Raw genomic sequence first — 144,179 nt, 5'->3', positions numbered from 1 at the left:
TGTGGGTTTTCCTGGTAAATACAGAGATAATAGCAGGAGCTGTTGTACAAAAGCCAAATTCGAGTGTGTCACTCATTTACCATGTTGCCAGAAACCCACACGGGCCATGATTCTGTGACAGTCTTCTGGAAACTGGAATTCAAAAATAAACAGAAAAGGGTCAAATATTAGCATACCCCTTAGCAAAAAAATAGTAGTTAAAACCATTAAATCTAACTAATTACTACTTCTTTGGAGACTTCTAAGACTCTTACAAAAAGGATCCAGAATACAATTATCTATTTTGAAAATTTTCAATTGTGTCTAAAGTAGAGAGACTAGTGTAAGGAAATCCCATAAACCCAGCACCCAGATTCATTAATGATCAAGATGTACTGCATTTGGTTCATCTGTTTGTTCCTTTTCTTTCTTTTTGAAGCATTTTAAAGCAAACCCAGACAGTGTCAATTCATCACTGTCTATTTTAGTATGCATCTAAAACCTGTGGATGATTTACTGCATAGCCACAATGCTGCTGGTATTCAACAAAATTAACAATAATTATTTGGTATTGGCAGTTACCAGTTCGTGGAATTTCCTGATTGCCTTAAAGGCCTTCTTTTCTTCCTATTTGGTCTGCTTACGTTGGAATCCAGAGTCTTTCTTTACCTTTGCTTGCTCTGTCTCTCAGCAGCTCTTTCTCTTTTTTCCCCTGCCAGTGACTTGTTGAGATCACATCATTGGTCCTGTGGAACAACCCACATTCACATTCTACTTTAGTCTGTTTCTTTCTGGTGTCAGGAAACTTGTTCTCAAACTCCATATTTCCTCTGAATAGAAAGTTGACTTGGGAGACTTAAATATATTCAGTTTTAACACAGGCCAGAACACATCACAGGTAGAACAGAAAGATTTCTGAAACTAGACAGAAGAGTTACAAAAGTTCCTGCAGGCTTGATGCTGCCCCTTGGATGGCAGATCGAGCTTAAGAAATTCAGTGGTCACTGAAAGGCCAGGTTGCTGCTCTGGGGATCAGTGTCATAAGGGAGAGACGGTGGTACTAGGAAGACCTTGGAGACCAGCTCTGCCTACTTTAGAGTGATACCAAGCCTAAAGGATTTGGAATTGAAAGGAACCTTACAGGAAGTCACTTGAGCCCAGTGTTCTTCTTTATGTCAGAACATCATCATTGTTGCCAAATCATCCTCAGCCTCTCTCTGCCCAGAGTGGTGTTCTGTCACCCTTGTAGCACAAGTTCACCCAGCAGTGGAGGAACACAGAAGTCAGAATCAAGGTGGTTTTGCACAACTGTTTACTAGCTGAGTGGTAGATGCATTTGGCAGGACTTTTAACTTCTCGGAGTCTCAGTTCTTTTATTGGCAAAGCAGACCTAATGATGTTATTGGCATCTGTCTTAAGAAGTTGTAGGTGTGAGAGGAGATAGTATATAGGGGCTCTGTTACTATAAGGGGCTATACAGAAGAAAGAAGAGGACTTGGTATTATCATGGTTCAACCCTAGACTCATTTATTCAGTGAAAACTGATGTTACAACTTGCTTCAAGTATCTACTATATTTCAGGTGTAGATTATAAGGGGCTGAGCAAGGTAAATAGAGTCCATGTGGAAAAGAACCTTAAAATTCACCTGGTTGAGACTTGTATTATGTAATACATTTTTAAAATGTTATAAAAATCCTCAAGTTCATCTACTTGCCCTAAGGATGAAAAGAAGAGACAGATTTGAGCAGTATTTAAGATGGATATAATTTGGTTATAGATTCATTGTAGGAAATGAAGATAAAAGGGAAAGATTTCAAAGACTGGATTTTTACCACTGGGATGATTATAGGAGAGGGAGGAAAAGGCAGTTAATGACTTCAGATGAAACATGGAGTGTGAGGTACTTGAGAGATAGCTAAGTGGGGATGTCTGTGATGTTTATCGTGTAGAGAAGTTAAGATGAAAATCAGGGCTAGAAAACAAATTTTCATGATTTATCCTGTTCTGGATGGTGGTTAAAACTGTGAATATGGATGAAAAGGCCTAGAGACAGGATGTAGAAAATACAGTACTTCAAGAATTGGATATTCCACAGTTTGAGACACCATTTTAGGCTGAACCATTGGTAGATACACTTATAGTTCCTGATTTTTAAGGAGGGAGCTTCACTGTATGACTTTCTGTTTACTATAGTTATGTAAATGTTTTTATTAAATTTTTTTCTTTTTACAGATTGCATTTTTTTGTACACAAATGGGTACAACTTTTCATTCTTATGGTTGTACACAATGTAGATTCACACTCTTTATGTAATCATACATATACATAGGATAATACTGTTTCATTCTCCTATCTTTTCGTCCCCCACCCTCTCCCACCCCATTTTCCTCTATACTATCCAGCATTTATTCTTCTCTTCCTGCCACCCCCGCCTCCACCATTATATATCGTCATCCACTTAACAGAGAAACATTCGACCTTTGGTTTTTTGGGTTTGGCTTATTCACTTAGCACGATATTTTCTAACTTCATCCATTTACCATCAAATGCCATAGTTTTATTCTTCTTTATGGCTGAGTAATATTCCATTGTGTATATATACCACAGTTTCTTTATCCACTCATCAATTGAAGGGCATCTCAGTTGGTTCCACAATGTAGCTATTATGAATTGAGCTGCTATGAACATTGATGTGACTGCATCACTGTAATAGGCTGATTTTAAGTCCTTTGGGTATAAACTGAGGAGTGGGATAGCTGGGTCAAATGGTGGATCCATTCCAAGTTTTGAGGAATCTCCATACTGCTTTCCAGAGTGGTTGCACCACTTTGCGACTCCACCAGCAATGTATGAGTGCCTTTTCCCCCACATCCATGCCAACACTTACTATTGCTTGTGTTCTTGATAATAGGCATTGTAATTGGAGTAAGATGAAATCTTAGGATGATTTTAATTTGCATTTCTCTAATTATTAGGGATGATGAGCACTTTTTCTTATATTTTTTGATCATCTGTATATCTTTTGCAAAGTGTCTGCCCAGTTCCTTAGCCCATTTATTGATTGGGTTCTTTGTATTTTTGGTGTAAAGTTTTTTAAGTTAGTCATGTAAATTTGAGCATGGCTCTACCCTCACAGCAGTCCACATGTTAGTATACTCAGTGCTTTCTTGGTACCAGTGCTCAAACTCATAGCTTGTAAGAAAAATGTCCCAACAAGTGTGCTGCAGTTGTAAGGAAATTAATCTCTGATTGCAGTGTATTCCTCACTTCAAGAAACATAACAGTTTGAGAAATAATCCTTGTGTGATACAAGGAGTTTAGGATGAAGAGCAGGCCTCCTGTAGGATGCTGCTGCAACAATGGCAAACCACAGGGAAACGTGGAAAGGGAAATAGGTGCGTTCAGTTCCTGGACTGTGGGTGTGTGGGAAGCACTTGTCCCACGTTCCAGGGCAGGCTTACGCTGGAGGCTGCCAAGCGCTCGATACCTTGACCCTGTGTTAACTTCATCACGATTTTCTCCATCTTGTTATTACTGTTCATGATTCATTGTTTTTAAAAGACAGAAACATTTGAGAATTCTTTGATTTTCTAAGCTTCCTGTAGGTAAGTTTTTATACTGGTTTAGCAAACTTTTTTTTTTTTTTTTGGATACACCAGGGATTAAATCCAGGGGCACTTAACCACATCCCCAGGCGTTTTTAAAAAAATTTTTATTTTGAGACAGAGTCTCACTAGGTTGCTTAGAACCCCTCTAAATTGCTAAGGCTGGCTTTGAACATTGCGATCCTCCTGCCTCAGCCTCCAAGCTGCTGGAATTACAGGCGTGTACCACCATGTACTGGAGTTTAGCAAATGTAAAAGAAAAAGCCTGTACCCTGGTCCCTAGATACACAGACAGCCTAATACTAACAGAAGAGAAGAAATAACGACACTGCTTTCAACTCTCCTTTTAGTTATTGGATGAGTTAATCTAATAGTTCCTAAGCATTAAGGTAAGATGTGCATTAGTTCTGTCTTATGATTTCTGTGGTGGCCTTAGATTTGAAAACCTTTGAAAAGAAAGATTACAGCAAAGGCACTTAGCTGGCTGATGCATTAACGTGGCGTGGAATTAACAGTGAAATGATTCTCTTAAACTTGAAAGACATGCTTTTTAGTTTAGCCCCCAGCAAACAGCCCACTTTTGGACAAGGGTCATGTTTGGGTGGCATCTGAGCCTGATTGCGAACTGCAGCAATAAAATACAAATGAAACAGCAGAAAGACCTTCATTTTCTTCTCTGCTATTGTCAGCTTGCCTCAGTGCATGGATGAGAAAGGTCAGAGCTTCTCCTTCAATTTGCTACTGAGCCGCTCGCTGCTCGAGCCACGAAGGAGTCATCACCAGCCTAGCAGTCCCTTTTCTGGAACCAGATTAGTCTCACAAAGTAGTTGACTCTGCTCTTTGGAATTTTTTTTTTTTATTAATACATTATACTTACACATAATAGCAGGGTTCGTTGTTACTTATTCATACATACTCACAATAGAACAACATAATTTGGTTGGTTTCATTCCCCAGTACCTTCTGTTTTTTGGAATCATACAAACTTCTTTAGGCGTTTCTTACTTTCTCAGATAGCAGAGTATTCCTAGTACCCTCCATGCTGACAAACTGATAATCTGATAAGTTTCCTGCTGATCTTAATCAGGACTTCAGAATATGGTTAGTTCTATTACCAAAATTACTTTGATTTCCCATTGAATTGTGTGGAACTTAAACACCGTGCTTGATTTTACCTAATATTCTGCTTATCTCCCAGATTCTTATTATCAGTATAATATTCCTTTTCATTCTCATTTTTTCCCAGTTTCTTGCCAGTAATTTTCAATAACTGTCCCATTCCCCCAGATGTTCTATACTTTCCCTTTTCTCTCTGTGCTACTGTTCTTTTTTAAGATAGCAGTGCACCAAATCACATATTTATCTGTCTCTTCTAAAAATTATATTATCCAAAATAAATTGTACTTTCATTATAGATACATTGAAACAATGCAAAAAGAGGAAACTTTTAAAAATCACCCATAGCCCTATTATTTATTAATGTTTCAGTACATTAGTCCTTTATTTTTCCATATGCATGTTTTCTCTCATAACTCTAATTATGCTATCTATGTATTTATCAGTCCTGCTCCTTATATTTAGCATGTTTAATATATGCATTTTTACATGATGGTTTTTTTTAACCAAAGGAAAGATACCACTCTCTAGACTGCAAGGCAGACAGATGGTTGATATGATTTCCTTTATAAGCAGGTTGCTTATTTCCTGAACATATATTTCTAGAGAACCGTCCCTATAGCAAGTAAGAATATGGGTAATAGAAATTCATAGCTTATTTTTACTTAAGATTTATGAAGCCTTTGATAAGTTTCCTGATTAGAGGCCATGAAAAAATATTAAGAATTTTTGATAAGAGAAAGACAGACTGGTGAAGTATTAGTGTTTTATTGCTCATAATTACTTAGAGATGCTTGCCCTCCCCAAATGCCTGCCTGATATAGAAATTGATGAGTACATTTGATAATGGAAAAGTGCAGCAAGCCAAATCCTTCATAGCTGAGTGGAGGCAGAAGTTTTCTAAAAAGTTGTCTACATGAGCTGAAAGAAAGCACAGTGAAATTGCTACTGCCTGACAGTTGTGGTAGGCATAACATTTGTGGATGAAACCACATCTTTCCAGGAGTGGAACAGTTACCATAGGGAAGAAGAATTCAGGAAAGTCTCTTGAGTGTTCAAGAGCTGATAACTGAGAGGCATCCTGCAGCGCTGCATGTTTAAGGAGACTCATCCCAGTTTGACTTGCTGGCTGTCAGGCATTGGGTTCTCACATAAGAACCCTCTGAACAATTGACCTAATTTGGTAATAGTCATGCTGCCTTTAGTCTATATGATAATATTTCAACAGTTATTTTTGCAGACAAATATTAATCTCACTTTGGCAGGTAGGACTTAAGGATGAGAATCTGGTGTTCTTACATTTTTCAGATGAGAAAACTGAGGCCAGAATGAGGAAAATGTTTTGTCTAGTCATCTATGTAGTTAATCTAACACTGGAGTTTGAAGTTGGATTCATGCTTGTTAGTGTTCCTATAAAAGTGAACGTTGAGACCAATATAGCACAATATAAAGCAAGGAAAGTTAAAATCAAATTGAGAGAGAACACTTTGTTTAAGAAGGCAAACAAACACAAATGATTCAATTTTACTAGAACAGCAGCAACAAGAAAGTAAACTGAGAGACACTGTTCAGCCTTGGACATTGTCCATGTTGTTTCTCAAGGTGGTTGTAGCACTTGCAAGCTCTTTCCAGGGACCTAAAAATGAGATTGTTTGATTCAGAGGTAAGACACTGTGTCCTCACATGCTGATAATAAGCCTATATCCATTTACTTCTGTAAGATGAACATCATAACATCTGCACTAACATCTGACAGGGAGGAGTCCGTGAAATAATTAATAGGAAAACTCTGGTAGAAGTTTGGAATCTGTCTACAAATAAAACTTTTATTTTGTAAAAACACCCTGCTATATCTTTTCTTTTTAACTGTGCAACTTGATAACAGTAAAACAAGGCAGGAGAAATGGGTGGCAGCTTTGAGCCTCACCCTGCTGCTGTAAAATCTAAAATATTCATCATAATTTCAAGCACATTGTTTTCCCAGTAAGGGCTTCAAGATCAGGCTGAAGGGCATTTCCATGACTTTCATTGATTCTTAAGTACCTGTCACTGGTTAGGAAGGCTTTATGCCAGCTGAAATTTGGAAAGGGCGTATTTGGGTGTTTCCGGTCATAGTCCTTTGGGAGTTGGTGCTGAGGGAGACTGCCATGAGTGTTGCCTGATTTCCGTTGCAGGCTGCTCTGGTTATGTATTGACAAGAAATTTACCCATCCTCTTTCTGGCCCTGCTGTTTGATTTCTTGCCTGAGCTTTGGTCTGGGTATCTAGGAAGCAGCTTTTTGTGTTGTTTCATGGATAATAGTGCATTTTTTGTTTTGGGGGAAGACTGTCCTTCAGGTAAAATACAAAATAATTCCCCCTGGCAGGTAGATTCTCTGAGTGAAGATTGGGTGAATGAGTACTTTGAGGAGTGCTTGGAAGTTCATGACCATTGCACTGTGGCATGAATAGTATATTTCTGTAAGGTATTTAGGTTGCTGAAGGAAAAGTCACTCTGTGTGTATCCATTTCCTGGTGTGTCTAAGTTTGTGAGGGATTGGAAGTACACAAAGTAACATAAAATTTTGAGGTAGTGTAGTCATTTAATGACAGGGGTATGTTCTGAAATACCAGTGGTTAGGGAGTTTCATCATTGTGCAAACATCATGACATGTTACACAGTCCTAGATGGGGTAGCCTACTACACACCTGGGCTATATGGTGTAGCCTATTATTGCTCCTAGATTTTGTTACTCCAAATAATGTAGGCAACTATAACACAATTATCAGTATTTGCATATGTAAAATAAAAAGGTATAAAAGAAAAAATGGCACACCTGTGTAAGGCACTTACCATAAATGGATCTTGCAGGGCCTCATGTTGCTCTGGGTGAGAGAGTGGTAAGTGGACATGAAGACCTGGGACATCACTATGCACTGCTGTGGCCTATGGACACTGTACTTAGGCTGCACTAGGTTTTACTAAAGACCTTTTTTCTTCCTCAATAATAAATTAACCTTAGCTTACTTTAATTTTTTTACCTTTTGGAATTCTTTGTAATAACACTTAGCTTAAAACACAAACACTATACAGTTGTACAAAAATATTTTCTTTCTTCCTGTTCTTATTCTGTAAGCCATTTTCTATTTTAAATTTTTATTTAGTTAACTTTTTGAACTTTTTTGTTAAAAACTAAGACAAAAACATGCCATAACCTTGGCTACAGAGTCAGGATCATTACCACTGTCTCCCCTTCTACATCTTGTCCCACTGGAAGGTCTTGAAGGTCAGTAACATGCAAGGAACTGTCATCTTCTGTGATAACAGTTCCATCACCTCCTGAAGGGCCTGCTTGAGTCAGTTTTTACTAAAACTAATTTTTTTAAGTAAAAATAGAAGGACTGCACTCTAAAATAACAAAAGTATAGTAAATACATAAAATGATAACAGTTGTGATTATCATTATCAAGTGTTATGCAGTGTACATGGTTGCATATACTGTGGTGTTACTTAGCTGGTAGACAGGTTTACAAAAACATCACCACAAACTGTAAGAAGTAACGTGCTGCGCCCTGACATTATGATGGCTGCTGTGTCACCAGGCAATAGAAACTCTTCCCTTCCACTGTAGTCTTATAGGATCTCTGTCATCCACGCAGTCTGTTGTTGACTGAAATATTGTTGTAAAGTATGTGACTTGCGTGTAAGGAGTCAAAGGACTTGGATTCCAGTCTCAGCAACACCTCTGAGTGCCTGACTGAGATAGGTTTTCTCTGCTGACTTTTCTGGGCTGCTCTAAGATGAAGCATTAGTAAAGGTCAAAAATTATTTTAAATAGAATTTCTGCTCCTTAGCCCTCACTTTCAGCTCTTCATCGGTTATGTTGAAGCTGATTTGTGCAGCATCACTTGATGGGTTTTAGTGCAGACTCTCCCCTTCATTCCATTTAGGGCACGGAAGTGCCATGACTGCTTCTGCTCTTCAGATGAATCAGGAAAAGCCAGTGCCCTAGGCCACCTGCAGACTGAATGAGAACAGAGTGTCATCCATTTTTTCATCAACTGGAAACAATACCTGGGAGACTCATTTTTTAATAAGCAAAGGCTTTCTGGGTTTCAGTGTACTTGATGGCTTGCCTCCTTCAGAGGCTCTTCCCCCCCCCCCCCCTCCTCCTCCTCCTCCTCCTCTCAGTTTCTGTGTTTTGCTATTAAGTGATTTGCCCACTTCACTTCATTTCTTGGTCATTCATTAGAATTTGAATTTATTTTTACTGAAAACTGATGTTCTATGACCCTGGGAGACCATATTTCACAGATATGAAACTTTTATGATAAAATTTTGTAGTGTCCTTTGCAGGTTTTTATGTGAGTGTCCTCCAGATAATTTCTGCTTTCAACAGTGGACATTCAGAAGCCCACTGGTAGAGGAGGCTCAAATTCCAGTTGAATAATAAGCATATTTCAGCCTCTCTTTCCACTGGATGCAGCCAAAAAGCACTGTGGTATGTTTGTAGCAGCTACCTGAAAACTCAAAAGTAAATGTTAGCTGGCAGGTTGGGGAAGGAAACCAAAATGCAAAGAATGGAGGATCCAGCCCCAGGTTTCCTGTTTCGTGTTTGTTTCTGCATTTACTATCTTGCTTAGACTTGAGGGCAACACAAATCCTAGAACTGTACTTGCTGCAGGCAGAACTTCAAGAGGATCCCTTTCTCTCTGGCCCAGGGAGAGGAAGGAAGGCCACTCAGGGACATGGACTAGGAGAAGCCCTCCCCATTTTCTTGTGACCCTGTGAATATTTAGAATGTGAAAAGTGTAGATTTTTGTCTAGGCATAGTTATTTGAAAACAAAGAATTTTACCATTTTGTTTTGTTTTTCCCTCTTAAGTAGGAAACCACTTACACCATTACTATCCTACACAGTTATTGGAAACTTATTTTTTAATGATTTATTAAAGAGTTGTAGTCTGGTTCAGTGCTTCTTGTACTTTCGTGGGCATCTGCACCACCTCAGCTTTTGGGTCAGTATGTCCAGTCCTGGGCCTGGTCTAATAAAGTCAGACTCCCCATTGTGACCGGTACTGTCCCTGAACCAGACCTTGGATAGCAAGGGAGCTATTTGATAGTCCTCACAGGTTGTTTCCAGTTTGCTGCTTTTATAAATATTGTTACAATGGGATATCTGTCCATAAGCTTTTCTTCATATTTAGGGTCATTTCTCTGAGGTAGACTCCCAGAAGCAAATGGGCTCAGAGGTTATGGCCATAGATATTGCTAGTAAACGATGATGATCTTTACAGAGGATTTTTGCCAGTTTTCATAAACTAGATGAGGCCATTAAGGCTCAGGGTGGTTCGGCCACCTAGCATCATTGGGAGAGTCATGATTGTAACCTGGGTGATTTGGCCTGCTCTTGCCAGCTTGGCCGTGTGGTCGGCTACTGCTCTCTCGGCTCCTCCCCACCACTGGCACATTCCTTGGATTAAAGCTGTGCTAACTCAACCCAGGAAGATGTAAGCTTCCAACAGGTTAATTTTTATTTCTATTTGTTTGACAGTTTGTGCCTCTATCTGGTCACATCCCAAATTTGTCCTTGAATAAATTCCGTTTGCTCAGTTGGCCTCATTTTACTTGATTTCTAGGTGCTGTGTACATGATAAAAAAATCTTAACTCATCTCTGCTACAGTTTTGCAAGTTGTCTTGTACTTTGCTTCTTTAAACATAATTAAGTATCTGAGATCATTGTAAACATCCGTCCTCTTTTCCCTTTTCCCACTAGACTTGAAGAGGCTTTCCACGTTTGGCAAATATGGGAAAGTATTTTTAAAAGAAAGCATAGGGGTTTTAAGGACACCTGTAAGAAATACAGCATTGATTTTTTTTTTTTATTCTGTTTTCCTCAATGCTGTGTTTTCATAACTTCTCTTCATCTCACCCAACACAGAGTCTTCTACAGAGATTTACTTGCTAAAATGAGAGAGCAAATTATGAGGAGATGCCATCTTAGGAATGTGATTTATAGTTTTTGCAACACAGCGGGAGTTAGGAATGACAATTTGAAATATTCTGAAATGAGATATGCAAGTTGTTTTGCCATAACTTTCTTCTGCATATTATCCATTGTTATTACAGAACTAAACCAGGCTTTTAATTTGAAATTTTAGAAAACCCTTACCGTGTTTGTGTAGTTATGCAATTTAAAAAACTTTTAAGTTCTGTCAAATTTGTTGCAAGACACAGTGGTCCTGGCCTTGACCCCATTCTGGCCCCCTTTTCTCCTTTATTTTAGCTCTTTGGTTTGAGTTTTATGGTATTTGCCACCATATCTTCAACTCTTTTTACATATTTTTTAATATGCTTACTCCTGGGTCTGTAAGTGTTGTGGGAACATTTCTCTGCAAGTTTTGGGTGCAGAAGGGAAAGAAGTCTTTCCCTTCTACTGACTTCCTGCTGTGGAAGGCCAGGTTTCCTGTCCTGTGCCTTTTCCTCACTTCCTTCATCCCTGCCCATCCCCATGTCACACCTTTCAGCTTCTTGTCCTGGCTTCCCTCTGTAGTTCTCAGTCCTCTATTTAGCTCAATATTCAGAGCCTCTATTATATTAGTTCTGAAAATGCTATTCACAGCTAAGCCATGTGCACAATTCTTTTTCACTCTAGAGTCTGTAATTGCCTTTTTTGCTTTCATGATTTTCTTTGTACTTAACTCACCTTGAAGTTAACTCTCCTCCATGTGGTCAGAGACATCTGAGTGTCTTTTAGTCTCCTCTCTTTGATATCCTCTCTCCAGAGCACCTGGGTCAGTCCCTTCCTAGCCCAAATGTGTGAGCTTCTACATGGTTCTTTTCTCCCTCTGCTGGTAAGCTGGCAAGACCTGTTTCTTCTTTCCTCTGTGTTTACTCACTTTGTGAAGCATATCCTCTGTAATTCCTAGAAAAGCATATATAGGTGGGAAATATTTTAGAATCTTATGTATATGAAAAAAGTTTTAGTTTATCCTTTGGTTTAATGCTTAATTGTAATATGGATCAGTGTAGAATTCTAAGTTGGAAATCACTTTCCATAAGAATTTGAAGGCATTTTTTTCAAAAACCTTCTATTTTCTCTTGTTACTTTAAAAAGTCTGATTCTAATGATCCTTCATATAAAGCTTGTTTTTAATCTCTGGAGACTTCAACATCTCTTATTCATCCCTGTTTTTGTGAAGTTCCATGATGCTATCTTGTGATGCAGGTCTTTCTTCTATTGTGCAGAGCCTTCAGGGATCTCTGAATTGGGAAACTTATCCTTCATGTGTTCTGTGCAGCCTGCCATCCTTAACTAGAAATGTTGATGACTTTTTGTAAAAGAGTTATCATGAAATTATCATGAAATGTGTCTCCCAAAACTGGAATATTATCAGTTAATTGTTGAAAAAAAGACCATGGGGATTAAATCAGCCAACAAGAATTTAAACAGGTGCTGCCAATGTTAAAATATAGACAATTCCACATCTTATTTGACAGAGCAAATCTAAGTTGCAGCAAGCGAGTTGTTCAATCCATTTAATTACTCTAGTATCCAGCCCAGCCTTGCATCATACACAAGCAGATTAATTTACAAACTTTTTTCACTCCTATTAAAAATAAAAGCACATACTTTCAGAAGATTGAAGGCACATTCTTCAGAGGCCCTTGTTTGATGCATTGACTATCCCAGCCTCTAACTGCTTCTGCTAAGTTATTTCAATAGTTGTCCTCCAGGCCAAGCATGGCAAAAATGCATCTCTAAAATTTTCTTTTTCCAAAACAGCAGTTTTGGTAAATAAGTCCACTGATTTTTCTCTGATAAAATTATTTAAAATTTGGTAAACATCTGTTGAAATATGCTATAAAGCATCAAGCAAAGTTCCAAAGCCAAATACTTCATTTTTAGAACCAAACGTTCTTTAGGTGCAGCCTGTGGACTGGTAAATGTTGAGAGGGTAAACTTAATGGTGTGGATTTTGTGTGTCTTAATATACCCTAATTCTGAATCTAAATAGTAATCATAGCACTTTCATGTGACTGATAATCTTGTTTTCTTCTCTCCTGCCAGCTTTTTGGAGACTGGGAAGCCCAATTGCGAAGAATAATGAAGCTCATTGCTGGAGGTGGCTTGTCCATCACTGGCTCTCACAACATGTGTGGGGACTATCTGTACAGCGGCCACACAGTCATGCTAACACTCACCTACTTATTTATCAAAGAGTGTAAGTCTAACACAACCTTCCACCACAAATTTCGTTACCTGCCATTTCCCAAGGTCTCTGGTCCTTTGGAAAATCATGTTGTGTGGAAGGGCTGCTGAAGCAAGACTGGAGGCTTCAGGAGGGCGTTGGCTTCATCTTATCACCATGCCTGGAATGCAGCTGGCACCCAAAGGGAATGTGTGGAAAGACAAAAATGTGCTTCTCGAAAGGTGTCTTTTTTCTCGCATGTCAGTGTAGTCTTGGGATAGAGGCAGTTTCCAGCAGAGTGTGCAGGGTGTTATGATCCAGTGGTACAGCTACTGTAAGGAAGCAGAAGGAAATCTCATAAGAACACAGAAATCTGGCATTGGACCTGATAAGGTGATAGAAGCTCATGTATTGACTCTGCAGCCATGTTTTCAAACACTTGACACTGAGGGTACAGTGATGGGTAAATTATCTCTGCCCTTAGAGAGGCTATGGGCCCAGGGATGGGGTGGACACTAAATGGGACATTTCCTTTAAAAAGTGTACTTAAAATATTCTATTGTGAAACAAAGCCAGACAAGGTGGTGCATACTTGTGATCTCAGCTACTTTAGAGGCGGAGGCAGGAAGATCGCAAGTTCAAGGCCAGCCTCAACCACTTAGCAAGATCTTATTTCAAAATAAAGTATAAAGGACTGGGTGTAGCCCATTGTAGAGCTGTTGCCTAGTATGTTCAAAGCCCTGTATTCAACCCCTGGCACTGTCATAAATAAATAATTATTAGTGATTGTGAAACTAACAAATTAACTTTATAGATACCCCATATGCTGCTCACATTTAATGTCTAGCATTTTGCCCTTTTGCTTCAGATTACCTTTTTAAAAAGAAAGAAAAAGGAAATATATGATTAAATCCTTTCCCTCTTTCATTTTCTTGTATCAGTTCCACACATATTTTTGTGTTGGAGAATTGGGTTTTGTGGTTTTTGAATTTTTACATAAATGGTGTCATGCTATATATATTCTTTTACTCTCAAATTTTGTTTTTGAGATTTGAGACTTGGTTCATTCATCTTAATTGCTATTAGTATTTTAGTACTGTAAATGAACCAGTTTATTTATTCAGTTGTCCATTTAGAGGAAATTTAGTGGTACTTAGCTGGCACAGTGGTATATGCCTGTAATTTAAGTGACTCAGGAGGCTGAGGCAGGAAGATCACAGTTTTGAGGCCAGCCTTGGCAACTTATCAAGGTCCTGTCTTTTAAAAAAAAAAAAAAAAAATTTTTTTTTTTAAAGGGCTGAACATGTAGTTTAGTGGTAGTAGCATGCCCCTGGGCTCAACCCCTCGTAAATCTCAAAGAACAAAAAAAGAAAAAATAGAAAAAGAAAATTCAGTGATACTCAGAATTTTACTGCTAGAAGCAATCTAATGAGCATTATGCAGGCAGTTTCCATGAAGAGCAAAAAGTAAAATCAGGCTACCATGACTTCACAGAGGTGGGATGTACATTGCAATCTTGGAGGTATATCGGGAGCATTGTGATATTTTCTGGGAATTAATGTGACTGGAGTTTTCAGTGAGGGCAATAATGAGAAATGAGGAGGGACCAGCTAAGCAGGAACCAGATTATGGAGGGAGCCCTAAGCCACAATAAGGAGTCTAAACTTCCATCTGATGGAGATGGAATGCCTATCAAGGGGTTAGAACAAATGGGGCAATACTATCTCCTGTGTCCTTCAGAGAGAGAGAAACCACTCTTGCAGTAGCTTTCAGGATAGACTGGAAAGGGATTAGACTGAAAACCAGGAGAATAGTGGAGTGAGTGTTGATATGATCAAGGAAGAAGTTGGTGGTGCCTTGAACTACCATGGTGGCACTGGGGATGGAGAGAAGTAGAGGGTACTGAGAGACATTAATAAAAGGAATCAACAGATAAAACATAACAGGAAAATTATGAGTGTAGAGGAGAGAGGTGGTGAACTTGGTCAAAGTTCAGTTCTGGTTTTGAAAACTAAGGTAAGGAAGTGCTGGAGAAGAGATGATGCACTAAAGGGCATTGAGAGAGAAAGGGAGAGTTGATGCTCTTCTGATTGTACTTAGTATACCATCACATATAGTGAGTCCTAACAGTTTTATTCAGAATTCACAGGACATGGACTAGCCTTTGTATTGGGTAATAACCAGGTGTGGAAAATGGGAACCTCAGAGACCAGATGCCAGCAACCCTAGGAAAGGATTTCTGCCCCCTGCTGGCTGATACATGAAATCTTTTAATGTTGTCAAGGCTTATACTTCTCAACAGTAAAGCATTGTGCTGTTCTGGGAAATGCAGAGGCCTTGTGTCACAGAACTCTGATTTTGAATCCTGATGTTACCATATACTAGCTCTGTGACCCTGGGAAAAATCTTCAACTTCTCTTAGTTTCCTCATCCAAGAATGATGTTGAAATCTGTTTCATGGGTGGGGAACAGGTTATTAAAATTGAAATGGATGGTATATTTGGATACTAATAGAGTTACACAGAGAATAAATTATAGCAATTATTTGTTGTTTTATTGTTAAGGTATCAAGTACAAGTATTACTGAAATATGTTCCTGCCATAACCACCACTTTAAAGTTGTAAACTGCCCTTCACTCCACCTCCTTCTGAGCCCCTTATCCTGTTTACCTTTTAAATTTCTCCAGCACCATTAATATCTTCTAATACGTGTGAAAATTACTTATTATAATCATAGCCTCTGGTCTCTCTTCCCTCTTAGGAAGTGTCTCCTCACAAGGGCAGGCCCTTTCCTGTCTCTGCCCTTTGATCCTGGTACCTGGAGCAGTGCCTGTCCCTGGTATCTGGCAGATGCCCCATGAATATTGATTGAATGAAAGACTACTTCCTGGACCTCTTAAGAATCCAATAAAAGCCTGAACTTCTCCCCTGGTGTGCAGAGGCTAGATTCATTCAAAATTTTTGCCTAAAATTCCAGACCCTCTGAATTCCTACCCTTGGAGAATCCAAGATAGAAAGGCAGGCCTATACTAATAGGGATTTTGATGTTTTGCTGAGGTGACTCCCCAAATGAGAGTAGAGAAGAACACTTTTTCCTGACACATTCCTACTTTTCAGAAGGCTTTTGAATAAGAATCCCCAGGCATTTAATAATTCTTCTAATTGAGAAATAGAAATTCTTTCTAATTGAGAAATAGAAATCTCAGAGACTTTCAAATGAGTTGTACAGTTGCAGAACTTGAAAAGCAAATAGGATAGTTATATCAGTTATGATAGCTTAGTTCATGTATGGATCAATAAATACTGATTTTTGTAAAGAACATTAACCTCAAATTCGCTACAATAAATTGAGCTAAATGTCAGTAAGCAGTATTTTAAATGGAGAAGAATAACACATTAACCTGTCCTTGATTAAACTCATCTTTTAAACTGCCTTGATTATATCAGTCAAGTAATAATCAAATCTGAATTACTATTGCTAGTAGTAAAATCACTAGGTAGAAAGCTATTTCCAGTCTAACCTTGGTTACAGAAAAATGAGCCTTTAGATTTGCTAGCCCAAAAGATCTATTTTCAGAATGGAAGACCTAAGGTAGACTTAGAAGCACTGTAGTAGAGTCATGGTGGGTATCCTTAGTGTTATTCAGATGATGAGACTATTATAGATTTCTCCTCTTTTCAGATTCCCCTCGACGACTCTGGTGGTACCACTGGATTTGCTGGCTTCTCAGCGTCGTTGGAATCTTCTGTATTCTCTTAGCACACGACCACTACACTGTGGACGTGGTGGTAGCATATTACATCACCACAAGACTCTTCTGGTGGTATCACACTATGGCCAATCAGCAAGTGAGTCCTCCCCACCCCCATTTGATTTTAGCTCCTGTTGTTCCTGGCTAGGTGCTGCTGGCTTAGGCAGGAGTTGAGGGCCTGAAATGGAAGTGCAAAGAATCCACAGATGTCTTAAGCATTCCTTTCTCTTTTTCTTATTTTGTTTTTGTTTGGGTTTGGTTTTGTTTTGTTTTAGGCAGACACTTGCTAAAGACCCAAGCTGACCTTGAACTCCTTCCTGGGCTCAAGCCTCAACCTAGGGCTAGTGTGACACCATGCCCAGTAAAATATTTCTTTAAGAGGAGTCAGCTAATATGTTCTGTCTTTTGTGACATTGGTCCTCTTCAAAATCAAGATGAAAAAGTATGTTAATATAATGACACAGGAGAGTTCTTCTGAAACAAGTATCTCACTCTCATTGTCTATAAAAAATATTTTCTAAGCCTGTGTTCACCCACTGTTTGATATGCACTCTACCCTCTCCTTGTTACTCTGGGCCCATCAGCAGTTTAATACTCAACATTTCATCAACTCTTTCCATTTTTAGCATAGAAGAGTGGATAAAAAGCTAACAGCGATTTACTGATAGGGAAGAGACAAACAAGCCCCATGTTTTCCTACACCTGCTGGAATTGGGTTATTTGGTTTTCTGTAGGTGGGGCCCATGAGCAGGTATGTGAAGAGTATAGTTTGGTGATCAGAGGAAAAGCTGGGACGTGTGAGTGGCCATGGGGGCAGGTTCAGGGTTCTTTGTGAATTTGAACACAGAAACATTTGAACTTAAAGTGAAAGATTGTGAAAAAAAAAAAAAAAATGTGTTTCTTTGTTATCTTAGGTGCTAAAGGAAGCTTCCCAGATGAACCTCCTGGCCAGGGTGTGGTGGTACAGGCCATTTCAGTACTTTGAAAAGAATGTCCAAGGAATTGTACCTCGATCTTACCATTGGCCCTTCCCCTGGCCAGTAGTGCACCTCGGTAGGCAAGTTAAATACAGCCGATTGGTGAACGACACATAACAGCTGTGCAGAGTGGAGAAACAGGAACTGTCCGAAGTGCTAAGAACTCCATGAGAGAAGATGCCATAAAATGAACACCTCCCTGACCCTGTTATCTTTCAAGAGTTAACCTTGACTTAACCTATTGAGTTACCTGGTCAGCACTGTGATCTTTTTTTCTCTCCAAAGGACCTGTGTTGGACAACAATAAAGAAAATCTAACCTATCATGCACTGTCCACATTTCCTGTTCATGAGTTTGGGATTTACATAACCCGCAGCCACCACGTTCCTTTGTATATGATGCAACAGCATAAATGTAAGCTTTTATATCATAAGTTCTGGTCTTTCCAGTCACATCTGGAAATAAAGCGTATTATTTTCTTGGGAAAACATACTTTTCATATCTCTTGCCCCAAAGATTGGGCTGTAAGCCATTTTCTAGCAAATGTCTCTATGAAGGTTTCTAAGTACCTGAATGGGGTTCGATTCTGAAATCTTTCTACCTGTTGCACCGATATTCAGATAATGACAGACATAGAGAAGTTTGGTAACTTTGGGTTTTGTAAAATCAGCAGAGACGGTGTGTCAAAAAGTGCAAAAAAAAAAAAAAAAAAAAAAAAAGATTCTGTTATGTGATTTTCTAAGTATTTCCTAACTTTATTTTTCAAAATGATGTTATGAAAACCAAATTTAAAGATTTTTACATGTCAGAGAGAAGAGAGTTAAAATTTAAAAATGCTTCTTGGGAGAGAAATTTGTCTATGTTTCTAGTGCCTTTCTTGTCTTGATTGTATGGTCAGTAGGCGATCTTAAATGTTTTTATTTAAAATAAAGTATTCCATGAAAATATAAATGTATGTATACACTACTAAATTTTGCATTTATAGCTAAATTAAATCAGAAGACTGCTTATGGTTTTAAAATTGCTTTGAAATGAAGAATGGGGGTGTTAATTAGAGAGTCGGAGCCTGTTCACACATTGTGAGCAGGTGACAATGACATGTACCACTTAAATTATTTTATTGTCTGTTTGGTAGTTCAATTTTAACTACTCAATGAAAACAGCCATGAATATCTTTTTTTAAAGAGAGTTTTGAAAACGATCACTTATCTAAAACTTGAAAGCTACAAATTAGTTATCCATACTCTCATGACAATTTTGTTGGTGAACAACAAAAAAGAGATCTATTTCTTTAAAATATATTTGTGCAGAAACTGCATGTAACTCTAAGTTTTACTCCTAACATGTATGTTTGGGGAAGTATTCTATTCTATACTTGCCAATGTGGAGAACAAAATAGTTTTTTAAGAATGAAGAAGTATATATATCCATTCTGTATTTTACGTGCAGCAGAATTATCTTCTGTAGGGTTTTTTTGTGTATTCACAAGGTGATATTTGTATTGTAAAACAATAATGGTGAAGGAAATAAAAAGGCTTTTAAAATTTTGTTTGTTTTAAATCTTTGTAAAGTTATTATTCCAGAGGGTATACTGATATCTTACAGCTTATCTAGATCGTACATAATCAAAATGCACTTTTTAATAAAAACTGATACTTAAAATAAGTGGCTATTATTGCTAATGTTTTCACATTCTTCACAAAATCACAAAGAAGTCATTAAAATGAGATGGGATTTCTTCACTGAATTTAACACAGGACCTTTAGTAATCATTAGTTTCTTTCCTTGTGATTCCTTAAAATGTAGTCTTATCTTTAATTACCACTACAGATTAGTATATAAGAAGTATGTAAAAAGACTTGTAGGTAAGTTGAATTTACACTGTAAGCCATTGTTTTCTGACAGTTTTGAATTCTCTAATACTCAACCAAGCCACTCACTTATTTTTTCTTATAGCTGTGACCACTGCAGCTTTTCCAGTGTAGATGAAAAGCAAAAGAAAATCTGAAGTGAAAAGCAGCGATGGTACTTTGATAATCAGTAATACTAGAAAAGAACTATTTAAGAAGAAAAATAGCCAACCATGATTATTCCTGATGTATAGGAGGAAGGTATTAACAGTGGAAGCCTGTCTTTGTTAAAGGATGTGTCCTGGGAAGCTGGAGATGTGAGACCAGTAGAATGTTCTCACATGGAACTTTGAGCTTTTATGCCAGACAGGAAATATGATGTGCTCTCAAGGCAAACAGCAAAACTCTAGGATAGGATTGTATTTAACTAACTCTTCTGACCAGTTGCTCCATATTGAAAGGGAAATAGTTGAGTAAGTGAAAATGAATTATTGTCACATGCTAAAAATGGAATGTTTTTCCAAAGAATATTGAAATAATTATATTAAAAAATTCATTAGCTTGCATATCACATATGTACCAGGAAATTCACTTACTGATTGTTCTTCATGGCTAACTGCTCTGATGCATGAGTTGATGTACCCTGTGGCTCTTCTAGTCTGCAAATCCAGGAAAGACCAAGAGAAACCTCATTATATTCTGGAGAATCATGGTACACTTGATAATGACTGCCTGAATAAGTACAAGTACTTTTTTGTCCTTTAGTTTGCTAAGCTAAAGCCCTAGAGAATAGCTTCCATTAATTTTATTAATTTTACACTTAGGTACTTAACATATATTAGCCTCACACAACCACAAGGTGTAATTATCCCCATTTTACAGCTGAGCTCACCAAAATGACTAGGATACATCAAATAATTTGTCCAGGAACACATGGCTAATAAAGTGGTAAAAATCCTATTGGAGTTCAGGTTTCCATCCTCCCCTACCAATACTTTTGAACTTTCATAAATTCTGCAGTAGGAGTCTTCAGGAGAAATTTCTGCCAAATTGAAGCAGAATGACTTACTGATGGACTGAGTAGCAGAAAATTCACACTATATGGTGTGAAAGAATTTTGCCAGTTTCCTATTTGTTTTATTTTTTCTCCCAAGCACATACCAAAATTGATCAGTGATAATTTTTTTGAAAACTTCATAAATATATAAAATAAGAATGCATGCCTCCCTGAAGTTAAACACCATTATATGAAAGGTCAACCAGGTTTGTTTTTGGTGTGTGTGTGTGTGGTTTTTGCCTTTTGCAGTGGTGGGGAGCAAATCCAGGGCCTTGCACATACTAGACAAGAGCTCTAATATTGAACTACATACCCAACCCTTTCAACCAGATTTTGAATGAACTGATAAGCATGATAAGCTTCTTGAATTATTTTTTATTGATATCCTTTATCTTTCTCCCTATGGTCAGAAACCTTACTTTGAACAAATCAAAACTGTTGATTTGACATTTTGCTTACCAGTACCTTAAAATACTTTCCTGTCTCCTAAGAGTTTAAGTTAGAAGGAAATTAAGTGATCCTTATCATCACAGAGATCTTTCAAATTTAAAATGACAATTGACATAATTCAATGAATATCTATCTACCAATTATAATTCTTTTCCAGTTATTACATTTGTTCTGTTCCCCTCCCCCTCTTTTTTCTTCCTTCTCTAGTTTTGGACATAGTATGATCCCATTTTATCTCTTAGTTTGCCAGTTACACTTTAAAAAAAAAAAAAATTCTTAAAATGGTGTTGCATGCCTGTGGCCCATTACTTGGGAAACTGAGGTGGGAAGATCATTTGAGCCCTAGGGTTCAAGACCAATTGGGCACCAACAAGACCCCCCTCTCAAAAAACAAAGACACAAACAAGCAAATTAACAGAAAATGATGGTTGCTCTATAGTTTATATTTATATCTGACCAAAGCCAGTCTTTGGGTATAGTGCAGATACCTCATAACATCGATATTACTCCCTTCACTTATGCAAATGCCATAACAACATAATACACTGCTACGGTTATTACTTTAACAGAGTTGTCTTTTAGGTCAATTGAGAAAACTAAAAGATTGTGTTTATCTTTGTTTATTCTCTTCTGCTTTTCTTCATGTATATTCAAGCTTTCTAACCTACATTGTTTTCATTCTGCCTGATGGAATCCCCATTCCTTGCAGAGCAGGTTTGCTGGTGAAGAAATCCTTCAGATTTTGTTTGAGAAAAATTTCTCCTTCACTTTTGAAGGATAACTATGCGGACTAGATATTTTTTCCCCCGTGCTTTAAGCATTTCACCCCACTTACCTAGTTTCTTATAAGAAATCTCCAGTAATTTTATCCTTATTCCTCAGTAAATAATGAGTGCTCTTTCACTCACTTCTTCCAAAATTTTTCTTTTTTTCTTTCTCATTCTTTTCTACAATTCAAATATGACATGTGTTGATTTTTGTGTGTGTGTGTGTGTGTGTGTGTGTGTGTGTGTGTTTCTTTTTAGAGTCCTCTGAGCTTTCCTGGATTAGTAGTTTGGTGTCTGTCTTGAATTTTGGAAAATTATCAGCCATTGTTATTTAAATATTTCTCTAGTTTTGTTTTCTTATGCCTTTTGGAACTATCTCAGAGTTCTTGGATGTTCTGTTTTTCTATTTCTTTTTCTTTTCATATTTCAATTTGGGAGGTTTCTATTGGCATATCTGGCTCTTCAGCCATGTCTATACTACTGATGAGTCCATCCAGGGCCTTCTTTATTTCTATTACAATGCTTACAATTTCTAGCATTCCTTTTGACTCTTAAAATTTCATTCTTTCTGCCTAAATTACTCATGTATTCTTGTATGTTGTCCATTTTGTCCTTTAGATCCTGTAACATGAATTATATTTGTTTTAAATTCCTTGGTATTTCTAATATCTATATCATATCTAAGTCTCATTCTTGCTTTGTATCTTCAGAGTGTTTTTTATGCCTTTTGGCATGACTTGTATTTTGTTGTTACTATTGTTGAACATAATGGTAAATAGCAATTGAGGTAAATAGACCCTCAGTGTATTTGTTAACCAGTTGGGAATAGGGAGTATATTTAATACTTGCTGTAACTGTAGGTACCAGTGGCTCTACATAACTTTAATGTGCTTTTTGGCCTCCCCTCCTGACTTTGGGCTTCCTTAAGTCATCCTCCCCAGAGAAAGTATCTTGGAGCTCTTAGTAGTTACTTCATTGCTTTTCATACTGGACTGTTGGCAGTGGTGGAAAGACTTTGTGTAGGGGAGTGTTCTCAAATCCAATTCCCAGTGTTTGAGTGATCCATGCTGTTTCCAGGCCTGACCTTTACAAGTGTATTTTAAACCTACCTCTTCCATCCCCTACCTGTTTCCTGACTACAGTATTCCTAATCTATTTCCTTGGAGCCTTGATTCCTGTCTACTCTATTTTTCCCCTTAAGTTACATGGGAAGGCTGGAAGGGACTGAATGAGGAGGAGAGGCCCCTAGGAAGTTCTCACTCCAACACTAACTAATTCATATTCTGCCTCCAGAAGTTCATCAGTTACCATGTAGCTGTTCCTACCAGCTTACAGCTCTATTGGCTTCTGTTCCATGTAAGGGGATCTTGGCCATGACTAGATGCACCTGTCTCCACATTTTGGTGTGGTAGCTATACCTTTGACTTCATTTCTGTAATAGATCCAGGGAAAGTTGCTTTTCAGTTGATTCATCTTTTTCTTACAGTAGGAATGAGACTAATGACTCCCAAGTTCTTCATATAGAAACAGAAGCCAGAAGCCCTTGGTCATAGTTTTCTTATAAATTAAATAAATGTGAGAAACAATGAACAGTTATCTATAGAATGTCCTTAAAGATTAAGTTCAGATATTTGTATCCTGACCACAGTTGAACTAATAATGTCTTTCAAACTCTTGTTTAATAACAACTCTCAACAGAAGATGTACAGAAGAACATAAGAAAATAACACTCGAGTGGAAAACAGGACACACTCAGGTATCTTTTTATTTGCATGCTCTGGGAATTTTTAGGTCACTCTCTAGGTTTCCTGTGAGATCTGTCATAACCTTTAATATGCTAATGTGCCTTTGGCTCCTATATGCAGTTGTATGCAAGACCAGGTGTCTAGTGAAAATCTGCACTTGGGAATATACTGATCTATGAAAAATTTGTGTTCCTGAAATAATTTCATCAGGGAAAAAATAGTACCTATCAAGAACTCAAATGGAGGATGGAAACCCCAAAGTCTTATAACTATCATGGGAGGAGTTATGAATATAGGCTGAAGTACACCATCTTATGTCAGCAGAGGTGAATTTCATCCTCTGAGGGAGCCTCCTACATAGGGGGGTTCAGGCCTATTAACTCTACAAATAGCCAGATATCAGGGGTTGCCTCTCTCAATGTCATTTCTATCTGAAGATGATATCAGTGTTTTATGGGCAGTTGGATCTCCCATGGCATAAACTTTAATATTGACGGTTTTCCTTTTTGCTTTCAGGAAGCAACTATGCAGAATTTTAGGTTACACAATTATACCCTTGATTCATTCCCCCCCAATCCCTTCCTCTCCTTCTATTTTTCTTTTGTCCCAGTTTCTTAATTTTTTTTTCCTATTAGCCTTTGTTTAACAAAAGCTATCTTGAAAATAAGTTTAGGTCAACTCTAAATTGATGTTTAACTCCTTTCTCAGAAGCTGTGAAGTATTTTGATGAATCAGGTATCCACTCCCCCTGGACCTCTGGATTGTCCCTGCATGGGTGATAAAGGTCTCTCCTGTGAGGATGGATGGGAGCATGTCACTGCCTCCCGGCTCTTTGATACCCCAATTACACTAAGCTTTTTCGTGCAAAGTTGATTGATAATGAGAAGTAGAAATTATTTTGTGGTTTGTGGTTTTTCTTTTAGGGTCGTAAATTTAAAATCTGATTAGGGGCTTTTAAAAAAATCCCTTGGGATGACATAACAGAACCCCGAGTACTGCCCAGCTCCACTGTGGCACTCAGCAGCAACTTGGAGCAGCCTCTGTGGTTGACGATGTACAGCACTTGTATCAGCTCCTGCCTGGGTTTTGGTGGTTCAAGATTCTTTTGGAAGGTGGAAAAAAAATCCTTCATTTTTGCATCTTAACCCCTGTGTTAGTTTGCTTCAGAGGCCCTTAGAATTTTGTGACATTATCATCAGCTGCATTCCTAAAATTGATCAATAAAGGAATAAATATCATTTGTCAATAAAGAATGCCCATGTTTGAAGTTGCCCACAGGGCCCTATGATTTCAAGGCTATTCCTTCATTCATTCAATCACTCATGGACTCCTCTCATTTCCTCCCTTTCTGCTCCCACCCTGTATTCATTCAGCAAATGTTTTGGGATTAGCAGATATTGGTGGTGGTAAATAAAGCAGATAAGGGTGACTGCCCTCATGAACACTTACAATCCATTCTGCAAGGGACAGTAAAGTGGATCTCAATAAAAGAGGACTATACTGACAGATTCTTTCAGTTTTAGGAAAGGAAGGAAACCAGGAAAAATGTGACTTCTATGGAAAATATTGCTCCCTTCAAAACATGGTTTCTTCCAGGAGTGGCCTTGGCTCCCTCTTGAACTTCTGTACCCACGTATATGCCCTTAGCTTTGTACTAAAAGAATTGATAGTCAGACATTAGAATATCTTCTGATCACCAAAGAAATACTTTCTCTCTCGCTCTGTTCTCAAAAGCAGAAAATAGATATTTTAGAAAGACTTATGTTTTTAAAAAAATTTTTCCAAGCAATCCCTAATTAAAATAAGAATTGTGATTAACCAAAATGTTCTATTTATCCAATTTATTAATTGAAACTTCTATGAAATAATCTGAGAGAAACTTCAGCCCCCATCAGGAGAAGGAAGCCTTAGTGGCAGGCTATGAGCTGCTTGCTCAGCAGGTCTAGTTTCCCCATTAGACTTTCTGATTTGTTAGTATTCCCCTGCAGTGTCTGGTGTGGTTCTCAAAGTGCAGACTCAAACGTGTTGAGTGAATATGCTTTTGGAGAGGTTTGAGAACCAGCCACAAAATTCCTACTTTTCCTCCACCAGAATGCAGAAAAGTCTTCCTGAAAAGGTGTTAATACCTAAAAGTTGTTTTCTGGATTTGTCTAATGTCCATAAAAACCAATCTTAGGCAACAGAATTTCCATGCTGAGACCTTTGGCCCAGCCATCCCATAATCGGTGTGGTCCTTAAAAAAGGTGGAGGCAATTCCTGACCAATGTAAAGCTGCCACTCACCTCTTCACTTTCTACAATGCCACCTTCTCCATGAATTAGTTCACTTTTTCAATCTTTTGGTAACCTTTCTCTTAGCACTCTCTTGGAGTTTCATTTTTTCTTTTGATATGTAAACCAATAACAGGTGTGTGCAGTCATTCTAAGTAAAGCATATACAAAACGCCATCTCTATCCTGACAGATAAGTCCTTTTGTACAATCTTGTAACTATCAAGGCTTCCAGTATGTCAGAACATTTTAGGCTAAGAAAATGAAGTCAGGGATTTCTCACCAATAATTTGAACTTCAGGTAGTCAGGGGTTCTCCCTGATTACCAATAAGCAGGGTGGTACATCCCACGCTGGCCGGGAAAGAATTGCCAGGGACATTGGTTTGTATCACATATAATAGTTTAGAAGGAATTTCAGAACACAAAGAGAAAATGCCAGGTGCCTATTTTCTAGAACATTTAGCCTGTGCTATGGTGGAGAGCACTTGGTCAGTGTTATGGCCTGTAGTTTTTTTAATTGTTAAGTCAATTGCTTTAGATTTTCATTTATTAAAAAATGAAACTTGTTGGTATTTAAAATCTAGACCATGTTGTGACATCACTTATATTGCTTTTCTTATTCTTTTTGATAAGCCCTGCCCACGCCATGCCCCCTTCTTGGCTTGAATGACCCAGGATAGGTTCTAGTATAACCTGAGTACCCGTCCAGTATATTTATTAGCAATGGCTGTTATTCCTTTAAATAGCCCAATTCCTATTATTTGTGTTACCATCTGGACTCTGCAGTCCATAGTAATTATGTGGGAACATGCTTGTTTGTGGGAGCCAAAAATCCTTGGGAGAGTGGTTAAAGAGGAGAAATCACAGGTTCTAAGGAAAATCTTTTTGTCTAGGAAGTTAGCTAAGCACATCTTTCTGTTTAACTTGTGTATGAGACACTGAATAAAGATTTTATAGCTGAAAGGATCAATGAATTAATGGCTTTATTTTATGAAGAAAGAGAGTAATTTCCCAGGGGGAAAGAGAAACACCCCAAGGAGATAGAGCAAATAGGGTGTTTCCATAAGAACATGGACTAGGAACTCAGAAATGGGTCCAGATTCCTAACTCTGCTGCTTATAGGCACTGTGCTCCTTGGAAAATGACAACCTTCTCTGAGCCTTAGTGTCAAATAAGGATCAATTTAGCTGTCTTATGGTATAAAGTGGGGCAAACATGACCTGTGAGTAGGTTAAGTGCTCAACAATTTGCCACTGTTATTACAGAGAGGGGAATGGGAGAGAGAGAGAGAGATACAAAGGAGGCCCCTGTGGAACCAGGAAAGAAATCTGGTCTCAGCTGGAAAGAATGAACTGGACTCAGTGAGAAACCAGTACAGGCCTGGACACTGCCCTTACTTAGACTTCTGAGTATACATTGTCAGTCGTCTGAACATATTTACATCTTAATTCCTTTGGTAGAATCATTGCTCCAGCATTCTGAAAATCTGGCATGCCTGGCAATGGTTGTCCAAGTACTGATGAATTCTGAAATAGCATGACGAAGAATCTCGGAAATGAGCCAGGGAAACAATGAAGGAGAAACTCATGATTTATTGGCATCTTGAGTCTGCTCTAGTTCTGTGCATTGGATGAAGGAGCTGGTATTGTTTGAATTGGTTTCTGCTGACAGTATTTATCAGCAGTGAGAGGGGAGGAGCAGAAAAGGTCTCAGCCAAGCCCCTACACGTGCATTTTTTTTTTTTTTTTTAAATAAAGAGCCTTTGTAGGTAGGCAGATATCTGGTTTCCCTTTAGAGGTGTGTAGCAGTATTCCTTGATATTTTAGGATATTTTAACAAAAACACAAAATAAAAATCACTTGGAACAAGCATATTCTGACTATTGAGCTGGGAGACTTCTCTGCAATCCTTGACCTTGAGCTGCAAAAGGCCACAATCCCATCCTTTCCAGGATCATGAGAAGTGTGTTCATTACACACCTTGTTGGCCAAGGCAGATTTCTGATCCCTGGCTGGTATTCAGGGGCTAAGAAGTGAGGGTATTATGTGTTCCAAAAACAAACCTCCTCTTCATATCATTTAACATTACTAGGCCACATTACAACCACTTCAATGCATCGGTAGGCTGCATACCAGAGGCCAGCAGATGAATTTGCAGGCGTTTCCTGATTCTGTTTCTCACAGGCTCAAGAGATGAACATGCACAGCAATGGCTTGAAAAGGAATTGGGTCCAATTAGTACTGCTGGCACATGTCCCCTTTGGAGGCGTCACTGGCACCGGATCCTGGTGCACATTCCTATACTCCTGAGCTGACACAAGATGACTCAAAAGAACTTGATCATCTTTCCAAGGCAGTTTGCAGTGGATGCTCTGAAACATGCCCCGCCACTAACACCCCCCCAACAAATGCCTGCCTAATGAGGTTTTCCTTGGGGTTCCTGTTCTTGAGCACAAAGAGATTGTGATGCTGATGCTTTGAAACCATTGCACCCAATGGGGGAGGGGAGAAAATGATCTTCCAGGAGAGAAAATGTCAATGTATTCAGCACACATAACCCCCACATACTATTAACATTCACCAAGTGCAAATTCAAACAAAAAGTCACCAAAATTAGATGAGAAGGTATCTGAAATGTCACTTTAACACATGGCAAGTATGGAAACTGTGACAATTTGGCTTCCTGTAGATCTGGGCTATCAAAACTGGCTTAAAAATCTCAAGATGTTCAGGGCTGAATCACCAATTAAAATCAGCAACAACAATGAATTTGCCCGGGCCTTAGGAAATCCATTTTCCTTTTGGAAACAAAGGGGTCCCAAATCCAAATCTTTCTTATTCGACAAAAAATAGCAAGGAATTGATGACAATCTTCCTACCACTAAAGGGAGGTCAGAGCCAGAAAGGCAGCCAGGCTCACTAGTAAGACCTACTGGTTTCTGTTCTGATTTAGACAAATGCGTCTCATAGCCCAGGACCAGAGGAAAAGGAGCAAAAGAATTGAAGCAGAAATCCAGAGATCACATGACCAAGGGGGTGGTCTGTGAATTTGGGGTCCTAGAGAACATGAAGTTCTCTGTTTTTCCCCTTTGCAGTTTGGTTTTAATGGCAAAATAATAATAATAATCTGTTAGGGAATATACACACATATATAAAATCAATATGCATATCAGTATATTTAACACTGGCAAATCTTTCCTTAAAGAAACTTGCTTACATTTGATTACCTATTATTTACCAAATTTATTTGACTTTGGAGAAACTTCTGTATAAACCCTCTGTCTCTCTACCATTCATGCATAATTTTTCATAAATGAAAATTCATTTAGTCACATCACACCTACTTTACTTACTTTACCACATACTAATTCATTTGTCTTTCTCCATCAATTGTCTTATTTTTGCATGTATTTCAAAGTAAATTGAAGATACCAATTAATTTCCCCCTAAATATTTCAATACACATATCATGAGCTAAAATTCAAACTTTATTGGAAGTATTTTTCTTTGAAGGTAAAGTTAATTGACAATGAAATGCACAATTTTAAGTGTACATTAGTTGTTTGACAAATGTATTTATATAACCAAAACACTTGTCAATGTATACAACAATACTAAGTCCAGAGAAAGTGTCCTACAGCTCTTCCCAGTCAATCCTGGCCAACTTCCATTCTACTACTTCCAGACATAAATACTGTATCTACATTTTACATTTTGTTTCTAATAATGGATTTTTTTTTTTTTTTTTTTTTGATTGGAGGAAGTACTGGTGATTGAGCCCAGGGCCTTAACCATGCTTGACAAGTGCTTAACTACTGAGCTACATCCCCAACCTCTACTTGGATTTTTTTCCCTATCATGTATTAAATATGTACTCTTTGTATCTGGCTTATCTCACTCTGCATAATATTTTTAGATTATTCCATGTTGTATGTATTAGCAATTCATTCTTTTTTGTCAGGGAGCAATATTCCATTAAATGAATATGCCACAGTTTATTTATTATTATTATTATTTTTTTTTGTGTGTGTGTGTGTGTGATGCTGGGGATTGAACCCAGGGCCTTGTGCCTGCAAGGCAAGCCCTCTACTATCTGAGCTGTATCCCCAGCCCCGACGTTTATCTTTCTATAGAGCAATATCTCTACCCTTTCCAAGGTTTGGATGTTATGAATAAAGCAAAGGACATTCTTGCATACATTATGTGTGTGTGTGTACATGTGTGTGCTCTCACTTGTGTGTCTGTAGGTATATATGCTTTCATTTCTCATGGATTAATACCCAGGTGGTAGACTGATGAGCCAGATGGTAGATGTATGTTTAGGTTCACAGGAAATTACCAGACCTACTTCTTGGAAATTTTTCTTGCTCTTACAAACAGACCTGTGAATGAAAACACCCTCTTCCTCTGGGCTAGAGCTTCTACAACTTTGGAGACAAGGTTGTGTACAAGGACTCATATCCTTGACATCATTAAATGCTGAAATGACCAACTCTTGGGCTGCCTGACTTGGACTTTTTCTAATGTGAGTTAGTAACTTATTATTTATACTTGTTTGAGTCAATGATCCTCTTTTTTATTTATCAGAGTGAAAATATTTTTAAAAACATTACTGAAGTTTTACACATATACAGACAAGTAGTACAGATTACTTTAAACCTGAGCAGCTGGCCCAAGATCAAGACTCAAAGCACTATCTGAATAGGGTAGCCTGACGAAATGTGATGATACTATATATTGCTAACTCGAAGTTAGAAAATGAAATTAAAGATCCAGGCAGGCTCACTGGTAAATTATACCAAAATTTCTACCAGCCATTTAAGGAAGAAATTTTATCAGTTGTCCACGAAACTGAAATTAGACATCTCTCACTCTTGCTTCAAGTTTCTGTCTCCTGGTTGCTCTCCTCCAAATCCCTTCTGGTGGCCACTTTCTTGATAAAGGGTTCTTTCCCCCATTTTTCTTTCCAAATCCTCTCAGTCTGAACACTGCATTCAGCAAAGGGAAAAAAGCCCTATAGTTAGCCAAAATAGTCATCACTGAATTTTCTTCACATTGTCCTGGATGCAGGAAGCCAGGGAGGAGACACAATTACAAAGAAGCAATCCTGAGAAGTGTTAATGGTGTCCTTATCAAACTAGTTGGAAAACTCAGGGTTAAAGTTATGTTACCTACAGGCCAGGTGACTGCACACTTGGCTATCTGATCCTCTGATGTTATTTTATTTGTAAAATAGGAAGAGTAACAGGAGCTACTGCATAAAGTTTTTTGTGGGGGTCCTGAATGTAAAGGGTTTATGCATATCACAGACATTGGTAGTAAGACATGTTCTGGGGTTCATCGAATAGCTTCCTTCCAACTTCTCTGAAAGCAGGAAGACATTCTTCCCTCCAAACACTGTTGGCTGAAGGACAAAAATCATGGGGTGCAGGAGCGACACGCAGATGCAGATAGGCCACTTTCTGGGGTTTGAAGGCTGAGCTGTCTGCAGCCTTTAGCTGACTGGGGATGGAGCAGTTAAGGCAGCAACTGGCTTTGTGCAGAGCTTATTGGAGGAAAGCAAATTCTTCAGAAATCAATAAGGACTCAAACTTGAACAATTATATGGGAACATGGAGTGAGAATAGTCTACAAATGCTTTTTTTGGCTTTTGGTACAGGAGAAACCACCCCTGAGCAGAACTCATGTGAAAAAACATGAAGTGGTGGGGGTCACAGAAGACATCCAGCCTACTTAAAGAGAGTAGAAATTTGGAGCAGATCAGAAGAAACATGTTGGTACAGATTGACCTTAAAGAGAGCTAAATTAAATCACATAACACCATTACCCAAAGCTCATTCATTAGCATACATCTGATATGATTTTTACCTCATAATTATCATTTTTACTATGACTTAATTAATTTTTAAAATGTCTGTTAGGTAACTAATATATCCACAAGAGACACAGCTCTGAGTTCAAGCAAAGGTTTATTGACAGAGAGAGTCTGCCAGCCTGCCCCTCTGCAAGGAGCAGCAGCCTGCAGGAAAAACTCCTAAACTATATAGTCATGCACAATAGAGTAGTTAAAAAATAACCCACGGGTCTGGCCCTGTGACTGTTACTTGACATCTTTGCTGTGGTTTCGGTAGTTAGGGACTCTTTCAGGGTGCACCTACTGGGAAGGTATGCCTGGATGGGCAGGTGCTGATTTTCAAAATGGAGTTATTTTGGCCTAAAGACCTAACAATGTCTTCATTGAAAATTACTTAATTTCACCCTATATATTTTGTATTTCTAATTCACATCAATATCAATAACAAGGTGGGTGTGGTGGCACACACCAGTAATCCCAGCAACTTGGGAGTCTGAAGCAGGAGGATCACGAGTTTGAAGTCAGCCTCAGCAACTTAGCAAGACCATAAGCAATTAGCAAGACCTTGCGTCCATATAAAAAATAAAAAGGGCTGGGGATGTGGCTCAGTGATCAAGAGCACCCCTGGGTTCAGTGTTCAATCCCTGATACCAAAAAAAAAAAAAAAGAAAAAAAAAAAGAATCATAGGTGTCTACTCTGTACCACCTAAAAATATTTTCACCTTTCAGGAAATATCTTTGTCTATTATTATCTTTACAAATGGTAGATCATTCCCAACCAATCTCAGCCAGTTTTCTAAGATCTTAAGTTTAAAAATCCCTCCAGAATTGTTTGCAGAGCTACCCAAGGACTGATTCTCTTTGTCCAAACTCACCTCTCTCCTTTCTGTCAGTGCTTGAGTCCCAAAAGCTTTGGAATTGACTCCTGTTTCTCTTTCATATCCGAGCCCAACAGGAAATTCTCTTGTCTACGCCTTCAAAACATTGTGACCACTTCACATCATCTTAACTTCCAGCCTTCCAGTCTTAAGTTTCTTGCTTGAATATTGCAAAAGCCTCCAAATTAGTTTTGCTGCTATGCAGCTTGCCTCTGTATAGTGCATGTTCTGCATAGCATCTAGGAAGATGATAGTCAAAGCTTTCTAGTAGCCAGATCATGCCACTGTTGTGCTTACAAATCTCTGATGACTTCCCATCACATTTAAAGCAAAATCTGAAGTCCTCACCTCGACCTTGATACTTCCTGGCTCCATCCCTTGCATCCCACTTTGCCCTCTTGACCACTTGTCATGCTGTTCCTTTTGCTCTCTCTGCTCAAGGTACCCTTGCCACCATCTTTTGCTTCAACTCATCAAACATGATGTCGTCTAGGGAACTTTGTGCTTCCTACTCCTTCCTGGAATGCATTCTCCCCAGTATGATATAACTTTCTTTCTTCTCCCCTCAGTTATCTATTGAAATCTCCTTTATGGAGAGGACCATATTGTTATGTTATTAAAAAAAAAAAAAATTTCTTGCCGAGGCCCTCCTCCTCCTCCTCCTCTTCTTCTTCAAACTTGTAACCTAACAGATTATAGTTAATTGCATTTTTTATTTGTTTTCCTCCATTTGGAATGCAAGCATTGTGAAAAGAAAGACTGTTTCATTCATTTCTCTATCACCAGGGTCTAAAAGAGGGCGTTGTGAAGTAGTAGGTATTTAGCAGATACACAAATAGATACTAGATTGGCTAAATACTACTTGACCATTGGAGTCAGTAGCCTGGTGAACAGAATGAACCAAACCAGTTAGAAAGCACCACTTTAGAGGGTGGGGCTGATGTTGGGGAGAATGGTTACATGGCTAAGACGGGGCTCGGCTCAAGGGAAGACCTGGGAAGAGTTTGAGGGCAGGCTATTCGAGATGTAATGGGCGCAGTTAACAGAGGGAAGGCTTTGACACCCTTAAGTACAGTTTTCTGCTTTTCGCAAATCAGAAGCCCTTTGAACTTCCTCGCGTCGTCTCCATCTTGCTCTGCGCTTTTCGAAGGGCAGTGGAGTTCCTTTTTGTATCTTCCCGTTGATTCCAGAACCCTCTGCACTTCAGCCCCTTGCAGAGAGAGACCATGCCGAGACCCCGGAAGAGACCAGCTGGGGCTGCTGGCCCAGAAAAGAAGGGGCAATCAGAAAAACGTACCAAATCTGAGAATTTAGGTGAGGCATCAGCTAAAGTGGAAAACTCCAGCCTTCAGAAGACTTCAGCCTTCAAAAAATGTGGGAGGAATCTAAGCAACTACTGGCTGATGAAGTCAGAGCCAGAGAGCCGATTAGAGAAAGGTGTAGATGTGAAGTTCAGCATTGAGGATCTCAAAGCACAGCCCAAGCAGACAGCATGCTGGGATGGTGTTCGAAACTACCAGGCACGAAATTTCCTTAGAGCCATGAAGCTGGAAGAAGCCTTCTTCTACCATAGCAACTGCAAAGAACCAGGCATTGTAGGACTTATGAAGATTGTAAAGGAAGCTTATCCAGACCACACACAGTTTGAGAAAAATAATCCTCATTATGACCCATCTAGCCAAGAGGACAACCCCAAATGGTCCATGGTGGATGTGCAGTTTGTTCGGATGATGAAGCGTTTCATCTCCCTGGCTGAGCTTAAAACCTATCACCAATCTCACAAAGCTACTGGTGGCCCCATAAAAGATATGGCTCTCTTCACTCACCAGAGGCTCTCAATCCAGCCCCTGACCCAAGAAGAGTTTGATTTTATTTTGAGCCTGGAGGAAAATGAACCAAGTTAACTGAGTATTGCTGCAGCGGACAAGCCATTACTCTAAAGGTGGCAAGGTTTTATAGAACAAAGGATGGTGTGCAGAGGCTTGTGTGTTATGTTCACCTGATATTTTTTACACAGATATTTTTTTTTTCCTACTTCTTTCAATAAAACATTTAATGTCAAAAAAAAAAAAAAAAAAAGAAAAGAAAAGAAAGAAAGCACCACTTTACCCCAGTACCTGCCCTCCACCTTACAGATTTGTCTCAGTCAACAGTCAACAAAGGCTATTATATAAGGTCCATAAAAGGAGCTCAGACTCCAGGTGGAATAGGGCAACTCCTTATTTAAAAAAAATTCAAGACCATAATGAAAAAGGATCAGACAACTCAGAGATGAGGTGGAATGATCAGAGAATGCTTCTTGAAAAACATGGACCCTGTCTTAGGTCCCGAAGGAGGGTGTTCCTCTTATCTCCTGATATGTCGCAAACTACCCCAAACACAGTAGCTTAAAACAAGAATGATTTTTATTTTCTTTATAGCCTATGACTTTGTGGGTCAGCAAGTTGAGCAGAGAGCTTGGCTGGGTGAGACATTTGTTCCATGTAGCACTGACGGGGACCACTAGTGGTACTTAGCTGATGGATGGGTTAGTTTGGATGGCCTAAGATGTGTCATTTGCATGTCTACTACCCTAGTAGGATGGGTGGAAGGGGTGGAAGGATGTATTTAGTTGAGATGATGACCAAAGCAACTATATATGGTCTCTGCAGAGTGGCAGCTTTGGGATTTTCAGACTTCTTAGGAGGTAACTCAGGACTCTAAGAGCTAGTTTCCCAGGACACATAGTGGAGGCTACAAAGTCTCATGTGACCCAGTCTCAAAAGTCACATTGTATCACTTTTTCATTCTCTATTGCAGTTATGAGTAGACATAAGCCAACCCAGATTCATAGGTGGAAGATATAGATTCTACTTCTTGCTGAATGAAGTGTCAAAGAGTTTATAGCCATGCTTTCATCCTAGGGAGATACAGAGGAGTAGTTGGAAAAATATTTTGGGGGAGATTAACAGTTGAAATGGGGTGAGAAAGATAATTTAGGAATTGTAAGGAGACCAGGGTGTCTGTAGTGAGAGAATGACCCAGAGAGATGTCAGAGAAAGGGCTTAGGCTGGAACAAGTGTGAATACCCCATTAAGGAGTCTGAGCTTTGTTCTGGAGACAAATGGTCTTCAAGCTGTCATGCTTATATATACCTAAAGGAATTTTTAAAAACACATATTCAGGTTGATGTACAATCTCTTCCCCCTCCCCCATAATTTAAAAGTAATTGCGAAGCTGAACAGTGTTCCTCCATGTGTTTGTTTGCTTTGATAGAAACTTTTCACTTTATTCCTGTGCCTCCAAGTCACTGTGGATCTCTTCCTCCCTGTCTGTGCCTGGAACCTGGAGAATCATACACAGAAAAGGTTGTATAGACCAGGAGTGGAAATGGAGCATGTCACTTCTACTCACATTCCATTGTCCAGATTTCAGTTACCTGGCTACCCTGCCTGTAGGGGACACTGGGAAAGAGAAGGGAACAAAGGTTTTATTGAAGAGCTAGTGATCCTTGTTACAGAACATATGGAAAGCACTCAGCACATTTGCTGGCCTATGGTAAGCCTTTGACCTAGTAACTGCTGCTATTTTCAGCACCATTACTATTATGCACCCAGTCTGTGTGCTGTTCTACAGGTGGATGAATTTGTACTCCCTTTTCTGGAGCTTCTAGGCCACTCAGGTAGATGTACTTCAGGCAAAGGAGACTCCAGAGCCTTGGAGCCCAATTAGTAGCTAGTAACTTCAGCAGGCAGCCCTGTGGCTCTAGTCAGCAAGAAGCAGAGAATCAACCCTCAGTTCCCACAGGGCTGCATGTCTATTTCATTCCTACTTTTGAGAATTCAATTTTTACCTAACATTTGTTCTGCACCTGCCTGCTTTGACTCTCTTGTAAGTTTTTTGGTGGACTCTGTTATGGCCTTCAGTACACCAAGCACTTGCTCTAGAGTTAAGTTTTGCCCCTTAAGCTGCTTTGCAAAGTGGCCTACCAATAATTGCAGAAGTGGCTCCACTCTTTAGGAATTCTAGGCTTCTGAACCCTACAATGTCGATACAGATTAAAACTGAGGCAAAACTGCGTTGACTTTTGATTTTGTCTGGGAAGGATACCAGGGAACACATAAACAGTGTTTTATTCGCTTCCCCAAACTAAGAAGGTGATTACACGCAATGAATTTTCTTCATCTAGTTGCAGTCTCTGTAGAAAAGTGGGGGTACTTCCTTTCCCAGAGTTTGACTCCTTCATCCAAAATGTTCTTAACTTACATCTCCATGCTGATTTGTTCTGTCAAGTCTCCTTTCATTGATGTGTAGTTGATGTGGGGGAAAAGAATTGGATGTTTTCCAAATGAAAGAGGACAAGCAGGTCAGTCTGAGAAAACGAATAACTGCTTCCCAGGCTGTGTTCTTGCAGGATGCAAAATGACAAACTATAGGTGACCTTCCAAGGATGGTGCAAGGGTTCGTCCATCAGCTGGCTCAGGAGGGGTGCGTCCTGACTGCTGCATGAGTCAGCACGCAAGTGGTTAAATTGGTGAGCCTTGGCTTTCCTGGTTAGAGCATCTAGCCTCCAAGAGTTAACCTGCAGCACTGCTTAGAAGAGCAGGGGCAGAGGATACACAAGCGTCCCGGAGCTCTGGCTTGCAGGGGAATGACATGCGGTTTTGAACAAGCAGCTGCCGCAGCAGGTCTGGGTATGTAGCTTTGCTTTGATTGATAGTGTTTTGTTTTCTCCCGAGAGAACAAAGCGATGGTTGTTCATGTTTGCAAACAAGATCCCTAGGACATTGAGAAAGAACAGATGTTTATTAGCCTGCTGTTTATCATGAAAATAAGTAATAGGGGAGCAGGGGAGTAGGGGAACAGATCCTTCATCCTCATTTCTGTTTCTTATTGCAATGGCAATTTTTAAAAATTTTATCTGGATTCTAGTAGGGTATAGTCAGGTCATTTGAATGTCACAGTTACAGTGGAATTCAAAAGATATCCTTTTGCAGTTCTTTCTGAAAGTCTTCATAATCTGCATTCAGAGATATGGATTTAGTTTGAAGAGTTATTTGTTGAATTGGTGGAGCCAAGTGGCAGAAATTCATTTTCTTGCCCCATTTTGGAAGGTGAGATTCAAATCCTTAGACTTAGCAAACTTCTCCAAATGTAACATATGCCCGAGTGAGAGGAGCATCATCTTGGATGTGGCCTTTTTTCTTTCTTATGAGCTGAGTACTTCAGTCTTGGGTGTATGCAGTGTGACCTGAAATAACCTTCAGAATACCAGCACTTCTAATGAGTCTCCTAAATTGGTTTACCTGGGCCTTCCTGTCACATTGGATATCTTTCTCTATTTTGTCAACTAAATATATATATATATATCTGAGACTCAGAATAAACTAGAACTACCTCCAAAAGATTTGGATTTGATGGAATTTTCAAAGATAAAAGGAATTAAGTAAAGTTTGTCTTGATCTCCTCCTAGCTCCATTTTGGTACTGCAGTATGAGTTACAGGCTGACTACAGGATATTGGTGACTTTTTTTTCCCAGTTGGTCCACCCGGCAGATTTAAGATATGGAATGTTGCTAACCAGGCTTAGACCCTACTTAACAAGTTGCTGCTTCCCAGCACAGTGATCCAAACTGGTATACATGTCTTGGAATCATCCAAAATATTTCCTCATTGGTATCCAAATATTCTTTTTTATTAGCCTGGATTTCCAACCAATGGGAGAGTCTTTTGGTCAGCAAATTTCTCTTTGAAAAATGCAAATGCTACCTTAAAACTTGAGTGACTATCAATCATGAACGCCTTCATATAAATTAGTATAATGCACCTGAAGACATGAAAGTTTGCTAAGGTGAGGGAAAGGTGGTAAGAGCAATGAACAAAAGAGACCTGGGCAGATGCCTTAGTGGTAGCCAATGAAGCCATTTTAAGGATGCTGAGTCCTGGGAAGAGGGCAACTGGGAAGGGAAGACAGGATCTGGAGAGCACTGCACACAGTGGTAAAGACAAAGGTGTTGAAGACTTCCAGGGCCACATGGAATAGTTAGCATCTGAGGGAATCAATTTCCAGATCCTTAATTTCCATTTGAACTCCTTTACTTCACACCCAGTGACTCTCACTATGAGGCATTGTCCCCAAGTATCATCAAAGGAATCATACAAAGGAATAATTTCAGAACACACTGTTCCTGAAGAACAGCATAGTAAAACCCAGGCAAGAAGCAAGTCTGATCTCATCTCTTGTCCAGGCCAAAAGCTCTGGGACTTATCTTTCCCACCGTTTCAGAAATACAATTAAGGAGTGAGAAGATTATCCTGGGGACAGGGTGCATGTATGAACACATTTTTAGGAAGTAAAAAATGAAATCAGATATTTCTTAATAGCATGCTGATCTGGTTGCCTGATTTGATAATGAAGTTGGTTTGGGTAATTATGTTCTGTGCCAGATATTTCTGTAAATTTAATAAGTTGGTTCTGCTGTTCAAGGTTTGGGCCGAAGTACATTTAAATTACGTGTCCAATATATAGAAAATAAGATAAAACTTTTGCAACTGCTAAAGCTTGTTTTATTTTTAATTTTTTTAAGAACAACTAAGCAAAATAAAATTCTGGTTTATTGTTGGATGTCATTGTTTCACAAAAACATCAAACAGACCAAAAAATTAACAGGAGCTTCATAGACAAGAAAGAAAGAAAGAAAGAAAGAAAGAAAGAAAGAAAGAAAGAAAGAAAGAAAGAAAGAAAGAAAGAAAGAAAGAAAGAAAGAAAGAAAGAAAGAAAGGAAATTTTTTGTCTTTGGCCCTTTTAACTATTTCATACAAACAAACTACTTTTAGTACAGCTAAAGTACTATACTACTTGGAATAAGATTAGTTTTGTTGTTGTTGTTGTTTACAATTTTTTCTCCTTTGAGATTATAAGAAACATGATCACACCCCAAGTAAAGTCAGAGGTAGAACCAAAAATGATTTGAGGGCTGGTTTGTTCATCCGAGATCATTAAGAATGGCTGACCCCTAACAACATGTACAAAAACATAAAATGTAAATAAAAATATAAAATTCTCTTTTTAAAAGTGTTTTTAAGAAAAACAGGAGGGCTTTAAAATTTTTTTTTAACCCCTCCCCTGTTGCACATTCACATTGTGGTTTTGGCTGGATGGTGAGTGTGTCATCTGAGGGTGGCACTGTCTGTGTGGTGGGGATGGGGCTCTCTGCTATGAAGGTGATCCCATATAGATAGGTCATGGTGGCCTTTCATTTATTTATTTATTTATTTATTTTTTAGTTTAATCTCCATCCTCTTCCTCACCATCACCTTCTTCCATCCTCTTCCCCTCCTCTTCCCCCTCTCTCTTTCTCCCTTTCCTCACTCTCCTCCTCCTCCTCTTCCTCAATGCCCTGCTTCCCATTTTCCTCATTAGCATTCCCATTTGCAGGGGCCTTCCTTTCACTTTCTCCCCAACTTCCTTCTTCTCCTTTACATCCTTGGTGGTGATCTTGGAGTGAGTGTCCACGGCGGCTTCTAACATGGTGAAGTGTACCAGTGATCTGATGCAGTGGGTTAAAAAGAAAACTAGAGTTTAGGGATCTGACAATAAAGCTGCTGGAGTCTGACAGAGTTGGTTGTGGTCAATCAGCAACAGGAGCTGGACCCAAGAACAATGCAAAGATGGCTTTTCAGAGCAGTTAGTGGGGCTGAAGAATATAAATAAGTTTTAGATATCATCTTTTAAAATTTGCAAGGGAGAAGATGATATGAATATTCTTTTAGGGACAAAAGCTTGCAAAGGCTAGTGGTGCACATTATCCTTGAGAACCTTATTCAATAGGATGAGCCTCTGACCTCAGACTGCTGCAGTTGGCTCCTGGTCTTTGCCCCAATGTCCTTCTCTTGTTCCCCTCAACTCTAGAATTCCTTTTCAGAATCCATACAGCTTCTTACATGGATCAGCTGGTCAATTTCTTTGATATGTATAGTAGTTGTCCAGTGCTTTGAAGACAGGATGTGCAATGGCAGAGGCATTTCCAAAGACAAGTGTTTCGGAAAAGGATAGCTTATTCACTAATGTATTCATCAGATGTATTTTGGGCCCTTATAACCTGTCAATGTGCATGAATCCCTGCAGTTGGATTTAAAAGATGTGAATTCAAATCCTATGTTTACAAATTATTAGCTCTTTGAGTTTCCTTGAACTTTGGTTATTTTATTTGTAGCACTGGAATCCTGTGTGCCAACCTCTGGGATAGTGCTAAGAAGAGAAAGGAATAGGATGGGATTGTAATACCAGATTGTTTCATGGAGACACACACCTTAAATGGCACCAGGATAGGAAAGTGTATAAATTTAAGAGGAAGACATGGATTAAGCAATTCACTGTTAGAGGGATCACCATTCTAATACATAATACCTTTCAAACACTATGCAGTTCACATGGCAGTACTTTATGCTTCCTCTCAGCTTTCCTTCCATGGTTCTGTGAGCTATTTTCTTGGTAGGAGGATGCAGAGAAGAATGGCCCACACCAGCACTTCTGCCAAAGTAAAACAGCTGAGATGTTAGGTGATGCTTGGAAACCTTGCCACGTGGGTTAATGCAAAGATTCCAGGAGCTAGTTCTGAAAGTTCTTCCAAAATAGCTCCCTTCCAAGGCCTTTCTGTAGTGAGACTTTGCCACTCTCTCCATTTTCCTCTCAAAGAAGAACCCACTTCTTTGCTGACAGGCAAGGTCAAGTCAACAGTAAGTGAGAGAAGTGGAGGGCACATCAGATCTCTAGCGCAAATACAGTGCAGAAAGGAGGGAAAGAACCAAGCTAATCTGGATCATCCCTCTGGGCAGGCACCGAAAGTTTAACTAGCATCAGAGTAGAATATGCATCCCTAAAAAATGATAAAGAACCACTGACTTGGCTAGTTATCCATTTATAGAATCAAGATTTTGAAACTGGATTTGACTGTCAGGGATCATCCTAGAGAGAAGGAAATTCTGTCACTCCAGGTCCCTGTAGCTTCTCTAAGTGGTGCCACTCAAATGTCTTCCCATTCAGCATGAGCAAATTTAACCCAAATCCCTCCAGAAAGGTAGGGCCCCCAAAGAGTTGTATCTAGGATTCATCAAGGGTTCTCCTCACACCTTACTAAGAACAGCTTCATCCACAATAAGACATTTGAAGAGCAGAGAAGGAATTGATCAAGGTTGAGTCATTATCAGATTAAAGCAGCCATTGAAGCCACAAGGGGGCAGAGCGGATAATGGCACTGAAGAGACTGTCAAGAAATGAGGTCCTTAAGGGCCTTGGGGAATCTTCTAGAACTGTCTTCAAAATTATTTTTATGGTTTTATTTTTCTTCTTCTCCTTTTTTTTTTTTTTTTTTTTTTTTTTTTTTTTTTGGTGCTGGGAATTGAACCCAGGGCCTTGTGCATGCAAGGCAAGCAAGCACTCTACCAACTGAGCTATACCCCTAGCCTTTTATTTCATTGTTACCTACATTTCCTAATTGCTCTTCTAGACTGATCTGGGAGGAAAAGCTGACATAAAGAAAAGTCTCCAAACATATCTATGACACAAAACAAATCAGACTTCTTGTTCCACATGGCCTGCCAAGGGCACATTGTAATCTGCGACTATACTTGGGAAATGCCCCATTTGTAGTTTAAGGGATGTTTTGCACAGTGACAGTGGTGTGTTGGAGATAGCTCATACTGGCTCATCAGAGCCCATTGTACACAGATTTTCCCAGCTTCACTTTCAGAAGCATCATCCTTGGTTGCTTGAAATCAGCAATGGCAGGAGTATTTATACCACCGAAATTGGCAAATGTTATTCTCCAAGGCTTTTAATTCCTAGAGAGTCAGTTTTTAACATTCAGCAGGACTCCACTGACAGTACTTGTTGCAGAAAATTCTTCAATAAAAAAATAAAGTGCTATTTTAAGACATTAGAAAAAAATGATCTTAGTAAAAAATGACTGTATTATTGCTAGAATATTATGATAAGCCCAAGATTCATTTTTGCTCAGGAGGATATCTAAGAGTTTGCAGATGGGAAGTACTCTGGCCAGACAGGGTACTACTTTCCAGGGCAGGGTACTACTTTCCTAAATGCTCAGACTTGTGGATTCTACTAATGGATTCATATAACTTCATCTTTATGATACTGTTATTAATAAGAGGAAGAAACTTATAAGGAAATCTTTGGGTCAAAGTAAAGAATGTTCTAATCCTTTTCTAGGTCATTTACTGTTCTTCTATTAAGAAGTGGGAACAAGAAATTTGTCAGGTTGGGGGCTGAGGGTATAATATAGTAGTGGAGAGTGTGCTTTGCAAATGCAATGCCCTGGTTTGAGATAAACTCGATTCTCCACTTCTGGTAGGTAGGGCCTGTGCAAGCTGCAGGCCTATGCCTCTGAGAAAACCTGTGTTGGCAGCTAATCATAGCAGGAGATGCCTACCTGCATCAGCTCTGAGGGTCGCAGTTGGCAACCTGGATTCTTCTTCACTGCCATCAAGTGGCGTGTTGCAGCTCTAAATGGTGGGCTGCACACTGTGGTGTTGCAATAGTCTGCAGAAGCTCATTGCCAACTTCTTTCCAGGTTCTTTTCTTGCAAATCTGAAGAATGACATTCATGGGACAACAGAAGGCAAGAGTAAAAGGAGTAGGATTTATTAAAGTGTGAAGAACCGAAATAGAATCCTCGCAGGGCCAAGAGGGGACCCAATAGCCAATTACCACCTGACTGTGCTAGTCTAGGGTTTACATAGCACTTGGCTCAATACTGCTGGTCCAAATCTGTGCTAATCAGGGTTTGTAAAAGTACTAACACTATTGGTAAATCCTTGAGTCTGAACTTCCATTCAGATCTGCCCCACTTCTGTTTTCTCCCCTTTAGGAAGTGGGAAGTTGAAGTCATCAGATCATGGATGCTGGGAGCTCCAGACAGCAGTGCTGTGTGGAGTGGGTGTCTCCAAGAGCTGTGACTTGTGCTTACTACCTGCACTCCAGCCCAGCTGGGCCACCTCTTTGCAGCTCTGGGACAAAGCTTGGCTTCATCTTATCCCCAGTACCTAAAGAAAAAAAAAATCTATCTCTAATGTGGAAGGTCACTTTTTTTGAAGTCCCTCTTCCAAACCTCATATACTTGGAAAGAAGGTATGACTGGCACCCAAAGCAGGTTAGCTGTATGGCCAGGATTACCTTAGAGATTGGGAAGCCACTAAGAATTCCCATTTTGGCAGGCATTCATTCATTTATAGGTCCTTGAAGTTGCTTGTCAGTCATTCTAAGCCAAAGGAAATTTTCTTAGGGAATGTGAGAATTCCCTATGGATCATTTGTGTCCAAGAAAAAATATTCATTAACACTTGGTAAGAATAGCTATAACAAAACACATAATTATGAAACAATCATAGTTAATAATTGAGTTTATACAATGTGTGTTTCTCACTTAATCCTCACAACAACCATAAGAAGTAGATAATATCATCTCTGTTTTACAGATGAAGGAATGAACACACAGAGAAGTTAAACGACTTCCTCAGACTAGAGCAGTGCTTGGATTCGAACCCACCAAATCTCAATTCAGAACCCATATAGTCTAAATTGCAATTCTTTGTTGCTTTCTGAAATGGGAATGACTTAAAATTCAGCTTCCCTGAAGCTGGGAACATGGGCACCCATTTTTATTGCATAAAAAACGATACTGAACTAGAAGTGGCAGAATGATGAATTTTATCATTTGATCAAGTCTTTCACATATTCATGAAGTCAGAACTTCAGAGAGAGTGAAGGTTGAAATATGGAGCAGGATACTCTCCACTCCTGCAGTCATGGCCTAACAGCATGTATGCAGGGGTCATCCTAGTTAAGAAAAACTTAACTGGGGCTAGGGTATGGCTCAGAGATAGGGTATGTGATTAGCATGTGCAAGACCTGGGTTCAATACCCTGCACCAAATTTTAAAAAGTTTAAAAAAAGAAAGAAAAGAAAAACCTAACTCCCTTCTTCACATTTTTTATTGGTGCATTATAGTTGTAAGTATTGATAGGATTTACTGTTACATATTCATACATGCACACAATATACAATGTAACAATATAATTTGACCAATATCACTACCCTGTACTTCTGCCTCCCTTCACACCTCCCATCCCTTGGTCCATTTCCTCTACTGATCTCCCTTTGATTTCCATGAGTTCTGCCCCTGACCTTTTTTTCTTTTTTCCTCTCTAGCTTCCACATATGAAAGAAAACATATGACCCTTAACCAGGGTTTGACTTATTTTGCTTAGCATTATGGTCTCTAGTTTTATCCATTTTCCTGCAAATGATGTAATTTCATTTTTCTTTTTGGCTGAATAAAAACTCCATTGTGTATATATACCACATTTTCTTTATCTATTCATTTATTGATGGACACCTAGGCTGGTTCCATAGCTTGACTGCTGTGAACTCTGCTGTCATAAACATGGGTATGCATGTATCACTGTAGTAAGATTACTTTAATTCTTCAGGATAAATACCAAGGAGTGGTCTAGCTGGGTCATATGGTGGGTTCCATGCCTAGTCTTTTGAGGAAACTCCATACTGATTTTCGTAGTGGTGGTACTAATTTGCAATCCCACCAACAGTGCAAAAGTGTTCCTTTTTATCCACATCATCTCCAGAATTTATTATTATTTGTATTCTTGATGGCTGCCATTCTGACTAGTGTGAGATAAAATTTCAGTGTAGTTTTGATGTAGATTTCACTAGTTGCTAATGATGTTGACTTTTTTAATGTATTTCTTGGCCATTTTTATTTCTTCTTTTGAGGAGCATCTGTTTAATTCATTTGTCCATTTATTAATTAGCTGGGTTATTTGATTTTGGGGTGTAATTATTTTCGAATTCTTTATATATTCTAGACATTAATCTGCTGTCAGAAGAGTAGCTAGCAAAGATTTTCTTCCATTCAGTAGGTTTTTTCTTCACTTTCCTCATAATTTCCTATGCTTTGCAGAAGTTTTTTCTGAACTTTTGGCATTATTTTCTGAGATCTAGGGGTCCTATTGTGAAAGTCTTTGCTGTGCCTTAAAACTGGAGTGTTGACTCTCCTTTTTCTACTAGGGGTTGCATCATTTCTGGTCTAATTCTAAGATCTTTAATCCACTTCAAGTTGATTTTTGTGCAGAGTGAGAAATAAGGATCCAGTTTCATTTTTCCACATACAGATAACCAGTTTCCCCAGCACCATTTGTTATAAAAACTATCTTTTCTCCATTATATTTTTTTGGCACCTTAGTCAAGGATCAGATGACTGTATGTGTGTGGGCTTGTCTCTGTGTCTTCTATTCTGTATCACTGATACATATGTCTATTTTTATGTCAGTACCATGCAACTTTGAAAACCAAAACTCTTTCAATGCAATTTTTACCTTCCTATTGTAAGTTCTGCCAGGACTCTTGAACAATGTAATATTTTTATGGGAAATAAGAAATGGGCTTCTCTCCCATGTGCATTTTTTAATGCTCCTGAGAATCTTAGGGGAAATGTTATATTCATGAGATTCTTGTTTTTGTGGTTGATCCTAAAACTTTATCTTTAGCTCTCAATCTATACTTGGTATTTATACCAAACATTCAGACTTCATTTTCTTCTTCCCTTTACAATCTGTTTGTTTGCCCAAGTTCTCTCTCTCTCTCTCTCTCTCTCTCTCTCTCTCTCTCTCTCTCTCTTTTCTCCTCTTTCCCTCTCCTCTCTTTTGTCCCTCCTCCTCCTCCTCCCTGCTTCAGCTGCTTCTGTTTTGAGTGCTTGTTTTTGTTTTGGCACAGTTCTTTCACAACTTAGAGAAATTGGAGTGCCATTTGGTTCCATCTTTCTTTTACCCCCAACATTAAGCAAGTTCCGAGTCCTACTGACACACATCACACATCCTTTTCTACTACCACTTCCACATCCTACCTTGGTTCTCTTTTCCTCTTAAATAGTTGCTGCTCTCCAGCACAAGTCTGGCAATTAGGTTTCAATTTGCCTATCAGCACCTTTAGAGCACCATCCTAGGAAGAATTTGGAGTATCTCTTTGGGCTTCTTAGGATAAAGTCCCTTGATTGATGCTGCCACAGAAGGGGATAGGGAAGAAGTATTTTTTCTTAGCCTCTCCCTGCCTTATTTCACCCACTTCCGCCAGACAAATTGAAAAATGCAGCTTTGTCAGTCTTACACAGAAATGGGCCCTTTTTACAGCCCTCTCTAAGTTTCAGTTTCTGAGCCTGGCATTTAGCATCTCCAAGCGCTTCCTGTAACTTACATTCACAGCTACATCTTCCCTTTCTCTTCTAAAGAAGCCCACAATAGTGGATCTTGTATCATAAAGGACCAGTGGGTGTGGGGTTTACAGTCAGAGGGCTGCCATTCACACTGACTCCATATCCTGTCTATTCCAGCACAATCAGGGTTTGAATGTGAAGAATGTCCTTAGGATCTTAAAGTATGCAGAGAATAAGATCTGCTTACACAAACCACACTGCTTGCTCTTTATAATTTAGATTTTCCTGCTCCTGTACTTGAGCCATGCTCATCTTTTGGCTCACTTCTTTATCTCTACCTGGCAAAACCATTTTTCTCCCCAAGTTCAGCTTGAATTCTACCTCTGTCATGACACCTGCCCAAGTTTACCAACTTGATGTGAATTCCCAGAGTACTTTATTTAGGATATTTATGTTTAATCTTGCAACGTATTTAGTTTGTGACTGTTTTGTATTTAACATATAAAGAATTGGCAGAGAGAAAGCCCTTGTTTAAAAAAATCTATTTCAATGGGCTGCGCTTATGGGAGTTCTTTTTTTTTTAATTGTAAACAAATGGGATACATGTTGTTTCTCTGTTTGTACATGGCATAAAGGCATACCATTTGTGTAATCCTAAATTTACATAGGGTAATGTTGTTTGATTCATTCTGTTATTTTTTCCCTTCCCCCCACCCCTCCCACCCCTCTTTTCCCTCTATACAGTCCTTCCTTCCTCCATACTTGCCACTCTCCCTAACCCTAACTCTAACCCTAACACTAACCCCTCCCACCCCCCATTATGTGTCATCATCCACTTATTAGTGATATCATTCGTCCTTTGGTTTTTTGAGATTGGCTTATCTCACTTAGCATGATATTCTCCAATTTCATCCATTTGCCTGCAAATGCCATAATTTTATAATTCTTTATGGCTGAGTAACATTCCATTGTATATATACACCACAGTTTCTTTATCCATTCATCAATTGAAGGACATCTAGGTTTGTTTCACAATCTGGCTATGGTGAATTGAGCAGCTATGAACATTGATGTGGCTGTATCTCTGTAGTATGCTGATTTTAAGTCCTTTGGGTATAGGCCAAGGAGTGGGATAGCTGGGTCAAATGGTGGTTCCATTCCAAGTTTTCTAAGGAATCTCCACACTGCTTTCCAGAGATGCTGCACTAATTTGCAGCTCCACCAGCAATGTATGAGTGTACCTTTCTCCCCACATCCTCACCAACACCTATTGTTGCTTGTATTCTTGATAATTGCCATTCTAATTGGGGTGAGATGGAATCTTAGGGTGGTTTTGATTTGCATTTCTCTTATTACTAGAGTTGTTGAACATTTTTCCATATGTTTGTTGATTGCTTATAGATCTTCCTCTGTGAAGTGTCTGTTCATTTCCTTAGCCCATTTGTCGAATGGATTATTTGCATCCTTGGTGTAGAGTTTTTTGAGTTCTTTATAGATTCTGGAAATTAGTGCTCTATCTGAAGTATGATTGGCAAAGATTTTCTCCCACTCCATAGGCTCTTTCTTCACATTGCTGATAGTTTCCTTTGCTGAGAGAAAGCTTTTTAGTTTGAATCTATCCCAGTTATTGATTCTTGCTTTTATTTCTTGTGCTATGGGAGTCCTGTTGAGGAAGTCTGGTCCTAAGCTGACATGTTGAAGATCTGGACCTACTTTTTCTTCTATAAGATGCAGGGTCTCCGGTCTGATTCCGAGGTCCTTAATCCATTTTGAGTTTACTTTCGGGCATGGTGAGAGATATGGGTTTAGTTTCATTCTGTTGCATATGGATTTCCAATTCTCCCAGCACCATTTGTTGAAGAGGCTATCTTTTCTCCATTGCATATTTTTGGCCCCTTTGTCTAGTATGAGAAAATTGTATTTATTTGGGTTTGTATCCGTGTCCTCTATTCTGTACCATTGATCTACCTTTCTATTTTGGTACCGATACCATGCCGTTTTTGTTACTATTGCTTTGTAGTAGAGTTGAAGATCTGGTATTGCAATACCCCTGCTTCACTCTTTCTGCTAAGGATTGCTTTAGCTATTCTGGGTTTCTTATTCTTCGAGATGAATTTCATAATTGCTTGCTCTATTTCTGTAAGGTACATCATTGGGATTTTAATTGGAATTGCATGGAATCTGTATAGCACTTTAGGTAGTATGGCCATTTTGACAATATTAATTCTTCCTATCCAAGAACATGGGAGATCTTTCCATCTTCTAAGGTTTTCTTTAATTTCTTTCTTTAGTGTTCTGTAGTTCTCATTGTAGAGGTCTTTCACCTCTTTTGTGAGATTGATTCCCAAGTATTTTATTTTTTTCGAGGCTATTGTGAGTGGGGCAGTTTTCCTAATTATTCTTTCCAAAGATTCATCACTTATGTATAAAAATGCATTAGATTTATGTGCATTGTTCTTATATCCCGCTACTGTACTGAATTCACTTACGAGTTCTTAAAGTTTTCTGGTGGAATTTCCTGGTTCCTCTAAGTATATAATCATATCATCAGCAAATAGGGATAGTTTGAGTTCTTCTTTTCCAATTCGTATCCCTTTAATTTCTTTGGTCTGTCTAATTGCTCTGGCTAGAGTTTCAAGGAAACCGTAGAATAGAAGTGGTGAAAGAGGGCATCCCTGCCTTGTTCCAGTTTTTAGGGGGAATGCTTTCAGTTTTTCACCATTTAGAATGATATTAGCCATGGGCTTAGCATAGATGGCCTTTACAATGTTAAGGAATGTTCCCACTATCCCTATTTTTTCTAGTGTTTTGAGCATGAAGGGGTGCTGTATTTTATCAAATGCTTTTTCTGCATCTATTGAAATAATCATGTGATTCTTGACTTTAAGTCTATTGATATGGTGAATTACATTTATTGATTTCCGGATGTTGAACCAACCTTGATCCCTGGGATGAAACCCACTTGATCATGGTGCACTATCTTTTTAATATGTTTTTGTATGCGATTTGCTAAAATTTTGTTGAGAATTTTTGCGTCGATGTTCATTAAGGATATTGGTCTGTAATTTTCTTTCCTTGATGTGTCTCTGTCTGGTTTAGGTATCAGGGTGATATTTGCTTCATAGAATGAGTTTGGGAGGGTTCCCTCCTCTTCTATTTTATGGGATACTTTGAGAAGTATTGGAATGAGCTCTTCTTTAAAGGTTTTGTAGAACTTGGCTGAGAACCCATCTGGTCCTGGACTTTTCATTGTTGGTAGGCTTTTGATGACTTCTTCTATTTCAGTACTTGAAATTGGTCTATTTAAATTGTGTATGTCCTCGTCGTTCAGTTTAGGCAATTCATGTGTCTCTGGAAACCTGTTGATGTCTTCGAAATTTTCTATTTAGTTGGAGTATAGATTTTCAAAATAGCTTCTAATTATGTTTTGTATTTCAATCATGTCTGTTGTGACATTACCTTGTTCATTCCAAATTTTAGTGATTTGGGTTTTCTCTCATCTTCTCTTTGTTAGTGTGGCTAAAGGTTTATCAATTTTGTTTATTTTTTGAAGAACCAACTATTTATTTTGTCAATTTTTTGTATTGTTTCTTTTGTTTCAATTTCATTGATTTCAGCTCTGAGTTTAACTATTTCCTGTCTTCTAGTACTTTTGGTGTTGGTCTGTTCTTCTTTTTCTAGGGCTTTGAGCTGTAGTGTTAGGTTGTTTATTTGTTAATTTTTACTTCTTTTATTGAATGTGCTCCATGAAATAAATATTCCTCTAGGTACTGCTTTCATAGTGTCCCAGAGATTTTGGTATGATGTTTCTTTGTTCTCATTTACCTCTAAGAATTTTTTAATTTCCTTCCTAATATCTTCTGTTATCCATTCATCATATAATAGCATATTGTTTAATCTCCAGGTGTTGGAGTAGTTTCTGTTTTTTACTCTTTCATTTATTTCTAACTTCAATCCATTATGATCTGATAGAATACAAGGTAGTAGTGCCTCTATCTTCTTGTATTTGCTAACATTAGCTTTGTGGCATAATATACAGTCTATTTTAGAGAAGGATCCATGTGCTGCTGAGAAGAAAGTGTATTCGCTCTTGGTTGGATGGTATATTCTATAAATGTCCGTTAAGTCTAAATTATTGATTGTGTTATTGAGATCTATTGTTTCTTTGTTCAATTTTTGTTTGGAAGATCTGTCCAGTGGTGAGAGGCATGTTAAAATCACCTAGTATTATTGTGTTATGGTTTATTTGGTTTCTGAAATTGAGAAGGATTTGTTTGACATACATGGATGAGCCACTGTTTGGGGCATAGATGTTTATGATTGTTATGTCTTGCTGATTTATGCTTCCCTTAAGCAGTATGAAATGTCCTTCTTTATCCCTTCTGACTAACTTTGTCTTGAAGTCCACATTATCTGAAATGAGGATGGATACTCCAGCTTTTTTGCTGAGTCCATGTGCATGGTATGTTTTTCCCCATCCTTTCACCTTTAGTCTATGGGTATCTCTTTCTATGAGATGAGTCTCTTGCAGGCAACATATTGTTGGATCTTTCTTTTTAATCTAATCTTCCAGTCTATGTCTTTTGATTGATGAGTTCAGGCCATTAACATTCAGGCAATTAACATTATTGAGATATGACTTGTACTCCCGGTCACTTGGTTCATTTTTAAAATTTTATTTATTTATTTATTTATTTTTTTGACACGACTTGATTCCTCCTTCATTTGACAATTCCTTTAGGATAATTCCTCCCTTTGATGATTTGCTTCTTTGTTTTTCATCTCTTCCTCATGGAATATTTTGCTGAGAATGTTCTGTAATGCTGGCTTTCTTTTTGTAAATTCTTTTAGCTTTTGTTTATCATGGAAGGATTTTATTTCATCGTCAAATTTGAAGGTAAGTTTTGCTGGGTATAAGATTCTTGGTTGGCATCCATTTTCTTTCAGGGCTTGAAAAATGTTGTTCTAGGCCCTTCTAGTTTTTAGGGTCTTGATTGAAAAATCTGTTGATATTTTTATTGGTTTCCCCCTGAATGTAATTTGGTTCTTTTCTCTCACAGCCTTTAAAATTCTGTCTTTATTTTGTATGTTAGGTATTTTCATAATAATGTGTCTTGGTGTTGGTCTGTTGTAATTTTGTTTATTTAGAGTCCTATAAGCCTCTTGAACTTGGTTTTCCATTTCATTCTTCAGATTTGGGAAATTTTCTGATATTATTTCATTGAATAGATTGTTCATTCCTTTGGTTTGTTTCTCTAAGCCTTCTTCAATCCCAATAATTCTTAAATCTGGCCTTTTCATGATATCCCATAGTCCTTGTAGATTCTGTTCATGATTTCTTAACATCTTCTCTGTTTGTTCAACTTTGTTTTCAAGGTTAAATATTTTGTCTTCAATATCTTAGGTTCTGTCTTCCAGGTGTTCTATCGTATTAGTTGTGCTTTCTATGGAGTTCTTAATTTGGTTTATTGTTTCCTTCATTTCAAGGATTTGTTTTTTTTTTTTTTTCCAATATGTCTAACTCTTTATTGAAATGATCTTTTGCTTCCTGTATTTGCTCTTTTAACTGTCGATTGATACGATCATTCAATGCCTGCATTTGCTCTTTCATCTCATCATTCAATGCCTGCATTTGCTCTTTTATTTCATCGTTTGCTTCCCTGATCATTTTAATTATGTACATTCTGAACTCCCTTTCTGTTATTTCTTCTGCCATGCTGTCATTGGATTTTATTGATGTAACATCTAGATTTGTTTGGGGCATTTTCTTCCCTTGTTTTCTCATATTGTTCAGGTATCAGTGGACCGCTAAGATATTGCAGATTTCCTCTATTGACTTATAATGTCCCTGAAGATTTCTAGTATATCCCCTCTTAGCCTTCAGTAGCCTGAAGTCTTGGAGGAAGTTGATAATGCGGTGCTCCACACGGAAGCTGCCTCTCTATGGGTGGTGGCCTTCCGGTGGGATATATTCCCTGCTAGTGGGCAGAGGTGCCTCCACTTGTTGACCAATGGTCATCCAAAGGGGAACTAGGCTGTGGGCTGAGGCAAGGCCTGTTTGGGCCTGTGTCTCTGGTTTTACTGTCCTTTGGGAAAACCTCACCCAGCAGGGAAGACTCACCCAGTGGGGAAGTCTCCCTGGTCAGTTCCCCTCCTAGAGATTCCACTCAATCCACAACTACCGCCTGGGTTGGGCTGCCTTCCTCTGCAACGTTCCCAGGGGCCCAGACCTACCTCCTGGGCCTGGGAGCCTCACCCTTCGCAGACGCATCTCCTTAGCCTGCCTCTCCTCAGAGAATCTGCCTCCTGTGCTGGAACCTTTGCTCTGCCCCTCAGCTTGTCTCTGTGCAGCTCTTCCACCAAGAAGCTGACTAGGTCCTGGGACCCTGCTCTGCACCTAATTGCCTGGCTATGCGGCCCCTCCACTGAGCAGCCACCTGGAGTCCCAGCAACCCGCCACACGCCTCTTCCTCTGGGCAGCCGCCAGGTGTTCTGGTGTGTTTGCTAGGAGTCCAAGCAACTCACTGCGCACCTCCTCCTCCTGCCAACTGCTCGTAGCCCTGGGCAGTCACTCCGTGTCCAAGTGACCCGCTGTGCTCTTCCTCCTCCTCCGGGCAGCCCCCTGGGTGTTCAGGAGCAGTCGCTTTGAGTTCAAACAACTCATCACCTGCCTCCTCCTCTGGGCAGCCGCCTGGAGCTCTGGTGCAGTCACTCTGAGTCCAAGCGACCCACCTCGCTCCTCTTCCTCCTCCAGGCAGCCCTCCCGGTGTTCAGGAGCAGTTGCTCTGAGTCCAAACAGGTCGTCGTGCAGCTTCTCCTCTGGGCAGCTGCCCGTAGCCCTGATGCAGTCACTCCAAGTCCAAGTGACCTGCTGCACTTCTCCTCCTTCTCCGTGAAGCCCCCCGGTGTTCAGGAGCGGTCATTCTGAGTCCAAACAGCTCACCATGCAGCTCCTCCTCTGGGCAGCCACCCGGAGCCCCAGTGAGTTGTTCCAAGTCCAAGTGTCTTGCTGAGCGGCCTCCTCTACGATGCTCCCAGTTGTCTGAGTTCACTGCTCCAGCGGGGGGAGGGGTGTCTCGCCGGGTAGCTCCACTTCACAAAGTTCCCTGTGTTCCGGGACTACTGCCCCATCCAGGACACCTCTCCAATGGGAGAGACTCACCCGGTGGCTTTGAGTTGGTCCCAAGTCTCTCAAAATCTCTTCTTTTGAATCCTGAGTCCTGGAGCAACATGAAATGCAGCCACCCTCTAGTCCACCATCTTGAAACCCCCCATGTATTGGGAGTTCTTGATCTGGCTTCTTTGGGCCACATTTTCATGGTTTCTTACAGAATCTCTTTGCTCCCATCATTCCAAATCACTTGAGCTTCCCAAACTTCATTTTTTCTCTCAGTTATCTTTAGGTCTATGCACATGCCATACCTTCTTTTTTGGGCGGGGGAGAGGGTAACCAGGAATTGAACTGAGGGACACTTGAAAACTCAGCTACATCCCCAGCCCTATTTTATATTTTATTTAGAGACAGGTTCTCACTGATTTGCTTAGTGCCTTGCTTTTGCTGAGGCTGGCTTTGAACTCTTGATCCTCCTGCTCAGCCTCCTGAGCCACTGGGATTACATGTGTGCCCATGCCTTCTTTTCAGGTGAAAAAGATTGCCAAAATGGCCATAGTTCTTCACTCCTCCCTGTAGCCACACTTTCTGCAGTGTAATTTCCAACCCAGAGGTAGAAACCATTTCCTTTCTCCTTGAATCAAAAAGTTCTACTGTGCCAGTTCTGAGCCTGGACTTTAAGAAGACTTGCAAAGTTCCATTTGTTCTCTTGGAAGCTTGCCTAGCTGCCATGTGAACGAGCCCCAGTGAACCTGCTAGAAATAAGAACAGAGACCAAGATACCCAGGGAAGACCATCCTACATTGACTGTTCCCAGTCAGCCTTCCAACCAACATATCAGGTCATTTAATGTATAAGCCAGTCCCAGATCAGAGCTGTCCAGCTAGGCCCAGCCCCAATTGGTGACCCACAGAATCACAAGCTAAATCAATTGTTATTTTAAGCTTTTGGGGTGGTGGTTATATAGCCAAAGATAACTGATAATGCATGTTAATAGCTACCTTTTTAGTCTCAACTTAGACATTTCATCTTTGGCAAAGTCATTTCTGAACTTTATTTCTGGCAACCTTATTTTATAGGATTCCTTCTTATCTATCCCTAGGAGTGGTAATATTCCAGTATTAGAATTACATGGGCATCATCTCTCTCTTACGTTAGATTGTAAGATTTTTGTTTGTTTCATTTTTGAAGCACTGGGGGATCAAACCCAGGGCTTTGTGTATGTTAGGTGAGTACTGTACCACTGAGCTACATCCCCAGCCCAGATGGTAAGGTTTTTGAGGGCAGAAACTTTGTCTCATGAATTGTATCACTTAGTCCAAGTGCACGGTATATGGTACTCTACAGATGCTAAGAAAATGTTTTTGAATGAAGGAAATAATGGATTATATCAGAGGTCACAACTTTTGGACTCGCATATGGTCAGGTTGTCCTGCATTGATTGAAGAGTGATAAAGCTATTTTATTTTGTTTCTTTTGAAATTATTTGCCTACATTTGAAAACTAAGAAATTTGAGCTAAGCATCAGTAGTGCTGACTTTTCATTAAAAATGGGCAGATCCATCAACATTGAACCTAAATTCCTCATGCATCAATATGAGGTAGCTGTTCCCTTTAGATGGGGCACACATTTTCTGGCTGTGAGAGTTGCCTCTCATCCTCATTGTCTCTTCAACACCCACTGTTATTTAGTGCTGTACTCCTGCAAACAGAATCTACAGGTTTCCTTCACGTACTTACCTTCTCTAAAGCACTCAGTTCTTAGGAGAGCTGCTGATAAATGTGCCCACTAGCTTACTTGTGCCTTAAATATGAGTGGATGTAGGCAGCCCTCTCCTTATAGGGCAGCAAAAGTTTCCTTATGATCTCATTTTTCTCCTCTACAAACTGGGTTTGTTTTCTCTCCAGCCAAAGGACTTTCAAGGGCAATTCTGCTTATAATCTGCCTAAACTGGAACAAGATGCTTTTTCTTCCATTGAATAATTTAATTTCGCATTGGCAGTTTTTGTGGTTTGGCTGGAGGCATCCTCACCAGTAGCATTGGCAGACCACACAGGGAACTCATGCCAGTTTTCTGATGTTTCCCCTTTAATTGTGCTCTTTAAACTCTTCATAAAACTGCTACTGGTTGTCTCTCCCTCAAGATGCATCAAAGTAATTTTTCAGCAGTGTGAGGTGAGTTTGGAGGGGTTTTTGCTTTGTTTTATTTTTTGACTACTCCCTCTACTCATAATGGTTGGATCTTTGAAGGAAGAAACCCATTAGCCCATGCAAATTCCATAATTTCTTGAAAAAGAAACTCACCCAGGCTGGTTGATATTCAGCAGGAATGCAAGTCTACCTGTCATTTACCTTGGCATCTGCTCTGATTGGATAGTGCCCAAGCTGAATCAGTAGTTAAATGTTTTGAATATACCCATCTTAGTACTGACACATAGGAATGAAAAAAATACTAGTTTCCAATCGTGTCGTCAGCTCTTTGGACTCATCTGCAAGGCAACAGGCTTGACAACTCAGTCACAGTTCTATGCAACTTGTGTTATCAAATCTCTATGTAAACATCAATGTCATTAACCAATTCAGAAAAACCTTTATCTATCATGGTACAACCTAGGGTTAGCTCATCTGGGCAGCTTAGCCTGTTCTCTGATTAGTGAAGTGAATAGACAGGTTGAACTTGCTCTCTTCCATTAGTCCTAGCTAAATCAGCAGATGCCTCCTCACTTCCAGAGTCCCATGCACTCAGACCATGGATTTATGAGCTCAACCAAGATGGAGTCTGGGGTCAGCACTGTCCTCCTCTTATTTTAAGAAAAGAAAGAAAAACTTTGATTTTGGCAGTGGTTATTAATTTGATGATGCATAAGAGTAGGGTATTTGTTGGCCAGGTTGAAGAATTGAAGTGTTCACTCTCGTTGACTTTTGCACATATCTGAATTAATCCCTTAAAAATATTATCTTTGTATTATGAAAGTAATACATGATCACTGAAGAAAAATTTTAAATTAAAAAATATGATTAAGTAAAATGGAATATATGAGAGAAGCTCCTCAGATCCCACTGACAAAACACTTGAGTCTTTTGAAGTGGGGTAATTTAGCATTACTCTAGTTATCTCTTTGTCTTTGTCTCCCTCTTTATGTTTTCACAGCTCTTTCTTTTAAAACCCTAAGTGGTAATCAGCCAGCCAACCAACTAACTTATTGGGGGAAAGTATTTTCAAATGTTTTACACATTCTACTGTCTTATAGGTTGTTAAAATGACTCAAATTATCCCTCCAACCACTGATTATTGTCCTGGAATGTGTAATTTTCAAAGGAGTCTCTTAGCTTTCACTTTTGTTACCTGTATGCTTGTTTCTAAAGACCTGGATTTTATTCTAATTCTAATTTTTTATGGTCATTAAAGAAAAGAACAATTGTTGGAACTGTTTGTAAATTAAAAGTCTCTGTGATCTGAATGAGCCTGAGTCTCTCCTATCATATAAATGCATGGATTTTATCCTATGTATTTCTTGTGACCAAGAGGCCTTTTATATTTACTCCCCATTTTTTACTCTCTTATGGTTGAGATTGCATGAAATTCGATATTAAATTAAAGAGATTTTATTATTTTTTTGAAAAGTAGAAAAAAACATTTGATTTGAGGTATTTATTAAACTAAAAGAAATTTCAAAAGATTTATAGTTTAAGGACTATTTTCATTAACTGGTATTATATTAGGCAGGAGGGCAGGAGGTTTGCTGTGGTAATAAATATACCCCTTGCTACCAAATCTTAGTTGCTTAACATGTAAACATTTCTTTCTTTGCATTTATTATGCAAAGTCTATTCCTGATCTGGTGGTTCTCTGAGGTCAGTTTCTTTCATGTGGTGACTCAGGAATCTTGCAACCTGGCATCTGGCACACATCTGGGGTTACTATGGTAAGAGAGACATGTGGAACTCACACCTCCTCTCAAATGCCTCAGCATGATAACTTCAGTTCAGAAGTGACGCATGTCACTGCCACCCACAGCCCATTGGCCAGTAACAACCAGAGGGGAAGGCACCACCTTGCCATAAAGTCCATGGAGGAGTGAAGAAGCTGATATGAATGAGTGCTACAAGTTTTCCCCACAGAGACCTTGGGCAAGTAACTAAACTTTATCTCTACGACGAAGGGGTTGGCCTAGATGACTTCAGAATACTTACCTCTTCCTACAATCCCTGAATCTAAATGTTTGATTTCTTTTTGTCATAGCTTTGTTGTTTTGATCACTTTGTGTGCATTATCTTATGGTTATTCTGAGGCTGTCAAGTATATAAATACTAGTAAAAGGCCCTTGAGTATGTTGCATGGCGTATCAAGTTATGCTAGAGGACATGGAGGGCAAATGATCTGGTTTTGAATATATAGCTTGGCTACATGACTTTCAATTGTTTGTTTAACTTATCTATGACTCAGTTTTTTGTTTTTTAATTCAAAGGGAAATTGAGGTTAGGAATAGTGCCATCCTCATAGGATTATTGTGACAACTGAATGAGGCAATTCATTTAATGCTCTTAGAATAGTTTCTAGAACATACTAAGAGTTCAATAAGTTTGTTTCATTTTATTTTAAAAATTATTTTTAAAAGCTGACTGTTCTTCTTGCCCTGGCTTGATAAGTATCTACATGTAAGAGCTCAATAAGTTGTGATTGTTTTAATTATTGTTCTTGTCCTGGCTAGATAAGCCAGCCCAGTGCAAACATCTCTCTCTAATTTACTGACCTATAAAATGGGGTCATGTACACCACCTATAGGTAACCTGGGTCCAAACCTCCAGTCCCTTCAGTCTAGCATTTCATCAACTTTAGCTTAGATACCATCTCTGCCTGGCCCCATCTTGGCTTTAAAACCTGAGTTGGATCTTGCCTTTGGCTCCTCCAAGCTCAATATACCTGTTTGGTTTCCCCCATCTGGATTTCCCTCATAGACTCCTGGTTGGACCCCTGGTCCCTTGGGGAGCTTTCTTACTGCAGGAGGGATCTTCTACCTAGCTTTTACTCCTCAGGAGTTAGCTCTGCCTCTGCCTTCAGTTCACTTTGAGGATTGGTCTTGGCCTCCACAAAATAGAGGGTGCATCAGATAGACACTCAATTTATTAGCTATAACTTTTGAGCCTGGTTATTTCAGATGTCACCTGGTCCTGGCACCATCCTGTATCAATGGCAAACGTATGGTGTTAAGTTCTCCTGCAGGGATTATCCCTACAGATAGTTATTTAAGCAAGAACATTTTCATTCCCCAGACCTGACTGGATTCCCAGCTAACCCCACTGGATCTTCAGGAATTGTCCTTGGGGAGGAGTTAGACAATTGCAGCAAAAGAGAATGTGAGAAATGGTGTACATGAACTCTGGCATAGAACCTGTTGTTCTCCTCCCCTTTTACTTCTTGATTAATCTAATGGGAGATTCTCTGTGCATGGTTGCCAGTGAATTTGCTTCATACAAAGAAGTGGGCAATTTTTACCAGACAGGTTTCCTCTGAGTTTGTTTCTGCCCAACACATAAGAAACTATATGCTTTCATTCCAAGCTCTGCTCAGCCTCTTTCCTCCTTCCCTGCATTGCCCAGAAAAAACAATGATTGAGTCAGGTTGGACTTTGATACAATCAGTTTGCTTTCTGTTTCTCTTATTCTTTCTTTTTTCAATTTTTATCAAAGTATAACATGGTACTTTTCCAACAGGTGCACAGTACAGGTGGGAAATGCTAAGCATCTTAAATTTATGTGGAGGGCAAGAATTACATGAGAAGATATTGTCACCCTGTCCCTGAAATGATGATAAATACAGCTGTAGCCTGCTTTCTCCCAATCTCCCTTTGTAATCTTGTACGGTAAACTGGTCAAATTTGTCAGTGTCAAACGAAATAATTTTTTATCTATGGTTCTGGAAAAAGATGAATCATCAGAGAATAATTTCCAAATACTCTGACAAAGCGCTGCACTATTTATCTAAAAGTGGAGAAATAGGGAGGTTTCACAATTCTAATTTTATCTAGATTTAAAACCCTTTGGATGAGTTGAAAATAGCAAAAGACATTACTCTCCCAAGGCAGAGTTTATCAAACTCTGATAGGGAGATTTTTGGAACCAAACATAAGGAACTTGCCAAGAAAATATAACTGCACTGTAGGATTTTAAATGCACAAACTTACCACTCTTGGGTATTCACCTTCAGCCTGGTTAATATGACTAATTGGTATTCCAATTTAAAATCAGCAAAGAACTTTTTAGATATATATTATCTATGGGATCTTTTAACGAAGATAAAGCCCTTGCTAATCTGTTTTTCTAATAAGGAAAGTAAAACTCAGAGGAATTGAAGAAATAAATCCTAAACTTTCCCATACCCTCAGGGTCTCTCATTATTATTTTCTTTTGCATAGAGGGCAAGACTTAATTTGGGGAGAAAAACTGGGTAACCCTGATGTAGTTTGCCCTGATATCTGAAAAATGTAGAAAGGTTGTTAACATCTTGTATCCTTTGCTGGAACATGGACTTTGTGAACTTCCTGGGGGAGGGAGATCAGTGTGCTCTTCCATCAGGCTCCATCTTCTTCTGTGCCCTTGTGCTGTGGTTGAAGCTGGGACTGTTCTCAGGGACTTGGGCTCCTCAGTTCATTGTGGCACATTCCTAATTACAACCTCAGTATATCATAGGCACATAGGACTTAAAGAAGAAACATTCACTCCAGCTTGAAACAGAAGGGACTTTCTTCTGCTTGTGGGCTGAGATCAAGGTTAAACTGAGGCAAATGAAAAAGTGAACTTACAGTAAACTGGTCAGGGACTGCTAAGGGATTCCATCCTCTGCAAAATGCATGAGATGATAATGTACTACTATGCCACCCTGTATACTTAAAACTAATTTCTTCTGGAACATAATGAAAAAATAGTGCCAGACTGCTCATCAATTTTAACTTTAAGAATGTTTCCAGAAACAGCAAGTATATGGAGTCCAATGCTTAGAATGCATACATTTTCCAAAGTGAGGTCCAATGATTACTTTTGTGAAAATTAGTGTAGACAGGTTCTCGGTTAAAAAAACAGAATCCATTCCTGGGAACTGGAAAAGAAAAGGATTTAGTAAAAGAAAGAGCTCTCAGAATCATTGGGAAGGCTGAAGACAGGGCTGAAAATAGGGACTAGGAACTGCTCCCTATTTTAAATTGCAGAACTGAGCTGCTCAGGCATAGCTGCCTCCATCAGTATGGAGTAAGGAAGCAGGATGCAGTGTCCGGAAGCAGACAGCAGGCAGTTTGCAGAGAGCCATGCTGCCAGGATCCAAGCCAATGAAATGGCTGTCCCTTGCCCTGCCTTTCTCTCCAATTGCTTCATTTCTGATTTGAAGACTCATGCTGGTGCATCTGGAAGGCAAAACCTAGAACATGTCTGGAAGTCTTGCAAATGGGGCCTACCTTCTACACAGTAGAATTCATAATGTGTGTGGGGTGAAGCACTGCATGGTATTTGTCACAGTGCTTTTAACCTGCCTCTCTTTTGTCAAGCAGCATATCAAAGAGCAAAACTTATTCCTTGTCTATTTGTCTTATCTGTTCTAACCATTTGTCCATCCATCCATCCATTCATCCGATCACTTCCCCCACCATCTATCCAATTTTTGAAGTTTTTGTACTGTTTCTTTTCTAAAAATCTGTTTTAGAATGCATCTCTGAACAATTAAAATTTCTTTTAAGAATAATCTCGATACCATTATTGCACTCACATTTTTAACAATAATCCCTTAATATTGACAAATATCTGGACAATATTCAAATTTCCCCAATTACCTCAGAACTTAAAAAAAAGACTTCTTTTGAACTGGGTTCCAAATAATGTTGGTTTGGGGCTTCCAACACACAGTTGGTTGATATGTCTATGAAGTCTCTTAATCTATAGCTTCCCTCTCCTGTCCTCTCTCTTCCTTTTACCACATATTCTTGTTCTTGTTCTTGCTGTTCTCCTCTCCCACAACCCAAATACTTCTTCCTGCTCCAACTCCTCCTCCTTCCTCTTCCTCTCCACTTCCATTTTGTTAAAGAAACCATCTTTGGGAGTTTCACCATCTGCATTTGGCTTACTGTATCACCATATTGTCCTCTGACATAGTCAGTTGTTCTTGTACATTTCCTACACCTAGGCACTTAGGTGTAGAGGCTGCTCTGATTTAGGTTTTGCTCTCTGATAAGAATTCTTGGGAGGTAAGGTTTTGTACTTCATTCAAACACTTTATCTCCTTATCAAGTCTGTCATTCCTTCCTCATTTATTAGCTGAAATACTTTGATAGTTAAGAAGCTGTCCCTCCTCAACTATTCAGCTTTCCAAAAGTACATTTTTACAGGAAAAGCAGAGTACATTTTGGTTTCATTCTTTTTTTTTTTTCTTTTTGGTACCAGGGATTGAACTTAGGAATACTTAACCACCGAGCAACATCCCCAGTCATTTTTTATTTTTAATTTTGAGATGGGAGTCTAAGTTGTTTAGGGACTACACAAATTTCTGGGGCTGGCCTTGAACTTGTGATCCTCCTGTCTCAGCCTCCCGAGCCACTGAGATTACAGGTCTGTGCCATCACACACAGCTATATTAATTGATTTCTTAATTTCCATCTCTCCTTGTTTTTTCTTTTCTACTGATTTTCAGAATAATGAATCGGTTCCCCAACATGTTTTGAACAGTAAGAGTTACTTTTGGAAGAACAAGCTCTAGGGTCTTATAGCACAGTGAAGGGATGAGAGTTCACAATAATCTATTATATATTTTATGAGTAACTAAAAGACAGGAGTTCTGAGGCTCCAAATACAAACTAATGATAAGGAGATGGAAATATTAAGTATTGATTTTATTTGTGTACATTGTGTATATTAATTGAATTAACACATTGTGTATCATAACTATATAAAATTGTCGATCTTTCTTGCTTTGCTCTCCTACACACTTGCTTACTTTCTCCTCCTTGCTTTTCCACTCTTTCTTGTGCACACCCTTTCTCTTTCCCTTTCTTTTCCTCTCATTTTCTCTCTTACCCTGCAGGGAGACACTCTGTTTGCTTAATAAACTCCCTTATGTGATTTCCCGGGTCTGGCGTGGTTTCCGTGGGATTCCTTACATTGGTGCTCTGACTTGGATGGGTCCTTCCACTGTCTCTTAAGCAAGTGGAACCCCATCTGACGCCCCAGTGATCCCCGGACATAGCCCCACCTTCCATTCACCTGGATGCTCAGCTTTTTGCATGCAACACCGGACTTGATTGTGGTTGCTGCTGCCCCACATGTTCACCATTTCTTCAATCTGGAAAGGCTGTTGTTTTCTATAAGCATTTTGACCACCCCACGTCATGCCAGTTTTGATCTTCCCTTAAAGCTAAAAGCTTCCGCTGTCAGAGACCAAGGGGGACTGGATGTACCCTTTGGCTGACTGAACGCCATGTGACTCTCACAGTCTTGGGGACTCTTCCTCCCTGCATGGCTGCCACTCCAGCTCTTCCCATGTGTGCTGGCGCATGCATTTCATGGCTTCAGATAGTTCCAGGTGGAATCTGCAACCTTTGAACTTCTATTGGTCGGAAGCAACACCAACCATGAGGCTTGTGCCAGGGAGTGGTTCCCTGTCTCTGTGCCTCCTGGGGCTTCTGATCTTGCTCCTTTGCCCACCCAGCCTGCGGCTGCAGTCCCCCGCCTAGGATTGCACACGGCACTATACATATGTCAGTGGCTATCTATCGCTCACCACCGTCCTGCAGTACCAGTGCCAGGAAGGATATGCTCTCTCCTTGGAGCAGCTGAAATCTCCTGCTGGTTTTCAGGATGGTCGTCTCCAGCTCCTCAATGTAAAGCTCTGTGCCTAAAACCAAAGACACTCAATGGAAAGCTATCCGTTGAGAAGGATCAGTATGTCAGCCCTGAAGCTGTCACCATCCAGTGTGACCCTGGCTACAGGATGATTGGCTCCCCGCGTATCTCTTGCTCAGAAAACAGATCTTGGAACCCGGCTGTGCCTAAGTGTGAAAGGGAAGCCCCTGAAGAGCGTGATATAGTGCTGGCAGGCAAAAACCTCTTACAGTGTCTCCCAAGCCCAAGGGACTCAAAAGTGGCCCTGGAGTTACATAAACTGTCTCTGGAGATTGAAAAACTTGAGCGAGAGAGAGACAAGGAGAGACACATTTAAATACAATACACCTCTTTTTCTATGAAGATAAAGGATTTGCTTTTCTGGACAGTTCTAGAAAGAAACTCTCAGTTTATCAACTCCATTTAAGCTTCGTCACTTATTGCAATAAACAACGTGGGTAAAACTTGTTCATATATACAGCAACCCTGGAATGTGGAACTATTGATAATTTATATCATTATCACTCTGCTTGCATTTTTACACTTCTGGATCTGGCAAGCCAGCTAAAATAAATAATCACATATAAAAAAAATAAAATTGTCATGTGTTAATCAAACATTTAAAAAATATTTAAGGAGACAGAGATTCTAACTACCCTGATTAGATCACTATATATTGTACATACATACTGAATCATCACTGTGTATGTCATAAATGTGTACAGTTAATATGTACAATTGATAATAAAAAGTATCATGATATCATGGATTTAAACACATTTAATTTGCTTCAACACATTGCATTTGTTTCTTTATATAGATGCTCTATTTAATCAGTCTTCAGTTATTTGGAATATCTTTAGTTCTCTTAAAAGTTCTAATAATCTTGATGATTTCCTTGATTTCTGGTATAATAAAATATTCCAGATTCAGTTCATGTAATTCCTGCCCTATAGCACCAAACCAGTTGTTTCTCCAAGGATCTCTGGTTCTTTTGAGCAAGAAATGATATTTAGAGATGACACTATGTGAAATAGTGTTTATTAAAAGTAATTCAATTTCCAATTATTATGAGTTAAAAAATAAAAAGTTGTGACCATTAATATGGAGTATATGAAATTATCACCATGCTTCTTAAGGCTCCAATCTGCTAGGTATAAGAAAAATACCAAAAAATTTGTGATGCTAGTGATTATCCATTAATGGTTTAGGAGTTAAGGTTTTGCAGAAATATTCTTCTAGCCTGAATACAGGTTTTCCCCAGTTGCCTTTACTTTATATGTGATAGTTCCTCCTCTGTGCTAGGGTGTTAAGAGACCAAGGACATGGTTTGCATCATCAGTTGCTAATGAGGAGTGGACATGTGAACTTTATATCCCCAGAGACTGCCATGCCATGACGGGGTCAAGGTGATGTATAGACAGTGAGAATTTGGTGAAGGGTAGCAGGTCTTGTCTAGGAGTCTGGAGATTCTTGTCTAGGAGTCTTGTCTAGAAAAATCATGCCTGAATCATACTCACTTTTAACTGTTTTGTTCTAAAGACCCCTTGATCTTTTTGTCTTTCCTCATCTGTAAAATGGGCAGACCTGTGTACATGAGTAAATGTGTTGAGGCATAGGGTAGAGAAAGACAGTTAACTTCGCCAACAAGATTAATGTGAGTCACTCAGATAGAAATACAATATATGCACAAGTTAAAATATTTACAGTGACTGCACCTTCATCTCACCCTAGGGTATGGGAGCTTGTTCCTGGCTATGGGAGCCAGCTGTTTTGATGGGCATAATGAATTCCCAGGGTCCAACATCTTTCCTCCTCTGTCATAGTTGGAATCTCCTTGATTCTCACTCTTTTATTGATCAGGTATGGGCCTTTAAATGTCGTTTGGAGAGGTTTATGTTATGCCATTATCAGATGATACCAGACCCTGGTTCGAAATGATCTTATCTGACTGGATTCTTGGTCACTAAATAGGACTCTGTGAGTGGGCCATAGCATGGCCCCTTTTTATGAAGAGGAAGAGGGCTGGAGTAGTCTGGAAGAGACCACAGGGCCAGAATGGAGGTCTCCCACCTCAAGGGAGATGGGCAGGAGAAGGAAATCCAGTGGCAGTTCACTAGGGCTATCTCTTGTTTTTATCTATCCAACATCTCTTTTACCTTGAGTTTTTGTTTTTGTTTTGAGAACTACCTTTCCCTCTTTGAGCATGGTCTTGTTAAGATTTCCATTTAAGTGTCTCCACAAAGAAAAGGGTCAGTATATGATCTGAGCTAGGCTAGTCAGATACTATCTTTCAGGAATCAAATCCTGAGGGGAGCAACAGAGACCTAAGTAGCTGGAAAACATCCATCTCAGTGGTGGTGATCCAGACAGATGGTCCCAGAGCTCCTGTTCTCTAGAACTGTAGAGCTGCCTGATTCCTGCCCTTATTAAATCTGGTCTTTAGCTTTTCTTGCTGCCTTCCAGTGAATTTACTTTTCTCTCTTCCTCTGCCCTCACCTTAAGATGTCTTGATTTGTTTTCTCTTGCTTATAACCCCAAATTCTAACACTAATAAAAAGAACAAACAAACCTTGTTTACTACCATGATTTAGACTATTTCCTTCTGTAGGAGCAGATAGGTATCTTTTACATGACTAAATGACCTATCTGAAGCCACTTATATCTCTAATATTTCTTTTGGAACTTTGGAGACCAGTCTATATATATTTTTTAACTCTGCAAAGAATTAAGTGGCCTACAAGCTACTTCCTGGACAATGTGGACTTACTAGGGAAAATCCTCAAAAACTAAGAACACTGTTTTCTTCTGAAATTGGTGTAAATATTACCATATATTTAAAACCCAAACAAACAAAAACGAGTAGGGGTGTTACCTATTTCTTGTTCTCTGTCTCTTGTGGGCCATTGGTTAACTTTATGTTGTTTTATATAATATGTTCTCCTTTGTGGAAAACACTAAGCTGCTAAAAGATGAAAACAAAGCCACCCAGAAAGAATTACCAGATAATTACTTTACAATATTTTACTATGCTTTCTTATATATGTGTTGTCTTTAGGAGCACAATTCACAAAAATGGGATCATACTGTAAATTTAACTAAATATTGAGTATTTTTATATCATTAATTTTTTTTTTTTTTTCAGTTCTGGGAATTGAACTCAGGAGTACTTGACCACTGAGCCACATGCCCAGCCCTATTTTGTATTTTATTTAGAGACAGGATCTCATTGAGTTTCTTAGTGCCTTGCTTTTTCTGAGGTTGGCTTTGAACTCATGAGCCTCCTGCCTCAGCTTCCTGAGCCGCTGGGATTATAGGCATGCACCACTGTGTCCAGCTATGTCATTAAATTTTCTGAGTATAATTTTACTGGCTGTATAGTATGCTAATCCTATTATTTATTATACATATTCTTAGTTAATCTACTACTTTGCATTTTCTTTAGAAACATCTAAAATTAAGATCACTTTTCTCTTCTGAAATTGGTGTAAATATTGCCATATATTTATATGTAAATATACCTGTAGTCCATGCTAATTCCGATATTCACAACCACTCCTTCTGATAGCTGGTTGAATGGCCAGTGGTAATTAGAGCAGGTGCCGTATTTTTATGATTGGATTGTGGTTGCAGGTATACCCAGAACTTGTCACACTGGAAGAATTATATAAAGGCCAAAACGACCTTAGCAACAGGGTCTTCTGTAACCTCTACCTCCAATAACAGGCTGTTCCAGGACAGTTTGCATACAAGCATTTTTTTATCAATATATGTTAATCTGATCCTTGTACTAAGTCCACAAAGGTATGCTAATGGCACTTTAACTCTCCTGCACTTCACGGCTGAACATCTTTCCTTGGTAGGTTTCGAAAAGTGTTGAGAAGTCCAAGTCCAGCAACCTACAAGGGAAAGAGGAACAAGATTCTGAGAGGTCATTGGATATACTGAGAACAAACAGTCTTTGGAGTAGTAAAATAAGGTAAGAATGATTGTTTCCATCTTGGAGAGGGAGGAAAGGAAGAATCATGAATTGTTCTATTGTTTTAGAGATCTTGAAAAATTCTAAAGCTTTACCTCATTTTCATAACTTTGGCAGGCCATTGTGCCAAATTGTTACTTATAACTGTCAACTTCTTGAAAAACAGGGAAAGGGGATTGGCATGTCTGGTCTCAAGTCAGGCATTAGTAAAATTTCCCTTTCAGTGATCAGAACTATCCTATGCATTTTGCAAACCCTGTGTTCCATCAAAGCATTTCTTTACAGATTCCTTAAGATGGTTTAGAAGAATCCATCATCACTCAGAGTGACTGTAGAACCTAAAAACTCACATAATGTGATGAGAAGAGATACAATATGGTGGCTAGAAATTGGATTCTGAAGTCTGATTGCAGAGTTGAGAAATTCTTCTCCTAATACTGAGCCTCAGTTTCCAACTCTCCAAATAGGGATATGAGACAATGTTGGCACCTATCTCATAGAGATTCTCTAAAAATAAGATCATATGTGCAAGCAATACTTCTTTTGTTCCTCGGGGTATAGAAAGTGTTCAGAATGGTAGCATTTATCATTAGGTTTCAAAACAGAGAACACTGTGCTTCTCCCTGTCCTAAAAGGGTCTTTATAGGAAGCTGGTGCTGCAGGCCTATTAGATTGCCAGGTGGGAACTTCAGAACACATTTTCTTAACCCATGCTTGAAGAAACCTGAGCAGTGATATGGAACTCCCAGGACTTGATCCTCACAATGAGCAACTTGTGGCTAAGATGTTGCCACCCCATGCACTGTGAAATGGTAAGAAGCTGATGCATTCAGTGTGGCCCAGACAAGTTCTGGTTTTGATTTGAGTGAGATGACAAGAAAAAGACTGCATTTATGGTTTATCTGTAAAGATATAGCTTATATTTATAAACCTGAAATTTCACGTTTTCTTTTAATGTAGTTCGTAAAATACAGTAGTAGCTGGTGTTCCTACAGGTGGGACATGCGCTCTCCAGTCTGCTAACCCTGTATAGGATACAGAATAAATGGAAATCATTTTGAAATCTGGAATCATTTAAGATGTAATCATGGGCTCAACTCCTCAAGGTATATTTGCATTCTGAAGGCAGATGAGGCATCTGCCTTAATGTTCAGATTTTAATCATCAATGAGAAATACACAGTGTTCACTCAAATGTTGATTTTCCTAAAGGTGGTGGTAAAGTCAGCCACAGTGGTTTAACAAGAATGTTAATGTGTTGGCAGTGATTCTTGCAGCTAAACAGAGTGGTGAAACATGAGGTAGATAAGTCATTCAAGTCCAAGTAAAAGGCAGAAATTCAAATGCAAAATCAGCTGCCATTGTTGTCTTATGTAGAAGGTCAGCAGTGGTAATCAGTTCAACAGAACAAAACTGGCCAAACAAACAAATATATATATACATATATATACATGTTATGTGTTGTCATATAGCACCTCTGTTTGGTAAACAGGTTCCTACCACATGACTACACTTACATAGATAATCTGTCTGTTGATGCTCTGGGGTTGGGATGTTCAATTGTCAATCATCTTGGCATATAGGAAGGCTCATAGAAAACAAAGCCTTGAGCATGAACTATGCATAATGAATCTCACTCAAATTGAAACCAAAGCTTGTCTGGGCCACACTGAATGCATCAGCTTCTTACCATTTCACAATGCATGGGGTGGCAACATCTTAGCCACAAGTTGCTCATTGTGAGGATCAGTCCTGGGAGTTCCATATCACTGCTCAGGTTTCTTCAAGCATGGGTTAAGAAAATGTGTTCTGAAGTTCCCACCTGGCAATCTAATAGGCCTGCAGCACCAGCATCCTATAAAGACACTTTTAAGACAGGGAGAAGCACAGTGTTCTCTGTTTTGAAACCTAATGATAAATGCTACCATTCTGAACACTTTCTATACCCCGAGGAACAAAAGAAGTATTGCTTGCACATATGATCTTATTTTTAGAGAATCTCTATGAGATCGGTGCCAACATTGTCTCATATCCCTATTTGGAGAGTTGGAAACTGAGGCTCAGTATTAGGAGAAGAATTTCTCAACTCTGCAATCAGACTTCAGAATCCAATTTCTAGCCACCATATTGTATCTCTTCTCATCACATTATGTGAGTTTTTAGGTTCTACAGTCACTCTGAGTGATGATGGATTCTTCTAAACCATCTTAAGGAATCTGTAAAGAAATGCTTTGATGGAACACAGGGTTTGCAAAATGCATGGGATAGTTCTGATCACTGAAAGGGAAATTTTACTAATGTCTGACTTGAGACCAGACATGCCAATCTCCTTCCCCATGTCCTTTTCTCACAAGGTAATAGTTGAAATTCAGAACATAGAGTTTAAATGCCAAAGTTATAGGTTTTGCTCCCAACTGGATAAAATAATTCTCTAACTGGAGAAGATAATTTTACTTAGTCCAAGGCCACAGAGTACATCCTAAATTCCAAGTACAAGCAGTATGTACATGTCAGTCATCCTTACTGATAGAGGCATTTCCAGCCCAGACCTATGTACAGACTCATAGATAACATCATTGCAGTAAATGAAAGCAGTGTGATATAGCCAAGGAATGCAAATAGATTTTATCTCAGCTGTCAGTGCCAAGTCTTGAGTGGTATATTCCAGGAGAAACATGGTGTTGAGAAGCATTTGAATGCCATATCTAAGCTTTTTGAAAACACTATTGTAACTGATTGTTCTTGTCTGCCATGGTCTGGTCTATGGGAGCCGTGGTAAGTATGCTCTGTGCTTGCCATAGTCAAGATGAAAGAGTTAAGATGTTTTAGCCTTGGGAAGCTCGAAGCATATGAATCTTAACCTGTGATTCTGTCATTTTATTCCTCTCCCATTTCTGCATTGCCTCAGGAGAAATGGCCAAGCGGACCTTCTCCACCTTGGAGACATTCCTGATTTTCCTTCTTGTAATGATGACTGCCATCACAGTGGCCCTTCTCAGTCTCTTGTTTATCACCAGTGGGACCATTGAAAACCACAAAGGCAAGTGGCATGGGCCTTCTTAGATGCTGTTCCTAGGTCTTGATTACGGGGGGATACCAAGGTGAGAAATAGTATCTGCTGATAGTTCCATGTGTGCTTTAGGGAGATGGGATGACCCTTTCATTTACATTAATTATCCTTCCTGCATTGATAGCAGTTTTTATCAAATTTACCTTTGTCCCCAAAAGATCCAGTTAACAGATACATGAACATATTTGCCTTTAGCTTTTCCATTAATCTATTCCCAGTTCAAGATTCTTCAAAGCCCAGCAATGTCAGCTTTTATCCCAAGCTTCTAATCTTTCTGCCTCCTTATTGGCAACAATTTTTTCCTGGAAACAACAAAACAAAACAAAACAAAAAGAAAGACCCCTGAATGTCAGTCCGTGAAAAGTCTTAGGCCAATCAAGTTCTGCAACCAACTTTGAGTGGAGAGGCAGACCAGAGTAGGGTCAGTACAATTCTGATGAAGGGGATCCACAGTTTGTTGTGCTTTTTGTCATGATATGGCACAGTCTTAGATTTCCTGTGTTCTCAAAAAAAGCTGGAAATTGAGATTTTTAGATGTCTCTGATTATTTTGTGCATATGATATTGGAAACAAATTGAATTTTTGACAACTATATAAAACTATGTAGGCTACATTTATAGGCAGGGGAACCTGGGCTTTCATGTTTGGAAATATATCTGTTAACTGAGTAGAGCAATGTGGGGAGGAAGGATTCCATGCTTTGGCCAAAGTAAAGAGAGGGCTGTCTCCGGGCAAAAAAGACAAGTAGATGTCATGTTTCACTTCCACTTTCCCTTCTGTGGCCTCTTCTCTTTTCTAGAGCATTCTCTATTATGTCCTGGTACTTTGAATTCCCTGTGGGTTCAGAGAAACAGATATTCTCTATTTTAGCAGCGGCCAGAGCCGGATCTTGTACTGCTAGAAATGAGAGGATCCTCAGGATTTATTTAGTTGTAGCTCTTAAAATTACAGAATCAGAAGGTGGAGAGTCAGGGAGGTTAATAATAATCGTTGTTACTATGTATTGAATAGTTTTTTTGTATGGAGCAGCACAGTGAAGATTCCACATAATTTTCTCATTGAATTCTCACAAATCTCCTATAAAGGTCAGTGCTCATCTTAATGCCATTTTACATAAGGGGAAACTGAGCTGCCCTGATTGCAAAGAACTTGCCCTTGACTATGTGCGAGGCTTGGCTTTAGTAGGTATCACCTTTCTATGTTGGTAAAAGCAAAAACAAAAACACTGCTTCACTCCTTGCAATATTTTGATATGTGTGCTTGAGGATGAAATACCATAGATTCTAACTTCACCTAGGATTTGTTTCCAAGAGCATAAGATTCTGAGTAAGAGAATCTAGCTTGGACACCTGATTCATCACATGTTCACTGTGCAATCTTGGTGAAGTCACTGCTCCTAATTTCAGTTTTCTTATCTGTAACCCTGAAGAAGTTGGATTTGGTGATCTATGACTGTTTTTAGCTAAAAGAAATTCTGGAATCCCAAAATATGTCAGCTATAAATCTCTGGCCTAAGAACTTTCTGGCCACAAATACTTTGTGACACCAACAATTGTGACCTTGGCTATCCCTTGGCTATTGTCTGGGGGGTGTGAACAAAAAAAAAAAAATGTATATATAAAATGTTTAAATATGTAAGGAAAATCAAAGCTATCTACCAGCTGTTGCTCTAAATTTCAAAAATGTATTAACATAGTTATTGTTCAAAACAACCCTAGGAAGAGGATATTATTATAGTCTATGTTATGTAGATGAGAAAATTGAAGTGAAAGGAGTTAAGCAATGTGTTCAGTTAGTAATTGGCAGAGTCAGGTTTCAAAACCAGGCAGTTGGTTTCTGGAACCTGCCTCTTAATCTCTGTGTCATTCTGGCTCCCTTGATATTCATGTGTGCTTGTGTTTTAGAAATATAGTATTTCTAATTACATTAATATAGTATATATGTGGATAAATACACATAGATATGAGAATAATTACAATAGGTAGAACTATGTCACCAAGTGTACAGAATCTGGGTTGCATTAATAAAAGGCTTAGAAAGGGCAAGGGGGACCAGGGCAGGTAGACACAGCTGGATGGCACCCTGGAGAAGAGGAGCTGAGCTAGATCTAGGTGTGATGGAACTGGATCTGTTCTGAAAGGAGCAATGGAGACAAGTTTGTAGCAAGGAAAGGAGTGAGAGGTCTGAATGGATAGATGGAAGAAAACAAAACAAAACAAAAACCCAGAGGCAGGATTTAGCAAATCATGTGAGAGGAACCCGGTTCCTGTTTTGTTTGGCTGGAACATAAATGCAGGAAAAGTGAGTGAAGTAGACGAGCCAGACAAGGAAAGGCTCACAAGGAGAAGCCGAAGGGCAGTTCAGAGGCCCTGACTGTTAGTCTGAAACATTGCTACTTCCCCCCAAAACAGATGTTGCTTAGAATTATGATTTCAGTTTCCTATGTTGTTTCTCATGGTGTATCTTAATGTATAAAAGAATATACAAAGATTTTTCCTTGGTGAACTGAACTTATGTGTTCTAATGGATACAAACAAAAAAATGGACTGAAATGTTGTTTCTCCAATATCTTACTCTATTTTAGATTCAGGAGACCATGGTTTTCCTACCACCCAAAGCACTCCAGCCATGCAGGGCCACATAACCACGCAAGTCTCTCCAGGTACTTGCACCCCAGAGCCGCCTCTATTTCAGAACTTCAGTGGCTACTATATTGGTGTTGGGCGAGCTGACTGCACAGGACAAGTAGCAGATATCAATTTGGTAGGTTAATGGTGGGCTCCTTAGGGAGTCTGTGAAACAAGTAATTTTATTATTTTGCATTCTACATTCATTCCTATTTATTATGTCATTTGTTATTGTCTTCTAGCCTTCCCATTGACTTTGCTGTTGTCTAGAAATATCCTATAAAGAAGAGGACATTTTTATTCAATCACAATTTCTTTGTAAAGTCAATTGATCAGTTTTATGAGTTTAACTGGTTTCACTTGGAAAACGCAGGCAACCGTAATGGGAACTTTACAGTTCGTACTTAGTATTAGTGAACATCACGTAAGCCAAATGAAACACTTCTATGGGTCAGTAGTGGCCTATTGACTGCTAGCATGCATTTTCTTGGCTAGGGTTGTGGAAGTACCTATTTATGTCAGTGCTTCCCTAAGAAACTAGAGCATGAATATGTCTGATGGGATTTGCTTCCTGTTACCAAGTAATTTTATATTCTAAGAATTATTCCCAGCTGTCTCTTCTGAAAAGTGACTTGGAATGTGAACCCTAAGTGAACACTCTCACGAGGGGTCATTCTGAAAGTAGGGGTATAGTCTTTACAGGTAGGTTTTATGAATAGTGACAAAAGGGATAGGTGCCTGTAATCTGACTTGGCTTAGTTTAGGGAGAGATAGCATGATAAAAGCCAGGGTGAATTACCTCAGTAAAGATTACTTAATTGTAATGATACCATTTTCTTTTTTCTTTTTTTGTAATTTAAAAAATGTGTTCTAATTGGTTATACATGACAGTAGAATACATTTCACACATTGTACAAAAATGGAGCATAACTTCTCATTCCTCTGGCTGTATGTGGTGCTGAGTCACACTAGTAGTGTAATCATACATGTATATAGGATAATAATGTCTGTCTCCTTCTACAGTCCTTCTCACCTTCCCCACCCCACCCCTTCCCACCCTCCCCTCTGCAGGATCCAAAGTTCCTTCATTCTTTGCTACCCCCTCACCCCCCACTATGAATCAGCATCTGCTTATCAGATAAAACATTTGACTTTGGTTTTTGGACATTGGCTTATTTTACTTAGCATGATATTCTCTATTTCCATCAGTTTATCTGCAAATGCCATAATTTCATTCTTCTTTACAACTAATATTCCATATTCCATTGTGTATATGTACCATAGTTTCTTTATCCATTCATCTGTTGGAGGGCATCTAGGTTGGTTCCATAGTTTGGTTATTGTCAATTGAGATGCTATAAACATTGATGTGGCTGCATCACAGTAGTATGCTGATTTTAATTTCTTTGGGTAAAAACTGAGGAGTGAAGAGCTGGGTCAAATGGTTGTTCCATTGCAAGTTTTCTGAGGAATATCCATACTGCTTTCCATAGTTCTTGCACCAATCTGCAGTCCCACCAGCAATGTATGAGTGTACCTTTTCCCCCACATCCATTTTCTTCAAAGGAAAAAAAAAAAAATCACATACCAAACAACCAGTGTGACCCAGGCTCCTATCTTCAGGATGTTCCTGAACAGTGTAGGGTAGAGATACAGGAAATGTTTCCTTCTTTAGTACCTTAAGCAGACAGACAAAAAACTTCAATTTTAAAGAACAGAATGGCCTCCAAAGGGTCTCCAGTGTAGAAGTGGAATTCCTGAGCCACACCAGCTCTTTCATTGACATATTACAGTGAGTGTTTTCTGCCTGTCTGATCAATACATTGCCTTTTCATTTGAACATAAAGTTAAAGCCATTATTATGATTTTGGTTTTATTATTTATTTATGTTCTTGAAAACAAATTAGTTATCTCACCCAGAGCTATGGGTTCATGTGGCTTTCATTTTTTGTCTTTCTGAAAGAGTCTATTCTTGTATGTTTGTGCCATCTTTCCATTTGTAGGGGAGTAAGCTAGAGTGGTTCTCACTCCTCTCTTTCTCTTTAGATGGGCTATGGGAAATCTGGCCAGAATGCTCGGGGCATCCTCACGAGGCTGTATAGTCGTGCATTCATCATGGCGGAACCCACTGGGTCAAACCGAGTAGTGTTTGTCAGTGTCGACATAGGCATGGTATCCCAACGACTCAGGCTGGAGGTAGGTAACTGAGGGCCAAAAGAAATGATGTGATTTAAAGGAAGTCTGGGTGAACAAAACATGATGGAGTAAGCACTCCTGGTTTCTCCCAGAGTGAGCCTCTACCTTCAATATAAGCTCTTGTCTAGCATACCTTTGTACAGGAATGATTCTCATCATTGCAGTCTAAGTAATCTTGATCAAAACTCATTTTACGTTCTGCAGATGGCTCATCATTATGAATGTTAATGTTTTTGAAAGCTTGTTATATTCCAGGTGACCTTCACATATATTCTCTCACTAAATCATTCCTTGTTAGAAGTTTGAGAGCATCAATTCATCACTTCTCTTTCAAGTTCTCAATTGAGAAGAGATGCAAAGAGTCAAATGAGAATTAAGAGGTAACATTGAAATGAGGTTGGCTACAAGTTGGTAACTGTAGAAACTGGGTGATAGGCACAGGGTGTTCATTGCATTATTTTGGTCATTTTGTATGACTTTGGAAATTTATGTGACAAACATTTTAAAGGAATATAACATCAACTTTCTTTATCTTTAAACTGTATTGTATAGAATATGGAAGACTTTTCTTTGATTTTCCCCCAATTTAGACCTTGTTACCCACCTGTGGGGACAGTTAAGCTTAGCAAAAAGATACATGGAGGGTCCTGGGCTGTCTGAGGCATATAAGGATTAGAGAAAGAGAAGGAGAGGGAGGAGGAGAGAGGGAGAGAGGAAGACAAGGAGGGAAGGAAAAAGAGGGGTCAGAATAGAATGAGAGCTGAGGAGTTCCAGTTCTACCTCTTGAAGCAAATTTTCAAGCCTTTGACCCAGTTAAGTTTTCTGCATAAGATCAGGTCACAACGATCTAGTCACATCTGTTCACAGAGTCATGAATGCAAGGAAGAGGAGGATCTGGAGGCTGGCCAGAATAATGACTGTAAATGTCAGTCATGCAGTGTCGCATTCTGTGAGTCCCACCTGTGAAACACTTTGCTATTCTGGCTGTGTGAAGAGGCCAGCGAAGGGGTGGAGAGATGGTCTGAAGGCATTGCTCCAATATCACCTTCCCTTGGGAGTGGGGTGGAAGCCTCTCCCATATGTGGAAACAGGAGAGGGGATTGAGTATTTTCCTCCCTCCTATACTTAACAAAAAACAGTGGTATGAATCTACATTGTGCACAACCATAGAAACAAAATGATGTACCCCATTTGTATGAATCAAAATGCAATCTGTAAAAAATAGAAAACAAACAAGCAAAAAACACTCTAAGGTGGCTTTGCTGTATCCCCATTTTATGGATAAGATAACTAAGTCTTAAAGAAGGTAAGTAACTTTCCAAAATTCAGACAGTTAGCAAATATGGAAGCTGGGTTCTGAACACATGTGTGCCTAATTCCAGAGCCCATGTCCCCCTCCCATCCCCACCTATGGAGTTGCCTCTTAACCTCTTTGGGGAAGAGGAATAGGGGATGCCGATCACCTAGGCCTTTCCTAAAGAGAAATCAGCTCAATTTAGGTTATAGGAGAGGAAAGTCATGGAGAATTGACTTTCCTGATTTCAAGAGAGGGTTTGTGACTCAACAGGGAAACCAGGTCAGGCTTCCCTTTCCTGAGACCCCTCCTCTAATTGATAGGTGAGAGGCTACCTGCCAGAGTGCCAAGAGCGCCTATAGGCTGTCCCAGACTATTCACATCCATCACCCATTCATCAACCTATCAACCTACCAGCCCACCCATTTATCCATTCAGTCAACATCCATACACCCATTCCATCCATCCATTCATCTGCCATCATTCATTCTTCCATCCATCCACTCATCCATGTTCTTAAGAGACATTATTATTTTAGAGGAAGAAATATGTTGACCACCTGCTTTTTGTAAGCACTTTGCTGGTGACTACAGGGGACACAGTTAAGTGAGTCATACTCCATGTCCCCTATGAAGTCACCGTCTAATCGGAGCATTGAAGGAAGAGTTGTTTCAGTAACACACATTATTCTCTGGAGTAAAGTACGCTGGCATATTATTTATTGATCACTGTGTAATGATTTATCCTAAAGCATAGCAATTTCAAACAACATTTATTATCCTATTTGGTCTGCGGGTCAGGAGTTCAGGACTGGCTTGGCTCTGTGGTTCTGGCTTAGGTTCTCTTACATCACGATTATGGCAAAGAATGTGGACTTTATAAGGCTCAACTTGGGCTTCGAGATCTCATTGCAAGATGGTTCACTCTTGTGGTTGTTGGCAGAAAGCCTCAGGTTCCTCACTCCATATTCTGATGGATTCCTTTGGAGGGAGCATCCCAAGAGAAAGAACAAGGAGGAATCCACAGTACCTTTTATAACCATGTTTTAGAAGTTATACACCGTTACTTTCACCCTATGCTATTAAACAAGTCACTAAATCTAGTTCATACTTATAGGTAGGAAAATTAAGCTTTAACTCTTACAGGAAATATTGAAGCATTTGTAGAATATATATAGTATTTTAAGATCAGTTCAAAAGGATTCAGGAAATGTTGATTATGAAAATGTTTTCATAGTGGAAATGACATTTAAGTGAGCAGAATTTTAAATGTTTAAAATGAGAGATGAGAGATAACATGGAAGGATCAGCATGAACAGAGAGAGTTGAAAGGGAGAGACAGAGACTCTGCTGAGAGAACAGAAGAATTCTGTTAGGACACATGGAGTCAGGTGTTGAAGATATATCTGGAAGGTGTGTTGGCCTTAATTGTGGAGGGTCTAGAATTCCAGGTTGTTTTTAATTCTAGGGTTATGTGGAGTCTTAGAAAACTTTTGAATGGTAATATACACACAATTTTGGTTTAGGATGATTAATCAAACAGTAATGTTTGATACAGATTGGAATAAAGTGGAACTAGAGCAAATTAACAGATTTTTAAAAATATATATATTTAGTTAAAGATGAACACAATACATTTATTTATTTATTTATTTTTATGTGGTGCCGAGGATCAAACCCAGTGTCTCACATGTGCTAGGCAAGCACTCTACCACTGAGCGCCAGTCCCAGTCCAGCAGATTTTTAATATTGAGATTTTATTGGTAAGAGTCCAGTTAGGAAAACAGTATCATACTAGGTATTTAAAACAGAGGGCATTTAATACAGTGGAATTTTATAAGGTATTGGAAGACTGAAAGAGAAAGAAAGAGAAACTAAAGTCAAAGAAGATTTTTTAAACATTGCCTGACATTTCCCCTATATCATTTGAAGTTGGCACAAAGATCTTAAACCAGTGAGATGGCGGTGAGATTTCATGTTGGTAAGGGATGAAATTAAATCCTAATGAGATTTGAGGATGAATAGACATAAAAACTAAAACATACTAGTCATGATGAGCCAGGTACTGTTCTAAGTTCCAACCTTACATTTTTATATATGGATACATATGTGTGTATGAATATAATAAATTTATAAGTATATACGTGTATATGCATACATATATATGTATGTGAAGAGTATTTTAACATGGAACAAAGTTTGTAAATGTAAACTTGTTTTATCCTCTAAGCAACTCTATGGGAAGGTGCTGATGTTAAGTCCTTAGGCAGACCGGGAAACTGGGATTTGAACTTTAGACATTTTGGTGCCAGAGTCCATGATTATTACCATTATACTATACTTCTTTTCTAAGCAACCAAAGAAAACAGAAGAGTAAAAAAGTATACTTTGGGGCTGGAGTGGGAAGGGGAGAGGGGTTTAATGTGTTGGTTTGTAGATGAGGTCATGTCAATAGTGGGTACCATGTGACCATTCCTTCCTATTTTTACTTTCCTATGCAATCTGAAACCCAGCGGGAAGGCCTTTAAATAAACCAACTTAGTTATTCCATGTTAACTCAAAGCAAGGTGTGAAAAATAAAATTACCTATTTAAGTACAATTAAGCTTGTCTTTAGCACCTGGTTTTAGGTAGATTCTCTGTCTCAGTTTTTAAGACTGATGACATTTCCAGCACGAATGAAGATTAGAGAGGATCTCTGAGCAGTGAAGCAGGGTAGGAAAACAGAATGACATTCTAACGGTCTATATCATGCTCCCAAGAGTATCTGCAATAGGAATGGAATGGAAGTAGAAGACAGAAAAGTCAGCTACATACATTAACCTAACTGCATTGTTCTATGTTAAAATACCTTTTATTTCAAGAAAAGGCTTTTTGCAGGCATGATTATTGTATTATTATTTAATATGTTTTATTTTCCCCAGAAGTCTCATGTGTCTGGCTTCCTTATCAGAGATTATGGTTTAGGAAAAGGTGTCTGCAGTTGTGGGTGTGCTATTTGTAGCTTTTTTGTTCTAAAATTCAAGATTTATCTTGTGTGTGTGTGTGTGTGTGAAACTGGGAATAGAACCCTGGGCTTCACACATGCTAGGCAGGTGCTCTACTACCAAGCCACATCCCCAGCCCTCATAATTACTATCTTTTTAAAAGCTTGATTCTTAAAAAGAAATGAATTAATAACATTTAATTCTAAAATTCCAATGTTATAGTACTTAGGAATAAAATGAGTGGGGTTATGGAACTTTAAAGTTGACTTGCAGTTCTATTTTCCTATTACATTCCTGTCTTGGTGCAGAATTTTAAGAATGTCAGACTTTGACTGTAGTTCAAAGTGTGGTTGTGTCCCTTCATCTTCTACTTCTCTTCTCCTCACAGACTTTTTTCTTCGTAGTGTGGTAGTTACTGTGTAGAAGGATATGTGGAAGTGATGAGGAGTTGAGGCTGGACTTATGGTGAAACAGAAGGAATACAAACATCGGGATGGTGGATGAGGACTACTTGGTCAGAGGGACGTTAGTTATGCTCTGTCATATTTCCTTTCCATATTTGTTTCAAGTTTCGTATTGCTTATGTGGCTGTGATAACCAAACAATTGGTCTTTGGGTCACGGACAGGTTAATGAGGCAAGATAGTGTGCAAAATCTTCTTTATGTTTTAATGACCATGTGGCTGGAATAAGTGATATCACTCTTCTACTGAGGCAGAAGTTGAATGGATGTCTTTATCTGTGTTAAATATGCAGTGTATAAGCTGCTACTTCCCTGTGGAATAGTGGTGTTCTGGAAGTGGATTGCACCAGCTCATGTAAGCTTGTTGTTAAATATTAAGGGATGTTGTGGGTTGGTTGTTAAACTTTTGATAGCTTTAAAAATTGACCATGGTGGAAGCATTTACATCACAGGAATTGGCAAACAATATATGAGGGCTTCCCCCACCCCTAGAGAGATGGTTCATCAGACACTCTATGCCATACTCAAGGTAAGCATTGCTAACGTTTGTTTTGGGTTTGACGCTTTTGCTGGATCCTTTTCATATTCTTCACAAAGAAGCCACAATAAAACCAAATTTCACATTGTAGCTGTTTAAAGCACAATCAGAAGTAGGTACTTAGCAACATCACTAATTTTCTGTTTTCTTGTTGCATGTGCTCCATACAAAGACACTAGTCATGCAGTTGCATATTAATTGTTGACTAATTCAGTGAACATTTACCAAGAATCTTTATCTTAATTATCTATTGCTGAACAACAAATCATCCAAAAACATAGTGGCTTAAAGCAATAATTGTCATGTATAACCACAGAGGGATTATGTGGCTTAGAAATCTCAGAGTGGCTGAGTTTGAGCACCTCTGACTTGTGTTAGAGCAGAAGTCGCACATCATTATTTCTGTGTCATGGGGTGGTACACAGATGTTGACTGAGGTTGCAGTTGTTTGGAGACTTGACTGAGGTTGACAAAATCTTCTAGCAAGTAATTCTGGGAAGATGGTTCCTCTCCATGTGGACCTTTCACAAGATTACTGGGCTGTCCTTATATCACACTGGATGACTTGCCTTAGACCAACAGATGTAACAGTCTGTGTCAGAGATGATGAATTCTTCATCTTGGAAAGTGAGGCAGTGAAGTAGCTAAGAGGCCTCGCAAAGCCTCTTTACTCTGCCTGTAAGGCTTCCATGCTGGATATTGCATGGCCAGCTTCTCTCCTTAGGTAAGCCTCTGCTAAAGAGCATCCCTCTTCAGATAGGTTTTTCCTCACTAACTATCTTTTCCCTCAGCAATGTTTCTTTTTATAGCTTTTGTCATTGTATGTCATACTGGTACATATTCATTTTCTTGTACATTATCTTTCTCCTTCATTAGAGTAAAAACATCCTCAAGGTAGGAACTTGCCATATTCCATGTGCTTAGAGCAGGTGCCTGAATGTTAATACTATGTGTTGAATGGTTACTGGTTTAAGAATACTGGCTCGGTAGACTGAGATCTGGAGTCTGATTCTTCTACACTCTGGATTGCAAATTAACTTCTGGAAGGCAGCTCTGCTCACTGCTATGCCACTAATGAATTATTCAACTTCTGTACACTTCAATGTTCTGAGTTAAAAAATGAGATTAACAATACCTACTTCTTGGGATTGTTCTAAATATTTTTAAAGGACATAATGTATAAAAAAATACCTAGGATTGTGCTTGCACACAGAAATCTATACAATGTTAGTGATTGCTATAGCTGTTATTGTCATTCTTATTACTGTTACTATGATGATAAAGAGAGTGAAGGGCCACATGAAAGGGGTATGGAAGGGATGGATCAGTGATTGAATTCAGGAGAGTCTTTTCTCATGCTGAGTTTGTATGTTATCCCCCTTGTTGGTTCTCTTTTTCTTTTTTTCCTAAAGGTCCTGAACAGACTGCAGAGCAAATATGGCTCCCTGTACAGAAGAGACAATGTTATCCTGAGTGGCACTCACACACATTCAGGTCCAGCAGGATATTTCCAGTACACTATATTTGTCATTGCCAGTGAAGGATTTAGCAATCGAACCTTTGAGTATATGGTCACTGGTATTGTACAGGTAGGCAAAGATTCCCCAAGGCAGTTCCTTATCCTTCTTACTGGTGTTTTAGGAGTGAGTTGGTGTGATACAGAGAATCCCTCTAGGATCCAGGTGTGACAAGTCTTAGCACCTCCCGGTCTTTTTCCTTCCTGAGTCCCTTTTGCTTCTGGTTCTGAGCCATGGACTATTAGGCAAGAAGCACTGATTGATAGGAACAGGAGGCTTCTATGGCAGTAAGCCCCAGGCTATTATCTAAGGAGACAGAAAACACTTATAAATTATAAGGCCCCACATGGTCTGTTCTGTGCACAAAGTCACATGGAAAGGAACTTATCGAGGAACTACAGTTTCAAATAAATCTAATATTTTCTTATATTTCCCAAAGAATAAAGAGAATACAATTGGTAAAAACACATCCCCATTCTCAAGTCCTCCTCAGCAGATGCAAACCCCCTGGAAACTTCTCACCAATACCCTCAAGCTCCTCGCCTTTCCTAGCTCAGCTACCTTTTCCTCCCCTCTTCCCTGTATTCCAGCTAATTTTTTTTGCACAGTATTCTTGTTTATGTTGTTTTTCCCCCCTTGGCCTTCCAGGTTTAGTCTCTGTTTCCTCACAAAGTCACCCCCAAATTTCACCTGGCAAAGGTAGAATTCTCTTTACAACAGCGTTTTTCACAGTGACTAGCAATGTGTTCTTCACTTATACATTTCATAGGTGGCAATAAGCATTAAATATAGAGCACTTTAATAAAATAGATGGAAAAATATCACAATGCATCACCCACTGTGATAGTTTGTTTTATGAACTTTTGTCTTAGGATGCATATGTTGGTGTGTAATAAGTTATGATGAAAAATGTATCTCTCACTATGGTTTCAGTTAAAAAAAAAAGTTTGAAAACTCTACCTTAGAAAGTGGTGGGATGGAGAGGGCAGGGAGGGTGGAACACTGGTATGTTAACAAGTCTTGCCCCAGTGTCTTGGGAGTCAAGTCTCCCATATTGGCCATCTGAAGGGCAGTTCTGAGAGCAGAGGAGGCAAGAGCTAATGGGCACTCTGCTTACCTATGCACAGCACTTCCTCTGTCTCAGCCCTGAAGGCCATCTGTTTACCTACAGATGACACAAGCCACGTGGCTTTTCAGCTTTTATCCCACGTGGGGACATCTTACAGACAAAGGAAATTGTTCACAGGGCTCTTCTTTTACATTGACTAAGTCATCATCTACACCAGGATGTCGAAGCTTACAACACACCCACCCCTTTGTCTTTTTTGAACTTTCAGAGCATCGAGATAGCACATGCAAACATGAAACCAGGCAAAATATTCATCAATAAAGGAGATGTAGATGGTGTACAGATCAATCGAAGTCCTACATCTTACCTTAAGAATCCACAGTCAGAGAGAGCAAGGTAAGGGGAAATAATCAAAAGAATATCATTGCATTTTCTTTGAGAAAATCCTCAGAAACAAAAAGTGAATGTAGAAATGAATACCAGCAAACCCCCCCCCCCCCCCCCCCCCCATATATCTCTGTCCTTTATTGGCCCAGGGAGCCATGGTAGATGTTTAAAGCACTCTGGGCTTTGAAATCAGACACAAGTATGGTCTCAACTTAGCTTTACCACTTTTGGGTTGTGTGACCTTTAGGGAGTTACTTAATTTATTAACTCTCAATTTCATCATCTGTGAAATAGAGATTAAAATGTGCATAACACATCTTTGTTAAATTAATGAATAGCTCTTTTATTATGTGTTATCTAGAAGAAATCATCTTAGTTCACTAGAGTAGGGCAAGAGAGACAAGATAAAAAAAATTAAAAATAAAGCCAGGCATGGTGGTACACACCTGTAATCCCAGCTCAGGAGGCTGAGGCAGGAGGATTTTGAGTTCAAAGCCAGCCTCAGAAAAGTAAGGCACTAAGCAACTCAGTGAAACCCTGTAACTAAATAAAATACAAAATAGGGCTGAGGATGTGGCTCAGTGATCAAGTACCCCTGAGTTCAAATCCCAGTTACCTGTTCTCCCCCAAATAAAGAATCTGGAAGGAAAAGCAAAAAATAAAACAAATATAACTAAATGGAACAACTAAGGGAGATTTTTTTTTTTTTCAAATCTGTTACAGGTTTGTAACACTATGGCAGTATACAACAATATCTCAGTCTCAACTTGACTTTGACATTTTACATTTCCCTGCATATTTTTCAATTGCATTCAGAGGTATTGATTTTTAGAAACTATAATCTGATTTATCTTGAAAGTACATAAAGAAACACTTAAGTTACAGGTCTTGAATGATTTTGGCTTTGCATACTCCTGCACATTCCAAGAGATTCCATTAAAAGTTGATAGAAATAGAAATGTCAAAGACAAATCATTTTCTAAAAGTAATGCCTATATGTTATATAATCTTACATATATTGTATAAAAATATATAGTTCAACTCTAGTCAGTTTACTTAGTACTCCTAACATCAATCGTAATTATAAACCATTTCCTTACTGAGGAATGAGGTACTGGATGGGGTTCACAGAACTGTTACTTTTCAAGGAATCTCACTAAGAGGTATTTTTATTTTTCTATCAGCTTTTATTATTTGCCATACACGAGGGCCAGTCTCTAACATAGAACTAAGTTTCTTTGTTTCACTGACTAGGTATTCTTCAAACACAGACAAGGAAATGGTACTCTTGAAAATGGTGGATTTGAATGGAGATGACATGGGCCTTATCAGGTACTCTATTTTCTCTTTCTTCCTTTTTTCCCCTTGTTTAAACTTGTCTGGAGATCTTTCCTTAATTACATGGAGGGAAAAAAGAGACTAGAATAGTACCCACAGATGGTGAGAAAATATAAGTGGTTAAGAGTTCAAACTTGGAGTCAGACACAACTGGGGAGCAGTAATGGGACTTTGGGCAAGGTTCTCAGTCTCTCAGACCTTAGTGTGTCCCCTATAAATTTGGGCTGATATAAGGATGACAAGTGAGGGGTCCTGGTGAGATTCTGAGCACAGTATCTGGCACATGTCATAAAGACACAGTAAATGTTGATGCTTATTACTTTATCAGATAGAAAGCTTCTATGGTATGGACAGTTATTTCTTGATAAAATAAGAAAATAACCTGACAAATCAGGCAAGTGACTATGGGTTTAACATTATTTATATTTTCCTAAAAGGATTAAATATAATGCAGGACAGTGCCAATTAGGAATAGGACAGAACTGAGCAGATAAGGTAGAATTATAGCTCAGGACATATTTTAACACTGTTATCTGGCAGTAACAGCATATGGGAAAACAGATCTGGTTTACTTCAAAAAGCATGAATTTGCATTCCTATGTGATTTTGGTCACTGAAATTGGACCTCTTCAAGCATTGACTGGGTAATGTCCACACTTTGACCTGTGGACTTATGTATGATACAAAAATGCCCCCAAAGAAATTCATAATAGTGCTTGGGTATTAGAGTCAAATGGCTTGGATTTGCTCTGGACTCTCATCCTTATTCACTGTGTGACTTTAGGCAAGTTATATGACTACTCTGTCTCCCAGTTTTCTTATCCCTAGGCCATTTTGAGCATTCTATGGGAGGAAGTGAGTCCTTGAAATATTGATAAGTATTAGAGTGATGGCAAAGGGTTGGCCAAGTAGAATCATGAAATATCTAAGTGAAAGATTTTATGTGAGTAAAACTAAAAGCAAATTTTAAAAATTAAAGTAAATTAAAAGTAACCAAGTACTGAAGAAAAATAAAGACCATGACACAAAGTATATCACATACACAATTTGACCCTAAAACTAGGTGGAGGACATCAAGGTGATAAAGAATTCAGGTTTCAGGGTGAGGCTAACTTGGGTTCATGTCTAATCTCTCTTGTCACTTAGCCTTATGGCCTAGGGAAAATAACACCCACTTAGACTTCAGTTATTCTATTTGAAAGTGGGAATAATAATACTGTGTAGGGTTGTTTGAGGATTAAATGAGATAATGCATTCATAGACATGCTTGGCATAGACAACATAATCCTTTGAGCTAAAAGGCAAGGAATAGAATATAATTTGACCTCTTCTAAATAACTCCATTATTGGCATATAAAAGTGCTTGAAACTCTTAGCATTGGAATTCCTTTTTGGGGTGTAAAATGAGATCACTAAAAACTCCCTGAGAAACTTTGCTATGTGGGCTGACATGATAAAATTTATTCTTCCATTAAAATAAATTCATCTATTGATTATTTGTCACCTAGTATTTAACTCAGAATTTCTAAATGTCAGTCGTGTAAATGCATTGCTTTGGATAGATGAATAAGACATGGTTCCTATCTTCATGGGTCTTACAGGTTAGTGGGGTAACTAAAGTGAACAACAAGATAAATAGATAGGTTACCATAAGATAAACCAGATGACCAAAAGTGCTATTGTGTGGGTATAAATAAATTCTATGGGACTTTGGAGTAGGTAGCTGTGAGTTCTTGGAAGCACTGTGGAAGGTTTCCAAGAGAAAATGACATTGGAGCTGGACCTTGAAGGAGTCATGGAATTTCTCAAGGCATCATGAAAAACAGTGAGTTCTGAGGTAGAGTGTGTGCTAGGTCAGAGAGTAGGTGGGAAATGAACAGGAAAGTTAAGGAAAATCTAGATTACAGATCATGTTCGTGTGGAATTTGATTAGAACACAAATCTCTGACAAGTTATGTTGAATACATCATGTTTGCTGGGAGAAGGTGGCTTTTGCTTTGTTTTAGCTAGCTTTTTCACTGCTGTGACTAAAAGACCTGACAAAAAAATTTTAGAGAAGGAAAAGTTTATGTGGCTCATGGTTTTAGAAGTCTCAGTCCATGAATGGCCAACTCCATTCTTCAGGATCTGAGGTGAGGTAGAACATTATGGCAGAATTATGTGGTGGAGGAAAACAGCTCAGGACTTGGCACCAGGAAGTCTTTGAAAGAGAGACAGACACTCCCCTCACCACTGACAAAATATATTCCCCAAAGGCATATCCCTGAATGACCCACCTCTAGCCACACCCTACCTGTTTATAGTTACTACTCAGTTAATCCCTAGCAGAGGATTAATGCACCAATTAGGTTAAGGCACTGAGAGCCCAATCATTTCACCTCTACCCTTTCTTGCATTGTCTCATACTTGAGCTTTTGGGGGATACTTCATCTCTAAGCCATAACATCCTTATAGTTTCTATTTAACCTCTTGTACTGATGGTTGATGCTATTCATGATTTCCTTTTATTAGTTTTTGAATCATTTAACAATGGGAAAATGTAAAAATGCTAGTTTTTTTTTTTTTTTTTGCCAGATGTTCTTTGTTCCTTTGCATATAACTATTACATATCTGGAAGTCTCAGGGTCAATGGTCAAGGTTATAGCAAAACTTTTCCATCTGCTGTACTTAATATCCTGTAATAACTTTCCATTGTTTCTATAGCTGCCATATGTTATCCTTGATATAACTGCTCCTGCAATTGCCTCTGGTTGCATAGTGATAATTACTCTTTGGATACATTAAAAATGATGTAAAACACAAAGTCAAATCTGGGTTGTTAAGTAATTCAGCCACCACATGTAGGTGTCTGCTGTTAGGCAGAATCCCAATGTGTGAGGAGTTTCGAAATACAGAACCAGAATTCCAAAGCATGGAGATGTTCTAGCTCAACCTTCAGCTGGGAAACAAAGGTGATGTGACCTGCCAATGTCACAGCTAAGACACACTGAAACCCTATCAAAGTTCATAATTTCTTCCTACTTTTATTTTTGTTTTTATTCCTTTAGTCAACAAGTCTGCAATAGGCACCTAATATGTGCCATCCATACTTTCAGTCCTTGGAATGATGCATTCCCTGGCCTTAGAATCAGGAACCAAATACCTTGGAATCATATGCCTATGTTTGTGCTCCTTGAATGAATGCCTTAAATTCTCCGTGACTTTTCCACATTTCTCAATATGGATATTCTATCTTTTTTTACAAAGAGATTATTACTCATTCACTCATTCATTTATTAAATCTGTGTGGAATGTGTGTGTCATGAACTGAGCTAATCCCAGGAATACAATCATAAGCAAAATCAGACAGTTGTTGCCCTTCCAGTCTACTGATGGAGACAGAGGATATATAAATAGACATAAAATACACATAAAATTTACAATTGGATTAAGTACTAATTTAACAAATTATATAATAGTAATAATAATAATAATAATAATAATAATAATGTTATATACTAAATTATAATTAAGTTAAGTAGGAAGGAAGATGTGTAGAGCTATCTTGAAGGAATTTGCTGTTGTCAGAAGTTTGGAAAATGTTTCCCTGAGGAAGAGACAAAAGCTGAAGGAGGAATAGGAATTAATTGGCAAAAGGGGGTATGGAAAAGAAAAGTTAGCACAGTGGGAGAAATATGTGTATAAGACCTGGGATCCTTTCGGAGAACTGCTGGGAAGTCTGTGTGTCTGGAGCACAGAGGAAAAGGGTCAGGGTGTTGTGAGATACAGCAAAAGATTAGATGTCACAATGAAGATTTTGATGTCTATACTAAGAGAAATGGAAAATCATTATAGTGTTTTAAGCTGGGATTGGGGGTAGGAACTACTGAAGGGTTAAGAAGAGCAGTGACTAGAGGAATGAAATAAATTTATGTGGTCAAATCTATTTTGTAGGTCAAAACCCTCTATAGTTGTCCATTCCTCACTTGACCTGTCAGGAAAATATCTGTACCTTTTTGGACATAGAGAGCATGCTGGGAATGTTCTGAATTTTGAATTAAAATATAAGCAAAATATAAGTGTAAGCAAAATATATACAAAATATACTTTGGGAAACTTTGGAAGGCACCCCAGAGTCTGTCATTCAGCAGAGACAAAACTGGGTCTTGAGAAATCCTGACATATTAAGACAGCACATGTATGAAGGAGGAAAGCAAAACAGAGGTTTAAAAAGAAAGAGAGAGAGAGAGAGAGAGAGAGAGGGAGAGAAAGTCACCGGGCAAGTAACCCAAATGGCAGTTTTGGTTAGTGAAAGAGCCAGGCCAGCCTGGTGAAAGCAGCCTTGAGAGTGGCAGCTCAGGAGATGGGTTTGGCCTACAACACAACAGCCAGCATCGTGCTTTTCTTCCCTTAAGTTCACAGGGGTGGCATGAATGCCTCTCCTCACTTCCCTTCCTTTCCTTTCTGGCAGCCCACTAGGAAGGAATCAGTTTGATGTGGTTCCTACTTATTGGAGTCACAGGGAAGATCTGAGCAGGTCTTTGAATGATTGCTTCATTGCCTTCTGTTTTATTTAATGCAAATCTTTGGATTCTTACAGAAAGGGGTCCTGTAAGGAGGCTTTTCAAAGACATTTTTAAAATAATAGGGTGTCAATTTATACAAGTTATTTGAATAATTTGTGTACAAACAGGAAAATTCAATTTGGAATTACACTAATTTATTTGAATTATATTGACTTACAGAACTCAGAAGGGTCCATGTGTTTAAATTTCCTCTACCTTCTCTAACTATGACTTTTTGAATCACAATATCTGTCTATACCGCTGCTTCTACTCTACCTTGTCCACTTTCCACAGTTCACTTGACCCCATTCAAATTGCAAATGTTAAAAACTTAGTCACTGCCATTCACAACACCATTTTTGACCTCTTTTTAAAAGTGTCTTCATAAATGCCTCCTCTATTTGTATTAACTCTGGTTTATAAAGCCCTGCTCTCTGCTGCCATATCACTGATTTTTTTTTTTTTTTCTTGTAAGTTCCAAAGCTTGACGCTATCTTCCTGCTCTGCCTCTGCTATCCACATGTCCACGTGCTTCTCCAGTGGAGCATAGGCCATGGGTGTGTAGTGAGCTTTCAGCCAGTGTCTGGTCCATTCTTATATAAGGAGAAGGTACTAGGTCAGGACTTTTTTGATGGCAAGGGTAATGACAGTTGACTGACAACAGAGATAAATCAGGCTTGTTAGAATGTCACAAGTTTAGAAAACAAAGCCATAAAAGCCAGTTGGCAGAAGACATTGGACTTGATTGTTGGAATGTTTTAACCTAACAAAATCTTTAAGGTTGTTATTTTTTTTCCAAGTGTTATTTTTTTCAGTATTTAAATAAGATATATTCACCATAAAAAAAAGCATGAAAGAATACATGAAAGTAGAAAGGAAAAAAATTCAACTCAAAATTATATTATCCCAAAGTATCCATGGTTAATATTCAGGTAATTTGCATCTGTTCTTTTTCCTATGTGGAGCTCATAAGAAGAAACAAGCGTGACTGCAAGGGCCTGCTGCAGAGTTGAAAGCTTATTTGGTTTTACTCACTTTGGGCCCTGGAACTTTAAAATACTATGAAAATATTAATAATGTTGTCTCCATGTATTAAGATAATCGTGGTTTTTCAGTTGCTTGCTTGTTTTTTTAGTGACTCTCTGAGTATCTAAAATTTTTTTTTTAAATTTGAAAGATAAATATAGTTAACTCAACTTTTTGTAGGTTAGAATTTGCCATGTCTGTTTTTTCTGTCATTTTCATTCACCCTTTTTTTTTTGTTCTTATGTTCACAAGTATCTCTTATGAATACCATATAGCTGTTTATTTATTTTGTATTTTGATTATCTTTCAATGAATGAGTTGAATCTATTTTCAGAAATTGTGATTATTATGTGTCTGGACTTTTCTGTACCTCCCTGTTCTGTGTTATTCTATTAACATTTTGTTACATAGCCTTAGACTTTTCCCCTAAACATTTATAAAATTTTTATTTAAAAGATGAGATTTTAGTGTATATATAGTTTGATAATTTTTCTATTAGCACTGTATGTATATTATATATTTAGAATATATAATTACATATATTAGAATACACTCAACTAACCAATAATCATCAGGTGTTTAGGTTGTTTACTGTTTTTCCCATCATAAAATACATTGTGATAAAAATTCTTAAATAATGTTTGCCAATGATTCTCTAAGCTAAATTCATAGAAGTGGTATTGCTGAGCCACATGGAGTGTTTAAATTGTAAAGCTCTTCCTATAAACTGCCAAACAGCCCTCTAGAAAGGTTTTTCTGGTTTACACTCCTGCTGCAAACAGGAGCAGAAGGTTGTATCCCAGGCTCTTGCCAATCATGTGTGTTATCATACATTATAATAGTTGCCAAGCAACAGACTCAACAAAGCCAAATTACTGTTGTTTTCCTTTGAATTTCCTCAGTTCCTAGTTGGTTTGAATTTAAAAAAAAAAAAAAAATCTTCTCGGCTATTTCATGGTTTTGTTTTGTTGATCACTTAATCATATCAGTTAGGGCTCAAGAATTCTGATTTCCATAACTTGATGAAATTCACCCAAACAAGATCTCTCTCCAGTATCCTTCTGGAGAGGGTGTTTTAAAATTTGTTATGATTATATTTTGAGGGGCCTCTTTTCATTCAGTATTTTTGAAGATAAGGAATGGGTTAGTTGAGCTGGCAGACATCTTCCCAGGATGCTGGCCACCATGTTTACCTGTAACTGCAGAAGAACTCTTTGCCTTTCTTCAATCTGAAGAGTGCAGTCTTTATTCATTACTTCTGTTGGTTTAAAATTCAGGTTATCCTTGGGTAGAATGCTGGGCCTCAAAGTCCTTCCAGTATAACATTATCAGTGAAACACCCTTTCCTTTCTTTCCTCCCAATAATTTGTAGTTGGGTTGGGTGAGGAGGATTGTGAGGGAGGTGACAGAGAGGTGTGTTGATCAAAGCAATGAATGCCAAGTACCACAACAAATAGAAGGTAAAATTCCAGTAACTCCCCACATTACAGACCTATTTCCTGTTCCTGTAAAGTCTCCTGCAGGTGGGATAGTCCTTCTGCACAGTACAGATTGGCCAGAACTATTCACATGCTCCCACCCTCCAAGTGAGACTGGGACACAGAAAAGCCAATGGATGTTTTATGAGCCCTCAAATATCTGCCACAAGAGGGCAGAGAATCCTCATATAATTATTTCATGCTCATGTCCTATGGTACCCATGCACCATATATTGCAGCATTTTATCAGTCTTATGATCACATATGTATTATGCTCAGAGTTTTATGCCCTTCCTCATCATCATTATCATCATCTGTAGTAGCAGTAGCATCATCAACATCATCATAGTGAACATTTATTCCATTCTTGGTATAAGATCATCTTTGTGCTAAGCACTTTACTTGTGTTAGTTCTTTTAAGTATCAAATGTTGTGAGGTGGATACTGCTATTATCATTATGTTACAGATGGGAACATTGGAGGTTCAAATAAGTTAAGTAACTTGTACCCAACTCCAGAACTGGAAAGCTTGGCCACAGTAGTATATGACCTCTGTATTAGTTTTCAAGGGAAGCCACACATTATGCCAGACTGGGTGCCTCAAAACAACAGAAATGTATTGTCTCACAGATCAGGAGGCCCAAAGTCCAAAATCAAGGCATTTGCAGAGCTTGTTCTTTCCAGAGGTTCTGAGGGACAACCTGTTCCTTGTCTCTCTCTTAACTTCTAGTGGTTACCATCAATTCTTGGCTTCCTTGGCTTATAGATACATTACTTCTATCTCTGCTTTCATCTTCATATCACTTTCTTCTTTGGGTGCCTCTGTTTTTTCCCTCTTGTTATAAGAATATTGGTCATTGGCTTTAGAGACTACTAAGTATTGTCTTAGTTAATCTTTACCTTGATTATATCTATAAAGATCCTATTACAAAATAAGTTACACTGTGAAGTTCTAGATAGACATAAATTTTGGGGGGATACTGTTCAACCCGTCATAGCCTCCTATATCATGTTTATACAAAGAGCTCCTATATTACCATGAATCTTCATAAACACAACCTTCGAATGGATGAACAATATTCTGTTTTCCTATTTAGTTTCTAGAAGGCCACAGCTGGTACATAGGCTCCTGAGAATAAATCTTACAGTCATACCCTTCCTGGGCTTGGTGAGCTATGCAGGGGCTGGATTTAAACCATTTTTTATATAGTCCAACTTACACGCTAGACCTAGAGGCCCAAGTCTGAGAGAGTGAAACTTGACTTTCACTGAGGTTCTATTAGTTTATGGCACCATTTTTTCTGTTTCACAGTAGAGAATACACAATGTCTGAATTGAAAGAGTTCCTAGAGATCTAGTTCTCCAAATGCCACAGTCACCCAGGAGAAGAACATCATTATTCTATATTGTGCTTGTCACAGCTTTCAATTGCTGTGACAAAATAGCTCAGAAAATCAGTTCTAAGGAGGAAAGATTCATTTATGATTTCAGAGGGTTTAGTCCGTGGTCACTTGGCTCTGTTGTTTCTGGTCCTGTGGTGAGACAAGGAGCAGGTAGTGGAACTAAGTGGCTCACCTCATGGTGGCTAGGAAGCAAAAGAGAAAGAGGGAAGGGACTGGGAACAAAATATACTCTTCATGGGCATGCCCTCAGTGATCTACTTTCTCCTAACAGCCTCCACCACAAGTGTCCACACCTCCCAAGTGCCCATTAAGTTATGAATCCATCAATGGGTGGGTCCACTGAAGGGGTCAGAGCCCTCATAATCCAGGTACCTCCCCAAGGCACCACCTCTGAATACTGCTGCAATTGGGACCAAGCCTTCAATATATGAGCTTTCAGAACACTTCAGACACTTTAGAAACAAACCATAACACATATATATATATATTTTAAAAAGGGTCTCCCTAAGTTGCTTAGGGCCTCACCAAATTGCTGAGGTTGGCCTTGAACTTGTGATTCTCCTGCTTTAGCCTTCTGAGCTACTGAGATTACAGGCATGTGCCACCATGCCAACCAAAACATATATTAATATGCTGCTTATTGATTCATAAAATATGGTTGGGATTTGTTATTTTCCATTCTCAGGAATGAAGATCCAAGAATTTTAATTGGCTTTGCTACAAACTAAGTAAAATCTCTAATCCTTTGACTTTCCTCAGTCCTCTTGATTGTACCATACTGGTTGGGGCAGAGGCCTGTATCCCATTTTCCATGCAGGTGTGACATCATCATTATTTTAAAATGTTTATTATCTGGAACATGTTCATCCTTTTAGTTCTGTATTTGAACATCTTCTGAAACTAACTAAGCCTTTCTTACTCTCCTTTGAACTTTTCTTTGAACTTTACTTTTCAGCAGATAAAATAAATCGTAAATATGGACTTTTAAAATTAAATGACCACCTCTTTGTATTTTTTATAAATATTCATCTATTATCATAGTACTTTCAGGCATGCTGTGGCATGCCTGATATTTAAACAACATATTTCAAAGGAAAGAGGAGAAAAATATACAACATCTTCCTTTCCTGCAATACAAATAACTTTTTTTGTGTGTGGGGGGGATATTGGTTTTGCACTTTTGTAGATAAAACCTTCAACTGATTTTCTCAGAGCTGAAATAAATAGGAAGTCATCTGTAATCTAACTACTAGACTAAAATCTACTTAGCATTTGCTTCCTCCACAGATACTTTGTGGATAGTTTTAACTTTCTTGCTGCTGGCGAACACCCCTAATTCTGAGTTCCTTGGGGTTTAAAACAATGCCTGTTCCACTCTTGGCTCCCAATAAATTCATCTGCTGCTGTTCCTTGCTGTTATCCATTCTGCTTTGGCCACACTGTCTACCCAATCTCTGTACATGCCACACTTTTCCCAGCTCTATGCCTTTACAGGTGTTATTTCCTCTGCTAGGAATACATCTGTATTGAGTTCTTGACAAGTTCCTATTCATGCTTTAAGACTCAGCATTTCTCAAGGGCAAGATGAAGTCTCATTCATCCTTATTTTCCTAGTGCCTGGCACAGAGTCAAAGTTAACTAAACTTGTATGCAATCAACAAATGAATAAAGGGAAGGGAAAGAACCAGTATCCCATTGTGAATAAGAGCTAATATATAGTCTGACAAACCTGGATTCACAGTACTGTTTCTCAACTTAATGACTGTGTGACCTTGTTCAGGTTACTTCCCTACCCTGAGACTTAGTTTCCTTCATTGTAAAATGAGAATAGTAATAGTGGAAGAACTTAACTCAAAACATTCTTTTTATTTTTTCCTTGTGGTACTGGTCACTGAACCCAGAGACACTCTACCACTAAGCCACATCCCCAGTCGTTTTTATTTTTTATTTTGAGACAGGGCCTCACCAAGTTGCGCAGGCTGACTTAGAATTTGAGATTCTCCCACCTTATCCTCCCAAGTTGTTTCAAAAGATTCTTATGAGAATAAAATTAGACCCTTATTTAAAGTCTTTGCCTAATATGTGCTAGATAACATCCAGTGTTGAGAGAATTGTTCTGCAGCGTGTGTCCTTTGTTCGCAATGGGGAGATGGTGGTGTGGCTGAATGGGACCGACTTCAGCTTGGTCAGGTCAGACTGAGATATTTCAGTTATGAAACTGGCATGGCCATTGCCACATTTTCCTTCTAAATGAAACAGAGCAAAATTCCAAAAAATCAAAGTCCACCTAACTGGAAAACAGTTGATTCAAATTTATTTTGACACTATAGTTTTAAGAGAAGAGACACCCTACCCCCACACAGAGAAAACAAAGAGAAGGGTTTTCTGAAATACAAAAAAATCTTGCAATTAACTTCTGGAGGATGATCTTAGATTATCTCCAGCCCAAACTTCTCTTTGTACAGTGGTAAATAGTCATCACAGGGACCTAATTCAGTTTACCGACTGGTGATTTGGCCTGATATTGTGCTTTAAAAATTCGAGATGATTGCCAACATGAAATAAAACACTGTTACAGAAAATTTCAATATGTACCAATTTAGAGTGAATTGGGGTAATGATTCTCCATGTGGCTATCAACTGCTTCAATGTCATGGGCAGTACTCTGCCATTCTGTTTCATTGCTCCTCTCCCTTTGTGTTCATTTTGCTATTTAAAGCATATAAAATATATATTTATTTCATTCAAATATTTTAGTGAATATCTCTGTTAGATAAAGATTTCTTTTTTAGAAAAAATGCGTAACTACAAATCATCATCACAACCAACAAAATTAAAAATAATGTCTTAAAAAGATCTAATACCATGTTTGCATTCAGTTCTTCCTGATTATTTCCATAGTCTTTTTTTTTTTTTTTATAGTTGTTTTTATTTGAATCAGAATCCAAGCCTACATTTCTTGGGTTTGTGTATTAAGTTTTCTAATGCGTACCAATTCTCAATTTTGTTTCTTGTTTCTATGCTATTTACTTGTTGAATAATCTTAAAGCACCCCCCTGCCGACACATATCTGTTGAACCACAAAATACATTTTTTAAAAAATCTCGTTTCAGCTACTTGAGAGGCTGAGGCAGGAGGATTACTTGAGCCCAGGAGTTTGAAGTCAGACTTGGCAACAGAGTGAGACCCTATGTAGAAAAAATAAATCTAAATGAACCTGAAACTTTGTGAACTGGCATCTCTTTCATCTTAAGCATTCTGCTTCACTCTTTCCTTCTATAAATATCTTTTTAACTTGTATGGTGGTTTGATCTTACAAAAGTCACTGGATAAGGATTTACAGACCGCGATTTGAGTCATATTCCTCTATGAAAAGGGGGGGTCATCATTTTGCATCTCTGAGTCAACTATGCAGATGGAGGTAAAACAGTCTATCAGGGTTGTTGGGAAGTTCAAATAAAGTAACAGATGTGAAATTAATTTGTAAACTATATATCTCTGTACTTAAGCAAGCTATTACTATGCATAAAGATATGCTGAATTATGCATAACATCCTCTTTCACGCCTCCATGGATTTACAGTGCTATTCCTTCTCTCTATAATGCCCTTAAGAATTAATTGCTAGTCATTTGTGGTCTCTGAATACTTTATGCCTATTTTCTTTTTACCATTTGTCACACTGTATTAAGGCCATTCATTCACATCTGTCTTCTGTGAGATTCTGAGAGCACACCACCACTTATTGTGCTTGGTATATAGCTGACCCTCTGTACAAATCTATTGAATTGGACTGGATTGATTTGAATAGTTATCATCTTTGTGCCTGTCTTGAAGGACAAAGTCTACACCTCTATAATTATTAAAAAATGTCATCTGGTAACTGGCCAGTCTTGGTGCTTGTTAAGAACTGATGATGATGATGAAGAAAGTTCATGAAAATAAAATGGCATTCTGTATTTTTAATTTAAGAAAATGATTAGATTTCTTGAGCACATTATTTTTAATTTAAGTTCATTTCCAATCTAACTACGGAAAGCCTCCATTTTTAAATTCTTTTTCGTGCTGGAGAAAACTGAAGCTCCCAGTCTTCAGTTTTGGCTCCAGTTCTCAGGTTCTCTTGATTAACCTGGGGCTTCTTGTTCTCTTCCAGCTGGTTTGCCATTCACCCGGTCAGTATGAACAACAGCAACCATCTTGTAAATAATGACAATATGGGCTATGCATCTTACCTTTTTGAGCAAGAGAAGAACAGAGGATATTTACCTGGACAGGTGAGAATTTATGTCATTGAAAGTTTCATCTTAATTCATAGGGTGTCATCATTCATGCAATGGTTAGAATAGCTAATTTATATTTTTAGAATAAAGTGTCATTATGGACCACACATATGCTTGGATAGAAAGAATTTGCAGTTCTACCTAATAGGAAAAGAAAAATTTTTAATGATTAGTAAACCATTTGCTGTTTGTGGCCAGATACTACTTATATTTTAAAGTTACAATCAGTTGCATGATAAAGAGTAAGGTCAAGATTTTTATAATATATAATAGTTTTGACCTAGCTGGAAATGAGATAAACTATGCTGATGTTACCTTTTTTTTTTTTTTTTTTTCCCTGTGGTGCTAGGCATTGAACTCAGGGACTTGTGCAAGCAAGGCAAACACTCTATCAACTGAGCTAACATTCCCAGCTCTGATGTTAATTTTTGTTTTCAGAACCTTCAAAGTATTAAGCACCTTCTTAATGGTGAAAGAATCCTGAATGAGGATAGGTGATGAGTCCTTTTCACTGGACCACACTTTCCTCTTAATGATGAAATTCCTTTCATTTTCCTACAATAAGGACTAAGTTAGAGACAACCTTAATCCATCAGACTTGTTTAGTAGCTTTGGAACTCAGTAAGTGAGAAGATAAGACTTGGGGGCACCAGGAAGCCAGTCCAGGTACTGCAGGAACTCTTCATCTGTGGGCAAATTAGTAAATACAAAGTGGAAGGAGGCACCCTGTTCTACCTGATCACTGCACACAAACACCAAATGCAGAGGAATATAGGACTGGATAGATTCCCAGGCCCTCACCTAGAATGAACGTTATGTTATAAATACAGTAGCCCCACTAGCATTCAGTCTGGTGTTTTAGCCTCTTATTGACAAAACGCTTCTTTATTTTCACCTCTGTTTTAGGGAAAGAAAAGAGGTTCCAATTTATGATCATTGCCTGAGTGCTAGACACTTTGATATGAATTGTCTTTTTAGTATCAAAAAAGGCATATGATTTCCAATGCTTAGTTATCACATTTTCTAAGAAAAATTTAGACATTTAAGATGGAATGGTAGACCAGTTGGGTCAAGGCTGATAATGACTCTAACCAGGCTGGAGAAATAGAGGAAAGATTCAAAGAAGGGTGGATAGGATGTTTAGGTTCAGTTTTACAAAGGGAAGTCTGCATTTGCTCTTTGCTTTTTGCCCATTACAACATTTTTCAAAAGGGTAAATGTACCTCTGCACTCCAGATAAAAGACTAGACACTGGATTGGTAGGTCTACATTTCATTGTTGTTACACAGTGTATTTCTTGTCTCAGTGTTTCTGTTTGAGGCATAAATTTGAAACTCACCCTCCTTGAAATGACTCTGTCGATAATTGGAATATTTTCAGTAATAATATATGTGTACTGACTGTAATGTGAATCTTCTCAGAAATGAAAAATGTCCTCAGAATATTGTATATTCTCTTTTTATTGTCAGCAAATGATTTTGAATAGTTTACTAGAGTGGATTGAATGCATCTTTAATGGAACTCATTATAGGAAGTAAGAAAGAATAAAAGATAATGGGGTGTTTCTTTCGGCAGGGACCATATGTAGCAGCCTTCGCTTCATCAAACCTGGGAGATGTGTCCCCCAACATTCTGGGCCCACGTTGTCTCAACACAGGAGAGTCTTGTGAAAATGCCAACAGCACCTGTCCTATTGGTGGGGTAGGTAAATAGGGCTCATGGAATCTTTGTTTCTGCATCTCATGTACACATCATGTTTGAACATTCATCATTAATTTATAAGTATGTTGTTCTCAGGTGTACACTGGCCTATTTAACTCAAGAACCTGCAGTTTTCCATTTGATTGACAATTAAGTTAAATGTCAGGGATTAAGTGTTCTTCCCAAATTTGGACAGTCTAAAACATTTTGCCTTGGAATTTCCCAAGTTTTAAGTTAGTACCAAAAGCTGCCTGCTGAGACATTTTTCACTGATTATAAATCACTGATTATAGTTTTTTAAAAAAATATAATATCAAAATTTCTTTCTTTTAATATCACAACCAAAAAAACTTGCCATAAAAAATCAAATAGCATGGACACACAGAGAGTAGTAAAAATTGAAAGTCTCCATTTACTCCCTTCCCTTCTCAGAATTTATTATTCTTGAAATTCTTCCTATGTGTTTATCCAAGCATTCATAAACAAATTTTTTTTTCACTTATAGAGTTTTTATTGGCCTAGGACTTGAGTTTTTCACATAATTTGCTTTAGAAATGTTTTTATGTCTGTGTCCTGATCTGTGTAAAAATTCTGAATGATGATAAAATTATACCATCATTTATTTAACTGCTTCCCTCCAGGGTTCATTCAGATCTATTTTCACTTTTGACAAGAGCTGTAAGTTGTTCATTTCTGGGTTCTTATTCTTTATGTGGTACTTTTGTTATACACTATTTCAGGGCTATTTTTTCTATTTGAGTCAACCACACTTACAATGAGCAATATTGTTTTAGCAATTGTACTGTACGCTATTTTTTTATATAGAAACTTTGCTACTCTTTCTTTGCAAAATTTTCACACATTATTGATTTGCAGTAAGTTTTGATTACTTGTTAAACTACAAAATTTTTAAGTGAAATAGTTAAATAAGTTCTACTTGCTTGCTATAGAATATTATGCATCAATTTAATGTTATATGTTGGAATATTGAATAATATGGGGAAAAACTCATGCTACTCAATGCCGAGTAAGAAAATCAGGATTTAATAGTGCATATTCAGTATAACTGCCGTTTTTCAAAACAAATGTGGTGTAGTAAAGAGACAAAATGAAATATTCTGAATCATTAACAGTGGTTTTTCTTTTTGGCACTATTATGGATGGTTATTATTCTCCAACTTATGCATTTTTATATTTTTTATAATGAGCATATTTTACTTCTATAACCCAAAAAAATTGCATTTATGTCCCCCTGTCCCTGAATTCTGTTTCTCTCTGTTCAGTGTTGGATTGGCTTTCCTCACATCCAGGAGTAATTTTATATAGCTTTTTATTTATCCATGACAGATATACATATGATTTTACCTATGTGGGATCATGCTATAATAATATTCTATGATTGGCCTCCTTATTTTCAATAAATATGCTCTAAATAACACTGCGAAGCTGATTTTATAATTTCTAGCTTAAAGTGTTATAATGTAGTTAATTCATCCTCTACTGATGGTTTTTTCCCTTCCCTTTCCCTTCCTTCACAGATGCTCTCTTCCTTGTTTTTTTCTTTCTTCATATAAGTATCACCCTCCTTTTCATGCTTGTTTTCACAGGTGCATGAATCCCAACTTAGAACAAATTCTTAAAAGTGAGTTTGCTGTCAAAGAAACAGTGTACCTACCACATGATCCATATTGTCCAATTGTTCCCTCAGTGATTTTCCACCAACCATGTATGAGTGTTGAGTCCCCAAACCCTCAAAAAGTTCTTGTCATCTGTGCCAATACAGTATGCAGAGTTATCTTTTTGTAGTTTACATTTCCATTTCACTATTTATGAGATTATTTATTTTAATATTGAATGACCATTTGTATTTCTTTGTGTATGTGTGTGTATGTGAATTACTTATTTCATCTGTATTCCATGGTGTATCCACTAGGATGCTTTTTACTTCAAATATGAGAAACACCAACTCAATATGGATGAATCAAAAAGCATTAATAAGGGTATTTTTCCTTTTTCTTTTTCTAATAATTGAGACAGTATTTTTACATCTTTATAGGGTATATTATAATGTCAGTACATGTATACAACATGTAACGATCAATCAGGGTAATAAGCACTTCCATCTCCTCAAACATTCAGCATTTTTATGTGTTGGGAATTTTGTATTCTTTTTAAAAAATTAAAAAAAAATATTCTAATTGGTTATACATGTCCATAGAATGCATTTTCACACATTGTACACAAATGGAGCATACCTTCTCATTCCTCTGGCTGTACATGGTGTTGAGTCACATCAGTAGTATAATCATACATGTATATAGGGTAATAATGTCTGTCTCATTCTGCCATCCTTCCCATCCCCACCACCCCACCCTCACTATGCATAATCCAAAGTTCCTTCATTCTTCCCTACCTATTCCCCACCCCACTATGGATCAGCATCTGCTTGTCAGAGAAAACATTCGGTCTTTGTGTTTTTTGGAATTGGTTTTTTTCACTTAGCATGATATTCTCTAGTTCCATCCATTTACCTGCAAATACCATAATTTCATTCTTCTTTAAGGCTGAGTAATATTCCATTGTGTATATGTACCACAGTTTTTTTATCCATTCAACTGTTGAGGGTACCTAGGTTGGTTCCACAGTTTAGCTATTGTGAATTGAGCTGCTATAAACATTGATGTGGCTGCTTCACTGTAGTATGCTGATTACTGGGAATTTTGAATTCTTTCAGTTACTTTGAAATATATCATAGATTGTTTTAACTAATAGTTACTCCACTGTGCTTTGAAAACAAGAACTAATTCCTTCAATCTTGCTGTATTTTGTTGCCCCTTATCCAGCTCCCCAATCTTCTTAGTTTTCAGTGAACTATTCTACTCTATTTTATGAGGCTGACATTTTAGTTTCCACAAATGAGTGAGAACATGTGGTATTTGTCTTTCTGTGTTAACTTATTTCACTTAACATAATGAATGATCTCCAGTTCCATCCATCTTACTGCAAATTATAAGATTTAATTATTTTATGGCTGATATTCCATTGTGTATATATATATCACATTTTCCTTATCCATTCATCCATTGATGGACATCTTGGTTGATTCCATATCTTACCTATTGTGAATAGTGCTGCAATAAAGATGGGAGTGCGAGAATCTAGTATGGTGATTTTATCCCTTTAGATATATGAGGGGCATTTTGTTCTTACTGAATTTTTTAAAGTTTCTAATATATTAATATATATTTGTCACAAACAGCATGCACTTTCCCTCCAGTGCATCAGTTGTCTTCTAGCCTTACTTGCATTACCTCACCCAAAACAACATTTAGAATTTAGTTTAAGTCATCGAATTTACTAAACCTCTTCTTTATTATTTTAAAGGATCTTCCATACTCTTAGACTATAAAATATACTTACCTATATTTTTTAGTATTTTCCTGATTCTATTTAATTCTAAATAATTATTTGCTTAATCTCAAATTTTTCTGATATATGAAATAGAGTATAGACCTTATCTCCCACCTTGCACAAAATCAACTCAAAATAGATCAAAACAAAGGAATTAGACCAGAAACTATCCAACTCCTAGAAGAAAACATAGTATCACACTTCAGTATATAGGCACAGGCAATGCCTTTCTCAGAAAATAATGTCAAGAGTTAAGAAATGGGATGGCATCACATTTAAGTTTCTGCCACAGCAAAGGAAGCCATTAGGAACATGAAGAGAGAACCTACAGAACGGAGAAAATCTTTGCTAGCTACTGTTCTGACAGAGGATTAATATCTAGAATATATAAAGAACTCAAAAAATTTTATACCAAAGATGAGATAACCCCATTAATAAATGGGCAAATGAATTAAACCAATAAGTCTTAAAAGAAGAAATACAAGTGGCCAACAAATATATGCAAAATGTTCAACATAATTAGCAATTAGCAAATCAAAACTACACCAAAATTTCATCTCATATTAGTCAGAATGTCAATCATCATGAATACAAATAATAATAAATGCTGGAGAGGATGTGGAGGAAAAGGAACACTTTTGCATTGTTGGTGAGATAGCAAATTGATACCACTAATAGCGGTTCCTCAAAAGGCTAGGAATGGAATCACCATATGACCCAACTATACTACTCATCCGTATTTATCTTGAAGAATTAAAATCATCAGACTATAGTGATACATACATACCCATATTTATAGAAGTAGAGTTTGCAGTAGCCAAAGTATGAAACCAGCCTATGTGTCCAACAACAGATGAATGGATAAGAAAATGTGGTGTATATATACATAATGGAGTTTTATTCAGTTAAAAAGAAAAATGAAATCATATCATTTGCAGAAAAATGGATGGAACTAGAGACTATTATGTTAAGCAAAATAAGTCAAACTCAGAAGATGTATGTTTTCTCTCATATTGGAAACTAGAGAGGAAAAAGGAAAAGAAAGCTGGGGGCAGATTGCATGGAAATCAAAGGGAGATCCGAAGATGTAAGGAACCAGAAGGAAGGGAGGGGGAAGTGCTGGGGAATGATATTGGCCATATTATATTGTTATATTGTGTACATATACAAACATGTAACAACAAATTCCATCATTATGTACAACTATAATACACCAATAAAAATGTAGGAGAAGTTAAAAAAAAAGAAATATTGTGTAAAGTCAGATGTATTAATTATTTTTTTTCCCAAAAGGCCAACACGTTTTTCCAATATAATTTTAACTGATTTCAGTTTAAGATAATCATAGGCAAGAGTCCTAGACAACAATGAACAAACAGAAATTTATGCAACAAACAGAAAGACTTGGCTTCCTGGCTTAGATTAGTACCTGTATAATCTGAAACAAGACTTTCAATCCATGTAAATCTCAATTTTCTAATTTTTAAAAGTAAGTTGCTTTGCTGGGAAATGAATGAAGTTGGAAAATATGCTAAGCGAAATAGGCCAAGCCTAAGAAAACCAAAGACCAAATGTTTTCTCTGATAAGTGAATGGTGATATATAACGAAGGCGGGTGGCGGGGGCGGGGAGGAAGAAGAATGAAGGAACTTTGGATGGTGCAGAGGAAAATGTGGTGGGAGAGGGTGTGGGACAGAAAGATAGTAGAATGAAACAGACAGTATTACCCTGTGTATATGTATGATTGCATGAATGGTGTGAATCTACATTGTGTACAACCATAGAAATGAAAAGTCGTACCCCATTTGTATACAATGAATCAAAATGCAGTCTGTAAATATTTTAAAAATTAATAAAAAAATTGAAAAGAAAATAAAGAAAGCTAAAAAAAACTAAGTTGCTGGAATAGATACTTCCAAAAAACATTCAATGCTCCAATTCCATGTTTGATTTTGTTTTTCTAAGTCTGCAATTTGAGAGACTATCTAAGAAGAAATGCTAGAATATAACTTAAACAATATATTTTGCTTAGATTCAGTTATAATTTTTTATTCCATATAACACTCATTTAACTAAGGATGCATCTTTTCTCATGTTGTTCCAGCCCAGCATGTGCATTGCTAAGGGACCTGGACAAGATATGTTTGACAGCACACAAATTATAGGACGGACTATTTACCAGAGAGCAAAGGTAAGCATGGGGCCCAGCTCCTTTCATCTACATTTAGAATCGTTCTTTTAAGTCCACTGACATTGTTCATTAGGAAGTCAATAATTGCAGGGAAGACAGGAAGAGCTCAGGTTGCGGCAGGAAGTCTGGAAGATGTCAGCTTGGAAGGTTGTCTTTGAGCACCACACAGGAACTGTCTCTGCCTTATTGAGTTTGACGTCTTATAGGAAGTACGTCTAAAACCAATTAATCAGGAAAACATTTTATTTTAGAATATTTAGAAAGCCAGAGTGCTTGTCTCAGACAGAAGTAGATAGATTGTGAGGTTTTCAATTACACGTAGGACCAGCCCCATTTAAATTCTTAGAAATCTATCAAGTCTTTGCTTGCCAAAAGTCATCCGATCATTTCTGAACTTGTCCTTTGGTGACAAAGCTGAGTGGTGTATGTAGCTCTTGCAACTTGAATTCCAGTTAGGTCCTCCTCTTCCTTGATAGAGCAAAGACATGTCATCTTTTCTTTCTTTCTTTTCTTTCTTTTTTTTTTTTTTAAATCATGATGAAAGACAGTATCTGGTCTGCAGTGAGATTATCATGCATTATTCTACCCTCTTCTCCCTCCTGAATTTTATCTTCTATTTTGCCCCCATATTTTGTATCAGCTTCTATGGAGACAGCTTCCTGAAGGAAGAAGTAAAGTATGACCCTCAAATGACATGTTCCCAGTAAAGGGAATGAAGTATCTGTTTTCATAGTTTATACATACTTGGGTGTGTGCACGTTCATGCATGTACACATGCTCTTGTGTGTTAATTTTTCCTTCCCAGAGTTCCAAAATGTTTCAGGAGCAATTAAGAAAGAACAAAAGCACCTTTTAAAAAACATCACACACAAAATTGGTAGCAGCAGCCAGTCTAACTGCTACAGTTTCTTTTTAATCACTGTAGTATTATCAGTGGATTATTCTAAATTAACATATTCTATTTAGGGTATGTGCTCCTGACACACTTTGGTGTCAGAAATTTTGTTACCATCCTGGGCCTGGGAGCCATAGAGATTTGTCTTACATTCTGGATTCTCTTCTCAGCAAGGCACAACTTGCCTCTTAATTAGGAGAGGTGGGCTGTAGTGGTGCTCCTGAGCACTTACCTGAAAGCTCACATGTGGCTGCTGGAAAGGGATGGGACAGAGTGGAAGTGACGAGGTGCAAGACCGGGGAACTTGTATTGAAACAGAATTTGTTTGTATTGTATAATACTGATGAATGGACACAAAAGTTTCCAAATATGTTTTGACTTATATTTCCCACAAGATTGTAAAACCATGCATTGACCATATTAAAAAACAAAACAAAACAAATCACCAGAGGGTAGAATGTGGGTGGCAGAGCTGATGCAAATTAAGTGGGGCTTGAGGTCTTTCAAGCCACCACTTGGCCCCTGAACTATTAGAGGACCTGAGGATCCTGAAAAGGAAAATCCTGAAAGAATACTGCCTAAGGACAACACATTCTCCTTCCAGCAAAGGAAGTATTTGGGCCCATCTATTCCTAATCTAGAATTTTCTTGACTGTCTTTCAAATGAGATTGGGGCCTCTAGTGTCACAGGCTTTATCACTAGAATTTTGTATTTGTGTGGAGTAGACACAGGTCAACCAATCTTGGAGCTTTTAAGCTTCTGGGAAGCAATTCAGTTTGGTCGACGAAACCATACATCAAAACACAAAACAAAAGTATCTCATGGATGAGGGATGCTTTTCCAAATTGGTGCTAACTGGATACCGTTGGCAACATTCCCCTTTGCTCTTTTGCTTGGGATAGTAAGCTTGTATGGTGTTTCTAGGAACTGTATGCCTCTGCCTCCCAGGAGGTGACTGGACCATTGTCTTCAGCTCACCAGTGGGTGAATATGACAGATGTGACCGTCTGGCTCAATTCCACACACACAGTAAGTATCGCTGAGTTGCACTGATTATGCTGCAAGGGCAAAAGCCTGGGATGATCTAATTATTTACTCATAGCTTAACTTCAGTTTCTTTCTTTGTTTTTGAAAACTTTCCTTTAGGCAAAAACATGTAAACCAGCATTGGGCTACAGTTTTGCAGCTGGCACGATTGATGGAGTTGGAGGCCTCAATATTACACAGGGTGAGGTGAAGGTGGACAAAATCTATGTTCCTGGTTCTGAAGCTTCTGGGTCCTGTACCCTAATAAGGTTTAACAGTAGTCACTACATATACTACTTTAATTTCAGTACATTTATACATTGTATATTCATCAACAGGATATTTAGGTCATACAAAACTCAAACAAATGTCCAACATAAATGGGATTATATAATGCATAATGGGATTATATAATGCATTTCTTTGGGATGGCAACATTCAGAATCTTCTAGCTACTTTTTAAATTTTATTTTTTATTTGTTCTTTTTAGATATATATGACAGTAGTGTCAGTGTATTTTGACATATTTATACAAACATGGAGTTTATCTTATTCTAATTGGGATCCCCGTCATATGGTTTTCTAGTTATTTTGAATTATGTGGTACAATGTTGTAGTCACTGTACTGTGTAATAGTGCATCAGGAGTCTTTCCTCCTATCAGGCTGTGACTTTGGACCTGTGAGGTGGTCTTTCCCCATCTCCCCACCTCCCTCCTTCCCTGGCCTCCAGTAGCCACTGCAACCTCCAGTAACCTCTGGGCTCAGCTTTTGAAAATCCCACAGATGAGAGAAATCATGGTATTTATCTTTCTGTGGCTGGTTTATTCCACTTAACATTATTATGTCCAGGTCTATCCATGTTGCTGCAAGTGACAGAATTTCATTCTTTTGTATTGCTGAAGAGTATTCTGTTGTGCATCTGTATCACATTCTTTATTCATTCATCTCTTGATAGACTTGTTTGATTCTGTATCTTCGCTGTTATGAATAGTGCTGCAATAAACCTGGGACTGAGTGTACAGGAAACATTTTAAATTGGGGTGTGACTGGGGAACAGATGAGAGAGTGTGGAGGGGAATTGTCATTCAACAATATGAACCTTCCATAATGTGAGTTGGTTCTTTCATATGTTATTTTAGTGTTTCCCTGATTTTATTGGAGTCAACATGCCTCACAACAGAAACCTTTTAGAAGCTGAAAGCATATGGTCCCAGGTCCTTTTCCTGTGTATATTTACAATATTTTTTCAGGTCCTCATTTATTTATTTATTTATTTATTCATTTCATATTTTATTGGTGTATTGTGGTTGTACATAATGGTGAGATTCATTGTTCCGTATTTGTACATGCACGAAATATAACAGTATAATTTGGTCAATATCATTCTCCAGTATTTCCCCTTTCCTCTACTCTTCCTCTGGTCTCTACTGATCTACCTTTGAGTTTCAAAAATTCATGACAGATTATTTTAGCTCTTCTAATTTTATCTTGGTTAGTAATAATATGCATCATAAAGCAAGAAAATGGAAAATATTGAAGTGTATTACCTACACACAATGTTGTGGCTTATTTCATTTTTGTCTTATGCACAGACAAATGCACATCATGTGAATGTATGTTTGAGCCACTAAAAAAATTAATATAGTTTAGATTTTATATTTTTGACTTCTTATTTCCTGGGTAATCACTCACCCAGTTTGATTTAATGTTTTACAACGATTATTTTTTAAATAACAGACTTATTAAGATCTAATTCACATACCATATAATTAATTCATTTAAAGTGTATGATTTACTGATTTTTAATATATTCACAGATATATACAACCATTCCCATAGTCAATTTTAGAATACCTTCTTTAGTTTGTTTGTGGTATTGGGAATTAGACCCAGGGCCTTGTATTTTCTAGACAAGCTTTCTGCCACCGAGCCACATCCTCAACCAATTTTAGGACATTTTCATCATCTCAGAAAAAATTGCACCCTTCAGTGATCACACTGTCTCACCCCCCATCTTCCCCATATCTAAACAACCACTGAGATTTCTGTCTCTGTTTTCTGATTCTGGACATTTCATATAAATGGGATTATATAATGCATAACACTTTTTCTTGACTTCTTTCACATAGCATTGTGTTTTCAAGGTTCAATTGTGTTGTAGCATGTATCAGTACTTCATTCCTTTTTATGGCCAAATGATACTCTATTATGTCAGTATGCCAGATGTTTTGTACATTGATAGGTTGACCGAAATTTGTGTTGTTTCATTTTTTGATTATTATGAATAATGTTTCAATGAAGATTTATGTGCAAATTTTTGTGTGGGCATATGTTTTCATTTTTTCCTCTTGGGTATGTATCTAGGAGTGAAATTTCTGGATTATACAGTAACTTTATATTTAATATCTATGAAGCTACCAGAGTATATCTAAATTTTTTGCATTGTTTTACATTAATTCCTGATTTTATTGAAGCCGCATATTGTTTTAAATTTATTCCAGCAGTGTATAAGTTCTGATTTTTCTACATCTTGGCCAATACTTGTTATCTGACTGTGATTTTGATTTGTATCTACCTGCTGATTAAATGTCTTTTCATGTACTTACTTGCTCATTTTTATATCTTCCTTGGAGAAATGTCTATTCATATTTTTTTCTCATTTCTAAGTTTTGATTTTGCTTTTTTGTTATTGGGTTATAAGAATCGATATTAAGTTTCTTCTCAGATATATGATTTGAAAAGATTTTCTCCTATTCTTTGGGTTGTCTTTTCACTTTCTTGGTTGTGTTCTTTGGAGCCCAAAAGTTTTTAATTTTTATGAAGTCCAGATTAGTTTTTCTTTTGTTACTAGTGGATTGGGCTTTTGCAAATCTGATGTCATGAAGATCGAACACTGTTTTCTATTAAAAATTTATAGTTTTAGCTCTTAATTTAGGTTTTTGATCCAATTTAGACTTTTTTTTTCTTTTTTTGTCTGTGGTGTAAGGTAAAGGCCTGTCTTCATTCTTTTGCTTATGGCTAATCATTTATCCCAGCATCATTTATTGAAAAGACTATTTACTTGTTGAATGATCTTGGCACATTTGTTAAAAATCAGCTGACCAGACACAAAAGGGATTTATTTCTGGTTTCTTTATTCTACTCCATTGATCTATACACCCTTTCTCATGCCATCTTCTCAATATTTGGGGAATATTATAGTCTTAACAATAATAAATCTTCCAATTGATAGACATATATGTTTTCCCATTTATTTAAATTTTCCTTAATTTCTTTCAATGATAATTTATAGCTTGCTTGCTTTCTCCTTCTCCTTCTCCTTCTTCTTCTTCTTTTAGTACTGGGGATTGAACCCAGGGGTACTTTACAACTGAAATATATCCCCAGTTCTTTTTCTTTTTCTTTTTTTTTTTTTTTTTTTTACTTTGAGAATTGGTCTCACTAAGTTCTCCAGGCTGACCTCAAACTTGATATCCTCCTCCATTAGCTCCTGAGTCACTGGGATTACAGACCTGTGCCATTATACCTAGGAGCTTTGCAGTTTTCAGAGTATAAGTTTTATACTTATTCTTGCTAAATTAATTTATAAGTACTTTATTATTTTTGAAGCCATTGCAAATGAAATTGTTTTCTTAATTTTGTGTGTGTGTGGGTTCTTCATAGCAAATATATAGATCCATTATTGATGTTGTATATTGACCTTATATCCTGTAACATGGTTAAACTTATTAGTTGGTTCTAATAATTTTTTTTAAAATGAATTTCTTGGTTTTCTATATGTAAGATTATGTCATCTACAAATAGAAATAGTTTTAATTCTCCCTTTCCAATATAGATGCCATTTATTTATTTTTTCTTGCATAAGTGCTCTGGCTAGGACCTCCAGCACAGGACTGTATAGAAGTGATAAGAGTGTATATTTTTGTGTTGCTCCTGATAGCAGGGCAAAGTATTCAATGATTCATTACTAAGAATTATGTGGGTCTTTTATAGATGCTTTTTATCAAATTGAAGATGTCTCCTTGTAGACCTAGTTTGTTGAGGGTTATTATTATAAAATTGTAATTGATTTTTTTTCAAATATTTTTCTTGTGTTTGTTAAGATGGTTATATGATTTTTAAAAATTCTATTAATATGTCACATTAAGTCAATCAAATTTTGACTGTTGAGTCAACCTTGCATTTCTGGGATAAATGTCCATTGGTTATGGTGTGTGTTAGTCAACTTTCTGTAGCTGGACAAAACACTTGCAAAAAACAACTTACAGGAGGAAAGATTTATTTTTGCTCATTTGTTTAGAGGTTTTAGCTCATGATCAGCTTGCTCCATTGGTTTGGGGTTGAAGTGAGGCAGAATATAATGGTAGAAGGGTATAGCAGAGAAAGCATGCAGGAGAGGAGGGTTAGGGTATCAGGGAGAGAAAGAAAGACACACTGTCTGCCCTTCCAGGGCATATCTCTGGTGACCTACTTCTTAGAAACAGGCCCCACCCTCCTGGGATTTCCACCATCTCCCCTTGATGCCATCATATTATTAACTCATCAATGGATTAATTCCTTATGAAGTTAGAGTCATATTGATCTAATCATTTCTCCAAAGTCTCACTCTGAACAATGATCCTTTGGGGACCAATCCTTCAATGTATGAACTTTTAGGGGACATTCCAGATCAAAGCATATATATTGTGTATAATAACTTTTCTATATGTTGCTGTGTTTTGCTAGTATTTTATTGTTAGCTTTTTTGTCCACATTCATGAGACATTCATCTGTAGTTTTCTTGTGATATATTTGTCTTGTTTTGTATCAGAGGAATATTGGCTTAATAAATGAATTAGGAAGTGTTTTCCCTTCCAGTTTTTCTTTTCTTTTTTCTTTTCTTTTTTTTTTTTTTTGGTATTAGTATTTATTCTTCTGTGTTTAGTAGAATTCAGCAGTGAAGTCATCTGAGCTGTGCTTTTTTTTGTGTGTAGTTTTTTTGTATCTATTATTAATTCAATCTCTTTACTTTTATGGGCTTTTAGAGTGCCTCTTGAGTCAGTTTTGGTAGTTTGTATCTTTCTAGAAATTTCCATATTTCACTTAAGGCTTGCCATTAAATTAGATACCTTAGATGAAATAGAACAATTTCTAGAAAGACATATTTCATCTCAGGTGTCTGATTTAATGGCATACTTTAGGTGAAAAATGAAAATTTCTAGAAACATACAAACTACCAAAATTAACTCTTAGTATTCCTTTATAATTATTTTTCTTTAAAGTTAGTATCTCCTACAATTTCTGGTTATAGTAATTTAAGTTTTCTCTTTCTTTTTCTTGGTTAGTCTCACTAAAGGTTTGTTAATTTTGTTGACCTTTTTCAAAGAACCAGATTTTGATTTCATTAATTAATTGTCCCTTTAATTAATTTTCTCTCTAATATTCAATATTTATTTATTTTTGCTTGACTTAGGTTTAATTTATTCTTCTTTTCCAGTATCATAGGACAGAAGTTATTAGTTTGAGAGTTTTCTTCTCTCTTAATATGGGCAATTGCAGCTGTAAATTTCCCCCTGAGCATGCTGTCACTGTATCCCATAAGTTTTGAAGTGTTGTGTCTTCATTTATACTCATCATAAAATATTTTTAGATATTATTTTTTACAAATTTTTAAAAATATTTTTTAGTTGCCAATGTATCTTTTATTTTATTTATTTATGTGTAGAGTTGAGTATGGAACCCAGGGCTTCACACATGCCAGGCAAGTACTCTACCACTGAGCCACAATTCCAGTCCCTAGATTTTCTTTTGATATATTTTTGATCATTAGATATTTATGATCATTCCACTTAATTTCTACCTCTTTTTGTATTTCCTAGTTTTTTTATTGTTACTGACTCATTCCATTGTGGTTGAAGAACATAATTTGTGTCATTTTTGCACTTTAAAATGTTTTAAAAGGTTTATTTTATGGACAGCACATAGTCTGTCCTGGATAATGTTCCATGTGCCTTGAGAAGAATGTGTATTCTGTTGTTCTTATGTGGAATATTCTTAAGGTTGTTTGTTAGATCTACTTGGTTTGTAGTGTTGTTCAAATTTCCTGTCTCCCTACTGATCTGCCTGTAATATTTTAATCATTACTGAAAGTGGTTCCTTGAAAGTTCCACTATTATTGTTGAATTGTTTATTTTTCCTTTTGTTCCTGTCTGTTCATGTATTTTATGCCTTGTTATTAGTCATCAAAAATCTATTATGTAGATTTTTATATTGTTTACTTTCCTTTTAATTTTTATTTTATTTTTATTTATTTATTTAATTTTTACAGATTGCTTTTTGATTCATTGTACACATATGGGACACAACTTTTCATTTCTATGGTTGTACATGATGTAGATTTACACCATTCATGTAATCATACATATATATAGGGTAATGATGTCTGTCTCATTCCACCATCTTTCATACCCTTGCCTCCTACCCCCCTCATTTCCCTCTACATAATCCTAAGTTCCTCCATTCTTCTCTTACCCCCCATCCCCACACCCACATTATGTATCATCATCCACTTATCAGAGAAAACATTCGCTTTTGTTTTTTTGGGATTGGCTTATTTCACTTAGCATGATATTCTCCAATTCCATCTATTTATTTGCAAATGCCATAATTTTATTCCTCTTTATGGCTGAATAATATCCCATTGTGTGTGTGTGTGTGTATGTATATGTGTGTATATATATATATATATATATATATATATAATCACAGTTTCTTTATCCAGTCATCTGTTGAAGGGCATCTAGGTTGGTGCCACAATCTAGCTATTGTGAATTGAGCTGTTTAAACATTGATGTGGCTATGTTACTATAGTATGCTAATTTTAAGTCCTTTGGGTATAAACCAAGGAGTGGGATACTGGGTCAAAAGGTGAATCTATTCCAAGTTTTCTGAGGAATCTCCATACTGTTTTCCAGAGTGGCTGCACCAATTTGCAACTCCACCAGCAATGTACAAGTGTACCTTTTTCCCCTACATCCATGCCAACACCTATTATTGCTTATGTTCTTGATAATAGCCATTCTAATTGGAGTAAGATGAAATCTTAGGGTAGTTTTAATTTGCATTTCTCTAATTACTAGAGATGTAGGGCACTTTTTCATATATTTGTTAATCACTGGTATATCTTCTTCTGTAAAGTGTCTGTCCAGTTCCTTGGCTCATTAATTGATTGGGTTCTTTGTATTTCTGGTGTAAAGTTTTGTAAGTTCTTTATAAATTTTGGAGATTAGTGCTCTATTTGAAGTGCATGTGGAAAAGATTTTCTCCTACTCTGTAGGCTCTCTGTGAAAATTATTGATTGTATCCATTGTTGAGAAAAACTTTTGAGTTTGAATCCATCCCATTTATTGATTCTTACTTTGATTTCTTGTGCTTTGGGAATCTTGTTAAGGAAGTCTGGTCCTAAGCCTACATGATAAAGATTTGGGCTTACTTTTTCTCCCATTTGGTGGAGGGTCTCTGGTCTAATTCCTAAGTCCTTCCTTGATCCATTTTGAGTAGAGTTTTACATAGGGTGAGAGATAGAAGTTTAATTTCATTTTACTACCTATGGATTTCCAGTTTTGCCGGCACCATTTGTTGAACAGGCTATCTTTTCTCCATAGTATATTTTTGGTTCCTTTGTCTAGTATGAGGTAACTGTATTTATGTAGGTTTGTCTTTGTGTCTTCTATTCTGTATCATTGGTCTACCTGTCTATTTTGGTGCCAATACCATGCTGTTTTTGTTACTATTGCTCTGTAGTATATTTTAAGGTCTGGTGTTGTGATACCTCCTGCTTCACTCTTTCTGCTCAGGATTGTTTTGGCTATTTGAGGTCTCTTATTCTTCCAGATGAAGTTCATGATTACTTTCTCTATTTCTATGAGGAACATCATTGGAATTTTAATTGGAATTGCATTGAATCTGTAAAGCACCTCTGGATATATGGTCATTTTGACAATATTAATTCTGCCTCTCCACAAACATGTTAGATCTTTCTAAGGTTTTCATTAATTTCTTTCTTTAGTGTTCTGTAGTTTTCACTACAGAAAAAAGGTCTTTCACCTCTTTTGTTAGATTAATTCCCAAGTATTTTATTTTTGGGGGGCTATTGTGAATGGAGTGGTTTTCCTAATTTCTCTTTCAGAGGATTCATCACTTACGAATAGAAATGCATTAGATTTACATGTATTGATTTTATATCCTGCTACTTTGCTGAATTCATGTATTAGTTCTAGAAGGTTTCTGGTGGAGTTTTTTGAATCCTCTAAACGTAGAATCATGTCATCGGCAAATAGTGGTAGCTTGAGTTCTTCTTATTCGTATCCATTTAATTTCTTTTGTCTGTCTGATTGTTCTGGCTAGTGTTTCAAGGACGATGTTGAATAGAAGTGGTGAAAGAGGGCATCCCTGTCTTGTACCAGTTTTTAAAGGGAATGCTTTCAGTTTTCTTCATTTATAATGATGTTGACTGTGGGCTTAGCATAGATAGCCTTTACAATGTTGAAGTATGTTCCTACTATCCCTATTTTTCTAGTGTTTTGAGCATGAAGGGATACTATATTTTATCAAATGCTTTCTCAGCATCTATTAAAATAATCATATGATTCTTAACTTTAAATCTGTTGATGTGGTGAATTACATTTATTGATTTCTGGATGTTGAACCAACCTTGCATCCTGGGATAAACCCCACTTGATCATGGTACACTATCTTTTTAATATGCTTTTCTATGTAATTTGCCAGGACTTTGTTAAGGATTTTTGCATCCATGTTCATCAGGGATATTGGTCTAAAGTTTTCTTTTCTTGATGCATCTTTTTCTGGTTTTGGTATTAGAGTGATACTAGCTTCATAGAATGAGTTTGGAAGGGTTCCTCCTTTTCTATTTCATGGAATACTTTGAGGAGCATTGGTATTAGTTCTTCTTTAAGGGTCTTATAAAACTCGACTGAGAATCCATCTGGTCCTGGACTTTTCTTGGTTGGTAGGCTTTTGATGGCTTCTTCTATTTTGATGCTTGAAACTGATCTGTTTAAATTGTTGTTTATTTTCTTGAAGGAGAATACAGTTGGAATTAATAGGTTTTGTAGTTAATAAGACTTTCCCTCCAACACAATGTATTTTAGACTTGATTTTTGTTTTTAACTTCTTATGGTGTGTGTGTCTGTGTGTGTATGTGTGTGTGTTAGATGTTTGAATGGGGATTCAGGAGAGATTCTTTCAGAGACCACATGTGTGACAACTGGTATTGTGAGTTGGGGTGTATTTTTTGTTTTTTAAAGTAGGAAATAGTTGATTTAGTTCACTACTCTACCGTTGATTATATCAAATTGTTTTTATTTACAACATAAATGAGCAAGGTTAATAGACACAAAATTTTGAGGATATTTAAAATATATTCTATTATTCTCCTGTTTAAATTTAGGATCTTACTAATGGCTATTATTGTATGAAGGACTTTTCTGTTATTCAAACTGCCTGAAATATTTGAAGAACTGTCTAAATAATGACCTTTTTTCAGAGGGCTTATTTAAGGGATCATATTCATCAGAAAATTTCTTATAGGGAAAACTGAAGGGGATCCATTTTGGGACACCATTAGGGACCAGATCCTGGGCAAGCCATCGGAAGAAATCAAAGAATGTCATAAACCAAAGCCAGTCCTTCTTCACACTGGTGAGGTAATACTGATTATTATGGTGAAACTGGTATTTCACTATTTTTAAAATTATGAATAGTCAGATAATGAATGGTAGATATCTACTGACATAGGAAATACAATTTAGATTTCCCACATAAGATTTTTGATATTAAAATATGAATGCTTAAAGTCTAAGGACCTAGGATCATGATTATTAAATATACTGATTTACCTTATTATTTTTATGATAAATAAATGAAACAAGACAGTGGAAAGGAAGAGTAAGATTAACTCTTATCTTATTCAGGGTTCATATATGTTGGCTCCGAGAAGCCAGTCTTCACAGAATTGTCTGTAGAGGAAAGCATCTAGGTCATATAAACAAATGTGTCCTTATCCCAGTTCTTTCACACTTCAGGCAAGACTATTAACTAAAGCAAGTATCTTTTAACACTCCTTTGGAACATATACTTTTAAATTCTAAATGTGAAAAGTCTTCTGGTATTCATAGAAACTTGGATTATCAAGGTGGAGATATTCTTTAAAATAGATTTTTAAAGTTATTAAAATTCTTAGAGAAGGGAGGAAAGGAAGAAATGGAGGGATAGACTACACACTAATCTGAATGTGGAGGTGGTTAGCTCCTCTTGGTGAAATCTTGGAAAATAAGATGTAAGACTTGGAAATTGTAAAGCACTATCACAGTGAAGAGAAATCATTACATTAAACTATCAAAAACAGGATTCTTCCTTCATGGTGTATGATAGTCACTCACAATACTCTAGGGGAACCCTAGGATATCTGTGACACACTATGCTTTCATAATGACCCATCCACCAAAAACTTCACTGTTAAGCCCAGGTTACTGTAACATTAGCATTTGAGATTCTTGTTATGACCAAAAACATAAATACCCATGTAATATATTTTGTATTACATCATAAATTCAAAATAATCCTATGATAGAATAAAAAATCCAAAACTCACTTGAAATATTGAAACACTTCGCTAAAGGAAATTCTCTGACCACCCATCTTTTGACCAAAGAAAGAATAATATACTAACACAGTTTTCTTGTTTTCGATTCTCAGCTATCAAAACCTCATCCCTGGCATCCAGATATTGTTGATGTTCAGATTATTACTCTTGGATCCTTGGCTATAACTGCTATCCCTGGAGAGCTTACGTAAGTTCTTTTTATTTAGTTAGAAATGTGTTTATTTTGTGTTTTTGTTGAAATTAATTCCTATGGGAAGACAGTTCTGTGCTTATCTCTTGTATTCATACTCAACTATGTTTGGCAACAGTGACAGATATTTCTATGTTCTTTTAGTGGGTCCTCTGAAGAATAAATCTTCCTATTAGTGGTAGCAATCATAAAAATTTATGAACTTATCGTTTCCAGTGTGAAATGACCTCATGCATTATTGTGTCAGTACAAAACCTTGAGATAATATTAAAATACAGTACTTGAAGCAATCAATGTAGGTTTTAAAAACATGTGAGAATGTTTTATATCTACTTCTTTAAAAAATTTTTTTAAATATCTACTTCTTATATCATCTTTTCTATCTCAGTAAGAGGCAGTTTTCACATATTCCCAGGTGCTCAAGCCCTATATCTTGGAGCCATCTCTGAATTTTCTCTTGCCTCTTTCAATCCTTCAATAAATTCTGTGCATTCTATCCAACACTTTCTATCATTTTCCCTCTGGGCTACTACTATCTCCCACTCAGACTATTTTAATAACCCCCTATTTATTCTGCTTGAAAGATGAATCATATCCCTTCTCTGTTCAGAACCTTCAAATAGCTCCCTGTTTCATTCCAGGTAAATCATCAAACCTTTACAATATTCTGCAAGCTCCTTAGTAGGCCCTCTGATGGAATTTCTTACCATGTCCCCCTTGCTCACCTCTGCTTCACCAACTGTGTCTTCATTGGCAAGGTGTTCTATAGGCAGGGAACTATTTAGACACACTTCCTAGACTCACCAAGGATGCTGTTGATTCGCGTCTTTAAACTTATGGTTCCTTCTGCCTCAAACTCATTCTCTCCTGCCAAATCCTTTATTCTTTCAAGTCTTTGCTTAAATTTCTAACAGGGATGCCAGTCCTGCTCAATCTGTATGAAATAGCCTTTATCCACAATTACTGCTACCACTGTCACATCAGCTTCAGCATTAACACCACCACCACCACCACCACCATCGTCACCACAGTGACTACCCTTTCATTCTTACCCTGCTTTATTATTCTCTAGAGTCACCTCACATTTTAATTTGCTTGTTGACCCTCTCTCCTCCCTGGGCTGTAAACACTGTACTCCTGAATCATTAGCACCTAGCAGTGGGTCTTGTCTGTGGTAGGTACAGAATTCACTGTCTGAATGAAATGGCAAATTCTTTGTAGGCAGGAGCAGTAGTACACTTTCTCCTTGCCTTTGCTCTTATTAACATAGAATGCATTTTGATTATTTTGTTGATTTGATGAGTAGGAAATGATGGAGACCTTTTGTTGTTGATATTCACTGATTTTGTACCCCCTGCTGTCAAATTAACTGTTGTCAGTTTGGATTTGTTTTGAAGATAGGTCAGTCAGGGGGAAAAAACCCTCAAATTTGGCTTTGTAGCATCATCGAGTTCCTACATATATTACTGTTGTATGACCCAAACCAGGGATTTAAAAAATTTTACTAGAAGTCTTTCTGCATATTTTACACACATTCTTAACAGAAGAACATTTACATAATTATGTTTTCTTGACTTCAGGACCATGTCTGGACGAAGACTTCGAGAGGCAGTTCAAGCAGTAAGTTTAATATGAAATAAAATTTCTACACATCATATTTGGTGAAGAGGAAAGAATTCCCTGTTCCTGTGATTTGATATCTTTTAACTTACTTTTTCCTAAGATGACTAGAATTCATACTACTTGAAATTAATGGCTAGAGGTGAATATGGGTGGTATAAGGATCAGATTTTAAAAATATAAGGGAATTATTATCCAGTTAAAATATTTTATTTGTATTTATTTTTAAATAATTTAAAAGTTGATAATAGTTATATAGATTAAATAGTAAATCACTGCTAGCCTTAAATATCTCAAGGTTTTATAAAGGTCTAAATAAAATTTATCACATTTGGGGTGTCCTATTTTTTAATCTATATTTTTTATTTCCTTTATATTTGGGAAGTATAGTGAATGGCACATAAAATGATGTAGAAAAAATGTATTCTTCCTTGGAACTGTAAATAACTGTTTAGGTTAGTTATCCATCCCATCCACTCATTATATCTTTTAGGATATTGATTTTATAAAACCCTTTATTTTAGTAATAACTAGACTCTACATTTGCAAATGTGATCATTAAGATCACAGTCCATTGACATGCCAACTGTAGTTCAGAGTTACGTCACTAACTTTTCATCAAGGACTCTGATACCTCTGTATTCATTGGCAATTTTGCTCATTGGGAAGAATGTTGTCAGGAGAGACACCTTACACTAAAAATTCACATCAGTGTTTATGCATTCAGTTGTGTATAAAATAGTCTTTACCCACTGATGCCATTACCATCTTCAATCACATCCACACCAGCACCCACACAGGCACCACCACCCTTGTCACCACCACAATCACCATTCTGGAATCATTAGTCTGGGATAATAACTTTAAGATGAAGAATAATTTTACTGGACTATACTTTTTTCCTCTTAGGAATTTGCATCTTATGGAATGAAGGACATGACTGTTGTTATTTCGGGTCTATGCAATGTTTATTCACATTATATTACAACTTATGAAGAATATCAGGTAAAGTAAAAAGTTCTCATCACTTAAATGAATTACTTCCTGGCCAAGACTATTGTGTCACATGCACACTTTCTAAACCTCTGCAGTCATGTTTCTGAGGAATGCTTTTGTTTTAGGTGAGGAATATAAGTGAATGATCAGTGAGAGGTTGTATTTTGGAGTTCCAGGTTCATCATTTCCAAGTTCAGGTCAGAATTCTAATCTCACTGACTTACTCCTTCTTTAGAAGAAATGACTTTATCGGGGCACTGGTAATAAGCCTAAAAATAACTATACATAATGCATCTTGTGCTGTAATTCTTTGCAGAACCTGGGAAAACTCCCATTGACAACAGCTGTTTATTGAATGTGCTAGTTAGGTACTTTGCAAACGTAATCTAAGTAATCTTTGGTAGTATGTCCTGAAGTAAGATATTATTACATCTACAATGCAGATGAAGAAGCAAAGTCCCAGAGGGTTTAGGGAAACTGGTCTCTGATATTGCTTCTTGGTTTATAAATAGTCCAGAAAGCAGCCCAAATAATTTTCTTTTCTTTCTTTCTTTCTTTCTTTCTTTCTTTCTTTCTTTCTTTCTTTCTTTCTTTCTTTCTTTCTTTCTTCCTTTCTTCCTTTCTTTCTTCCTCTCTCTCTCTCTCTCTTTCTTTCTTTCTTTCTTTCTTTCTTTTTCTTTCTTTCTTTCTTCCTTTCTTTCTTTCTCTCTCTCTCTCTCTCTTTCTTTCTTTCTTTCAGGTTTATTTTGACTTACTGTTTTGAAGGTTTTAATCCATGATCATTTGGTCCCATTGATTTTGGGTCTGTAGCAAGGTGGCACTTCAGAAGAGTATGCATGGCAGAGCAAAATTTCTCACTTTATAGCAAGTCAAAGGTAAAGAGGAAGAAGAAACTAGAGTCCTACAATCCCCTTCAAAAGCATGCCATCAATAATCCAAAAAACTCCCACTAGCACCCCAGTTAAAGGTTCTGCCACCTCCCAATAACACCATTCTGGGGTCCAAGTCCTTAACATATGGACATTTATGAGACCTTAAGATCTAAACCATAGCAAGGAGATAGTAAACACATTAAAGCAGTCTAGAGTCCTACAACTAATGATTTCTAATATACACTTGCTGCTCTATTATGGTATTCCACATGGTTATACCAGAAGTGGAATCTACTCTGAAGCCCTCAGTTAGCTTTGCCGAAGGTCCCTGACTTGTAGAAAATCCTGTTTGTGTCATTCGACTTTCCATAACTATAAAAATACCTGAGATAATCAATATCTAAAGAGAAAAGGTTTATGAGTCTCAGTCTGTGACTGGGCGGACTCTCTGCTTTTATGTCTTTGGCAGGGGTGCTGGAGGGAAATGGCAAGAGTGTGTGGTGGAAAAAACCATCATTCACCTCATGGCTAGGAAGCAAAAAAGAGAGATGAAAGAGCTGGTGTCTTACTATCCACTTCCAGGACATGCTTGCAACAACTGCGAGACCTCCTACTAGGCCCAGCCTCTGAAACTTTCTACCACCTCCCAAGAGCACCTTGCTGGAGACCAATACTTTACCACATGGACCTCTGGGGGATTAGTCCAGATCCAAACTGTAGCATTGTTGATTATGGGTTCTTAACTAGATGAATTGGGAATTACATTCTTTTTCACCATTATTAAGAATGTATATAATAAACAATAATAGCATTAGCAGGTCTTTGTTATCAATAGTAAACATAGATATTTTAATATGGCGTAAAATTATTGCAGATCTGGAAATATCTTTTATTCTTTTTTTCTATTGTAAACCACAGTAGTTATTAGATCCATGACTAGATCTTGTTATTCAATAGCATAATAAAGCACACTGGATAGCAAAATTGGTTATTATAGTTTGATAAAAATGCAGTTTAATCTAATTCATTTCCTTCGTCAATCCCATGTTATTTTATTTAATTTACTTAAAACCATCATTCTAAGAGTGGTCCATAGATCCAATACTCTGCCAAAGGAGTCTATGGCACAAAGTTGGCAACCCCTCCTAGCTTGTCTCCTGGTCTAGGGTCTGTGCTCCTGCAAGGATTACTATGAACTCATTAAATAATTAAACAGAAAAGTACTAGTAATAGATGCTGTACTAGTGACTTTCTGGGGTATAACGGTGAAAAGAACCTGTTTCTACCTTTGAGATCACTGGAAGCTAATGGTCTTATAAAAAGAGAGCAGATGATCACATTTCTGGGAAAGGTATGCACAGTTGATATGAAAACAAGGAGAAAGAGCACCAGTCTAGAGTGCATATTTGAGGATAGAGACTGGCAGATATTCAGGAAGATGTAACATCTTGTCTGAGTGCTTGTGAAAAAGTGAGGGTTAGACAAACAAAATTAGGAAAGTATTCTATATGGTGGGGAGTGAACATGCAAAGGTCCAGAGGGGCAGACTCAGCATATTAGTGTACCATAATTAGTGCCTTGGGGTAAGAATGATGAGGGTGATGGTGAGACAAGGCTAAAGGTCAGGGAGTAGGGGTTAGTGGATAGAGTATTGTATGTGCAGTGCAACAGAGTTCTGACTCAGTAAGGAAGGTTTTGGGGAAATTCAATGGGATTCAAGCAAAGGGATGCTCTGATCCATTCTGTGATTTGGAAAGGATGTAGGATAGCAGTGTGGAGAATAAATGTGATGGCCATATGTAGAGACACAGCTGATTATGAAGATGGAGTTAAGATCTAGTAAGCGATGTGGATTTTGAAAAATTGTAAAGGAATTAAATACACAGGAAAATTAACGGACTCAAGAAATTTTAGAAGAAGGAGATTGACATGATTTGGAGTCTTATAGGATGTTGGCTGAAGGAGAAAGAAGAGTATAAGTTGACTATCAGAGGATCCTGTGTGAGAATCTGGAAGGATGGCATTCACTGGGATGCAGAATGTTGCAAGGAAGGCTGGTGGGTCTGGAATACTGAGTGCACTTTTAGATTTGATGATGTTGAGGGTCCTGTGGAACAGCCAAACGCCTAGTGCTCAGGTAGAGAGGGGGCTTTTGACTCTAATTCTTAGCTCTGCCATGGGTTTAAAGTCCTTCTCCAGAGAGGACCATCAACACTTAAATGATCCAGGAGTGACTATGATGATTTGACCTCTTATTTTTTTCTCCTAATATGTGTCCTTGGGAAAATCATTTCACAGATACAAGTTCAAGAGCTGGGATCCTCTTTCAGATTGAGCAGAGTGGTAGTATCAATGGCATAATCTAAGAGAACTCATGGTCTTTAATGAGTAGTTTAAGAGAGATCCATTCACTTGCACTGGTAAATGGAAATACCCACCTTCTTTTTTCCTAAATAATATTGAAAATGATTACTTTTGAGTAATGTGGGATGTCCAAACCTAAAATCCTATACCTTTGTGAATGGATTGATTTGAATGTGCAGAACTGTCTACATCTCTCCTTGCATCTCCTGCAGGCTCAGCGGTATGAAGCAGCATCTACAATTTATGGACCACATACTCTGTCTGCTTATATCCAGCTCTTTAGAAGCCTTGCCAAGGCCATTGCAACGGTAATTAAATCCACCCCCACCCCGTGTGTGTGTGTGTGAGTGTATGTTTGCCTCATGGAGAGGTGGTACAGAGGGAGGCAAGAGAAAACCTTACCTTCACATGTTCAGTTTCTTTGACAACCTTTATATTAAAAAAAAAAATTACAGGGTTCCCTACAAGAAACATAACTTTGTGGTATCTCTTAAGAAAAGAAACAAAATTTTACTGAGAGTAAAATTCAAACTCAGTTAATATCATTTAGTGGTGGCAACTTTTTCTTATATTTTATTTTTTTATCCTCACAAGTATCATGAGAAGAATGTTTTCTTCCATTTTTCAAATGAGCAAAAAGGCTCAAAGATGATAAGCTTTGGGCCTACTATAATTATAACTGGGCATTGGACCAGTGTTCTGTTATTCTTTCCAGATTCTCTACACTCACTCCAAGAGTTGAGTAGGGCACATTACACATTATAACATCTCTAAAATTGGGATGTATCTTCCAATCAGAGAAATCTTACCATTATAATTACTAGCATTTTTTACTATCTTGGTGATTAAAAATATAATATAGGTTGTTATTGTGAGTGGATACTTAGATTTGATGAAATGCAGTATCACCTTGGGATGCACACTACCTTGGAACTGCTTCTACCTGAAATATATACAACTGAACAAGTTTACTTAATTTAAAGGAACTTCAATTGTGGAAATCTTCCTTTTGGGATACAGTTTAAGTATGAAACTGCACCTGTGGTACCAGATTAGTCAACAAGTAGGGTAAAGAATTTGAATGATAAATAAATCTTTATATAATAACATACAAGCCTCTACAAAAGTTGTGAAATGATTGCGGTGTATCACAGACAATAAGGACCTTTAAAAAAAAAGGCCTTGGATATGTGAGATAGAAATAGATGACATTGCTGTCATGTAGGTACAGTCAGTTGAATATTAGTACTTTCATATGCCTCTCCCATTTGATTTTCATTGTGTATGAAAATTTCTGCATGATGTGTTTACTTTGCATGTCTTCAGTAGCACACAGCTGCAATCCCAGCTGCTTGGGAGGCTGAGATAGGAGGATCTCAAGTTCAAAGCCAGCCTCAGCCATGGCGAGGTGCTAAGCAACTCAGTGAGACCCTGTCTATAAATAAAATACAAAATAGGGCTGGTGATGTGGCTCAGTGGTTGACTGCCTGAGTTCATTCCTGAGTACACCCCCCCTCCTAAAAAAAAAAAATACCTGATTTTTGTTTTATCATAGTTTCTCAGTTTAATGTGTTACTTTTTGGGGTATAAAATTACTTGTACTTCTACTTTTTATTATAAAAGCTAAAACTACTTGTGCATTCAAATTATAAAAAAAAAAAATAAACCTATAACCCATCACTAGAGAGAACCACTGAGTAACTTTTGTTACAGCCACAGATCTCTAGCTTTTTCTCACAAAAATAGATTCTTCAATTATTATGGCAATTATTTAGTGAAGAAAACGGGTCCATTTTGTGAAGATTTGACCTCCTTACAGTCACACATTTAAGACTAGCTATATGATCTTGAAAAAATGACTACCTGAAAAAAAATAACTATCTGTCTCCAAGTCTGTTTTCCCACTTTCAAAATGAGAATGGTCATATATACCTATCCCATATTGCTGTTGTAATGATAAATATACAATGTGAGGGTTAAAGAACATTAAATATATACCAAGAGCTATTAAGTTTGAGATTCACATTCTGAGGATAATATTAAAGGTGGTAAATTTTGTGCAAAAGAGATTAAACCAATGAGGATGTCAACTGATCTTAAATTTTAAATTAAAAGTCTATTTATTATTTTTCTTAATTGGTAGAGACAAGAATCCAGAGGAGAAATTGGTACTGACTCTAGGAGAGTTTCAACACTTTTTGTAGATTCAACGACCAATTCCAGTGTCATGTTATGAAGGCTTATCAAGAGTTAGGCCCCTGTCCTAAGGTCACACAATTTAAAAATTGCTGCCCCAGAATCTAAACTTGAGTACTTTGCTTCCAAGCTTGGTTGGTCTCTGATTCCTGTACTACACTTCCCAGGGGAATAAAACAGTGACCTCTGACCAAAACTTTCTTCTAATGGCAAAAATATAAATTATGGACATCTAGGCTCACATTTTGTTAAAGGTTGTTAGCTCTTTGTGTGTGTGTGTGTGTGTGTGTGTGTGTGTGTATGCACACTTTCTTTACTGAAAGCATTTTTGGGGATGGATGTCTGAAAGGATCTTTGATTCCACATCGTGTATTCCTTACACAAATGCTCTCTGTTTCAGGATACAGTAGCCAACATGAGCAGCGGTCCAGAACCTCCATTTTTCAAACAACTGATAATCCCATTGATTCCTAATATTGAGGATAAACCACCGATAGGCAGAAATTTTGGGGATGTCCTACAGCCACTGAAACCTAAATACAGAGTGGTAAGACTCAGAGATGTCTTAAAATATTTTAGAGATGTGTTTTGGAGGTGAAGGGAAGGCTATTGTTTAATATTACAACCTACTTCTAATCATACCATAGAGCAGTTTTAACAGTGATAATTTTGACAGTTATTTTCTGCAGAGACTCTGTAAAAGTAATGAGAATGGGAAATACTTATTATGTAACACTGAATTTCTAAAATATAAATTATTATTTTTTTCCTGAATGAATGGTGAGAGAACCATTCACTGGAGCTGAAAGAATGTCTTTTTAATCAAGGAGAGCATATGGAAATGAAGCAGGATCTGTACCTCTGCATTTTATGTTGATTGTGTATCTTTCTAAGTCATTTCCAATAGGTGGGGTTTTCTATTTGTTTTGTTTTTTGGTATGGGATCCTTAGGAATTTCAACATATAGTAGCATGTCATCTTCAAAAACAATAGCTTTGTGTATTTTTTCTGGATGTCTTCACTTTTTTTTGTTTGTTGAATGGTCTAAAAACCTTCAAATGTAAGTTTGAATAGAAGTTGTGAGAATGGGCATCCTTGCCTTGTTTCTGATCTTAGGATAAAAGTATTCAGTGTTTCCCCCATTTAATAAGACACTTTCTTTAGGATTTTTGTAGATAACCTTAATCAGGTTAAGATAGTTCTCTTTGATGCCTCATTTGTTGGAAAAATTTTTATTTGTAGCAGGTGTTGGATATTTTGCAAATGCTAGTGAGGTAATCATGTGGTTTTTTGTTTTGTTTTTTATTCTATTAAAGTGGTATATTGCACTAATTGATTTTCAGATATTAAATACTTTTTCATCATGGTGTAATCATGCTGTTTTTTGTGGCTAACTCTAATTTGCTGATATTTTGCTAAGGAGTTTTATATCCTGGTCCATTATGGATATTTGTAGTTTGCTTTTGTGCTTGGTCTTTGCCCGTAGAAGTTGCAAAGAACAAATTGGATAGTGTATCTTCTTGTATTTTCTGGAAACGCATGCAAAGGATTATTTGTATTATTATGTCTTGTGTAAATATTTTATTAGATTTCTCTACAAAAATCTATGGAATGCTGGGCGTGGTGGCACATGCCTGTAATCCCAGCAGCTCAGGAGGTTGAGGCAGGAGGATCTCCAGTTCAAAGCCAGCTTCAGCAAAAGTGAGGTGCTAAGCAACTCAGTGAGACCCTGTCTCTAAATAAAATACAAAATAGGGCTGGGGATGTGGCTCAGTAGTTGAATGTCCCTGAGTTCAATCCCGGGTGCCACCCCCCCCCCCAAAAAAAAAAAAAAAGGTCTATGGAGTTGGGCTTTTATTTATGGCAATAATTTTAATTACTTATTTAATTTCTTTACTTGTTATAAGCCTATTTAAATATTCTGTTTTTTCCTTTGAATCTATTATAGGTCTTCCTGGGAATTTAACTTTATTTTTAATAATCTGTATCTTTCTAACAGTTTCCATTTGTCTTGAAATTTTCCCACTTTGTACATGTTGCTTAAATTGTTGGTATAATGTGAAATTTGGTGTTCATAATATTCCCTTGTAATCCTTTTAATTTCTGTAGAGTTGATGATAATGATGCCTCCTATCTCTTCCCAATTTCAGTAATGTATGTCTTCAAAGAATTAGATTTTAGTTTTATTACTTTTGCCTATGGTTTTACTTATCACTAAACTTTTTAGGCAGGGCCAGAGCAGATTTTAAGTCTAGGGCAAATCCCTTCTCCCTACCCACAACCTGTCCCACTGAGGAAAACTTCTGAATTATGAGGTTTTCCAGTCTGGTTGATGGGAACAGAACTTTTTACAACTCCATGTGAACTTGGAGATTGTTCTATCTAATTCTTTCAGGTGACTGTCTTCTGATTTCAGGTAGCTCCCTTGCATGCATGTACAAATGAACTAAGCCTTCTGCAAATTCTGAGTTCTCCCCCTTTCCCACCCCATTAGCTCTCCTTTCTATGGTACTCTCCTCTCTGGAACCCTCCTCTCTATAGTACTCTGCTCTCTGGTACTCTATGTGGTGAACTTATTCAGTCTTTGTGAATTCCCTCCTTCATATCTTCAACTTAGGTACACTTCCAGACTTGACTTGAATTCTGCCTTTTTGTGTCATGTCTTGTAAACTCTGAAGGCATTAAGTTGCAGCAATTATAGGGCTTATGTTCTTTGTTTTCTAACACTTGAGGATTGTTCAGTTTTTAAATTATTTCAGGTGGTAGAGTATTGCATACCCAGAGACTCCACCCTGTATAAATATAAGATAAGTCATGAATGGAGAGTTTTACCTCCTCTTACTTGATTCAGTCTATCTCCTGGGTGTGTGTGAGAGGGAAGCATGAGAAAATTTTAAGGGCTGAAGAAGTCATTTGAATGTGTTGTCATTGATATGAACTACAGCTCTAGTTCATCTATATTTTCATCTATATCTGAATCTTCTAAAAGAAAATTCATTGATCCCAAGTTCCCTTGTTCATTGTTCATTGTTGTCCCTTGTTCATTTTCTTAAAAGGTAATCATGTAATTAAATAAAAAAGAATCTACATAGGCATCCAGAATGGATAGTAGTTAATGACTTGGATGTGAGTACAGCAAAAATTCTTTTATTAGAGCTCATTAAATGAAATTTTTATTTCTAGGGAGAAGTTGCTGAAATTATCTTTGTAGGGGCTAACCCAAAGAATTCAGCAGAAAACTGGGTAAGCATTGTCGTCTTTACAAATTTAAATCCATTTTTTTTTTGCCTTTTTATTCACTTGAATATTCTTTTAGAGGTTCACAATATTTAAAAAATGTGCTACCTGTTTTGCATTTTATTTTGTGAAGTGGGAAAATATGCAGTGGATGCAGTTAATGTTAAATGGAGTCTGGAAAAAAAGCACAGAGAGATGTCTAATCAGCTCTACTTAGGATACATATGGTACAGTTCATATAGGACCATGTTGTCTTTTTACATGATGTTAGTTTGAACACAATCTCATTTATGTACTCATATTTAGAACTCCAGTAATTTGGCAAAATAATCAAAGGGCCAAGCAAGTGAACTGTGTCCCTTCTTTGTAGGCTCTTTCCTTCTTTAGTATCGTTGCCCTGTTCCTACCTCCTTTGCTGTGGGTTTGGGTTCTGGCCCATGTACTTTACTTCACTTTTTATTGGTCATTCCCTTGACTACGGGTCGTAACAGAATGCTTATTTGTTAACCTTGCAAAATGGAATAAGAAACGCTTGTCCAATGTAAAAATGAACACTGTGGAAGTATATAAATTAGAAAGTGAAAGTACCCTTCTTCTCACATATCTGCTTTTCAGAGGAAGTTACTATTAATTGTTCATTACATAGCATCTTAGACTTTCTTGTTTTCATGACATATATGATAAATCATTCACATATGCAATGTATCTAGTAATCAAATGAAGTAATTTTACTCTTCTATAACTTCCTTAGGATAGTCTTATAACTACACAAGTAAAATAGGACACATTCTGGTTGTAAAAATTCAAACAATGAAGAAATTTGTAGAGGAAAAGAAAATTGGCATATAAAAGTGATTTCAAGGTCATATCTTTTGCTGTGGCTAAAGACATAAGTCAAATCTTCTCATGACAGTATCCGCTCTATCCATGAGCCATTCTGCCTATGGCCCATAGTCACTTATAATCTAACATACCTTTCTTCTAAATGCGACTTCCCTTTAAAATGCCCTTATAGCTATGATAACGACTGTGGCCATATGATATTGTCAAGTATAAGATTGGGGGAAATGTTCTGCTTAGATAGTTAATATGCACTCAGAGATCAAGCTATACAAGGATGTCAACATGTTTATAAAATTATTTTCTGAAGATATCAGAATATTATATCAAAGCTACAGGCTTATCTGTCATCTGATATCCTTAGGGTAGAGATGAATTATCATCATTTATGCCACGAAGAAGCAGGAGAACAAAATGCTTAAATGAGTAAAAATTAAAATGAGAATAGAATTAATTTCTAAGAATGCTCAGGGACTTTGTGTAAAACAATTTCTAGTACCATTTATTACTAATAATCATTATATTACTATTTAATGCATGTTTATTATTTGCAGCTGCTATTCTAAGTACTTTATATACATCATCATGTGAATCTCATTTAATCCTCACTACTGTCTAATATATTGCTTAATTGTCCTTAATGTATAGATGAGTAAACTGAATCCTAGAAAGATTAACTAACTTGTTGTAACTAATTATGCATCTGGAAGAGTTTGTGATAGGAAAGTGGGGAAAGGATGTTTCATATGTTTCATATGTTTTGTCCCCAGTGCCTGGTGGCCTCTACAGTTTCTCCAATCTGTGTCCTAGATGTAGTAATTAGGATCCATCATATCTCCTAGTCCATCTAAAGTTTTCCCAATGTCGTTCTGCCTCAACTAGACAGAAACCATTCTCTTTACAAGTCACTATGGTTATGAAAACTTCTTTATTGAATATAACCCACCAGTTGACTAATTAGAGAAGAATTTTAAATAATTACATGGCCCAGTGTAAGTAAGTGATATATTCAGTAAAGGGTTATTTGAGTGCTGGTAAATGATAGATGTAAAGACTATGATGGATAAAGGTGAATTAAGCACAAGTCCTATCTTTAAAGGTCACAGTCTAAAAGATTTCGAGGGAAATTGCAGATTTATGACCTTTGCATTTAATAACTTGTCATATTATTCAAATCTCTGCTTTACTTGAAGCTGAATTCTTGGTCTGAAACAAATTGCTCTGTTATAGCTATCTTCCAATGGGGAAATAAAATCTGCTTATGATATGGTTTATGGGAATCCATTATAACAAAACTGCCTTTAGCATCATAGGACAAGGAAGGTTTAATATATTCTTTTCAGTTCTTTCACTCAGGGAGGTACTGTAACTAACAATTCATTCACTTGGAGATGGAAAGATGAAGAAACTTTTCCATTTTCCCTCCTAAATCATGAGGCAACTAGAGAAAGCCTTAGAATATAGATCAAGAGACTGTCACAAGAAGCCTTGACTTATGTCTTTTTAAAGTCTCAAGTTTTATTTCCAATTTCTTTTTAACTCTAACTTCCAAAATTTGCTTTGATATCCATAATTATACTTCGTTCAAATTTCTAAAAATGTCATGGTTTTTAATAGACTGGATAAGTTAACGTTATGAAGATATTGCATAGGTTAAGCGGAATACCTAAGAATTTGGGCGAAATTAAAATACATTTTCATACAAGGTTGGCATGTGGTCATCTAAAGGTCTTAGTACAGAAAGCATCCTTTTTCTGACTGTGCAGTGCCTGATGAGTTATATTAATTGCATTTCAGCCCCATCAGACCTTCCTCACCGTAGAGAAATATGAGAACACTACAGCAGCATGGCAGATAATGTATAATGATGCCTCCTGGGAGACTCGGTGAGCATGTCTATGGAATATTTTGTCTTTTAAGCCTTGAAAACAGTTGGTTAGTAATGGAGAAAAGGCAAATAAGAAGACTGACTTCACACATGGTATTCATGATATCAAAGTCCCCAGGATTTTCCTGGCTACATTGAATTGATTTTTTAGACTTCATCTTGATTCTACTTTTTTACAAAATGGTGTGGTGTGAGCTTCTGTAAGGTTAGGTGCTAATGAGGTTATGGCTTCCTTTCTTACAGACATCTTGGCAGTTTTGTTCCTTCTATGAGTATAGGTATTACCTTGAAAAACTGACTAAACTTCTTGCAAATTGGTTGAAAGGGATCTTGGTTGAGGGAGCAGGGATGTATCTGTAGAGCTCAACATTCCTATTGGGGAAAGAATAATTCTGTTTTCAACATGTGGTGCTTGTTTGTGTATGACCAGTGATTCTTTATTTGAACTATTGAAACATAAGAAGCTTGATGTTTAATTCTTACAGATTCAAGAAGAGAGGTAATAAGCTCATGGCATTCCTTCAGAGAAATAATATCTCAGTGCCTTTTGATACCAGATTTTTGAGCTGAATAGATAATTTTAAGATTTTGACAATGTGTCTGAAATAAGAAAATATTTTTAATCTAAAGTCTGTAACTCTCACACCACAAGATGACGATGTAGTAGATAAAGTTTTTGACAATTTGTCAAAAATCAGGTAATTATTTGCAGGTTGATTTGGTTCACATGGTTAAGTGAAAATAAGGATTTATTATATTGTGGTATTTTTGATAGCCATGTGTAATATTTTAGTTAGCTTTATGTCACTGTGACCAAAAGACCTGACAAGAACAACTTAGAAGTGGAAAAGTTTATTTTGACTGACAGCTTCAGAGGTCAAGTTCATGGCTGGCCAACTGCATAGCTTGGGGCCCTAGGTGAGGGAGAGCAACATGGCAGAGGGACTTGGAGGAAATCTGCTCAGAATATCCAGGAAGCAGAGAGAAGAAGCAGAGAGAGCTCTGTTTACCAGAGACAAAATATAAACTCAAAACGTACATCCCCCAGAGACATAATTCCTCCAGCCACACCCTACCTGCCTACAGTTATCACCTAGTTAACCCGAGTCAGTAGATTAAGCCACCAATTAGGTTATATCTCTCGTAATCTAATCACTTCACCTCTAAACTTTTTTGCATGGTCTCACAAATGAGTTTCTGGGGGACCCCTCATATCTAAACCATGACATATAAATAAAATAAAATTGTGTTTTGCTTATTTTCTACCAACAGGTTTTATTGGCACAAAGGATTGCTGGGTCGGAGCAATGCAACCATAGAATGGCATATTCCAGACACAGCCCAGCCAGGAATTTACAGAATAAGATATTTTGGACATAATCGCAAGATGGAGATTCTGAAACCTGTGGTCATACTTCCATTTGAAGGCACTTCCTCCATTTTTGAAGTTGTAACTACTTAGTGAAAAGTTTTCAGATATTTTAAAGACTAGCTTTACCTTGTATATGTATTGATTGCACATGAATGTGAACTACCACTTGGACTTCTATAATCGTCCCTGTTTGGGGACAGTTTACTGCTAATGGGACAGAGGTGCACGTGTGTGTATGTGTGTGTGTGTGTGTGTGTGTGTGTGTGTGTGTTTGTGTCTGTGTGTATGGGGGGCTAGGGAGGGAAAGAGAGGAGTCCCATTCATCTTACTACAGCAGCCATGCACCTTGTAGTTCACAACTTAAAGCAAGCATGATTTCCCTTGAGGCCTTGTGGTTGTTTAAGGGACAGTTCCCTTTAATATGAAGCTTCTGAAATGTTAGCGAGAGTATTCAAAGATGTGCGAACAATATCTAACCTATTTCTTTATAGAATTATTGAATGTCAACACTGGAAGACTTTGCAAAAGTCCTCTATATTAAGTCTTCCTTTTACAGGTGAAAAAAATGAGCTTTTTAAAATTTAAGATTAGAATAAGATTATAAGACCTTTCCTCCAATTGCATTTAAAAATATTATGTAATCTTACCATAAATGTATGAGCTTGATTAGAGAAACAGAAAATTAGCATGCCAATTTTACATTTTATACCCAAATGAGTATTGCCCATCAAAGCAGCCACCCTGGAGTCCTATGCCTAGTTCAGAGCTGTTTTTGATGGTCAAAGCATTTCTGAATTGCCTTCAGAGCCCAACTGTGAGAAAGTCAGACTTGCAATATTTTGATCATGCCTTGTATTTCCTTAAGTGTCCTTATCCCATTGGATTGTGTCTCTTATTCCCAAGACTTAATCTAAATGATTCTTGACTGTTTTTGCTGATCAAATTCACCTCAAACCACAAAACTTTGCCATTAGTATAGTTTAAAGTGGATGTTTTACTGACTGGAAGGCAATCCTTGAACATTAGGTTCTAAATTCACTTATCAATTCTTTTATCAATTGCTCGCTTGCATGCTCACACACTCACTATGGACCTGTTCAGGCATAGACTATTTATTAAGATTTACATATTCAGCATTGTACTAGTGTTTGGGCCTTGACAATTAGTGAGATCATATTTGAGACAAATGTGTAAGTGTCAAAAGATGACTATTTTGAATGAGAAAAATTTCAATTTGATATATAAATTCTGGAGAGACATTTAAAAATCAGAAACCTTAAAGTTAATATTGTATAACTTCTGTGTTGGACATTCTAATTGGGGAGAATAGAGACTGCAGACAATTTGGTAAATATTATTTTTAAAGTTATTTGAGGGCATTGTGAAATACCCAGCTGGATGTCCCAAAGAATGAAAAATGACAGTCTAACATCAATTGCCTGAAAGTACTAATTGCATTTAAAATTATGTAAGTTAACTAGGAGTGCCCAGACTGCAAAGTAAACTTCCAAACCCCAAGTCAAAATTTTTTATATGTGTGCAGAAGCTTTAGCACTTTAGGATAAAATCAACTTTTACTTCGAAAACAAGCTTCAAGATTTAAAAATAATAACAATATTAATAATGATAATATGACATTCATTTACATATAGCTGAACAACTTAAACATGATACTTTGAATTAGAATGAACCTGAAACACTTTTCCAGAATCAGTACTCTAGAGGGTTTTCTGTGAAGGTCAACTAAAGAATTAGCTAATAATTTCCAAGACCTGTGATCATTTGTCTTAAAGACAATACCGTATTTAGTATAAAAGTTCTGGGGCCAAAAGAAGAGATGATTCTGGAAGTATCATCCAAATAATAATTATATTAGAACTTACGATATTGGTTTTTAAAGTATTTCTCATTACTCAGAAGAATGCATGAATTATTTTTCAACATCTCCACTCCTTCCCTTGAATATTTCCTCAAAAAGTTTGTCTGATTCTCTCTTGCTCACTTGCAACTGTATAAGGTGGCCTTTTTATCACCTGTGATCCTTCTACACCCCTCTTTTGACCAGTGCTCTTGCTCCCAGATAGTCCATGGAAACCTATTATCTCACTAGCTATCACTTCTTCCATTCCATGTAGTTCTATTTTTTGCAGTGCATAAAAGATACACCTGAGCATGAACCATAGTTATTTGCCTGAGTATGAAAGAACCCCATTAAGTATCTGATCTAATCTAAAATTTAAAAGCGGATACAGTCTGTGTCTGCGATTGCTACTAGGAATGGCTCTTTGGGAGCATAACCATGTGAAAGAAACTCCTGAAAATGGCAGACGATGTGGAAATGGTGGGTTGGGTTGGTGGGAGAACTGTTTTGGAGAAGATTTTGCTTCTCATGTCCAAGTGTCTGTGCTTTATTTGTTGTACTCTGCCTATTCTGGCTTAACTGATACTGTGATTTCTTCAAAAAGCAATGAATGATTCCTGTTCCAAGTCTGTATTCTTTTGAGGAGTTCGAGGAGTATTCTATAAAACTGTTAATATTCAATAGAATATTTAATAATAAATTAAGAATTATACTTGAAAAAGCATTTTCTAATAAAAAGTAATGTAGACAAATTAACACTTGTTCTTTTGTTTTTAAAAAGAGAGAGATAAAGGTAGTAGATTAAATGTGAATCAGGTTGAAGAGTGAAACAACTTCTGTAAAGAACCATTCAAACAAAATGAAGTTACTTCTTCATCAGTTTCTTCCCAACCTATGAAGATCTACTGCTGGTAAAACACATGGTGTTGGCATTTTGTGTACTTACTTGGGCAACTGAGAGTTTCCTAGGCAGGTAGCTAATTATAAAATTGTTTTATGAGCTGATCTTGAACAAAGATACAAATAACAAATTTACTTGTGCATATCTTTTTCCAATCTACTCTCTTTTGCTTCCTTTCCAGTGTGAGCAAGCTCACTATCCTTTTCTGATATTAGCACATGGATTATAACTTCAGGCAAATAATTTCATCACTAGATGGTCTCCTCATGTTTTCAGTAATTACAAATAATGTTTTTGGTTCCTAGCTATTCAATGTGACTGGCTCTTGATATTTTGGACTGATAAGATGCCTGAGACAGAAGTTCACATATGCCCATGTTATGGTTTGAATGTGAGGTGTCCCCCAAAAGCTCACATGTGAGACCATGCAAGAAGGTTTGGAGGAGAATTCATAATCAATGAATTAATCCCTGATGGGATTAACTGAGTGGTAACTGGAGGCAGTGGGGTGTGGTTAGAGGAAGTGGCTCACTGAGGGAGTGGCTATAGGGTATATATTTTGTATTTGGAGAGTGGAGACTTGCTGTCTCTCTCTCTCTGCTTCCTGATCACCATGTGAATTACTTCCCTCTGCCATACTCTTCCACTATGATGTTCAACCTCACCTTGACCTGGCTGTCTATGAAACTGTAAGCCTCCAAATAAAATTTTCCTCCTCTATAATTGTTCTGGTGGGGTCCTTTTAGTCATAGCGAAGAAAAAGCTGACTAAAGCACCATGGACTTAATTAGGATACATTGAACTGGAATTAACAAAATATTCCTAATCAACAGCAGTTCGACCACTAAAGACCACTAAAGATACATATAATCTCACATAATAATCAGTGTTGAGGTGGCAGATTCAGGTTTGGGATAGCCACTCAATTATGTCATTGATAACTTTTTTTTTTTTTTTAACATGTTGACCTTAATTCTTTGGTTTATTTTCTCAGTTAAAATACGGTTTTATATAATTGCATACAGAAGGAAAGGGGAGAGGAAGTTTCTTTTCAGAATCTCTTTTTGGAAGATGGAAAATATTTAGTTGGAGTACAAGTAGAATTTACCTTCTATTTCGTTGTCCTGATCTGTGCTGCATGGCTACTATTAGCTGCTAAGGAGACTTGGAAAGAGAATATTTGGTATTTTCTACTTCTGGAGAGGGAGGCAAGTTCTAATAGCAAGAATAAAGACACGGAGAAAGCAGATATTACAAAGTATGTCAATCAAGACAGATTAAATGTGTTGCAACATCAGAGATTTATTTCTTGATCCATGAATGTCCATTGGGGTCATCTGGAGAATCTTCCTCATATCTCAGGGACACTGCCTGATAGAAGCTCCTACCTAAAACAGGCTTCTGTCATTAGGGGAAGTGGACTTGTGCTTCTATGATTGGGGGAAGTGGACTTAGAAATCACACACCAGCTGTTGAAGCTGCCACATGACTTCACTTTTCATTTGTGACCAACCCTACCTATATGTAATATATACAAGTCCTAATATCTACATACCAAACTTCATTTCTCTTCAAAATAACTGGAGTTAGTTTTACCCTAGGAAAAATATTTTAGAAAAGATCTTGCAATTATGATAATGGAAAGGAATTACAATTTATATTACAGACTGCATGCATTCCTTCAGCAAGTATTAAGCACCTGTGTACTTTGTGACTGGCATTATGCTAAGTCCTAACAATAAAACAAGGATGAAGGCACAGCTAACTTTTTCCTTCAAGGAACTTAGAGACCAGTGGACAAAGTAGACAAGTAAGTAGGCAGTTACTATACAGAGTGACCCACATTGCTACAGTAGCTCAGAGTATTGGAGATGGCACCTAATTTGGAATTTTCAAATCATCACTGGACTGCTTCATCTCAGATAATTAATTGAAGGGAAAATAAACTTCCATCTCCTTTTTCATTGTAACATTTCATTGTTAGAGTAGCTGGAAGCTACATTCTAACTGGTATTCTAAGTACAATCCCCTGAAGGTTATCAAATGAAAACACTTCCTGTTCTTCTGGTTGTACATGATGTGGAATTATATTGGTTGTATATTCATGTATTAACATAGGAAAGTAATGTTGGATTCATTCTACTATCTTTCCTATTCCCATTCACCTTCCCTTCCCTTCATTCTCCTTTGTCTAATCCAAAGTACTTCTATTCTTTCCTTTCCCTCCCTTATTATGAGTTAGCATCTGCTTATCAGATAAAACATTTGGCCTTTGTTTTGGGGGGGGATTAGCTCATTTCACTTAGCATGATATTCTCCAGTTCCATCCATTTGTTTACCGGCAAATGCCACAATTTCCTTTTTCTTTATGACTGAGTAATATTCCCTTGTGCATATATACTACATTTTCTTTATTCATTCATCTGTTGAAGGACACCTAGGTTGTTTCCATAGTTTGGCTATTGTGAAGTGCACTGCTATAAAGATTGATATGATTGCATCAATATAGTATGCTGATTTAAAATCCTTTGGGTATATACCAAGGAGTGGGATAACTGGGTCAAATTGTGGTTCCATTCCAGGTTTTCTGAGGAATTTCCATACTGCTTTCCAGAGTGGCAACTGATCTTATTTATCATTGGTTACCTGTGAGTGTTCTCTATCACTGTTAAAGACCATAGTAAATCCTGAAGCTAATTTACATATCATGAAGAGCCAAAATACATCAGCTGGGATGCAGCTTTAACTAAAATTTTATAGAGAATAAACATTAAGCAATTTTTGGAATAGATCTTTTATGGATTGTGGGTAAGACTATAGATACCTATCATATATATTTATAAGATGACAGAATCAGGACAAATATGATGTGCATGTTTGTAGTCAGTTGCAGTTGAACTGATTTGGCCCTTTTTCTTTTCTACTTTGTCATGCAAGTATTATAAACGCTGTAGCAAATAGGGGTAGAGACAACAGTGCACAGTCCACCTCTGTTTACATAGAGCAAAGCCAGAAGAGAATCATGATGAACCGAAAAAATTTGTTATGTCCAGTTTTAAATTAAGGCAGAGGATGGTTGTGTTCATGTTTAGAAAGGTATTGAAAAAAGTAGCAACTGAATTTTTTTCCCCTGTGGGTGGTTCATTTTATATTTAAATAGGTAACTATTTTTTATTATAGAAAATGCTTTTATGAAAGAGTGCTTTATAGACTCCCTTAAAGGGACATCTTCCAATCTTCTAGGGAATAATTTTTATTTAGATTAAGCAAATAACACCTCAATAATCACATTTTAGCATTAATTTAATGGCTTCTGTAGGAAATAATATTTTTCTTCCTGATGGGCATATGAAGTCTACCAGAAGAACTGATGATCTTCTCTCTTAGGTGTTATTCTTTTTTTACTTTCACCATGGTGTGAGCCTCTTGAGGATTCCACTATGATTTCAGGCTACTGAATATTGAATATTTTGAGGGAAAAAATTCCTCTTATTTTGGAAAATATGAGAATTTTCCAAACAAACAGAGAGAATAATATGGTGACAACCCATTTAGATCATCATCCAGCTTCAGAAATCATCAACAATTTGCTGATTTTATTTTATCTTTCTCTTTAGCATTTACTGGGGTTGGAAGAGGTTGAGCTGGAATATTTTCCCAGTAAATAGTCTATTCTTTTAACAGATAATGACTATTTTTTTTTCTTTTACTTAATTAAAAGGTCACTTTCACATTTTACAAATCAGAAAACAATTTTTAAATTTAATCTAATATATGGCCCATGGTCAAAATTCTCTGATTGTCTTTAAAAAATGCCTTTTTACACTGAATTTTAAAATTAGAGCCCAAATGAGTTCTAACATTAGGTTTATTTATCTCTTATAGTGACCTTAATACGACACAGTTGTCATGCTACTCCATTTTGTTTTTATAGATTTCCCCATGTTCTGGCCAATTGCTTGCTCATGTGTATTTTAACTTCTTCCTCCATCCTTGTTGTTTCTAGCAAATATTAGCTATATTCAATTTTTTGTATTAAATTCATGTTAATTTTGTTTCTTTCATCAAGAATGTTTTGTTGGTAGTGTAGTTTATTTTCTATTTCATGAAACTAGAGTTATACAATGTCTGATTGTTCTGCTTCTGCTAAGATTTACATGGCATTCAGGAGTTGTACTTTGGTCCATGTATTATAAATATCCTTGTGAACTTTTCATCATTGATTTTAGCAGCATAGAATAATGGCAGTGATTACAAAATAGTAACTTTCTAACTTTATCATTTCCTTTATTTATTGTTGGAATTCTATAAACAAAAACGTTTTCTCATGAACTATTGGCTCAACATGAAATATACTTTGTACTTAAGTGCAGTATAAAAAATTCTCTCCTTTCTTGCCCTTATCTATCAATTTTCAGAGTAATGAGTTGATATCCCAGCAGTCTCCAAATGCGAGCAATGGTTTTCTTTCATCTTTAAGTATCTTATAAGTTTGTGGTTTATTTGATATCTCTATTCATTTTCATCATTTTTTAGTGCTATCTTAGGTTGGTGAGTTTGCTCATGTCTTTTTCACAAGACCTCTTAATAGGCTCTGAAAACTTCCTTGCTAATTGATTAAACAATGCATTTCCAGGCTCAGTTTTTTCATGACTCCTGTATCATCCCTGGAGTCAGTCACTTCTCCACAGTGGGAATGGTATGTAGAGACTACTATTTGCACATAGGAGGTGTTTAGTGCTACTCAGTTATTGCTTTGTGACTTTTTCAGAGGAGAGAACTGGGAAACATGCATTTTTTAGAAGAAAATGGAACCCACTGACATTTCAAATTCAACTAAAGTTGCAGGATTTTTACTTAGTTTTTTAATATTTAAACTTGTATCAATTTTCTTTTACACTGGAAATCTTGATTCCTCACTCACAACATTAACATATTTACTTATTTTATGGTACATGGGATATACATAAATATATTTTAAAATATCACTATCAGTATTACTGATACTATTATGACTACTGGATGCAGTTCAAAAAATGTTTGTGGCTGTTTTGTCCTTGGGTTAATATCTTCCTAGTGATGTGTAAAAAAATACCGTGTTTTGAAGGCATGTGAAAAAAATTCTTCTCATGTGATATATATTTGGTTTCATTTGTTTCAGTTTTCAGTTTTTAAGGATTATATTTTTTCACATTTGACTTAATTGTATTAAACAAATATATAGTTTAAAAATAAAAAAATTGAAACAATCCACTTAGAATTATAGTTTCTACTCCTGTTTCCTCCATCTTTATTTTCCTCTTGGTTTACAGGAAGCTATTTTCAAGTTAGTTTGTGGTTAAGTTTTCCATTTGTTTCTTTTTGAAAATAAAAGTAATATTTATTTTGTTTCTTATTCATCAGGTACCATAGTATACATACCCCCTTGCACTTTCCTTATTCTACTTAAATATATATCTAGAGATTTTTCTATTTCAGTAAGTCATTCATTATTTAATGACAGGGATATGTTCTGATAAATACTCAATTGTTAGGTAATTTTGTCCTTGTACAAACATCATAGAGTGTGCTTAAACAAACCTGGATATATACCTATTCCTACTATATACCTATTCCTATTATACTCAGGACCATGAAGAACAAAAAAACACAAGGTCAAATAAAGCACAAGAGAAAATGATGCAATTTTGAGACAGGATGAACATGAGATGTGAGACTGCTGCAGGTAATGTGGCACACTGTTTGCAGTAAACTTTTTTTTGGGATGAGTAGGCATACACTTTAATGATGAAAAATATAGTACATGAATAGATCAGGAACAGTTATTTATTATCATCTTCAGCTATTATATACTTGATGTAACTGTACATGCTATGCTGTTTTTCAACAGGCACAGTAGATTTGTTCACATGAGCATTGCCACCAACACATGAGAAATGGGTCGGGTTGAGATATTGCAATAGCCATGACATCACTAGGTGATAGGAATTTGTCAGCTCTAGTATACTCTCATGGGACAACCATGTATATGCAGACTGTTGTTGAATGAAATGTTGCTATGCCATGTATGACTATATAGACACTTCTATTACTCTTTTTTATAGTGTTCTAATACCACAGTTTGAACATATGCTAGAGTGTATTAGCCAGCCCTATATTATTAAATATTTGTATTGGTCCTTACTTTTGATGTAATAAATCATATATATATATGTATATACATATATATACATATACATATATATATATATACAGATACATTTCCAAGGTATCTTTGAGATAGAGTCCTAGATATAATTGCTGTGTAAAATACAGAAGTAACTGAAAATTGTCAGACTTCTTTCCATAGGGTTTGTATCATTTCATATTTCCTTCAGTATTGGATGAGAACTTCTGTCCTCCTAGAGCCATGTTAACAGAGTACACTGTTGTGATTTTGAAGTCTACCCTGGAAGATAAAACATTGTATCTCAATGTTATCAACTTGGATTTCTCTTACTAAGATTTAAATGACATGTTTAATTTTTTTTCCCTTTCATCTATGTTCGTGTTTCTTCTCCATTTTCCAGTAGAATGTGGGCTTTTATTTTTCTTAATTTGTAGATGCTTTCTATGCTTTTGATATATTGGATCTTTGTTAGGAATTTAATTAATTTTTTTTCAATATGCCATTTGTCTTTTGACTTTGCTTATTGCATATTTTTCTATGTAAAATTCAAATTTTTATTAGATGTGAGTTAATTTTTATTTTATTGTGCCTGAATTTTAAATAAAAGTAAAGAACATTTTATCTGCGTTTTAAGTTAGAAAGGAATTGACCCATACTTTATTCTAGTGCTTATGTGTTTTTGTAATTTGCATTTAGAAATCTATTTCATGCAGAATTTCTCTTGGTGAGTGGAATCAGACGCCATTTCATATTTTTCTAAATGACTCTCTACTTGTTCTAATGCTAACTTAAGAAGTTGATACTTTTTTCCCTAATTTGAGATTCTGTGTTTATTAAATACTACATTTCAATGCATTTGGGTCTGTTTCTAGATATTCCCTCCTATCCTGATTATCTATTCTAGGTATTATGTTCTATTTGTCAGTCTTTTAAATGTTATAATGCCACAATTTAAAATATACTCACAATATATATTATGATTTGTTGGAGTTATCTCTACTTAATTGCTCTTTTTTTTAGCTATTATTGGATATTCAGGCTTATTTTTCTATATGAACTATAAACAACTTATTAAGACTTCTAAATAAATTTGAAAGTATTTTATTGGTCTTCATTAATTTTATGAATAGAATCTCTGAGAATCAATATCTACATGGTGTTGAGTTCTTCCATACAAGAACATGCTAGGACCTTTTATTTAAGTCCCTTTTTGTGTCTTTCAGTAGTGTTTTCTAGTTTTCTTCATATGAGTTTTGCACATTTCTTCTTAAGTTTTATGCCTTGCTTTTGTAGTAGTTATTATTTTTCTTCTTCTTTATTATATTTTCCAGCGGGTTATTGTTGGTAAATGTGAAAGCTATTGATTTATTATGTGACAATTGTACATCCTCTGACCTTTTTTAGTTTTCATATAGTTTGTTAGGAGTGTTCCACTGGTTATTGTAGGATCTCTAAATATAACAATATCATTTGAAAATAGAGACAGGTGAATCTCTATTCAGAATCTCCCTTTCTGATTCTTTTTTGTGCTTTAATTGCTGTATCTTATCTTATCATATTTTCCAAGATCTCCAAGACAGTATTGAAGAATCGTGGAAGTACAGAGCATTCTGGTCTTGTTCTAGTATTCTCCCATTGTAACTTTTGGCAGAGGCATATATATTTATCATGTTAAGGGACTATCCCAATTCTTTCTTTATTGAGTATTAACATGACTGGATATTGTTTTGTGTTACATTATCTTCTTGAAGTTTATGGATTTTATAATTTTCCTCCTTACTCTTATCCATATGACATTTTATGTAACAAATCTTCTAATGCATCCTTGCTTTCCTGAAATAAATCTCATTCTTCAAAATAATGTTGAATGCCCTCCAAAATTTTAGAAATTTTAGATTTCCACAATATTCATAAACAATATTGTTCT

General features: G+C 37.4%; 3 protein-coding genes across 13 annotated transcripts in view; all 3 read left to right on the top strand.

Annotated features, from left to right (window-relative positions):
* The window catches only part of SGMS1 (sphingomyelin synthase 1), a 328,806-nt gene extending 309,658 nt beyond the window's left edge, over positions 1–19,148 (top strand). For all 8 annotated transcript variants that reach the window (XM_079138312.1, XM_079138313.1, XM_079138315.1 and 5 more), the window contains 3 exons: positions 12,752–12,905; positions 16,555–16,721; positions 17,539–19,148. In XM_079138312.1, the coding sequence (XP_078994438.1) occupies positions 12,752–12,905; positions 16,555–16,721; positions 17,539–17,718 (501 nt within the window). In that variant the 3' untranslated portion in view covers positions 17,719–19,148. The remainder of the gene's footprint in view (positions 1–12,751; positions 12,906–16,554; positions 16,722–17,538) is intronic.
* A 14,508-nt stretch (positions 19,149–33,656) lies between these two features.
* Positions 33,657–34,527, top strand: LOC306658826 (thymocyte nuclear protein 1-like). The gene has a single exon (XM_079136128.1). The coding sequence runs from the start codon at positions 33,698–33,700 to the stop codon at positions 34,373–34,375; it is 678 nt and encodes a 225-aa protein (XP_078992254.1). The 5' UTR covers positions 33,657–33,697; the 3' UTR covers positions 34,376–34,527.
* Positions 34,528–36,998: 2,471 nt separating this feature from the next.
* ASAH2 (N-acylsphingosine amidohydrolase 2) lies at positions 36,999–135,938 on the top strand. 4 transcript variants are annotated; one of them, XM_079138299.1, is made up of 25 exons: positions 36,999–37,144; positions 57,826–57,938; positions 60,226–60,255; positions 67,532–67,647; positions 70,315–70,421; positions 70,555–70,686; positions 73,301–73,479; positions 75,390–75,539; positions 82,231–82,407; positions 83,673–83,800; positions 85,046–85,123; positions 97,732–97,852; positions 99,434–99,559; positions 105,074–105,160; positions 106,981–107,085; positions 107,203–107,284; positions 116,672–116,787; positions 117,839–117,933; positions 119,517–119,556; positions 120,466–120,561; positions 124,001–124,096; positions 126,385–126,531; positions 129,168–129,227; positions 131,859–131,947; positions 133,222–135,938. In XM_079138299.1, exons 6-25 carry the CDS (start codon positions 70,560–70,562, stop codon positions 133,409–133,411), a joined length of 2,289 nt encoding a protein of 762 aa, XP_078994425.1. In that variant the 5' UTR covers positions 36,999–37,144; positions 57,826–57,938; positions 60,226–60,255; positions 67,532–67,647; positions 70,315–70,421; positions 70,555–70,559; the 3' UTR covers positions 133,412–135,938. The 4 variants fall into 4 exon arrangements, with proteins under 4 accessions (XP_078994425.1, XP_078994423.1, XP_078994424.1 ...); XM_079138297.1 differs by lacking the exon at positions 70,315–70,421; XM_079138298.1 differs by lacking the exons at positions 57,826–57,938; positions 60,226–60,255; positions 70,315–70,421 and having other exon boundaries at positions 37,000–37,144.
* Positions 135,939–144,179: the final 8,241 nt, after the last annotated feature.

Source organism: Sciurus vulgaris, assembly GCF_902686455.1.
Source record: "Sciurus vulgaris genome assembly, chromosome: 4".
NCBI classification, from domain to species: Eukaryota; Metazoa; Chordata; class Mammalia; order Rodentia; family Sciuridae; genus Sciurus; species Sciurus vulgaris.
Note: the sequence above shows the minus strand (reverse complement) of the source record. Positions and strands in the feature narration are given on the sequence as shown.

Bases quoted from the DNA above. Each gene is read 5' to 3' on its own strand.
- LOC306658826 (XM_079136128.1), top strand. From the start codon at position 33,698: ATGCCGAGACCCCGGAAGAGACCAGCTGGGGCTGCTGGCCCAGAAAAG.
- ASAH2 (XM_079138297.1), top strand. From the start codon at position 70,560: ATGGCCAAGCGGACCTTCTCCACCTTGGAGACATTCCTGATTTTCCTT. The intron at 99,560-105,073 runs GTAGGTAAATAG...ATGTTGTTCCAG, and splicing joins GCACCTGTCCTATTGGTGGG to CCCAGCATGTGCATTGCTAA. The intron at 129,228-131,858 runs GTAAGCATTGTC...ATTGCATTTCAG, and splicing joins AGAATTCAGCAGAAAACTGG to CCCCATCAGACCTTCCTCAC.